Source organism: Zootoca vivipara, chromosome 4, assembly GCF_963506605.1.
Source record: "Zootoca vivipara chromosome 4, rZooViv1.1, whole genome shotgun sequence".
Lineage (NCBI taxonomy): Eukaryota > Metazoa > Chordata > Lepidosauria > Squamata > Lacertidae > Zootoca > Zootoca vivipara.
Window position 1 is genome coordinate 45,207,018 of NC_083279.1, and position 144,179 is coordinate 45,351,196.

The following is a 144,179-nucleotide window of genomic DNA, read 5'->3' on the forward strand; positions in this document are numbered from 1 at the left end:
CTCCCATCTGCCACAACCACCATGCCCAATAGTATGGAAGATGGGAGTTGTAGTCCAACAACATCCAGAGGGCCACAGATTTTCCATCACCGCTTTGTGGACTGCAGTCCTGCTCTCTTAACATGAGTGGAAATGTTATTGTTTTTTATAGGGTTCGGGTTGTGGCGATGGCCATGGATTAAATGGCTTTCCAAATTCTGCACAAGATATCCTTAAGATAAAAGGGATTCATAAGTCCACAGTCAACTTTAGGATGGACAAATATTGTTTGCAAAAATGTTATTGACCTACTTAAGTGAAATACATTTCTCTTTTAAAGGTAAATAAAACAAATGTAGCAAGTGATCCCAAGTGGTAAGAGGACAAGAGTATTGCATTTGGCCAAGGGGAATGGAATTCAGGTGCCTCCTCACTCCCAGTACTAACTGGTTGACCTTGGGTTATCCAGGCTGTCTTAGTCACACCTTCCTCACAGGTTGTTAAGGGGATAAACGAGATTAGAATGATAAAGCACCTTGGGCTGAAATAAAGTGACACAGAAATGATTAATAACAATAAAGGAGCCAACCTCTCTTTCAGTGGAATATGGTTACCATGCTTGAGTTTTATCACACTGCTGTTACTATTATCGTACACCAAATCATTAAGTGCCCATTCCTAGTTTGTAAATACATCTAATTTTAATTACAGTGATTTATGATTTAAATATTAATTTGCATTTGATGAGCCAGCAGCACTGCAAACCTCAAGGCATGTGGAATAAGAAATGCTGTTTAACTAAGGCGTTTGTGTTCCCTGTCCCCACTGGACCCGGGCATCCGATTGGAAGCAGTTTCTTTAACCCTATGCTGTTCAGAGCCCCTTGGAATGAGTGGGAAAGTAGGTGGGTAAATGAATTCAAAAGGAACCTTGATAAATAAATAACGAAACATAGTTGTTTAGCTCCATAAGTCATTCCATGCAAAAGAAAAAGAAAGCTCTGGGTTGAACCCAATTTGCTTGATAACATTTGATAAAATGTATTGTCCAATGATATAATCATCTAGGCATGCTGCCTGCATATGTGGGGCTTTTCTTTTTAATTCTCCCAACAACCCTGTGGGGTAGATTAGGCTGAGAGAGAGATCCCCAAGGCCACCAGCTTTATGACCGGGTGAAAATTTTGAACCAAGTCTCTCTAGTCAACTTCCAGTTCCAGTTCCACTATGGCACGGGTGGAAAAGGTGACCCTCCAAGCCTTGTTATCTGGCTCTTGGAACTATTCCCAGGCCAGTCAGTGGCCCCATTTCTGACTCAGAGTGTTTTTACGTGGTTGGAGGAGGGGTGTGTGTGTGTGTGTGTGTGTGTGTGTGTGTGTGTGTGTGTGTTTGTACAAACGAGAATCTCCATCTTTTCCTTTGCCCACATTTGCCTCTGACCCCGCCCACCCCTGGCATGTAGCCCCTGGAAGGTTGCCTAGAATTGAATGTGGCCCTTGGGAGGAAAAAGGGTTTCCTACTCCAACTGTGCATGAAAAGTTGCTTAGGATGCTGCAACTCTGCAGGTATTTCTAACGGGAAGGCATAAATAAGCCTAAAACCCTGAGGTCAACAACTTCCGGTCTGTAGTATTAGCAGGTAGAGGAATCTAGGCTTCTAGCTCAGTTCCTGGAAGTTAGCCCTCCTGGTATTGTGGGGTTAAACAAATACCTGATAAAGAAATAAACCTGTCAAATAAATTTTTATTTTACAGAGGCCCTGGGCATTGGAGAGGTCTACGGTGTGCATTGAAAAGAATCTCTTACAGGTTTCTTCACATGAAACACTCTATATCACTTTGGGACGTTTGTGACAGTGACAAGAAGTTTAGTATGAGAACTGGTCACAAATCGCCAGTGAAACTTCTTTCGTCCAAATGGCTTGAGAGACTTCGTTTCAACTACTCAAAAATTGGAGGGGAGCAATATTAATTAGGAGATCTATTGACATGATTTCCACATGACTAAATCCCTGCATTCGGGAATATGAAAGAACATGTGAGGCACAAATTGTGTGCAGTGTGTGGGGTTGTGTGGAGGGGTGGCCTACACTCCCAATCATTGTGCATTGAGTGTGAATGTCTATAGGGGTATTCTAAGTACTGTCTGCTGACTCACTTAACATCTGCCACATGGTCAGGATTGCAAAGAATTCCAGGTCACAGGGAGAATTCCAGGTAATTTGAGGTGAATGCATGTAGACCAGGCATCCCCAAACTTTGGCCCTCCAGATGTTTTGGACTACAATTCCCATCTTCCCCTACCACTGGTCCTGTTAGCTAGGGATCGTGGGAGTTGTAGGCCAAAACATCTGGAGGGCCGCAGTTTGGGGGTGCCTGATGTAGACTTTCCCTACAACTCTTTGCTCACAGCATGCAAAGATCAGGAGTGGAGGGGGCATACTCAATCCCATGTTTCCTACACAGTTTGTGCCCTCTCATATTGTTGTTTTCTAATGCCCATCTGTATTATAAATTTAAACAGTATCATACCACTTCTTTTTTCAAGGCTTCCCCCAAAGAATCCTGGGTACTGTAGTCTGTTAAGGATGCTGAGAGTGGTTTGGAGACCCCTATTCCCTCAGAGAACTGCAATTCCCAAGCAACCGGAATTGATTGTTGAACCACTCTGAAAATTGTGGGGGCTTCCTAACAACTCCTTTTAAGACCTTTAACAAAATACAGTACCCAGGATTATTTGCAGGAAGCCATGACTGCTTAAAATTGTATTATGCTGCTTTAAATGTACATAGTGCAGACAGGCCTAGGTCTATAAAGTAACACTATAGATAACACCTTTGCCTTCAATTGTATCAGCTGGTCTTGAAGTGATTCTTTTACATAGCTCTGGCCCCAGTGCTGTTTCAATAAACCACAGACTGAGAGGCAAAATGTATATTTAGAAAACTTTATGGGATTTGGTTGGGTCCAGATCTAGGGAACATGGCCCAGCATCACAATGGGCTCACCGAAGATTTACCCAACTGCTCCACTTAGTAATATTTAGCAGGAGAAGCTGGAAGTGATTTTATTCTGTGAACTGCCCTGAAACCTGTGGGTGTGTGGAGGTATATAAATTCAATAAATAAATAATAGTAATTGTACTCTCTGTACTAACATTTTCAATATTATACTTAATTTTATTTTTTATTTTTGCTGCAAGACCAGCTTTACAGCGTTATAATCCAACCAAGTTCTCCATGTTGCTGGGTTTATAGCTCTTTTCTATAAAAAAAAAGGGGGGGTACCTTCCAGGACCTTTGCATACACAGCCCTATCTTGGTAATAAAGTTTTCTAGTCTCCTCCTAATCTTGCCAATGATTTTAATCCCTGCTGCAACTGCAACAGAGGCTGTAAATTAGCACAGAAGCACAAATATTTTAACAGCCCAAGGCCCAGATGGATATATTTTTATTTCATTCCAGCGTAATTTGTTTATTTTTCTTGACAAACCATAGCGGCAGATAAACAATTTTGTGTGGCTGGCCTGAGTTACCATTGTTTCTAGATTTAAACTAGGGCTGTTGTGATATTCCAGGTATAAATTCCAAAACTGTGTTTTTTCAGCTGTGAATTTGTCCATGCAAATCCTTTGGTAGGTGTCCAGTCTCCTTTCAATATCCTTTCAATAGCTCCCATACAGAGAGGAGATAGGATTTTGAAGCGAGCAAGAAAAGTGATTAAATGAGTTTTTTAAAAAAATAAATAAAATAAAACTATCTGCCTGAAAACTGCAAACAAATTAGCTGCTGGGTAAATCTCTTTCCCCATTTTCAGCCCAGTACAATATATGTGTAATTGGACATGAAGAGAGGGAGGTGTCCAGCTGTTTCTGAAACCGTGATATAACTCTCTCTTTCAAAACAATGGTGATGTGCTTCTCTTTTGGCTCTTAGGAGGAAGGAGCAAAAACAGGCTTTTTAAAAATTCTCATAGGATACTGTCCAAACAGTCCATCTCCATCTTGTATACACCAGAAGTTTTCAAACTGTAGTCAGTGTAGTCACTGGCTAGTGTTCCATGGGATTCATTGGGATGGTCTGTGGAAAGGATGTGGAGTGGGTGAGACTATTCTGCGAATGTGCTAGGCTAGGGGGAAGCACAACAGTGGCATAATAGTGCTTTGAATCTCATCTCGGCTATTCCCTCAGCAGACTAGCCTTCATAGAATAAAATCATAGAATCATAGAGTTGGAAGAGACCACAAGGGCCATCCAGTCCAACCCCCTGCCAAGCAGGAAACACCATCAAAGCATTCTTGACATATGCCTGTCAAGCCTCTGCTTAAAGACCTCCAAAGAAGGAGACTCCACCACTTCAGCGAGTGGCTATTCTTCAGTCCCACTCCCATCAGCTAATGGAGACGGTCTTCTTCTTCTTTGGTGATCACTTGTAGCCGAGTAAGATTGTCTTCCATAAACATGGTTTTAACAATGATTCTGTAAGTGACTGTGGAGGCCAATTCTGGATCCACATGTCCTTCCACAGTGGGGACACTGGTTTCCGGGCGGGAGTTGATCACGGTGTGGATTTTCCAAGCGTGCCTTCCTCTTAGCACGTTTCTCCCTTGCGTCCTGAGATCGAGTGTCTTCAAAGCCCATGACACCTTTGGCAAAGGCTGTTCTCCAACTGGAGCGCTCGCAGGCCAGTGTTTCCCAGTTGTCAGTGTTTATACTACATATTTTTAGATTTGCCTTGAGACAGTCTTTAAACCTCTTTTGTTGACCACCAGTGTTACGCTTTCCATGTTTAAGTTCGGAATAGAGTACTGTAGTTGCTTCGGAAGACGGTAATCGTGGGCTGGCCTCCTTACTGGGCTGTGGCAAGCAAGATTGAGATAATGTAAGTGAATCATTTTTAAAATATTTTTTTTATTATTAAAGATTTCTTGGTTTACAAAAGTATGTGCAATGTCTTCAAGTTACATTTTCTACAGATCAGTTTCATTTGTTGTGAGACGTTAGTGTTACATTAGGAAGAAAAGGGAGAAAGAGGTGGAGGGGGGGGCATTGTGAGTGGGGTGGGGTCGGGTAGCAATGCTTCTATTCTACTTACCGTAGTGCATGTGTGGGGGTTTGTGTCAGCGTCACTTGCGTGGGTTCTGTTTACTATTTGCTTGTATTTCTTTGGTGGTGAGAGAGGTTGGGGTGGTCTAGGGTGTGGTTGGTTGTCTTTGATTGGCTGTAGTGAAAATTGTTTTCATGTGGTGGGGGTGGGGGGGTGATGAGTCAGGTTAGCCATATTGATTTGAATGCTGTTGGCAGATTCTTGTTGTTGTCTTGTTGGGCTGTGTATGTGATGAAAGGGAGCCATAACGGGGTGAAGGCATCTTCTGTTTGTCCCCGTGTCAGTTTCAGTTTGTTGGTTAGTTTTTCTAATAAGGCTGTTTCCCATACTATTTGATACCATTGGTCTATGCTTGCTCCTGACAGGTCTCTCCAGTGTCTGGCTATGATGCTTCTGGCTGCTGAGAGTAGGTGGGTTATGAGCTCTTTGTGATGTGAGTGGGCATTATTGTCTTGGAAGATGTTTAGTAGGGACAGTTCTGGGGTGACTTCCAAAAATTGATAAGTTATTTTGCATATTTCGTGTAAGTGAATCATTTTTGAACATTCAAAAGCCACATCGAATCACAGAATTGTAGAGTTGGAAGGGACCCTGAGGATCATCTAGTCAAACCCCCCTGCAATGCAGGGATATGCAGCTGTTCCACATGGAGATCGAACCTGCAACCTTGGCACTATCAGCACCACGCTCTAACCAACTGAGCTACCGTATCCACACAGCAGTATTGTTGTTTGTATGCTCTGACAGCTTGCAACAGAGTTCCCTAGGAAAGAGCAGCATTTTATTCCTGCCTTTGTTTCAACTCCTTGCTCTGACTCCCCTCCTCACTTGCCCTTGCCCTGCCGGCTCACGGCCAGATGTTGCAGAACCCATCCTGAAGCTCTCTTTATCACCCTGAGCCCACAGCTCTCAGTTTTGGTAGCTGCGCTTGTTCAGCTGCCGTCAGCAGCCTAGGAGTGCTGATCCACACACGGCTACTTCAAAGGCTGCAGGCTCCGGCAATCAAAAATAGAAAAGAGCACGCACGTTTGTCAGGGGGAGTCTAAAAATAGGCGCTGATAAAAACGAAAGGCCTTTATGAGGTGAGGTCGTTTGGAAACTCTCTTCGAAGAGGTGATCCTGTATCATTTGACAGCCCGGCCAAAAAGGAAAGGATCAGTGAGAGGAGTTTTGCAAGGTGCCTTCTGTGGGCTGGGAAGGATGAAAAGAATGCTTAGCAGCCCTGTTCCTGCTTGGGTCCAGGTTCAAAGAGAAATAGCTACAAGATAATTTGGAGAGACGCCAAACAGATTATGACTTGGGCCTGGGTCCTCTTGAATAACTGTGGGCCTTAGCTGGCATGTTGGGGGAGATCCATGCTTGGATAACCTAGCGTCCCAACTTTTAAAAACAGCTCCAGCCAGGGATTGAGGTGGGGGGACCAGAGATATTTCAATCAGGGCCGCGGTGCTTTCCCTGCTGCAGCATTTTCTCAGTTCTGACTGACTTTTAAAATAAAATAAATCAAAGCTCCCTTGAAGCTTTGCCATAGAAGAGGGAATCCTTTTCTCCCCTCTGTGGCTAATAATTAGCTTTGAGGTTTTTCAAATTGGTGTGGGAAAGGATAAACCTCTCCCTGCTCAGCACCGGGCACTTGGTCCAATTTCGGGGCCCCAGGAAGATGATGATGAAGAAGAAGAGGAGGAGGAGGAGGAGGAGTTTGGATTTGATATCCTGCTTTATCACTACCCGAAGGAGTCTCAAAGCAGCTAACATTCTCCTTTCCCTTCCTCCCCCACAACAAACACTCTGTGAGGTGAGTGGGGCTGAGAGACTTCAAAGATGTGTGACTAGCCCAAGGTCACCCAGCAGCTGCATGTGGAGGAGCGGAGACACGAACCCGGTTCACCAGATTACGAGTCTACTGCTCTTAACCACTACACCACACTGGCTCAGACTTCTGATATTGGATCTCCTGCATTGTATCTAGCCTGACCCTTAGTGTCAAACTCCAGGTCCTAAGACTGAATGTGCAGTTCATTAGGGTTTTAATCCTTATATACTTATGGACTAGATACTTGAGTCCCACAATTAAAAAAGCAGCAGATGTAACTATTGGAAAGACTTTGTGACCATATAACTTTATCTCAATTAATCAGACATGGGGACAATTTTAAATCTGAACTCTTGCAACCTAAATTCAATTTTCTGTCAGGGTCTGGTGGGCTGATAAATACGCCCCTGAAATTTGTGGGGCTTCAGAAAACTGCCCTCTTTTTCTCTCTCCTCTCTTGAAAAGCTCTCAGATCCTACAATATTAATGTACAATTTATTAGAAAACAAACTATGTGCAACTTACTATCTACACAACCACTGGACTTTGCAATTAACTACTCCAGTTCAGAAGACTGAAGAACATTTCCCCACTGAATCTATAAAATTAACGACCCTAGATTTGAATTTCAAAGTTTATCCACCCCAAAATGGCATTCCAGATACATTGGGGACTATTAAATTAAACCAGCTGAGCAATAAAGATTATTAGAGTTGCTGTGAAGATTAATAATGGCCATTTGGTTCACTTGTTTGGGGGGCCTTCCTAAAGTAGTACAGTTTTGGTCCTAAAGTAGTACAATTTTACTATATGGTAGTACAATTTTACTATATGGTAGTACAATTTTACTATGTTCTTTGGTGAGGCTTCTCTTTGTAAACCTGGGATATATTTCTGTTCAGAGCATCAGATTCAAAGAGCTGTTTTGGTGGCCAAAATGGTCATCTTGCAGTCCTGGAAGTCTCATGTTTCCCCTCTGGCGGTCCTCTGTGTTAGTGGTATGCTCAATGCTTTTGCCAAGAAAAGCATCAGCTAGAACAGGAGTAGGCAACCTAAGGCCTGGGAGCCGGATGCGGCCCAATCGCCGCCTCAATCCAGCTCACGGACCGTCCAGGAATCAGTGAGTTTTTACATGAGTAGAATGTGTCCTTTGATTTCAAATGCATCTCTGGGTTATTTGTGGTGCCTGCCTGATGTTTTTACATGAGTAGAATGTGTGTTTTTATTTAAAATGCATCTCTGGGTTATTTGTGGGGCATAGGAATTTGTTCATTTTCCCCAAAAATATAGTCCGGCCCACCACATGCTCTGAGGAACGGTGGACTGTCCCATGGCTGAAAAAGGTTGCTGACCCCTGAGCTAGAATCAAGGGACACCTCAGCACCTTCCTGTGCACATGGCAAGAGATGTTTATTCTCTGTCTCCATGTGCTGCTATTGTACTTCCCTTCCGCCTTTCTCTCTTCTTCGTTTCCCTGATTTGTATAAGATCAGTACAAACCTTAATGAAAGACCATTTTTCTGTGTGCCTTTAAAGAAAAAGAGAAGCAGACATGCTTATTCCCCGAAGGACCACCTCACATAATTATCCTTTCTTCTGTATGGATATCCTATAGTTTTTCTATGTGGAGATCAGTTGCATATAGGAAATAAGATGAGCAATGCATGTATGCCATGCATGAAGAACGCACACATAACTATTTTACTATGGGCATTATTTATTTATTTATTCATTCATTCATTCATTCACTTAATTATTTAATGTAGGCATTTATATCCCACCCTTCAAATTAATTCCGAGGATGACTAGGAATGTGTACGCATTTTGGGAAGCTATGGTCAATCATGTCAACTGGATTGTTTAAATGATTCCGAATTTTTAAATCACAGGTTATTTACTTTTTTTCTTTAAGCCAGATGAATCTATTAACATAATAAAGAGAGAATGAACCATCCAAGGCTGTGTGATGTACTGTGAAGCATTACTTTGGGCACTTCCTAAGGCCAGGGAGATCTTGTTTGTTTAATAAGTTACTCATGAATATGCAAATTTGCATCAGCACAGCACCTCAGTTCTGTCACAATTAATGAGTTGCAAATTAATGTGACAACAAAAGGAAAATCTATTTAGTGGCAGAACTGTGGTTCATACCTAATGCAGTGATTGTGGGTGGTGGTTCTTGCCATAGAAAATACCTGGGCATTCTGCAATTTCTTTCTTTCTCATTACTGCTGCTTGACAACCTGCGTAGCTAATCCTCTACAACGCTCCTACAATTGTGTTGGTTAAAAAAGGTAAAGGGTAAAGGACTGGACAGTTAAGTCCAGTCAAAGGCAACTTTGGGGTGCGGTGCTCATTTCGCTTCAGGCCGAGGGAGTCGGTATTACTCCACAGACAGCTTTCTGGGTCATGTGGCCAGCATGACTATACCGCTTCTGGCGCAACGAGATACCGTGATGGAAGCCAGAGTGCACAGAATCACCATTTACCTTCCCACTGCAGCAGTACCTATTTATCTAGTTTCACTGGTGTGCTTTCAAATTCCTAAGTTGGCAGGAGCTGGGACAGAGCAACGGGAGCTCACCCCGCAGAACAGATTCGAACTGCTGCTTCTGCAATTGCATACAAAGTTGTAGAAAAATAATACTCTACGTCAGATAGCCAATGTGGTGCCCTCCCAATGGTGTGAGCTCACACACTGACCACATTGAACCTACCATTGACCAGCCCAGCTGGGGCTTATGGGGGTTGTAGTTCACAACATTTATTCCTACACTGCAGGGTGTCGGGACTAAATGACCCTTGGGGTTCCTTCCAACTCTACAATTCAGGGGTGCCAACTTGAATAAAATATTGGGAGAGGCCTAAGTAAGCCCCACCTCACATAATCACATGACACAGTGCATGCACACCATTTGAATAGCAATGCCCATCAAGTTGGGGGGGCTGGCCCCCTCAAATATTTTGTGGGGGCGGGCAACCTCCAAAGCCCCTAGGGGTTGGCTCCTACGCTACAATTCTATGTTCTGGAGGGTACCACATTGGCTACCTCTGCTCTAACACCGCAGCAACCAAGCCGTACAGTAATCTGAAATAAATACAGCGAAGTCACTGGGACTAGTCTACAGCCAATGGCGTGGTTTTCTTAACTTAAGCCCTGCTTAAATGGAATTACCCAATAATCCAGGTAAGGTTTCTCGTTAGGTTAAGTTTATCCTGAATTAGTACATTATTAAAACAGAGAAGCACATGTGTACACCCCAGATAACCTGTACCAGCAGAAGGCAACCTGAACCTGCAGAAGGCAACTCTGCATGCAACTAGTAGGAGAAGGGCTGCAGCTCAGGGGCTCCTGCTGCAAAAAGCTCCCCTCCTCCTTGGTCTCCAAGAGCTCCCAGTGCGATGTGAAGAGCTGAACGGAAGCCAAAGGTGCACAGACACAGTTTTGAGGCTGTTTGGGGAACATCCAGGAGAGGAGGAGGCTTAGAGAGGTGTGGAAGGCGAGGACCGTCAGTCCTGGCAACTGCTCCATAGGGGCAAGGCCTGCTGGTAAATGTTGCTGAGGCCACTAGGCTGAGTGTATGTTCGTTTCCTTGAATAGTTAAAAAGCTTCACTGACAACAGAGATCTGCTTCCTTTACTGTTGTCCTACATCTGACTCCAGCGCTGGCAGCATGGTACTGGGAGCAGCACTTCCTGTTTCCGCTGCTGCCTTCTGACAACAGAGGGTAGAAGGTATCTCTCCTTCTCTCACTGTACCGTGACCACCAGCAGTTTTGAAACTGCATCATTGCCCAGTTCTGCTCTCTTCAAAATAAGAGTCTGGTGACAAGGTGTTTTTGGAAGACAAACCTGTACCATAAGGAGCACCACATGGGGACTGGGGGATATGGGAAATTTATGGTGCAATTCTACTCCTATGAAGGCACGGGTGCTACTGTAGCTGGGGTTGGATAGGGCCCCTAGTTCACTTGAGGATCATGCATAAAACAAAGTTACATCAATATAGTTTTCAACAGTTTTATTGCCTTTAAGGTTTTTTTTGTAAAATATAAATACAAAGGCAGAAGAATTTACTTACAAAGTTAAAACACGGATCTCAAACATAAACACACAATTCAGAAAAGATTTAGCTTCTGTACAGTTTTAACCTCAACATATGTTAGTTTTCAGTATTTTACAAGATACAGAAAAAATAGTTCAAAGTCTTCTTTTAAATAAAGAGCATCAAATGTTTAAACATACATACATACATACATACATACATATATATATAAACAATCCAGTTTGCCTTGTGAAAACTAAATTTCACATCTTTTAAATTAAGATATAAAAGTTCACACAACTAGCAGATGCGCATGGATATGTTTTAAATTTATATTACAGTCCATTGAATTATATTCAATAGGGTTTACCTGGCCAAAGCAGGCAACTTTGTAAACAAAAATGAAAAATTTATGAAGTGCCTTACCCAACACAGTCTCCCAAGACAACCATATGACTTTGATCACACTGCCTGTCACAGGCAGCTCCTGTGAAACCAAAGCTTTGTGTGAAGCAAAACCACTTCCTTTATTTTTAAAAAAGTCCCAAGTAAAAAGAAATTTATACCAAAGTTTGTGTGCATTTAAAGGAATATTATATAACAATTTGTAAAAACTGAATGACATCTCAAAAGAAAAAGAAATCTTCCAAAAGTCCACCCATCTGGAATTTATTTATATATTTATAATATGTATATAAAGGAAAGGTATCTTATTTAACAGTGTCCTTTATTTACAGAAACGGTGGCATTAACACATATACATAAAGACATAACTTTACAGAGAACTGTACATTAAAGCGGCCTGGAAGTTCACCAATGATCCATATCCTCATCTGGATGCAACCACTCGAGTGAAACTCCCAGCAAAGTCCGTAGCTCGCTTGTATATTCCACCAAGTCCAGCATTTCCTTGCCTTCCGGGTCGAAAGCTTCTAGATCCTTTTGGCAAGAGAACAGCTGACTCAAAGATACCTGTTTGAAAAATTCCGCCTCCATGATGCTGACAACTTCCACGCTTGGGAAATTGCAACGAAATATCCTGGGCGACATTTTCAGCCTCTTTGCTGCATCAGAAAGCAGCAACCAATTCCGTGGTCTAGAGAACAAAGTAAAGAAAGAAGTTCAAATTATCAGTAAGATGGCACAAAGGCTTCAGTCATTACAATTATGTCAGTAATAACTGCGTAACTGGTCACATTCCGGGTTTTTTGTTGTATTGATGAGAAGAGCTCTTCTTCACGTGAACAGAACTCTTAAGTAACCAGTTGACAGGAATGGGAACATTTAATAACAGTTTGAAATACAGGACTGGATTTTGTTCTGTATGTAGATCTGAAGGCAGCCCTGTTTAGGGAAGTTTTTAATGTGTGACATTTTAATGAATTTTATTTTTTGTTGGAAGCCGCCCAGAGTGGCTGGGGAAACCCAGCCAGATGGGCAGGGTACAAATAATTTATATAATAATAATAATAATTAACCAATTGTTAAAACTTATAATTATTGTCTATTTTTAGATATTCTTGTCTTCTTTTATTGTTTTTATGTATTGCATATTTATGTGTGCTGGTCAAGAACCGTAACAATAAATCAAATCAAATCAAATCATTATTTATTTATTTGTTTGTTAATTATTATTATTAATCAGCACACAATCCATGCAGATACAGACACACAAAATCATTGAGAGAGATGCACAAACAATTTCAGTGCAATTGGGGGGGATTGTACCTATTTAGAAGCTGAATATAAATCAAACATGCAAGCCAAAGCCCATTTGGAGAGGCTACATCAAAATCACAAGACTTCACAACTACCTCAAATATTTATACCATCTCAATTTCCTTACCCCTGAGAAAGAGACACTTGGATGTTATAGCATGGCAACAGAGGTACATCTGAAAATTCAAACTCAAAGATGTCACTAAGACCATCTTCATCCTCATCACTTGAGCCAGGTGGATTAGATAGGATGTCAAAACCTGTTTCCCCATTTGGCTCTATTTAAAAGGAAAAGAAAGAAAGAAATGAGAACCAGTGTGAAAAACACAGTAAAATGTGCATCTTGCTTGGCTTTCCACCTGCACCTCCTATACACCCACACACACACACACACAAAAAACCATGCATAATACAAAAAAGGAATGTTTGCTCACCGCACACAGAGCTGCCATAGAAGTCCCAGGACAAGCCAGGGTCATCGACACTTCGACCTTGCAGGTCAGTTAAGTACTCTAGGGGCAGCAACAACAACAACAAATTTAGTCAAAACAAAATGTCGGCAAGTTTTGCAGATAGTCTTGTCATAGAGCGTCACAATATTCATACTCCAAGAAGTTTTGCTTTTGCAAAGCTCTCGAATACAATGTAACCTGCTTTATTGATCAGACCACTACAGATGCTCGAACGAGACACTATCTCTCATCTTACTTCCTTTCTAAAATCCTTCTCCTGTTTCCACCTACTTATCTCTACTGTCCTTTTCCATTCCTGTCCTCGGCATTCTCATTTGGCACACTGCTGAAAGAGACTCTGAACATAGAGGCTACAATGACCTTAGATTAATCTTGCTATAGATTACATGTGCTCCGTATGAACTCGCCCAACCTCAGATACACTTTCCCAGACCTCCCTACATTATTCTGAGGTTAGAGGAGTAGCTACCAGAGAGGGCACCTTTTCAGGGCTGTGCCCAAGCTTTGCAAGTCCCTCCCCAGCACATGTGCTTAACATCTTCCTTATTAACTTTTCGGTACCAGGCAATATCAAGTCATGTTCCTTCAGGCTTTTGAACAGCATCTGATTTGACCTTTCAGCATATCAATTCCTTCTGCTTGTTATTGCTCCAGGACTGCTTTTCTTTGATTTTATACTGCTTGTTATTTATTTACTATTGCTGGTTTTGATTAGGTTTTATTGTTTTGTTTTGTTTTGTTTTTATTCTTAACTGCCTCAAAAGTCACATTAACCCTTGGAAGTAACATTTTGAAATAGGCAGGATTTTATTTTTTATCTTTTTTTAAAAAAAAGGAAAGGAAACAAAGCCTATTACAGTGAGCTGGGCTGCTTTGTAGAACATGGTTCAAATACTCCCAAGCTGCATGAAGCTTTGACAGGCAGGAAGGGAAAGCATATGGACCATAGTAAATCTCTGCCTTCTTGCTGTAAACTCCCCTGAATTTTGCATTTCATCCCACCAGAGCCCCAAAGGATCGTAATTTTACCCTCACCACTTTTGCCAGATGGGTGGGAAAGACCCTTTGACCTACGAGCAAGACCAAGCTGTTGATATTGCATCTTTTAATGCAGCTAACAGCACAACCCTGGGTCTTGCTCTCTGATAAATGTATTGATGGTTGCAGCCTAAATCCTAGTGGCATATTATTATATAACATAGTGGTTATGTTTTCATAACAGTGCTTCTGAAGTTCTAAAGACCTGTATTTCTGTTCTAAACTAGCCAATTAACGGACTAAACTTTACAGCCTGAGTTTGTATTGCCGTTCTCTAAAATGAGTCATTGACTTTGGTAGAAAAATTATTTATTTACCTGTTGCATTTATTAGTTGTGTTTTTCCGCACAAAAAAATGACCCAAAGAGACTCACATCGCAAAGCAAACATTAAAACAAAGTAGAAATAAAAACGTAGAGAGCACACCACCCTCCATATTAAGAGGCAAAAGCTTGAGCAAATAGAAATGTTTTTGCCTAGCTTCGAAAAATGGATATTGACAGCATCAGGCAGGCCTCCCTTAGGACAGCATTCCACAAGCAGGGAGCCACCAATGAAAAGGCCGATTCCCATACTGCCACCCTCCACACCTCCCTCAGAGGGAGAAACACACCTGGGCCTCAGATGACAAACACAGACCCAGGTAAGTTCCTCCACAGAGAAGCAACCATTTGGGTACTGGGATCCTGAGTAAAAACAAGCACTGTTTTTACTGAACCCAGAAACTAATTGGTAGCCACTGCAGTCATACCCAAATTGGTTTTATAGGCTTCAACTGTCTTGCCCTGGCCAGCAGTCTGACCGATTACTTCCATAAACAAAGAAACAAAGTAATAATGTTGCACACCTGTTAGAAACGTTTCCATTCGTTCACTGTGTGTCATTTTCACAATCGTTCGACCAGAGTACGTTGCAAGCGTTGGATCAGCACCATACGAAAGTAGTAATCGGACAATTTCCAGGTGATCATTTTCCACAGCATCATGGACAGGCCTGGGGGCAGGGAGGGGAAAAGGAAATCTTCGTTTCAAATTCACATACTGTACCGAGACACGTTTTGTTTCCATTTGAAGCAAAAACACCATTATCTTTATCATACCACCAAATTCTATACAGCTTCCATGTTTGGTGCCTTGAGGTCACTTAGTAAAATTGTTGCACAGGGCTATGTATGGTGGTCTGGTGTGTGTGTGTGTGTACACAGGGTGAATTTGTGTATGTGTGTGTGTATATGGCCTGGCCATCATCAGTGTTAGACTTGGAAATGAAGCTGGCTGTGATGAGATACAATTGCAAGGGGAAACACTTTCAGCACTCAAAAAATGGTTTTCTTAGTTTTCCCCATATGTCTGATAACAAAATAGGACTGGAAGACTCTACTGCCAGCCTTCTTCTTACACATAAAAACCTGGAGCTAGCTTAGGAGAGCAACATTCCTGAATCCTTAGAATCATAAGAGTTGGAAGGGACCACAAGGGTCATCTAGTCCAACCCCTTGCAATGCAGGAATCTTTTGCCCAACATGGGGCTCGAACCCACGACCCTGAAACTAAGTCTCATGTTCTACCAGCTGAGCTATTTGAGAACATAATGTGCCACCTCTGAATGCACAATAATTCCTAAGATTTTCTCTCTCACACACACTTTTATTTAGGGCTGGGGTCTTAAGCTTCAAATGCACAGAAAATAGGAGGTTATGAGCTATATACAGATTTGCTATAAGCAGAGCAGCACAGGTTTTGAAAGCCACCAACTAGGGAGACAATAAAATTCATGCTTTCGCTGTTTGCCTTGGATACTAAAAACAGGGGACTGTGAAGAAATTGGCAGGCAGCATGCAGAGCTGGGGGGCTGCATTTGTTTGGGAATGGCAAATTGTTCAGGGCTGCTGTGCACTAAATATACTTCCACAAATGCCTTCCACACATTTGCTGTATAGGAGGCAAATGCAGCAGCACAGGCAGCTAAGCAGACAACCTTAATGGCCTGACAAAGCATCTACTCCAGTGCAATGAAGCAGCAACACACGTATTTTGCACAAATTCCCCCAGAAGTACATATGGGCATCATGCCACTCAGAGACAGAGAGATGCCTGCAACCATTTAGATTGGTGACCAGCAAAATAGGGCTGAGGATAGCAAAAACTGGATGCCCCTATGAACTGGGGGGAACACTTTAGAAATCCACTTCTAGAAAGGGCAAAATTTATCCAGCAAATCTGTGCAACTTTAATCTAGTGAGTGCTCGCTCCCAGTTTTAAACGAGAGAGCAGATTATTTTTTTCTGGGACAGAAATCAGGACTACCTCAAGACCACAAGGCATGCACACCTGCTCAGGCTTAAGAGAGGGGGAGATACTGAAAGACCCTGCTCTGTTCATGTCAATTCCTCTGGGGGAAGACTTGGCCTGAGTTCCCATTACGGCTGCGGCACACAGTGTCGGTTCTACTGCAGTCGCTCCCCAGCTCCCTGCCTATAGAGATCACATCACTCTCAACAGCAGCTGCCTTTCCTAAGCAGTAGCTTCATTCATCCTCCCACCAGCCTCACGACCTGCAAGAACTGCTTCCTATCTCAGCTGTTGCAGGCAGCCAGCACAGGAAGCAGCTGCTCTTCAGGCCTCATAACCCAATCTCTCAACACACACACACACACCAACCAGTGGCTAACCAAGTTGTCTGGGTTTCCTGACCCCAATGACAGGCTCCATCTTAGTGCATGAGAGCCAGAGGACAGGAAAGATGCTACGAAAAACTGAAGGGGGAGCAAACTTAAAAGTAATGGAAAGAGACAACAGGAGCGGGGGGGGGGCAAGGGAGAGATTATACTAGTAAACATTTTATATATCCAGCAAGTAATAATAAAGCCACCCTAAAGTAAATATAAGACTAGTTAATATTGGATCACATAGCTAGGTAAACTCATTTTACGTTTCTTAATGGTTGAGATTTCATGCACAACACCATCTTTTGGTTCATTTAATCTACAGCAGCTACCAAGCACCAAAGAAGCACAGTGGTCTTTTGGAGCATCAAACAGGACAGGGCAGCTTCAATATCAGGTTGCAGAGAAGTTAAATATTCATATAGAGACAGAAATTAAGCAATGGTTGTGCGAGTGGGATGCAGTTCACCATAGTTTAAGCTGTGGGGAAGTTGAACCTTTGGATCCAGAATCCATATATACTGTATATAGTGGGAAAGGGAAGTCACTGGGTGCTAAGGGAAAGGCACTCTGCATATGCTCAGGTGCCATACCATTAATTACAACTTCCCATGCCCCTGGCATCCAAAACCAGTTTCTCAATCTAAGCCCTTCCCATACAGCCCCCCACACACACCACTAGTTTAATTGCTCTGGTCCATTTACTGGACAAGATATTTCACATGACATAAGTGACCTCTTGATTCAGCTATGTTTTTTAAATATCTCCGTGCACATGAGCCAGCAGACCTACAGTGAGAAAAGAACATGTAGGCATTTTGCAATGTTCCTCTCTTAAAGGAAAATGGGCTAAATCTATCTGCCATCATGATACCTGTGCAGAGATATTAACATGGAAGGTTAGGGCACTTAATGCAATAGGATCTGCCTTCATGGCTTCTGCCTTCATGAAGGCACTTCTATGATGGCCAACTTTTAAGGTGACTCCTGCCCCCCAGAAGCTGCTTGAGAACTGCTCATTAAAAGAATCACATTCATCTTCCTAACCTTTAACAGGCAAGAGGGAGGCTGAAGAGGGAAGCGGCCCCTGACTCAAGATTTTCCCCAAAAAAATTGCTGTAGATTGGGTAGATTTTGTTTTATATGGCACTGTATTGTCATTTTGTATTGTATAATACTAGTTTTTCCAGGCTCGTTGTTTGTTATATATACATACTGTATTTATTATGTTGTAAACTGCTTAGAAACTGATTTACTATTAAACAGTATAAAAATACTGTATATCAGGCATGTCCAACAGGTAGATCGTGATCTACTGGTAGATCACTGGACGTGTGCGGTAGATCACTGGTAGATCATTGGCTCCCCGCAAAGAAGCTGAACAACTGTGGCTCCCCTTAAAGAAGCTCAATATTTTACCTCCTCCCTGAGAAAACTCAACAACTTTGATCCAACCACCCCAAAAGGGGCCTTCCTCCTCCCTAAAAAAAGCTCAACGACTTTGACCTGAACCCCAAAAAAGGGGAGTAGATCACTGCCAGTTTTTAACTCTGTGAGTAGATCGCAGTCTCTTGGGAGTTGGCCACCCCTGCTGTATATGAATTGATAACAAGAATAAATTAGGCTCCCTAGGCTATTTCACTGAGAAAATGGGAAAAGGGAGAAGGACAAGCCAGTGGGTCAAATACAGCCAAACCTGCTTCCCTCCAGATGTGTTTGGCAGTTGCAGCTGCAAGAGGGAGGGACAAGGCAGCAGGGGAGATTAGTGTGGGTTCAGATGCTCCTAATGCTGCAACCCACATATCACACACACACACACACACACACACACACCTTGCTGCTCCTCTTCTCAGTAACTGGCAGTGAAGTGCAGTGTTTGGAAGCAACACAGCCCTGTCCTGCCAGCCACAAATGTGTTTTGGACTACAACTCTTGGCTGGGGCTAATGAGTTTTAATTCAAAACATCTGGAGGGCACCAGGTTGGGGGGGGGGGAATGAAAGGCATAAGTAGTCTGGCGTGATGAGTCGGGGCTTCTCAGCATGTGTAGCCACATCAATGTGAATCTGAGTGAGACGGTAGCTCATTCCAAGCACATGCATTTGTTACCGTGAAGTGAATTAGGAATTTCATAAAAACAAATGCATCTCGGCAGCAAATTTTAAAACCACACAGAAGGGGAATGGATTGTGAAAGTAGGGAAGGAGAAGCTGGGGGTCCTTCCACTTCCCCGTCTGATAATAAAGTGCATGAAAGGTTCAAGATTACAGATAAATGGAAAGACATCCGATGAGAACTCTCAAAACTCTCAAGGACACTTACAGAGGACAGATCAAGTTGCACGTCAGATGGAACAGGGTGGAAAACCCTACTGGATTTTCTCCCAGCTCCTATATGTGGGTGATTTTGGGATGCAATCCTACACACACTGTCCAACACACGAACCATTTTGGGGCTTATCCAGACAACCAGGCATGTCTCACTAGGAGCATGGGAGGGTGTTTCTGCTTCAGCAGATCCTTGGGGCAGTGAAAAATTGTTGCGAGGAGTTTCCTGTTTCTTTAAAATTCAGAACAGTCAAGGACCTGATAGATTCTGATTGTATTTTATATACATAATCTCTGCTGAACGAGCGAATCTGATTGCATTTTATATACATAATCTCTGTTGAATGAGTGAATTTGTACTATCTAAAAACAATCGAAGTGCAACAAAAGCCATACTTGGAAGACCTGTCTCTAAAGAAAGAAGACAGCCTTGATCTGCTCCTTCACAGACATTCCCCCTTGAAATGATATTAGCTTTTCAGTAGGGTAGGGCCTCTGGCAAATCTTGAGAGAGAGAGAAGTGTTTGATCGGCCTGCTGGGCCCAAGACAAAGAGGACTTAATAGGTCAAGGTAAACCGACTACTAGCAGCTGTTTGAAGGCTAATACTGATGCCTTTCTGTGCAAGACATCACTGCTACACACTTAAGTCACAAATATGAGGAGAAGTGCCAGCCTGGAGACCATAGTATGCTTGCTAGGCTCATTCTCAGGAGATGGCAGCTCCCAGAATACTATAGTTCTAGGAGAGTAGCTGTTGTGGGGGTGGAATGTGAATCATGGAAGATAAACTCTCACCACTGAAAACAGCACATGGACACAGGATTTCTATCCCACAGCTGGTGGACGTACAAAACCTTGCAATGTGGTTTGCACCAAGTGGTCCCACTGCATGGATTCTACAGAGCTGTGCTGAGATCTCAAAGTACCCTCTCCCCCAGTTTTAAATTCTGTGGTTGCTGGGATACCCAATCCAAACATGCCCACATAATTTGCATCTCCTTTCCTTGTTAACATCAAATTACAGAGTTTGCACAACCTCGTTCTGTGCAATGCTAGCACTCTGCAGATGCCATATTCACTTTGCCATAGGATGGTTCATGCATTCATCTGCCAAGCTCCACTTCATAGCACATCATGCAGCAGCAAAGGATGGAAATGGAAGGCCCATGCAAGGAGGGTGGTGGGTGTGTACTTAATCCAGGGGTTCCTGCCACTACATCGCGGGAGGGCAGGTAGAGGGCACCCTAGCACTAAGCAATGAGAGATTCTGGTGCTTGGTAGGTGAAAGGGTATGCCAACCTTTAGCCATGTAAGAAATGCCCAGGAAGTTGGTGTTAAGAAAACAGTACTAATGTAAAACGTAGACGCATAAGAACCTGCTGCCTTAACCAGAGTCAGGCCATTGGCCTATCTAGTTCTGTATGACGACGGGCAGAAGCTCTCTGGGGTTTGAGACAGGAGGACACTCCCAGTCCTACCTGGGGGTTGAACCTGAGACTTTCTGCATGCAAAACAGGTGTGTCTACTGCTGAATGATGGTCCTGCAGCTTGGCACATTATAGAAAAGAAGTGGCTGTGGAATCTCCAGTTTTCAAGGAGATATAATCACCTTCTTTTTATGGTGCTAAGGAGGTCTGAGTGGGTTGACCCGCTCAATTAAAAAAAACACCGGGGGGGGGGGGGGCTGCCCAGAGATTCTTATTTAGTTAGATGGGGAGAAGGGACAAACACCCAGAATGTTTCTATAGACCTGATAAGGTGATAATGACAGAGTGCTCAAGAGTAATAGGCCCCTTAACGAAGACTAAATCTTTTGTGTGTGTTTTCTTGAAATCTTTTGACTTTTGCAAGTTGATAGGCAAAGACCAATAACTTAAGAGCTCTTGGCTCACAGACATGCTAATTTAATGTCCTCGGGCTGTCAGGTTTGGTGGTAAGTGATAAAACATTCAAATGGAAGAACTCCAAAAGGTGCTCTCCATCTTGTATCTTAGTACAGTAATTTTTTTAAAAAAAATCAACATTATGCACAGAAATGTTTAGTGAATCAAAAAGAAAAAGAGGAAGGACTTAATAATTAGAAAAAGATATCACCATTAGAGGGCATGGGTAGGAAGAAGGTTGAAGAAGGTGATTTGCCTGCATATCACTAAGAATGAGTAAAATTAAGCAATGTTGTACACAAAATTATAAGGGGACTTTTTCTGGCACTTTTCAACTGTTCAATAAAACTTCAAGAGATCCTATTCCTATAACAATTATAGCCACAAATGGTTTCCTAACAGAAAAAGAGTTAGGCACATAACAAAGATAATTAACACAGAAAATTAAAGCGTACAAGGTAGGGTGAGGGGAGGAATATATCAGAAATCCTTACAGAATGTTATTGTCCAGTAAAGTAAAGGTAAAGGGACCCCTGACCATTAGGTCCAGTCGTGACCCACTCTGGGGTTGCGGCGCTCATCTCGCGCTATTGGCCGAGGGAGCCGGCGTACAGCTTCCGGGTCATGTGGCCAGCATGACAAAGCCGCTTCTGGCAAACCAGAGCAGCGCATGGAAACGCCGTTTACCTTCCCGCCAGAGCGGTACCTATTTATCTACTTGCACTTTGACATGCTTTCAAACTGCTAGGTTGACAGGAGCTGGGACCAAACAACGGGAGCTCACCCCGCAGGGATTCGAACTGCCGACCTTCTGATTGGCAAGCCCTAGGCCCTGTGGTTTAACCCACAGCGCCACCCGCGTCCCCCCTATTGTCCAGTATAGTTTCTCAAATATCAGAACAAGAATTGTGAGTGGCTAGCCACCTGGACCTCCCACAAAACCAGGCTATATTGATTCCAGTGGGATTTAAATGTGGATAGATATGCAGCCTAAATTTGCAAAAGGAAGACACAGCATTTTTTGAGAAACTAAATTTTATGCAGTAGAATGCAATTAGCAAGTTCTGGAAGGTTGAGAGCCTCAACTGTTGGAGAAAAGAGACATTTCTTTTGAACATAATTTCAAAGCCATTGGTGACATCAACCCAGCTGTGTATTAATGCGGGACAAAAGCAGTGGCCGTTTACTCTTAGTAACTGAAGAGTTGCTAACCTAGTTCCATCCTGAGCGCTGCAGTTCACATCGGCTCCATATTCTAGGAGATGTCGCACAATGCTCAGCCAGCCTCTGGCACAGGCCTCATGCAGGGCACAATAACCAGCATTGTCACGATGATTTACATCACAGACTTTGTTTTCCAAACAATACAGAACCACTTCCTGGAAAAGAGAAGCAAGAGAAAACAGACCAAGTTGTTTGTTGCTGTGGAGACATGCATATCTTTACTTTAACATGCTGGGAATACCCTTCTCATTGGGCTATTAAGGAGTAACAAAAGGAAGAAGGGAAGAAATCACATAGCTCCTCTCTCCGTTGAAGAAGTCAAAACTTAGAAAAACAAAACAAGCCACTAGCCCCCAAAGGAAGATTCGGAGAACCTAAACAGCTCCGCATCTCAACCCATTTATTTATATTACAGTATAAGCAAGTCTCAGGAGCAGAATGAATATGCAAATAACATACTTAAGATTGTGATGTAGGGTGTTCACATACAACAAGTAACTTTCCAAACTAACAGAAAGATGCCTTGGCGATGCCAACATTTTACAGCTGCCATTGTAACCCTGAATATTTCCTCTATGGCAGAATGGGACATTGTTAGCCACTGAAAGTGTAATCATAAGCCTTCCTCTTCTTTCAGATCCTGAAGAAAACAGGTCAGCTTATGCTTTTGTTCAACTAAACCTCTTTTATATTAACTACTGAAATCTTAATTCCTTCCAAATAATGTTAGAGCTGCTTCCTGGGGTCATAGGTTCCACCCCAGTGCCACAATGTGTACAAGCACTATGAAGACACGGAGCCATCATGTTGTGAGTTTCCCTGCCTCTGCTCCATGTCAATTGCAGCCACTGGCGTGGACAAAAAAAACACAACATCATGATGCTGGACTACGAAGAAGAAGAAGAAGAAGAAGAAGAAGAAGAAGAAGAAGAAGAAGAAGAAGAAGAAGAAGAAGAAGAAGAAGAAGAAGAAGAAGAAGAAGAAGAGGAGGAGGAGGAGGAGGAGGAGGAGGAGGAGGAGGAGGAGGAGGAGGAGGAGGAGGAGTTTGGATTTGATATCCCGCTTTATCACTACCCAAAGGAGTCTCAAAGTGGCTAACATTCTCCTTTCCCTTCCTCCCCCACAACAAACACTCTGTGAGGTGAGTAGAGCTGAGAGACTTCAAGGACATGTGACTGGTCCAAGGTCACCCAGCAGCTACATGTGGAGGAGCAAAGACTCGAGCCCGGTTCACCAGATTACGAGTCTACCGCTCTTAACCACTACACCACACTGGCTCTCCCCACAGGGTGTGGTCTGTGCACATTGCAGTGCAAGATGGAAATTTGCCATGAGGAAACAGCCTGCCACAGGTAAGGTAAGGTAAGGTAAGGTAAGGTAAGGTAAGGTAAGGAGATGCCTTTATGGAAACAAGAACCACCAAGATAATTGATTGGGAGTGTGTGCATGTGTCTCACATACACACTCCTTACATTTCATAGGATTGTAGGGTTGGGAGGGACCCCAAGGGTCATCTAGCCCAACCCCAGGATTTATATATTTCCTTTCTTGCACCATGGAACCCAAGGTAGTGCTTTGGCTGTAGTGATAACACAATCAAGCTCACAGGCAAATTTCCCAAGCTCTTGACAGTCACGGAAACATTTCATTAGTTCTTTTATTTCATAAAACGCGTATACCGCATGATTGTAAGGGGGGGACCAAAGCGGCTTTGCAAAAATGAGAGTGTGATTGTTCAATCACCTGGAACAAAGGCCTGGGATAGCAGATCCTGTTCTATTTGCCCTCAGTAGGTGACAAAGTGCTGTGAAAGGAACATGATGCAAATGCTGTCAATTTAGCAGGACCCTTCACAAATTCAGTTAACCACTTTGTTCTCAAGTAAAGGCAGAGAGAAGAAATGAGAATAAAGAGCATTGTGATGCCTATTTTATTACGGCATAAGCTTTTGCAGACTACAGTCCACTTTGTGAAATGCAGGAAGCCCATTTCCCACAGACTTATCCTTGCAGTTCCAAATCTGCAGGAAAGCCCACAGTAATCTGCACTCTTCACATACCTGACCTAAGGAGTTGGTAGCTAGGATACAGCATGAAGCTGTTCGTTTAGCAGGCCTTTGCTAACCAGGTTAAAGTGGATCGCAGGAAACTAATGAACTGGCTGTCCAAGCTAAAGAAAGAAGTCCAGTCATATGACTTTTAGGATTAAGTGCTTCAGCCACATACTATGAACAAGGTCTGTCTTGTCAAAATGGGGAAGACTTAAAAGGCTCTCCCAGATAGTGTTCCCTGCCCACCCCACCCCCAAATGCCAGCCTTGATGGAATCTGGCAGTCTGATACCCAGGCTTTCCTCTGCTGGTCCAGACAGCAGAATGGGACTAACAGCATCGACATGAGCAACATAATTCATTTTTTAAAAAAGAAATCTAAGAAAAGTTGTTTCATACATTTCCTTCCATTTCTGGCTTGCAGAAACAGTACCAAATCATCTGTGAGTGGGCAGTTTGTTAGTACAAACAACTGCCATTTGTTTAATTTTAAACTGAACTAAAAAAAGGGTTTTTTTAAAAAAACATATGAAACTGCCTTGTAATGAATCAGGCCATTGGTCCAACTAGCTTGCATCATCTACTCCGGCTGGCAGAGACTCTGCAACAGAGTTAGGCTCGACAACTAGCTCTTTCTCAGCCTTGCAACCCCAAATCCATTGCCTGGAAATCCCAGGGACTGACAGTGTTGTGGGACCAATGGAGCTCAGGCATGCAAGCATTTCACAGCGGCCACACAATGTCATTGGCATCTAATTGCTCAGCCCTTATTTTTCTCCATTTAAGCTGGATTTATCCCTTCTGTGGAAAATTCATTAAGGTTGCAAATGAACCATTTGCAGTGTCTAAATGATCCATTTGAGATTGCAAGACCTTATCCAGATGCACCCTGGGCCTCTTTCTGTGCCCAATCTATGCATTGTGCCACTGAGCTGTGGACCATCCAGAGTTTTGGCTTTCAAACAAAAAACATTAGCACAGAAAACTCGGGACTAATTGTTCAATGTTAAATCACCAGGCAATAATCGTTTGTCTATATTTAAGTGATACGTACATCAGAAATGGTCAGGGCTAGTTGTCGTTCCCCCAACGCCACCCCATAAACCCCCAGCACATGCCTTTGCTCAACTCCCATTCATTCAATTTGCGCGAAGGTCCCTGAAGGATGGCACCCATTCTGCAGACACTCAGCCTATTGCCACAGAACCAGAGAAGTTCCCAGTGGATTTCATGCAGTGTCATTAACCACGAGATGTAACAATGTAGAGTTTTATGGTTAATTAATTAAATGCCTCATTAACTCTTTAAACATGATTTATTCAATTCATAGAAATCTCAGCCTTCTCTGTCGAATTCCACAACATGTGGCTGATAGCACATGACTAGTTTGGATCTGAAATTGGGAATCCTGGGAAAAAACACATGGCAGAAGCTTGCGTAGAACAATTAAGATTGATGATTATAGACATGGGTGTAGCCAGGATATATTTTAGAGGGGCAGGCTTTATGTTTGGGGGGGCAGACAGAACAGAATTTTCTGTGATGCTAGTTAAGTATTTCTATTTATTTACCTGGTTTGGGGGGCAGCTGCTCCCCTGCCCCTCTTGGCTATGTCCATTAATTCCCCAATTCCCCATTGTGATGCCCACAGGCAGCATGATGCCCACTTGGTGACCACCATAGCCCCCGACGCTCCTAATTTTTTCTATTTTAAAAAAAAGGCTTCTTCATTACCATTGGTGATGCCAGATTGAATGGAAAGCCATCCTACCCTGGGCTCTTTTACCTCCCTTTCCACTAGGAAAGCCTCTGGGTCCCAAATGGTGGCACTTTGCCAGCCTGTTTTTTGTTTCTTGGTGTCTGTTTCACCTGATTTTTGTGTTTCTATGTTGGGGTTACCTGCTTTTGGCTCTGTGTGTTTGTGGTACAGACTCATTGTTAAAACCGTGTTTATGGAAGACAATCTTACAGAGAGAGAGAGAGAGAGAGAGAGAGGACTGATTTTTCTTTTGCTTGGATGCAGATTGCCTTGCCTGGTTTTGTTTTTTTGGATTGTGGGCATTTTGCTTGGGGGAGGGGGAAGGCCAGCTTTTTGCGTTTTATTTGTTTTAGGAAGTATGTGGGTGCTTTGTCGGGTTTTGGTGTGCCACCAGCTTTTCTTCTGCAACATGTGTATTGTGCCATCACATGGCAGGTTCTAACATTTCCCAAATGTGCCCCTGAGCCCAAAAAGGTTGCAAACCCCCCCCCCCCCGATATAGAGAGTTTAAAACTGCATTCACCATGACACCTACTGGCCAGTTCTAGCCCATATGCCATTTTCATGCAACTGTGTGTTGTTATTTATAAGATGCATAGTCATCTCAGTTTCCACTGACCAAAGCACAGAATTATTTTCAGTGGTTCCGTGACAGCTAGAAAGTGATGCATTCTAGCCTAGTAGAAACGGGAATCTATTTAATGCGTGTGTCTGCGTGTGAGAGTGTGAGAGGGGTGTGTGCATGTCTCATGTGCTGCTTTAGTACGTGTGGCAGGCTGCCTCTCTAGATCCATGCTCCATGAGTATGGATCCACAGAGCATTCTGTGCCTCATCCAAGCCAGCAAAGGAAAGCACTGAAAGAATAATGTGCCTAAAGTCTCTTTACAGCGCAACAGCCAGCCCTGTCATAGTGATTTACATCACAGGCCTTGTTTTCCAAACAATGCAGAACCACTTCCTGGAGAAAGGCAGGAAGGGTGGAGAAAAGAAACTGTTTGTTGCTATGGAGATATCTTTTAACACCAGAGGTTATCACTTAAAGAAAACAGGAGGGAGGGGCACAATTCATCTGGGAAGCCGTTTCCTTTTAAAACTGGGGAGGGGGAAGAGAAGAGGAATGTTCCAGGGGGAGTCCTTCTATAAAGCAGTCAGATAAGAAGGGCCTTTGGAAATGCAAAGCCTATGAGCAAATATCCCTCACAGCCAAAGTATCATGGCAGCCAACAGACTTTCCTAGTCAGAGGCCTGCAATGCATTCTACCATCAAAACCCCATTCCTCTGGGGAAACCATGAAGGGAACCTCGGATTTCCTTGTCTACAACCCTATCCACAATGCACACACACACCTCCCTCGCAAATTCAGACTTTTCTAGCATGCTCCTGTACAATAACAGAGGGAAAATGTTGAGAGCACACACTTGGGTGAGACAGAAAGCTCATACAAAAACCATCACAAAAAACACAAGTTATTTTAATATCCCTCAAGATAATATATTCCCTGTCAAGTTATATTTAAGAGATGAAGAAAACAAGTTTGTCAGCAAATCTCAAAACTTTGTTGTATTGTGGATTTGCGGCGCTATTCTGGCTGGCTTATGGACTACCGCATTTCAGCTGATTATGCCTGTCACATCAGAGAGGTCATTTGAAAGGTTGCCAGCTGCACATTAGTGCAGGGCCAGTCTAGTCCGGACAACAGTTGTGCATGTTGTAAACATGTAAACTGTCCAAATCACAGAGAGAGAAAAGAGTGTGCATGCCTGACTTTAAAGCATTGTGCAGGTGTCGAGTACAGACTTTCCACCACCTATGGCTTATCTGCCATAAACTTCTTTCTGCAAGGTGATGGGGGGGGGGAGAGTGTTAATTTATTACTCCTAAGAAATAAATAAAACATAGCTAGCATCAAACTAGATCAGATGACTGAATAGTGGCAAAGAGAACTGGGTAGATATGGCCTCTGGGAAACTTGGGCTCCAGGTCTATTTCTTGGTTGTTTTTCAATTTATACATCCGACTTTCTAGGCAACAGCTTTCCACTCAATGCTGAAAGCTGCAATTCTTTCCCTGCTCCTTTCACATACCTCCAGCCCTTAAAGAATGGCACTCCTGCTACAATCAATTTCACAACCCTCCCTGCCAGCTGTATCTCTCTCTAAAAAAGTAAACCGTACACACCAGGATAGAACTGGACAACCTTTGAGGGCTGACATGCACTACACAAAATCCCTCCAAAATGGGTGAAACAACACTGGGTTGTTGCACTTTGCACAGCTGGTGTAGCTTATTGCTCTCAGCTACAGCCATATCCTGCAACTTGGGTATAACAAGGAAGGACTTTTATCTGCTTGGTATTAGGCCAACTGCTTTTGAAATTGTTTTAATTTAAGTAAGAGTTTGCCCAAGTTCAAAAGACAATGAACTCCTGGCTTTACTGCTGCTTTTGAGTTGATACACTATTCCCCAATCACAGCTACACTCGAATCCTGGATAAACACATTGTTTTCTATAGGGCAGCAACCCCTTCTCCACCAGGGAAGACCAGAATAAAAGGTGGAAAAATGAAAAGCAAGCTAAGGTGTTTCTTCTCTGGAGTTTCCACTATTGGGCTGCACATTTTGCTTCATAGCTTGGGTTCTACAAGTGCGAAAAACTTTCTTTTTCCTTTTTTCCTTCATGAAAGTTGGTGATCTGGGCATTACGGCACATCCCTTGCCCCCCCCCCAGCCCCACAGGCACCCATATCTCCACAGCCAAGCTATGAAACACAACCAAGCAAAAAGCTTCTGGGGAGAAGGTCCGTGAAGAGGTTAGCAATAGGTGCACAGTGGAGTTGGCACCCAACCTAGTACACTCGCATTGCTGTTCGACAGTGGAATTTGCTACCAAGGAGTGTGGTGGAGTCTCCTTCTTTGGAGGTCTTTAAGCAGAGGCTTGACAGGCATATGTCAAGAATGCTTTGATGGTGTTTCCTGCTTGGCAGGGGGTTGGACTGGATGGCCCTTGTGGTCTCTTCCAACTCTATGATTCTATGCTACTAAAATCCTCCTCCCACAGAATGTTTCAATACACGAAACTGAGCTGAAACAATCACATCTCGTTTGGCCCCGAGCAGACATGATAAAGGAAAAGGAGGCATGTAACTGATACCTGTAAGTCAAGACACAGAGAGTACAGAAACCCGCTACCACCTAGGTATGCCTCTCCCTTTCCCATCAAACTGTGCATTCAGCACAGCTGTTTCAGGGGAAGTTTTAATCTGGTATTTGCCGCTGTTTGCTCTGGAAAGGGCCTTCAGCACTGTCCTTATTTGTTTTCCTTGAAGCCTCGTGGAATACAGTTTGAATTAATTAAGCTATGGGACACCTCGTCAAAGTCAGAGGCAAGATTCCCAGTGGCATGTGGTAGCTATAAAAGCAGAATGTTTCCAAGGGCGTCTCATGTAAAATGTTGTTACATATATAAATAAGGTGGCGCTGAACTATTGCTGTTCGTGCTCAATGTCCAATATGGCTGAAGAACAGAGGTTCAGAACTGTCTCCACTACTAACACCTATAGATCCTACAGAGACAAGTGGGTCCTGCAACAAAATGCTGCAGCATGGGACTGCTCCTAGTCAGCCAACCATTCCCTTTCTATTCTGTTCATACACACTCCACCGACAGACACTCAGCAGACACAACTAACATACATAAAAACAGCTCCAGATCCACCACACCCTGCTAAAATTAAGATCCCAAGGCCTAGTTGAATCAGAATGGTTTTGCCTGGTACCTAAGAAACAGGCACTGGTGTGCCTCCCTGGAGAAAGCACTCCATAAACAGGGGAGAGGGGCCACCACAGAAAAGGCTCCTTCTCCTGTTGCCACCCTCCACACCTCCCACAGCAGGTCACACAGAGTAGGGTCTGGGTTGCTTCATGTGGGGAGAAGAGGCCCTTGAGGAATTGGGGTGCTGAGCCACATAACACTTTGTTGGTCAAAACCAGCACTTTGATTTGAGCCTGGAAACTCATTGCTGCAGTGCAGTCAGGCCAAGATTGGTGTTATGTGCTTGGGCCATCTTCCCCTAGTGAACAACCCGGCTGCTGAATTTCACGCCAGCTGCAGTTTTAGAACAGTCTTCAAGGGCAGCCCCAGGTTTAACACATGGCAGTAAACTAACCTAGAGGTAACCAGAGTGTAGCCAACCCTAGCTAGGTGGGCCCTGTCCAGATAGGGGTGCAGCTGGGCTACCAGCCAAAGTTGATTGAGCCTCAAGCATCTGTAATGGATCCAGAACTACCTGTAATTCATACCTGCTCCTTCTTAGGGTGTATAACCGCATCCAGAGCGGGGCACATTCCACTCATCTGTTCAAGTGAACCACCCACTAACAGTCATGTCTGGATTGAGCTTCAGTTTATTGGCTCTCATCCAGCCAATGACAGGGGCAAGACATTGATCCAGCACATCCATGGCCACATTTGCACACATAAGGGAAAAGTAGAGGTGTGTGTCATCAGCATACTGCTTACAACATACTCCAAAACTCTGAATGACCTCACTCAGCAGTTTCATAAACATGTTAAACAGTATGGGGTGGGTGGGTAAAACTAAACCCTTTGGAACCCTACGCAGGACACTCTACAGGGCCAAACAATACTCCCCAAGTGCCACCCTCTGAAAACAACCATCCAAGTCAGATTGGTAGTGGTGCCACCTAACCCCAGCTCAGACAGTAGAAAGGAAAATAAACCTAAGGACATAGGCACCTATAGAGCTGTCCAAACTATTTGTACATATGACTATTTTCACCTGACGTCTATAAGTCCCAGTGATTTACCAGCTCTAAATGCCAGTTTGTTTTTCAAATATGGGAATGCATCACAAAATATATATTCATAACATTAAAATTGCGAAGTTCAAAAGCAGTCCTGAAATGAAGCATGTCCACACTCTCATACTGCCAAAGCTGTGCCAGTAATTAACCTTCCCGAAATGTAGCATATACAGGTATGTTAACTTTGGCTGTGTATCAGGGTATCTATCCCCACCCCACCCCCACTACTTACGATCCCCATCCTGGAAAGCCCATCAAGAACTGACTTCTTATTGAAAATGGCAGGCACCTATTCAGGCTCAAGGTTATTAACTTACAGGGGTTTATATATTGTTTCTTTCCTAGCCCTGCTCACAAAATATACTAATTGCACGCTTGAATAAAGAAACAGAACAGAGAGCCTAGAGATATTTCGACATGTTGAGAAGGAACACAAAGAGAGACTCCCAGCCACATGCACAGCTAGAATTATGTGTGACACCAAGCATCTCTTCCACATTGTAATTCAGAGTAGTGAACTTCAGAAACAATGCTTGCCTCGTATCCCAGTCGGGCTGCCCTTTGCAGAAGAGTTTCTCCAGCGTTCTTATTGACAATAAGCCTTCGGGCTTCAGGCGGCATGGGACGACTTGGGGGAGTCTCCTGAGGGGCACTTGCAATCTGCAGCTGTGAGGGCTGAAGAGACAGGCAATAATGAGGGACTCTGCTGCTGCAGGCGATTGTACAATGCCTGCTCATGTGCTTTGACTGGCGAAGAGTCACAGTCTGAAGGAGCCTCCGGTCGCTTCCAGATTCTCCTCATTAACTATGACCTGTCAAAATCATTACTGGATTCCACACCCCACCCACCCATCCTTAATAATTCATTGAATATCCATTTTCCTTTCTCTCTCTCTTTTTAAAAGTGTAGTAGTGCCGGCTTCTAGATTTATACCATCTAAAAGTTTAAGATCAAAATCCTGAAAAAACCGGAGGGGCCCTCACAGATTTGTGTCCTAGAGTAAAGTGGATTGAGCGCTGCAGAACAATGCAGTGTGTTTTAATGTAAACAGAAAGGGCTTGGAAGTGCCACTACATAAGACAACAAGCTAAGCGTTCAAAGTGGCTGGTATTAGCCAAACCTGAATTATTGGTGGGACAACTGGGTTGGAATAAAAGATACCTTCTCCTCTGCACTTTCGAGATCTGTGACATCATCTCCTGTCAGGGATGACCTCCTTCTCCTCTCCTGCAGTGCCAAATGTTTTGTTTTACACTGACGTTTCCCCGGTGGCTTCTCACAGTCGCCATGTTTCTGCAGCAAGGATGCGGCTTGGAAATCTTCTTCCTCGTCTGTGCACAGCACATCTGTCTTCCAGTTTTCTTTAATTTTCTGCTGCTTGGCAGCCAACCTTGAAACTGGAGTACAGCTTGGCTGGGCTTGCCTTTTGCTGTTTATATTGGTAGATGAAAGGGTCTTCATATGCGGCGATGCTGGGAATGGAGGGATACCTAAATGGGGAGGGAAAGGCATTGTACATTGCATGGTGTGTTGAAAGGAAAGAGAACACACACACACACCTAGCACATGGCATATTATTTTAAAACTTTTACATTTGCATTAAGCAATTCCACATTTGGACTAGAAGTAATAAAACATAGTTGTAATGGGCGGGTACATCTGCTAAAACAAAGTTTGCTGTTCCAAGATCTAAGCACAGTAAACAACCACACAGTCTAGCACTGCACCATCTAAGCATAGTAGCAAAGTAGATATGAATTAGGCCTCCTTCTCAGTGTACTTGTTTATATGGATGCAGATGCGAGAAGTGGCTTCCTTACCTGTAATGGCATGCTAGCAAAGTGGGAATATACTGCTCTTTCAGGTATAGAACTGCTGAAACCTTTCCACCTCAGGAAACCCATTTTTGCTTTTCGTAGAGTGGAGTGGAGTGAAAAATTCAAAGGACACTGAAACTGTTTTCAAAATCAGAAATGCTGGTTGAGTGCCCAGTTCCCATTTCTGCCTTTGAAAAGGTCTCCCTTTGTGCAACAAAAATGAGGAAAGCATTGGGTCTGTTTCTTGCAGCATTCTGAAAACGGATTCATAGATCCAAACAGCAATTTCTCAGTGCTGTATGGCTCTTAACCATTAAGCAGCTGTCTGTCCTGTTTGCTGCATTGCAAGGACCTAACTTTCAAGAGTTGCCTTTTGCAAGGATGTCATGTACTCAATCCAATCAGAAACAGGATATATTGACCCTAAGTGACCTTTTCTGTAAAATGCCAACAATGCATTTCTCATAGCTTCAATGTTCATTCCACTTTTGTAACATTCTACTGACCATGCCTGAAGAGAGAAAATGATTCCCTAAGACATGAAGGAAATTTAAAGAAAGCAAAGAGGTTCATGATAAGTTTGTTTACATGACAATTTTCCGGTAAAAGGAATCAGAACTAAACTTCTAAAGAACCCAAAAGGGAACAACAGAACAAATGAAATGAATAAAAATGAATGACTATCTGTGGTTTTAGAGTAAGAACAGTATCTGAATTCACAGTGCATCAGATCAAGGTTTCTTAAATTCTGTTTCTGTAAGATCAAGCAATGTATGAATGGAATAGAAACCAAGGGCTTGACTCATGAGTCTGATCTGTCTATCTAACGAAGGATTCTTTCTCTTGTCTTTAAAAAACTTTAAAAAATACTTATACCTGGAAAACTAGCATGTTGCAAAGAAGGCTCATTTTCCATATGACTGCTTTCTGGGCGCAGGGAGTCTTTTTGTATGGGAGAACATTCAACGATTCAGATCCCTGCTATCAATAACAGAACGTTTTCCCATACAAAAACAAAATTCTGCCCATCACGGTCTGAAATGGTAGAGGCCAAACTATGTGTTACATTAAATGCATAATTTGATTTAATATGTTTCAGGCTTTGCTTTGATTTTAAAACACAGCAGCTGCAATCTGGAGCCCAGCACACAAGAAGGGCATTGACCCCTTCTCCCTGCACCACAGTCCTGATTAAAAGCCCTCCCTTCTCCAGCTGCTATTTGCTCTTACAGGGAACCTGCTGTTGGTACCTATAGCAGCTCTGAGGAGCGATATTAGTCAGAACAGCAGTGCAGGAAGAAAGGGTTAAACAAGAATTTAACATAACATATATTTTGACCCCCAGAAGCTCTTTCCCAAAGACCTGCTCCCAGTTGGAGATGAAATCTTATATTTCAATGTTATAGTAGGTTTCTATAGATTTTTATCGTGTATGACAGCTACAGTGCTTGTCGTTAAATTTAAATTGTCATTTTATTTTCTCTGAACTGGTTTTCAGTACAATCTATGTGTAGAAGATGCAGTATATACAAAACCGATGACAACTAATTAGGAAAGAGAAGAAAGAAGTGGAAAGGCAGGCTAGGTAGAAGAACTCAGCTAGTCTGCATTTAACCACAAAGCGGAAAAGTTTTGGGAACAGACACCTGTGCGCCTCTCCTGGCATAAAGAGAGTGGAACACAAGGAAGCCTCTTTCTTTCCTCCAGCTTTCCAGAGCAGGAAAAAATTAACTCAGAAGTTCAAACCTAATGGAGCAGTGAATTCCCACAAGTGGTTAAAAGACACAGTACTCTTCATACTATCTTCCTTCATATACACTCAACCTTAATCTACACTCATTCATACGTGTCAAAAATTGTTATGAAGTCAAAATCATTCCTGACTGGTAAAGATGAAGGGGGGAGGGGACTGTTATGAAGTCAAAAATTGTTAAGAATGTCAAAAAGCAAAAAATGACCCAAAAATACCTACAGACAAAAATATTTTAGGTTTTTGGTACCCCCCCCCCCAATTTGAAGCGGGGAGGGAATCACACGACACAGACAGCACACACATCTAGGATGTGGCATTAAAACACAATTAGCACCACACACTACAGATTTGGCAAAACAAGCATAAGTGGTTTAATAATGGCACTTTAAGTCCTTTATATGATCATAGTAAAATTTTATATTATATATAATATAATATAAAACTTCTACCCAAAAAACTACTGACAGCGTCTTAGCACTGGTGGCAGCATGCGTCACTAAGTAATGCTAGATTTCCCTAGTAATCTCTGCATACCTTGTTCATTGTCACTTGTTTTGAGGGACTCTTCAGACCAACTTCTATTGCTTTTGACCTCTGACCTTTTCTTGGTGTGCCTTTCTTCTGTGCAGTCTTTGACCTTTGCAGTGGCCTCTGGCTGAACAGCCTCAGCTAAATCTTTCCTGCTTTGCCGGCCCAACTTGCCGGGTGGGGATCTCTCTGGTGACACCTGCTGCTCCCACAGTTCCCTAAGATGCTGCAGGTGACGCTGCTTTTTGGGATGGAGCCCTGTTAATTCAATGCACACCTTCAGGTTGGTCACCTCATTACAATTGGGCTCTTCTAAGTGGTTAGAGGAATTGTTTGTCATTTCCCTCTCAGGCCAGTCATCTAATGGAAAAATAACTAAAAATTAATCAAAAGGCCCTCAACTTGAAACAGAAGCTATAGTTCACTTGTGGGGCAGATTGTTTCAGCTTCACCACCACACTATGCATTTTTAAAAGATTAGCTCAGGAGGGGTTTGCATGCACTACAGCAATTTGCATTGGCCAAAGATTACGTTGTCCAATGACTATTCTTGTACCTTGTAGGTACCCAAACATAATTCAGGTGAGGCTTTGGGATTGGCACAACACAGGTCATAAATGGACATAGGTTAATCCAAAGAGTGTTCACTTCACAAGCCATGCCTTAAAGAGTTACCAACTTGGCCGGGTTACCTTTGGAGTTCTTCCTCTTTTTTGCTTTTGATGCAAATTCATCTTCCTGTTCCTCTACAAAGTTTTCTTTAAGGCTTCCATCGTTCTGCATTTTCTCACCACCAGAATGTTTACGCTTCCTGTCCTGGTGGGAGCACAGGGCCTGGCTGGCATCTTCTGCAGACTGTTCGCTGGCCTTTTCAAATACAGCAAGTCTCTCCAAACAACTGTCTGCTGGAGGAACTTTCTCCTCAGGAGCTTCAAAACCGTGGTCCTGGGTGCTCTCCGTATTATGAAAATCACCTTCATTTAAAACAAAAACAAACAAAAAGGGTTACCACATCACTAACTCAACGAGCATCTCACACAATTGCTTCCGTCTCTTCAGAGCAATTGTAGCACCAAGTGCGTGTTTGTAAAGAGAATTTACGAAGCAGATGAAAAAGTGTAGACACAACTATGGATTGTGGTAAGGATGAATATTATTACATCAAGGACCAATAGGAAAACTAGACATGCACTAATATTGCTGGTATTTCACTAGGAAAAGGAAGGTATGGTGCAAAATATTGTTTTTCTCATGATGCAAAATAACCAGTTGTCATGAATTAATTCTAGCAGATCCAAGTCAAATTTCCAAACCCAGGGAATGAAAGACTACAAAGTGTGATGATACACCATAACCTGAACTGCTGGAAACACTTATTGCAGGGATGGGGAACCCTTTTCTGTTGAGGGCCATGTTCCCTAGAGAGTAATTAATCAGGGGCCACATACTGAGGGCCAGAGTGAAAAGTGAGAAGGGCCAATCCAATTTGCTCACTCTTTCTGCTTCCCACCCCTGCAACCTACCTGAAATTAGGCTGACGCTGAAGGTGGCCCTCTCTGACCTATATGACACCACCAGTATCCACGTATTCGGGAATTTAGTAGTGCAGTTAACATATTACAATGCCACCCGTCTTCAAAAAGTATACAACTTTCTTCCTTTTGTGCATCAGGCCTTAAAAACCTGGCTGACATTTTGTATCCTCAAGGTTTTGCTTAACCTTAGTCAAGGATATATACAATATAACAAAAACCACAGTCTTCAACCAACAGACAAACATTTCTGAACCAGACCTAAATAAATCAATGTTGTATATCAACAATGCATAAGGACCCCACGCCTTGAACCTGAAATTTTTAAAATTTAAACACTTTTTTTTTGTGCTGCCCTGTGCAATCCTGTTTCTTTGCCCTTCCTACATTATCTTTCTCTGTAGATAAGGATTTTTTAAAGGATGCAGCCCGAGCCCTCTTCTCATGTATCTGCCTCTGGTCTGCTTTGTTCCCTCCCTCCCGCACATTCCTCCTCTAATTTATCCCATCAATCTTATCACCCGCTTAACTTCCTCCTCTTCCATTTTGCTGCATGCCTTATCTTCTCCTTCCATCAGCCCCCTTCTTAAAACTTTGCTTGACACCTGCTACTTCAAAAAGCAGACTGAAATGAGTTTTGAAACCCAGCAAAGGAAGATTATAAAACAGTGAGGGTTGAACTCAGCCAATTTACAGGAGCAGTTCGTTTACATTGAAACTTGGTGATGTCAAAGCACAAGAATCTACATAATATTTACTGTTGTTGCTATTATTATGAGTTAGATTTACGTGCAGATAAAACTGACAGCAGATTAATAGGACTAGGTTACCCTCCTATCATAATATTTTTAGTTACATTGAGACAAGTTTTGCCTGTGACGGGTTTATAGGAAGGGTTCAAAATGTATTGAGATCATAGGGTGAAGAGAACAACATCATGCTCCAAACATTAGCTTTGATGAACTCATGATGACCAGCAATCTAAATAGGCGTTTCCCTTATCACAGTTCTAGGTGGTTCTTAGTGTGAGTTGTTTTTTTTAAAGGGGGTGTATATCTTAAGATGATATATGATCTCTTACAGATAATGAAGAAAATGAGGTATAAAAATTTGTTTTCATTAAAAAATGATGAGCAAGGCACACAACACTGGATCAAATCTTACAAAACGTTTGGATTTGCAAACTTGGCAAGAAGGAAAATACTACAACTTATTTTTCCTCTGATGTAAAGGCTTGACTGGTGGTTTTTCATTTACACATTATTCAATGCTCCATTTACTGGCTTGCTGGAAGAAAGCATTCACTCTAATTTTGTAGAAAGCTTCATTAGTGAATACTAGCAAGCTTCTTGCAAATATTTAGAGGATTGGGATGTTGCTAGCCCAGAGAAAAGGTCATGTTTTGAAGATTATAAGTAAACCTTAAATATGACTCTGGAGAAGGGGTCAGCAAACTTTTTCAGCAGGGGGCCGGTCTACTCTCCCTCAGACCTTGTGGGGGACCAGACTATATTTTGGAGAGAAAAATGAACAAATTCCTATGCCCCACAAATAACCCAGAGATGCATTTTAAATAAAAGCACATATTCTACTCATGTAAAAACACGCTGATTCCCGGACCGTCCGTGGGCCGGATTTAGAAGGCGATTGGGCCAGATCTGGCCCCCAGGCCTTAATTTTCCTACCCATGCTCTGGAGTATTAATTTATAGCTACCGGTATATAAGAATTTTGCAAACCAGGCTTAAACCAATAGACCAACCATTTAAACAAAGCGTTTAAACGAATTTAAAGGCATACAACCATCAAGCACAGTTCCCATATAACCATCATTAGTTCCAATGGGCCTTGAATAACAAGAGCTCCAGTGGACCTAAAATGGATTACACTCCAGGCTGTTAACCTGTTTTTGAGCTGAACCATAACAAAAATCTGCTGAACAGGTTCTCTACCATTTCCTCTGATGCCACCACCTTCTCACTTAGGATGATTCACATCTCTAACCCAAATCCTCAGTCCAGTTTCTAAAAGAAGTTCAGGTGTTTGGACCAACCCCTAACCCCCATTCCATCAACGGTGGATTTAAAAAAAAACACACACACACATTATGCCCACATGTGTGCTACACTTACAGTGCAAAATAAGCAGTAACAGAAGGGCCCAGAGGGAGCGGGGGCGGTGGTGGGAATATACACAGGGATTTGGTCAACAAACCAGTCTCTAAATGAACTTGAAACAGGGCTAGTGCCCCCCCCCCCCGCAAAAAAAACCCCCAACTGACTGATAAGTTCAACAGTTAAGAAGTCAAATATAGGGGGAAAGTTTCTGTTCTATCACAAGTGCCTGGTAGAAGACTTCACTAAACTTTTTTATTAGCATTCCGTACCAGTTTGTTACCTACTGAGAATTTGTTTGGGGAGGGGGGGAAGCTTTAAATCAAAGACAGTTCTACTTACAGATAAGAAAGCACATAGGAATATCAGCCTGAAACAAGGTCATTTCCCTCCTTTAACAATCTGGGAATTCCCTACATCTAAAAATCACAGCAAAAAGGAGACCCTGACCTTACAGAGATGGTGAAGTCAAGTAACCATCTGCTGCATGTGTGTGTTATAGGCAAGCTTTTCTTACAACCCCTCAGGATCAGGCCATTTTTCAGGTCTTTCTTGGATTCCAAATCTACCACCACAAATTGCATGCATCTTCCAGCTTCAGTCCAACCACGATAACACAAAAACTAAAATGCGGCCTTGCATTCCACAGCAAGAATGAAAATAGTCTACTTCAAGGACTGTTTGTTGCCCAGAATACACTTATCATACTTGGAGCAACAAATAATTTTTAACTTTGCCTAAGTAAACGGGACCACACTGCAATCCTATGACACTTACCTAGAAGTAAGCCCCATTGAACTCAATTGGGTTTACTTCAGAGTATGCACTGAAAGTCACGTCTTATCTATCGAATAGGTATAATAAATATATTACCCAAGTCTAGGGATAGGGGAGAAATTTGTTTGGTTTGAAACTAATTTTCACTTCCTGAATCCATTTGAAAACTAAAGCACAACTGCTCATCAAATTTCATGCTTTTCTGAATTTTCTCCAACCAAAATATGCATACAAAAATGTGTATTGAGAAAAGCACAGACAAAAATGCTTATGTTAGTGAAGATAATATTAAAAATGTATTAACTTAGGGGAAAGTGCTTGCAAAAAATATGTATAGTAGGGTAACTTATTTCTTGTGAATTAAAAACAACAGCACATGAATGACAACAGAAATTGGCCAAACAGAATTTAAGATTGGAAAAATAAGTAATCGAAATTGACAGAATAATACATCCCTATTCCAAGCCCTACACGAAGGAATACAAACTCCAAAAAAAGACTATCAGCTATCCTATACTTCTGCCACATGCAGGATGTTTCCACCCTTGTTTATTTCTTCCTCCACAACGAATCATGGATTTGGCTTTTTGTTCACTGGCAAACATGCAACTCAAATGTTTGTCACTTTGCGTTTTCATTGTGCTTAACAGTCTTCATTCTGAGCAATCCTCCCCAAATGGTCTTCTTGACCTTCCCAAAATGAGACAGATGAAAAGTATCTGTCAGAGCGACGGAGAAGCACTGAATTTGTCTGTTCCTCCCAAAAGAATGAACAACTTTTGTGTATGTCTCTTCCTCATGAACCTTATAAAGCAGCAGAAAGAGAAAGATAGCCCTGAAAAAATATTCCTAGACAGGTAGAACTTATTGTAGAATGAATGGAAAATATCAGTCTAATGTAGAGATCATAATTTAGTCCCCACCCACTCACTCAAATCTCCTAAATTCTTGGGTTAAAAATAAAGAAGTTTGGTTTGAGGAACCCAGATACCTCCAACATGCTATGGATTCATTCTCAATATAATTCCTAACAGCCTGACAGATGTAAGCATTTCTCTCCTGCTTGTCGTACATTATACCCACTGTTCATAAATTCATTTTAAACAACAACTGCATTTTAAAATTGTCTAATCCAATGTTTCCTTATATTCTGGTCACCGAACAACACTTATCTCCTGAATTAAACTTGACATACATCACCCTTACACCTGAAAATGTTTACTTTTTTAGAGGTTGAAGGTCTTTGATTCATGAAGCCAGGGGTGCTTCTTGACCAGAAGGGTCAGCTTAGAGCAGCAACTCTTGCAAAGATGCAATTGGTAGCCTCCTCTTGAGCTTGGGTAATGCTGCTGAATTTCTGCATGAGGAATGATTGAAAGATCCAATGACATCTGAAGCAGAGATGGAAGAGGATCACCTGCCAATCAGCAGAGGCTGATTGGAAGGATGTAAGTCCACAGCAATGAATCATGCAGAGACCCAGCCAGAGCTTCCTCTGCAAATGAGTACTTGGTGCTTGCAAGAGCTTTTTAATTGGTTAATTTATTTCTTGCAGCAGACAGGTAGTTTAGGAATCGTCCTATACTTCAGCACACTGCTTTCCAAAACAAATAGGAAAAGGGTTATGGATCTCACTGCTTTTGCTACATGGCCTGCGGGGAAGATTCATTGTCCCACTAGTTGTCCCACTTTAGGTTTCTTTGGTGCAGAACAGTGGTCATGCTGCAGCAGCTAAATCCTTAAAAAGGGTCAGGATGCCTAAAAATTATAGTATTTCTCAAAGAATGAATGACACTTCCTTTTAGCACTATTTTAAGCCACCATGCCCATTTCAAATGGATCCATGTACCAGGCTGCTTAAATCATTCCTCTGCTGAACACATCCCATAATTTATCCCATTTGTGGCAAAGAAGTTCTCCATAGCAACGTTTACAAGTCTCCTTGGCAACAAAGCAGTTTTTGCTATGGCTCTCGCCATTTCTCCTGATTTTTAAACTCCCTGGAAAAGAATAGACGCTTGCCTCTCATTTTGGTTTTTGCATTTTCAGGTAGGATGTACCTGGCACCATTTGCCCCTCCTACCCCCAAAAAAATATATTCTGCAACTCATCGGCAGAGAATCGCTGCACATTTTCGAATGCAGTGGAAACACCCTGGAGGTCAGATTAATCATTGGTCTTAGGAAACTTTCTGTCTGTGCCTCAGTTCTAAGTCCACTTCAGTACATGTCGATGCATGGATAAATATTATTTAAAATGAAATAAATTTGCACCAATCCATCTGCAGGCAGCACAATGAACATTGCTGTAATTTGTTTTGCACCACTGCACCAGAAAAAAAACATTCAGAAAGCACTTATGAAAATGCACAATAATTAACTGATTATTAAGGATGAATCTAGAAAACAGAAATACTTTGACCAATCCTTTGGGCCTATGAGAGCCACTGCTTTTATTCGGACCATTTAAACTTAACAACCAGACCTAGGAGTTGGGCATTGCAGAAACTTGACTCAAGCTTCTGCATTGTGTTACAGCCTCTCTTTCACTATATTAGGCATGCTCTAGGCTGCACTTGGGCAGGCAGATGCTTCTACCTTCCCAGCATTTTGCTTACTTGAATGAGACTCTGCCTGAGTGTGGCAGTTCCACATGCACACCACATGCACACAAGGACTAAGAAGAAAATTTGTTTTTTTTTCTCCCACTCATATAAATTCACAGTAGCTCAGCTACTCTTGCTGTAAGGAAGGGAAGTACAGAGAGTTACCTGCAGACATGCAATCTCTTCCTAGCCTAGACTTTCCCTCTCACCATTTCAGGTCTGTTGCAGCAACCCGAGTGGCTGGCCTCTAGCACTACCTAATCCTAGTTTCTGGCAAGGGACAGAAAACTGGGGAAGAGGCAGAATGGAGACCTTTGGGAGAGACATGGCTGGCTGGAATCCTGAATAGGAATACTCCACACTGCAATGTTTTGTTAAGCTCCCAGCTATGCTACTAAAGATCAAAATGTTATCCAGATTTAAGGCTCTCAAGACTGACTATAAATTTGGTAACATTAGATGTAAGACACTGATCAACTGACTAAAAGCAACTCTCCCATGGGAAAAGCTGAACCTGAAAACTTTCTGACGACATCAGGTACTTATGGCAATTGGCATGATGAATGTCGGGTACTTAGGTTCAAAATGCCCCAAAGTACCAAAAGCTTCCTGCAGCCAATTGGAAGCCATGCTTTGGTTTCCAAACATGTTGGAAGTCAAACGGACTTCTGGAACGGATTCCGTTCAACTTCTGAGGTACCACTGTATGTCTATTCCCTAAGCAGAACAGAATTGACAAGATTCCAGCCTTTGTGTGTTGAAACTTTTTTGCAAAGCTAAGCCCTGTGATGAGCACTAAACTTTTATTTTGTAAACATCTTATCAGTCCACACATACACAAAAATCACAAACTGCCACGTCAAAGTAACTTGAAGTTAATCACATTACATGGGAGTTAAGAACCGAGCTATATATTACAGTCACTGTGGGGATCAGCAACCCTATGGCACCTTTGCCTCCCTGCAGAGATAACATTTGATAGTACTTACTATGTGCATCAGGATAATCAGGTAGTGAGTTGTCCTGCCCCTCCCCCTTCAATAGCCACCAATTACGTGGAGCAGAAGCAGGAAAATTCTCCTGATGGCCCTGATTGATGCAGTGAGTACAGCTGAATCTAACAGCCGCAGGAAATGAAAACCTTGCCACAGGATGCCAATTCCCTGGCAACGGCAATATGTAATCTGGCTCCAAGACATAATCCATTTTATCAACTATTTGCTTCTTGCACACAGGTGTTCTAAATACTGCAAATTTTAAAGAACTCTCATTTAGCAAAAAGATAAAATGGCTTGTTAGTTCACAGCAAACCTAAAAGTGCAGATACTCCACCCCTCTCACCTTTTGCAAAAGCAAATGAAAATAACAGAAAACAAGCAATGCCCATTTTCATTTTCAGGGACCCTGTTGTACGTTCCATCCTCAAGAGAGGCTAGATTGGCGCATCCTATTTGTGGCACTCGCTCCCTAGTTTTAGGCAGGCTGTAAAAACTGTTTATACTGCCTGGTGTTCATTGGGTTTGAATTCCACTCTGCTTTTGTTTTGGCCGCTCCTTTAAAAAAAAAAACAGCACCCAATAACAAATAATAATAGTAACAGCAACAACTGAAATCTTTGAGATGTTGTTGGTGTTGTCAACAATAATAAATAATTTTAGTAACAACAACATCCCAAAGATTTCAGTGCCTTTCAAACAATGGAGCCTTGAAGAATGAGGCAGGGAGTAAATGTAAGCTTGGAAGAAAAAAATGCCACTGTCAAGTTAAGTTACGGTCAATCTTGCATAAAGCTTGACAGTTGCATGCATAGAACAGTTGCAGTGGAGTAAATAACCTGAATCATGTTCCTAGAAAGCCCATTCCAGTAGAATTCGTCCTCAAATCCGCACCCGCAGGATCACATCAACATGGTGCTCCCTTCACAAAACGTATGTTTGCCTCCCTGTAGCAGGATATGCACCCAATCAACCTCCATGCTGAGAGACCTTTTTGTCTCCTTCCTTCATTTATTCAAACCCTGATTTGTCCTTCCTTCTTCACACCATTAGTTTCTTGGGCTCCAGCTGCCTTTGAAAAAGACAGCTCTTCCCTTCACCCTTATTGCTTGATGAGGATGTGTATGAATTGCCCCTCCATCCACTGTATCAGCTGGGGGAATAGACACAGACTGTAACTGCTTTCCTTTTAACTGAACAGCACTTTTGAGTTTTCAGGGCTCATGGGGAGTGTGCTGAAACACAAGCAGTTATTGAAACTGAAGGAAGCCACAAAAAGGAGGAGGAGCAAGCAGAATGGAGCGCAAGGTCTCCAGGTTCAGAAGAAAGCCTCGGATGCATTCTTCAACTACCTGAACTCTTGCTGAGCATAGCTGAGAAGAGAAGACTCTTCAAGAGTCTTAGCCTAGCCAAGTGCTCCCCAGCCTTGTTCTATGCTGGATTAACAGTGTTTATCAAATACAGGCAACAACTGGTTGACACAAGGGTTACGTTCCTGCCTACTCCCAGACACATTGCTGAAGTGCACATAAGCCTGTTATGCCCCCCCCCAACCCTGCCCCCTTTTCCCAGGCACTTTCAGGTCACCGTGATGCACGCATGCACGGTCACACGTCAATTGGAAGCGTGCAAATCGTTGCCTGTAGATCTGAACTTTATATATAGATGAATTTGTGGCCAACCCATTACGAGATCACAACTTAGCAACTTGCAATTAACATCTCTTATTGACTCAGTTTACCAGCCATGGCAGACCAGCCCCCACAAAGTTACACACACTCTAAAGAACACCCATTATACTCTATTAGCAAGTTTGTGGGAAGGGAGAAGTAATAGGTTATCACATCTAAAAAGGTTTGGATACACTGAGGCTACAAACCCTCCAATCGTTTTGTTCATTGCACACTTACTGCTGCTGAAATCACTAGAAATCGGCAGGCACTTCTTCCATTCTAATGGTGGGAAGAATACAGCCAAAATCAAGAACAAACCACCCCCAATTTTAAAAGGTAATGGGCAGCTGGTGGGGCACAGCTGAAGAGCCCACCACTCAGCAGCAGCTTAGGTAGGACTACATTGGCTCCACCGCTATGGCCAGGCTGCGTTGACATCACCACTGCCCAGCTCCCACATCATCCTGGTAAGCAGCAAGCAGTAGTGCTGGCAGGAGTTCAGAACCACGGTGCTGCTCTGTTGATCCATGACATAGTTTTATTTTTTACTAGTCTGATGGAAGTCGACAAGTCTACGAATGGAAAATTTGTGCAGAGTTCACAGAAGAACAGTTTGCCGATATGGAGGGAGAGGGCAGGCTTTTACTACGCCCTGCTGTAAATACACAATACAGATTGTGTGGCTTTCTGCACACACAAAAAGCAACAACACACATACAACGTTCACGTTCACACTCTTCAAAGAATTAAATGGAAGGCTTTCTGATTATATGACTTAGCTCAACCCTCCCATTACCTGTCTTCCTTTCTCTCTGCTTAAGACAACAGAGAACACACACTAAGACCAACACAACTTTTAAGCTACACAAACAACAAGCTGCAGTTGAGAAATGTTTATGTGAAAGAAACTTGTTTTCACTTCTTGTCAAGGGAAACTTAGTGGGCGATATGCAACATTAGTCATATTCAGAGAAGACCCATTGACATTGAGTCTACTGATATCAAATGGTCTACTCTATGACTAATGTTGTATATCACCCAGCAGGTATTGCTATGACTGTGCAGCAGCTTTTGGTATCTGAATGCTTTAACATCAACATAATCGCATCGCCATGTTTTGCTCCAAACGACTACAGGAGGCACACAGAAATTTCAAAAAGGCATATAAAACTTTGCTTACATCTGTCATTGTCATTTTGCCCAGAAATGGCATCTTCCAAAGTGACAGACTTGGGTTTCTTTTCATTATTTCCTTTCAAGTTTTCCCAGTCTGCTTGGTTGAATCTGCAGACCTCCGGGTCTTTGGTTGCTACGTGGCCTTCTCTCTCTTTCATCTCCAACTCTGAGAAGCGCATCATTGCACGCTAGAAAGAGAATTGATATGGGGGGGAACAGACACCTCACAATAAGAACTACTTCATTTACCTTACCTTCTATGAAAAGTATTTCTAACAGAAAATATCTGCTCAAACCCAAAGTTTTGAGATGCACACAATTCTATATAAAGTTTTAAAATGCCATGTGTTCAATATGCAAGGCATGTAGTATCTATGCACAAATAATATACAGTTCTTCCATATATAAAAGTAAATAACATTATTTATATATATATATATTTATATATGTGTATTAAAAAGCATTGTCTTTTGAGAGGTATAACAAAGAAACAAAACATAAACTGTGCAATGAATAAAGACGACCATGGCCCACAACTTCCCTTTGTGTACTTGGAAATGAAATTTTAACTCAAAGGTTTATGCAAGATTCTAGTAATAAAAATTTGAAGAACTGACCTCACAGTAAGCAGCAGGTAGACATAAAATACTGTCCTCTTGTAATCCTTCCATCTATGTAATTAAAATGGGCACTCAATGGATCATTTAAATTTTAGATAATTTCATCCATTTTTATAAGCATCAACTAATTCTTTCTTTTTTAACAACGCAAAACAATTTGGCTTAACTCATTCTTTCACAAATCTAAAAATAACCTACAATACTTGCCATCATTCAACGTCAAAATCACTACAGCTTCTATTCCTTTAAGCTACATTTCTGCTTGGTAAAGAAGTTCTACTTCTTTTTAATCAAATGTCAGAATCAAATCAGAACTTCTGCCTTTCCTTTGGTATTTAATAGTGCTAGCCAAATACAGGCAAGCTATAGCAAACTACCTTTAAAAACAAACATGTCATGCATTCTTCAGCTTCCTTTCACAACTATGTTATGCTTATGAGATTAAATTATTTGTTACACCAATTAATTACATATAATTCTTATCTATTCTACGCTTCAATACCCCTGGCTTCATAGCAGAACCCGACTATACACAAGATTACCACTGCTAGTTAAGTTCAAGATAGACTCAATAGAGTTGTACATATTTCATTCTCAACTGTGAACTGTGTTTTTTTTAACTGCTTTGGTAGTTAAGCTTCAGAACTCACCTGCAGAGCCCGCTGTTCTCGACTAAGTTGGCTAGAATCTGCATACAGTTCCGTTGTAACACACTTGAATCGATCACCTACGTAACCAGCAGAGTTTGCGATTCTCTTTGCCAGGTTAGATGGCTTAGGTTTCAGGAATTTGCCATCATTAGGTTCCATGCCCTCAGTTCCCTCTTTGGCGTATGCCTGACTGACTTCCATACTTGACTGCGTGTTTCCCATACAAAGCTGTTTAGCATCATCTGGCATTTTGCAAAAGGACATAGCTAGGCCATCGTTTCCGTGAGCAGCCTCCAAGAACACAGAGGAAGTGGGAACCGTTAACCTCTCCCTGTTCTGGCTTAAGGAAAGGTCCTCTTTCCTCAAGTTGAACATCGATGGGTGTGGGCTCTGGGCTTGCTTGAAGTTATAAACTTCATGGAAATTGCTTCTCCCACAGTCTTCTCTCATTACAATGAAATCTCTGTGGGGGAAGCCTTGTTCTACCTTGTGCTTTGTGGGGTCGTTTGCTTGATTACTGCTTTCAACTGGAAAGCTAGGTTTCGTCAGGTTCGTTTCACCTTTCACATCTTGCTCTTCTCTCGGTTCTGCAAACGGGTGCTTCTCACTTTTGGCAGAATTTTTACCATGACTTGAACTCGGGTGCAATTTCAAGTTTCTGTCTGCAGGTACTTCAAAATGTAGTTTTGTGCTGGTTTCCAGCATCTCGGGCAATCGGTTTCTCAAGGCAGGGTCTTCATAACGGAGCCGTTCATGCGATCTAGACCTCCTTTCCGATTTCTCATCTTTCAGCTCCAAAGCTGTATGGGGTAACAGCATTGGGTGTACCATACCCATACCCAGAGCATCCTGGTAGGTCATGAACTCACCTCTGCTGGCTGGCAGGCTGTATGGAATGGTAGGTTTGGGAGCTAGGTGTCCAGGGAAAAGACTCCCATTGGGTAACAGAACAGGGTGGGGATATACAGGTCCTTTCCCATGTAGAGACAAAGGGCCTATAGCTAACCCTTCTGGAACTGGATATGGGAGATAGCTTCTCGGATAGGGCAATGGTGGAGATCGGAATGCATCATTGGGAGGGAAAAATATGGAAGTTGGTGCAAGGGTGTTCTCATTTGCTTTGAAGATAGGTTCTGGATTATTGCATTTAGCTGCCTTATTACTATGCTTTGAAGAGGCTGCTGCTAAAGGTTGTCCTATGTGCTGTATGACAGATGCAGTGGTCTCTACTGAGCTAGTCGTCTTAGGGCAATCAACATTGGCATTTGGAGCAGGAGAAGCAGATGCTGGGCGACCTCCGCTTGATACAGACCCTGAAATATTACTGACAACTGCTTCTGTGACCCCCATCCTCGGGCAAGAAGAACTCCGCTGTTGTGGCGTCGCCCAGTCCAATGCTTTGTTTTTCAACTGCATGTTTTTACCCCCGTTATCTTCATTGGGACCTGGACCAGGAACAACCCAGGAGGAAGGCGCTGTGCTGATTATTTCAGGTCTATAGACAGGGCAACCACTTCCAGGAGAAATGGTTTCTTTTGGAAGATCACCTCCAGGTAAAACCAACCCACTTCCGGCCCTGCTATGAACCAGCACAGTTGGAGCCATTTTCTTAACATGATCAGATTTGGTTGTCTCCATGTCAACAACTTTTGATGACAAATCCAATGGTTTGTCTATAATATCTTTGGTAACAGTTTGTTGTTTTTCTAACAATGGAGGGGATCTGCTGTCCTTCCTGTCGTGACCTGTTTTCCTTGTATGGACTGTAGGCTGCTGAGAGTTTTCGCCTGCGTCGTGTGTTTTAGGAGCTTTCCCCCCAGAGACTCTTGAAGGAGGAAACTCATTGCTTACATTCACGTATGGCTTTGGGAGTGTAACTGAAGAAGGAGACGTCGAAATTCTGGAAAAGTGTTTCTGAAACTCCGAGTAAGCGTCCCCAACCTGTGTTGGGAGGTGAACTCTAGGTGACGGTCTCGGTGAATGAGACAAGAGAACAGTGGGGTCTGTTGGCATATTACTAGCCGCTGGCTTTGCAGATGGGACTCTGGGAGGCTTGCTGTTCTGGATATGTGGATAGGCATGAGAGTCCACAGGAGTTCCGGGACCGACTCCCATCTTCCAAGGCAAACTCTTCTCTGGACAGTGTCCTAGAGGGGGAATAGTTGGAGCTGCGGTTGCAGCAGAGATCCTCATTGGCGAAGCTAATGATGACGGAATGTGGGGAGAAACGTAATGAGAAGGTGGCAAGTATAAAAAACGTTCACCATTTGTACATACGGGCGAGTAGGTCAGATGCTGTGGCAAGCTGTAATTGGACTGCTGAGGTAGCAAGGCCTTATACATGTTCAACGGATACTTATTTGGTGATTCGAGAAAAGGATAAATAGCACCCTCCATGTAAGGATTAACCCAGGGTAGCCTTAGGTAACTAGCACCATTGACATTGAGAGGACTTGGTTTGTCGCTTGAGCTTCTGTCCAAACCTAAGGTCTCCCCAGTTGGAAGCGAACTTTTTTGTATTCCAGGTGGCGTTTTGTACATAGCACTGAAGCCATTTGGGGGTTTTCCAGCTGCATTTTCAATTGCTTCAGTGGGATTAGACTTGAACTGCATCTCTGGATTTCTTTCAGGAGCAAATCCAAGGCCAGCAATAGCACTTGTAGCGTCCCGGGGCTTGTCTGAGCCAAGTCCACATAAACTGGAATAGACAATACTGCTGGGGACTCTAAGCCCTTCCCGCATAAGTCCAGACCGGTCCATGCTCAGAGCTGCAAGGCTGTCAATGCGATGCACTGCCGTGGCATCCACCTTGGTGAAATAAGAGAGAGGTGACTTTGGCATTTAGTCAAGTACTATTCAAGGCTACAGGTACTTTAAAAAAAAGTTCTATGAAACAAAATGAAGCAAATACATTGTTTTCATTGTGAAAAACTAATGTGGCTGATTAAACTAATAAATGCAGAGGAATAAAGTAAATCAAATTTTAAAATTTTAGCCTGCTTCATACTTCGGTCTGTGGAGTCTGACTGAGACCTGCCAAGTTTGATTGTTTTTAAGTAATAGGCCTCTAGATCCTTTAATAGCCCTCTAGATCCTTTCATACTTAGCAAAACATCTACATAGATTTTAGGATAATATCCTAAAATCTTTGCTACTCAACCAACTGACCCATTAAAAATATTTGATTTCCAGAACCGTGTGTACTCACTTCCAACTAGGGACATTTCATAAGGTATGCTTACAGAGGATGGGGGGGGGGTCCCTCAGATGCAAAGTTATTCATATTCCAAAAATCATTTGAATCAAATGATTGCATTGATTCAATGACACAGTCTTTCTTTCTTTTTTACTTCCATTCCTCTGCTTATTGATAACCAAAATAAGTGATATTTAGGCTGGAATCCTATATATACTTACCTGGGAGAAAGTCCCATTGAACCCAATGGAGCTGTCTTCCAAGTAGACACATATAGCATTGTACTGTACTGTTAATAACTTTCACAGGCCAGCAGAGGAGCTAAACTGCTGCCTTTCCCAGCATCCTCATATGAACAAAGAGGAGCTGGAGGGAAAGAAGTAAGCATGACCACGTCATGTAGTTGTATTACATGAGACCTCTTGGTATAGGGTGGAGTATAAGGAAGAAGAAGAAGAAGAAGAAGAAGAAGAAGAAGAAGAAGAAGAAGAAGAAGAAGAAGAAGAAGACGACAACACTGATCTCTCCTCCGTTCCAAATGTTTGCTCCTACACAAGATGAGAGAAAATAGGCTACCCAATTCTAAGAAGCAAAGCACACTACAGTGAAAACAGTCAAAGGCCCAGGCTCCACAGTCCTTCTAAGCCCAAAGAAAAAGCAACAACCCTGGGCAGTGCTTTTTCCTGGGGGTACTCAGGGGTACGCAGCACCGGCACCTTTTTTTCTAGAAGAAAAGCATTGGCCCTGGGGCACTTTCTCTCAAATATAATTCCTAAGCACCCAGCCAGCTCCAAACTGCAGATTGTACTCGTTCTAGTTCTTCCAATTTTATTATATTTATATCCCACCATTCTTTCAAGGAGCCTGTGTCATCTTCAGGTGGTTCATCTTTAGACATTGAAACTATAGCAAAGGCTCACACACCCCATTCTGTCCACCCAAGGCTACCAGTTGTCAGTCACTGAAATTTTCAGAAGGCTAATTGAAATATGCCAAGAGATGTTATTTAGAGCAATCATGACTGAGAGTGTTCATGATGTGCTATTAAGCATATGAAGAAGCAAAAAATGCTTAAGACCCAGATACTAGAAATATATGCAAAAGGGTGCAACCGTAACCCGATCTTTGAATGCCACCTCTGGTTAGTAGCAACTTTCATTAGTCCCAAATAGTTAATTGAAACTGAAGCCATAGTACAAAAATCCAGTGAAAACCCTTTTGTCATCAAACGGAACTATCAGTTTCTTACCACACTGTGGTTCAGGTGAGTTTCTTCCCTCAATTCCAACCTGCTTTTCGAAGCATCTCCATCATTAACTGGGATTTTCCTATTTTCAAGAGATATTTTTAAAAAGTGACTTACAGACACAAAGTTAATGGATCAACATTTTGATCTGACTGCAGTGTTTCTATTAAATTACCTTTATCAATACATCAATGCAAAAGAAAACGTATTTGCCCTCTAATTGGGCTTTTTTTTCCTCTATAGAGCTCAGGAAAAAAATGTTTTTGGACTTTATTTCCAGTTAAGGAGCTTTGCTAAAGCAATACATGGTTGCAAATACTCTCTATTTGTTTAGAAACAAACCCTGTATAGTATCCCATATTTATATTTATGGTCTCGTTTATACACAGATACAGATACACACACACACACACACACACACACACACACACACACACACACTACACATACACATCTAGGAAAAACCCACACAGTTCTAATATCATACAAATGTCAGCTGCTCAGTGCTGAAGAAGGAACCATACATCTGTGTGTTAGCAGCATAGCAGCTCAGGGACTTGTTATCACAGAAAACACAGATAAAAGAATGCACCTCGGTGCCAACTTTCAAATCCCAGGGACACAACTGCTGGCATACAGCAGAAGGGAAGTTTCATCATTACCCAGAAGGATATTTAAAGTGGTGGCACTCTCAATTTTTAAAGTAAAAGCAACACCCACATTTTTGCCCTGTTTCCAGCTATTATTGTTACAACCCACACCTATTGGAATAGCCGCAGGATGCAATTGGTTAGAAACAGAACAATAGAATATTGCTCATTTGCATCTCCTTCCTTTGACATTTGATAACAATATACACTGCCATGGCATTCCCCCTCAGTGTCTCGGAACTCATAACTTTCGCATGCTGTTTTCAAACAATCAGAGAAAGTTATTAAATGACCCGAGTCCGAGTCCTGCTGTCCTGATTTTATTTTCTATAGGGCGCAACTCTGACCAAAAGTACTTGCAAACACAAGCAGTGTGCTTGCTTCATTTTAATAATTAGAAGTAAAAAATTATAATATTGTCCACTATTTTGCAAAGTCTCTTTAAAAAACTGTATTTGGTGTGCTTTTACAAGGCCCCAACCCAGAGAAAGTTAGCCCTGCTTCAGTCTCATTGCAGTGAATGTGGCTTCGATTAATCATGACTAACTTGCCCCATTCATTTCAATGAGGAATGACGAATGATTTCTGAACTGGGGCCAAACTCTGACCTTTGTGCTTGTTTGTGGAAAGTTATAGAAATATATAATTGCTGGGCAAAATTAGCTTAAGTTGCAGGCCACATAATGTGGACCAATTAAAATAAAATAAAAAAACCCTGAATCCATATTGTTCTTGTCTTTTTCACAAATTTAAAATAATAAACTTACAGGGACAACCTTAAGCACACTTGCCATGAAATGAGTTTCATTTAAAAATCACAGGCGCTTGCTTTCCAGTAAATACACTGAAGATTGGGATGTAATATATGTGAGGAAGAGGTGACTTTGGGAGCTAATCTTCTATAAGCCCCCTTCTGGTTTCCGGAGCAACACTGATTGTTAAAACAGTACACGAAGGGAAAGCCTGTGCCCATCACATCTCTCCTCTCCAACTCTTGTCTCATAAAAGAGCTCTCCATGAGTTATCTCCATGCAAGCTATTAAAAAAACACCAGCTATACGCTAAGGCAAGTTAACGCTGAAACCCCCTTCTCAGAAACACCGTGGCTTAACTTTCCTGAAACTTAAAATATTTACCTCTCTTCGTTAATCCCACACATACGGACTCTCTCATTGCTCATCCAGTTATGAACGTTGCCATACAGTGGAGTTGCAGAAAGCATGACTTCACCTTAAAACAGAGGCTTTTCTTCACACGTGTGTATAATCTAATTGGGGGGAAAGAAAAAAAAAGAAGTTGAGAAGATTGACCGAGGAGGAGGAAGGGCAGACATCATAGTGGAATCACCGGTCTCCCTCTAGATAATTAGCAAGGAATATAGGCTTGGTACAAGGTCGTGAGCAGCCAGAGTTAAAACACATGTAACAAAAAGGAGGAAGTTGAGGGAATGCACTGGTCAGATACGCTATAAATCTAAGTTGTGCGGGACAGTGTTACTCCCATTGAGTTTAATTAGAAATAAAAACAATTTCACACCCATCAGCAAAGCACACCTTACTTGTAATGAAGCCAGAGATATTTGCTTGATACTCAAGCGAATTACATCTCGGGAATTCATTGAATTCCTTACTCAAGAACAGCTAACATGGTGCATTGGTGACACAGACAAATGAAAACCAATTGGGACATTATAGTGTTTAGTTACCACACTACTGATTAAAATTGCTTAAGGTGACATACAAAAAATAAGAGACTTTTGCAAAAAACAAAACAAAAAAACACATGCAACAATATACCCATAAAACTTAGTAAGGAAACAGGACCAGCAAAAATCCATCCAAAAGTAAATGCTTTTGCATCCTATTGATTTCACAGAGAGTCTAGTGCAGGGGTCAGCAAACTTTTTCAGCAGGGGGCCAGTCCACTGTCCCTCAGACCTCGTGGGGGGCCAGACTATATTGGGGGGGGGGGATGAATGAAATCCTATGCCCCACAAATAACCCAGAGATGCATTTTAAAGAAAAGCACACATTCTACTCATGTAAAAACACCAGGCAGGCCCCACAAATAACTCAGAGATGCATTTTAAATAAAAGAACACATTCTACTCATGTAAAAACATGCTGATTCCTGGACCATCCGAGGGCTGGGTTTAGAAGGCGATCTGGCCCCCGGGCCTTAGTTTGGGGACCCCTAGTCTAGTGCATTGTGGTGGTGAGATTGTCTGACTGGGAATCTTAGGTTCAAATCCCCACATGGCCATGAAGCTCACTGAGTGACCTTGGGCCACTCACTTTCTTATCTCACCCTAACCTACCTCACAGGGTTGTTGTGTAGATTAAATGAGAGAACCATGTATATACTACCTTGAGCTCCTTGGGGGGAAAGGTAGGAAATCAATGCAATAAATAAATACATAAATTCATTCACTGGGAGTGATGGGCACCTGCATAACTTTTACAGGATGTAAGAGTACTCGACTTTGGCGGCATAATTCTGTCTGTGTGTGTTTAACCCTTCGTAAACAGCAATATATCATTTGCATTGATACAGACACCAGTGGATTTTCTTTTTCACATGTAGCACAACCAATGTGTGTGATCCAGCGGCAATTGTGACACCCCTCTGAAATCAATGGTACCCAGTTGTCACTAAATGTACTTTTTAGCCTGATTGTCCCCATTGTGTTGAAATAACTTTCAGTGAAACTTTAAATCCAAATAATGGGAAAGATCCAACCAAAATTACCGTAAGCAGGACAAAGTCCCGCAGGTCTACATTTGTTCACAAAGCAGGGCTCAACATCGGCAGGATCTTACCCAGCGCACACAATAACTGGGTTGTGTTTGAAGTGATAACTTTAGTAAGGAGGAAATCCAAATATGAAAACACAGCCTGGGAGTGGGAACAAGGCCAGACTGAAGGCACAGAGTGATATCCTAACATTCACTTTTTAAAAAAGCAAAAAAGCAAGGTGTGAAATGTCAATTTCCACTTCAAATGAAGTTTCTAGGGTTTCTATCTCTGAAAACAAGCTGAAGTAGAATGCCAGAGACAAACAAGAGCTCCTATTTTTAATAGGGCAACCATTTTCCTATAAGTTCCTCTCCCAGCCCAGAAAAGGGTTAAGGGGAGAAAAAAACACTAAGTAGGTTGGTGAGCTCCCCAGCCCTTGATTTGATTAAGTAACCCAACCCTGGTGGCTTCCACCATTGGAGCTGCTGTTGCTGCGCCGCCGCTGCCGTTGCTGCTGCTGCTTTGAGTGCTTTCAGTAATTCAATGACGCCTGCTCACTCCAGGGAAAGAAATCATTAGCGGGCTCACTGGAGAAGCATTAGCAGTCCGAAAGGATCGGCGCTGCGTGCAGCAGGGAAGGCAGGTGAAAGGCAACCGGATTTTCGCGTCCAGCAACAGAAGGGCCTCGCCTGCCTTTCTTCCCTCCCGAACGCGCCATCTCCGCCCGCATTAAATTCTAGTTTGCTGCATGAGTGAAGTGTCAGGACAAGCTGCGTTTTATTAACACGATTATCGCGGCGCGTGATTTATTCCAGTGCCGGATTTTAATTGCTCTTTGGAGGTTCAGTCGTTTCTTTTGACTGAGCTTCAGCCTGCATCCCGCTGTTAAATGCTGGGTTAATAAGTAGGGGGAGCCTTTAATGCACAGGATACCCCTTCAGCTCTTCCTCTCACCAAAAAAGGAGGGAGGGGAGGAGGGAGGGGAGGGGAAAGTGCGCGCAGGCACAAAATGCCTCGCCAAGGGGAAGAACGGCGAACGCGGGACGCGCTGCGCTAAATTGCTTTTCTGCAGAGAAGGGAGGCTTCCCGGGCTTTTTCGTTTTTTAAAACGCTGAGACCTACTAGGGCGCAATCCTTAACGTAGGTACCACCAAGGAAGTCGCCCTGCACAAATCGGGACCCATTTCTAAGCTACACGCGTTTAAGATCGCGCGGAACGGATGGAGACCTTAACCTGTGTACAGTATTCCTAATAAGGGGCCATCCTACACACGGTTAATAACTTGGGGATACAGCACCACTGACTCACTTTCCAATATAAGTATGTGATTAGGATCGAGCTCTACTGCTGCAGCCCTTCAACCCCTGTGGCTTCAGCCAAACCCAGTGGGATTACCCAAGAGTAAACGGTGGAGAAGCCCCGGGTCTGGTCGGACCTATCCACGCACAGGCCAGTGGAGAGCGCCAGGCACGCACGCCTCGCAGTTTAAAAGCCGTGCTCCAAAACAGACAATTAACCCTTAAAACCGGAGCGGAGGCAAAACCTAGGTTGCGTTTGCGCACAAATGCTCCAACCACGATCAGAGGAGGACCTCCAATGAAAGTCCTGTGTTCTCTCAAGCATTTCATGAGCCCTTCTTGTTCCCCCTCCCAGCTCCTTGAAGAAGCCTTTTGTGCAGATCCCCACGCACCGAGCATATTTTACTGAAATGGCACCGTCCCCTCCCTGCCTCCCTCCGCATCAGCTAGCTTGCAAGAGCTGACCCCAATTGTTGTCAAGGAAGGGGAGCTGCCCCCTTCCCCTCTCCTCGCACCCCCCAATCCCCCCACGCGCCCCAGTAAAGGCTACTACGAGATACCGCCCTATCATTCAAAAGGAGTAGTTCCAGGGGAAAGACGGGTTTTGCTGACCAGATTTAGTGTTTTCCAGATGCACGGCTCGTAATGTTTTCAAATGGAGCAGCCGCAGCCTGGAGAGTGATTGAGAGTTTTACATACGGTTAGTAGCCGCCCAGAGCGCTGCCTCATCTGTAAGGAATGGAGGGGACACAAAGTCCAAAGAGATAGGGCTGTCTGCACGGAGGGAGGGGACGCCGCTCCCTCTCCCCTTTCCCCCACCCCTTTTCTGAAAAGCAATGCCCGGGAGCCTAATCTTGCTTTTTATAGGTTGGAAATGAGCCAAGGCTCTGGATTTCCTCGCGGGGAAATGTATTGTTGGTTGCCATCGGCTGGTGCTCTTAAGATCTGCAAAAGTCGACCCCAAGAGCGCGATCTGAGTCGACCCCAGATACTTGGGGCGCTGTGTGGGGAGGGGGAGCCGTTTGCTTCCAAAGGCAGATATGCAAGCGAAGCTGCGCCCTGAATGCAAAGGTTTCCTAAACTGGGAAGAGGGGGGAGGGTCAAAGGCAAATTGCCAAGTAATCGGCCCAGATATGATAGCTCCCAAAGCGCTACAGTGCATATTTAAAAACAAAACCAACGAAACAAGGAGAAAAAGAAAACTATGTTGCCTTCTGCTGCAAGACAACCATCTCTCTTTGCGAGTCCACGCCGCGAAACTCGCTCCGGGCGAAGGTGTTTGCACAGAAGGGGCCCAGAGCGAGGCTGGGATTGCTTAAGGTCTGCCGCGGAGCTTTTGCAACAGAAGAAGTTGCCAAATTCCCCTTTGGAGCGTCGCCGCTGCATCCCAGCGACACGAGGCGAAAGGGAGGTTGGGATCCGCGGGCTGGGAGAGAAAGGCCTTTCCGGAGGCCCGGAGAAGAGTTGCAGCAGCCGGGAGCGTGCAGCGCCTGAGCCGGTTCTGTGCAAAAAGTACAACCGAGCGCGCGCGATCCCTTTCCCGGGAGGTGGGCGAGGCGAGATGTTTGCTCGTTTCTGCCCGTTTTCAGGGTCGCGCTTCCCAGCGCATACATACGTTGTTTATAATCACCGCCGCCCTGATGAACTTTTTGTGAACTGTTTAAAAGTGGAGGTCTGTTGAACAAACAGCGGCGCCACTGCCAGCCATAATTTCATTGCAACAAGCAACAGACTTTTAACCCTTCGGGCTCCAGGAGGAGACGTTGCTGGCAAAGCAGCAACCCTCTCTGCTTTGTGGCTGTGAGCCTGTAAGGTTATAAGCAACCACTCCGCTTGCTGAGCAATGGATCCACAGCTCAGTTAAGCCCGAGCATTTGGATCTAGGGACCAGAGCAGGCTTTACCCGCAAGTCCCAGTGAAATCAAAGAAATATGCTCAAAGCTGCAATCCTACCCACTACTCGTTTACCCGGGAGTAATCCCCAGTTAAGGCATTGGGACTAGAGTAGACATGCAGTGGTTTACCCTGTAACTACCCAAACCTTCCTTTACCCTCTTACCTGAAGGTAAATCCCAAGAAGTCCACTAAAACAAGGGTGGGGGAGTGGAAGCCCACTCTCCTTAGGCCGCACCCCACTGCACTGCCCCTGCCCCCACAAACCCTTCGGAGCGCTTTTGTCTGGTTTGAATGTGTCCTTGACCGAAGATAATGCCTCTTCGCTTGCCTTGATGCACTTTAAAGAGAAATACTGCAGAACACAGAATCCTTTTGACTCTTGTGCGGTTAGAATGTAGGCTACAAGCCTCTGGCCTCGCCCACCGCCGGCCCCGGAAGGTTCCTTGAGGTGGGACCCTTAGGCTGAAAAGGAGTGCCCTCCCCTGCACCGAAATAAAGACAGACCCAAGTCCCGCTTGTCTTTAGCGAGGCCTAGTCCCCAGAAAGTGTGCGCAGAATCGGGGCTGTTCAAGACTGGGTGTTAGCTCTAGGTATTAATCGCCTGCCTTGACCCTGCTAATAAAAGGCGACATATATGGTGTAAATTAAAATGCACAAACGTCTGAGAAAGTCACGCTGAGAGACATTGTCAAAGAAGTGGGATTTGGGCATAACGAGGGCGGGTAGGCCGTGGCTGTTACAAGTTTGTTCGTGTTTATTGCGATTATTTCCCACCCCATCCCACCCACCCCCCAAAAAAAATCAGTACGTTGAATTAGTGTGTATGCTTTAGTTGAGATTCCGACTACAATAGAGAGTTGGACTAAATGACCCTCGGAATTTCTTCCAATTCTTTGAAGACCGCAGTTTTATCTAATTCGTCCTGAAAATTAAACAAACCACCTCCCTGTTTCTCCGCCTCCGTGGAGCGATTCAGGACTTGGCACTTTGCTTTTCCGAGTCCCCGCAAGCCTTCTACCTTCGGGAATCTCCCCGTTATGTAAGCCTTTTGCTTTATACGGTACATAGAAGGGGGAGGGGGAACGTAAGGTAGGAGACAACAGAAAATAACAGAACTGCACATATCTCACAATCCCCCCCAAAAAAAAACTTGATTAAAAAGCTCTCCTCGGTGCCTACCCCTCCCGCATGCTACTTTGGAGAGCCCCCCCCCACCTCGTTTATCTGCTGCTCGCACATGCCCAGCACCTCGGCCAGAGTTGCTAGAAGCTGCCATAGCTGCAGCTTCCGTCCGTACCAGCCCGCGACTGAAAGCAAAACCTCCTCCCCCGGGTGGGGATCGCGCCGCGCCGCGCCTCCTGCCGAGCGAGGCGAGCTCGCTGGCTGCGCTAGAATGTGACCTAAGGCAGCAGCAGCAGCAGGCAGGCTCGGAGCGCCAAAGAGGCCACGCGGAATTTCCTCCCCGGAGGTGTCCGGCTGACAAATCCGTCAAGCTCGCCTGGGAGGAAAAGGGGGGAGCTGCACGGCGGGATTTCGCTGCAAAACCTGCTTGGTGTCCGCTGCCGAGAGCAGCCTCCTTCTCTCTCTCTCTCTCTCTCTCTCCCCCCCCCCAAATCAAACTGCTGCGGTCATGTTACAGAGCAGACTCGAAAGGAAAAGAAAAAAGCGGCCCCGGCGCTCGGCGTGTCTGGCTGAACACCCAGTTCTCCGGGCACCACTGGCAGCTGCCGCAACTCCGCATCATTGGGTGGGAGGCAAATGCATTCACGTAGCGCCCTGCTTGGCTGTTGAATCCTCCTCTGCCCTCCCCCTGTTCTCGTTCTCTCTCCCTTCAAAAAGGGAACCGCTTGCATCGCCCTCGCAACGGCAACAGACTCTTGGCAGCCACTGGAGGCGGGCGGCGCAGGAGCAAACTTTTGCTCGCACGCTCCTGCCTTCGCAAACTCAACAAACCTGGTGCCAGCGGTCAGGAGAAGCAGCCGCAGCGCTTTGCGCTTCGCCTCCCCGGGAAGGAGGGTTCGGAGAAACCATGCCGAGAGCGTTGGCGGCCTCTCTTTCCCGCCATTCAAGGTGGCGAAGGCGCCTTTCTTGCCAACCAGGGCACGAAAAAGGGTGCAAGGAGGAAAAATAACCGGAGAGTAAGCCCCAGCCGGGCTCTAGCAAGCCAGGAAGGAGAGCGAATGCCGCGAGCGCACACGAGTTCCCTGTTGGCGCCTTTCCTCTTTCCACCTCCTGCTCCTTTTGGCAGCTGGCCACTTTCCACTGCATAAACCACAGGCCCGCCGTCAGCTGCACGGCAGGCGGGTCGGAGCCGTAGAGCAAGCGGACGTGGATGGCGAATGTCAGGGGGGAATGGCGCTAACCCAGCGGGGCTTTCGCGTTAATCAGAGAAGGCCCTCCTCGGTAATCAAAACAAGGCCATACATAGTTTGCCCATCTCTAGCTCCCTGCCCGTTTCAGGTCTCCCCTAAACAAGCTGCAGAGCATCTGATGGGGAGGCAGCCTTTTCTCCTATATTTCAATAATGATGCGACGTACACTTAGCTTATTCATGAGCCTGCACATGCACTCAAGCCTGAACTCGGGGGGCAACTACACGCTTTCTGGTTGTACATTACTGGAAATGTATTTATTGCATTTATATATCTCTTCCAAGGTGGTAAACGTTCCCCAATTTTAGCCTCACATCAATCGCGCGAGGTAGGATCAAGGGAAAGGGCAGAGCCAGTCAAGGTCACTCAGGGAGCATCTTGGTCTGCACTAAGCACGACTACACCGTTCTGGCTTCCGTTTAAGCCAAACCACCTTTTCTTCCATGTACAATTTCGAATTGGCCCAGCCCTTATCTTATGTCTGAACCAAGCCCCGCTGTGTTAAACGGGCCTTGCCCCACGGTATTAGAACTGTAACCTTAAGATATTAGTGCAGTTTGTTATTTTAAACAAGGCTGCAGTCTTGTGCACACTTGCCTCGGAGTAAACCCCCTTGAACACAGAAGAATTTATGAATGAACATGCACTGAGTGGTGCAAAATACGGTGGCATAAATTTGAACACGCCGTTGCGCGGAGGTGGCGGGGAGCTACGAGGGAGCTTGAAGTACGTTAAGCGAAGTAGGAAACAGCAAACTAAGTATCCACGGCAGGGAGGGAGGCGGCTGGCCTTTTGCCGGGACGTGTGGCATTTCGTCTGGCCACAAAGCTAAGCACAATGCGCCTGCGACGTCTCCAACCCGATTTTCTGACGTGCGTATCGGAGGCGCGCAGAACGATGCCCAAGTTTGCCCAGGCAGCGCGCGGAAAAAGAGAAAAACCGGTTGGGTGGCAATTTCAGGGGCTTTTAAACTTCCTCTTTCTTCCGTCTGCGCACGTTCCTCGGGAGGCTTTCTGCGCCGTCACGTCTACCTTCGCGATCCGGACTTTCTTCTCATGTAAACAAAGCGCTGTGTAGGCATTACGGGGAGGCCGCGATCGATTGGGCACAGGCAACGGCATCCGGAATGGGGGATTCCGGACTCGACGGGGAGGGGAGGGGAGGGAGGGAGAGAACACGATCTTTCCCTATCTCCTGTTTTCCCTTGGCTTTGTAGGGAATAGGAGCTCCAAGCCTCGGGGAAAGGAGCCGTGTGCATTGCAAAAGTGAGGGGTGAGATGTCGAGAGCAGGCGGAAGAGGGGAAGCGACGACTCTACAATCCCAGCCAACTGCTGTGTAGCCGAAGGAAAGGGAATGACTTTCCTGCCGTTTGCCAGGGAGAGAGTGGCTTCAGACAGCCTTTCCTTTCGTTCCCCTGGAAGATCGGGGTTCAAAGGGGGCGGTGCACAGACCGGCAACGCATCCAAAAACCTGCCATCAGCCCGTCGTTTCCTCCACCGCCGTGCACAAGGCTTCGGACCGCAGCAGCCTCCTTTGCACATCAACCGCGAAGCAAAGCGCAGTGACTTCGACTCTTTACCGCCATTCGCCAGGAAAACTTGTGAATAAGTGATGGACAGGGACGGGGAGGGGGAGGGGCGGGGAGAGGAGGAGGACGGAAGGCCGTCAATAAGGGAAACGTAAAATGGCTGGCGAGCCTTCAAATAACCCTGCCCGCCGTCTCTGTCTCTCTCACACACGCACTCTTGCAAACGTTTTCTGTGCGGCGGAGAAATAGCGCCCCCGCTTCTCCTAGTACGAGACCCGGGGAAGATGTGGGGCCCGTTTGTTCCACCGAAATGAATGCGGAGGTGGGGGAAGTGGACCGGCCACGCGGAGGGGTATTGGGGGGTCGTCGTGCGCCTTAATAGTCCAGGCACACGGGCATTGCAGGAAGCAGAAACGAAGGCAACGAAACAGAATGAAGGAGAGAGAAGTATTTCTCTCGCGACCTCGCGTCTTCCCCCCACCCCCCGTTTGATCCGAGAAAGGCCCCGTTCCCGCACTACGTACACGGCGAAAAGCACCTTCGCCTCGGGCGCCAATGTGGGGACCATACCCCGTCCCGTGGGGTCCCCTCCTCCACCCATCGGATAGGATTATAGGCTTGGCAGCACCGTGGCGAAGTGCGCTCGCCTGGCCTGTATGGAGCGCAGGCACCTCCTCGCGCTGCAGTCTCCTGCAACTCTCATTCGCTCTTTCAGCCAGACCGAATGAGTCATTCCAGCCCGTTTCGTATTTGAGATCCCCGACCGGCCGCGCCATTTTAGGCGCGCGCACGCACGCACACACACACACACACACGGTCGGTTTCCGCTGCTGCTGCTTGGAGAGACAACAAGCAGGCGGTGACAGAGGCGGAGGAGGGGCGGCAGCGGCAACGCGCCAGAGGAAAGGAGCCTGCCCGCTTGGCACTCAATGGTTCTTTCAGGCACCTAAGCGGACACCGCCTCCCTCGGTATCAGCCAAGCGAGAGCGGGGGAAAACGCAGGCAAGGCCCCGTCGGCGCCTGCGGCCCATTAACCCCTCGGACGCCGGACAGCAGGCAAGTGGGCTGGCTTGCAAGGGACAGAAGGAATAGGTTCCTCCCAGCCCAGTTTTGGTCTCACAAGGGTGTGCTAAGAATCCAGTGACTTCTTGGAGAATCCAGGATAGGAAGGGAGTAGGCTGAAAGAAATATTTTTAAAAAACAAAAAACAAAACCGTGTTTGTTAATAGGAAAGTTAAAGAAGGAAAACCAACACAAGTATCGACCTATGTGCGTGACTAATACACATAAACAAACCAGCCCAGACCAAAGGCCGGTTGTTGTGAAGACCAGGATGAAATAGTAAACCCGCTTGGTCCACACCCTCTTGCTTTTTAAGACCCACGGTCTACAGCAGCGCGCGTGCACGGGGAGGCGCACACCCACAGCCGAGTTTCTCCCCACACCCTTCGTGATGAATGCGCTCCTCGCCCTTTCTCTTTCCCATTGCCTGCTCCACTTGGGTCTGCGCTGCCCTTCGTGGCTTTTTCGGCCCGGCGGCCGCGCTGCGAGAGCCCAAAGGAGGTCGGCGTCGGTCCCCGTATTCACCGGGGAAACGAGCAGATATTGATCACGGGCGAGTTGATTTTGCTTAATTGTGGCTGACAGTGCCTGTGGTTTCCTCATTTACGGAGCAACAGCATCGAGGGTCTGATTGATTGGGAGCGCAGCGCCTCCCACTCCCTGCTCTCCCTCTCGGCAGACACACACGGGGGGGGGGGGAGAGAGAGAGAGAAAGAGAGAGATAGCAGCCACCTCCGAGAGGAGCCTGTGTGAAGGCAAGTCCCTCGGGAGGGGAAGGAGCAGCTTCTCATTATTCAGCAAATGGCCGGCGCGCCGGCAGCGAGAGATGCAGCTTGGTTGGTTCGCTGTCGAGCGCTCGGGCGAGCTTAAGTAGCCTTAAATCCTCCCGCTCCCCCCGCAGGACCGTCTGCCTGCTTTAGCCTGCGTCGTCGGCCCCTTCGCCTCCACCGCCGCCTCCTTCTCCTCCACTTCGCCCGCCAGCAGATTGGTCCGCGAGTTAAGCGCTTGCGAATGGAGAGCCTTTTAACAGGGCGGGGGGTTGCAATCCTCGTCGCCTAAGCGCTCGCTCAGTCGAAGTCCCCACACCGAGGTGGCGAGCTCGTCCCCCGCGAACTTAACTCAGGAGCAACCTCGCTCTCTTTCAATGAAATGACGCCATAGCAAAGCAGCTTAAAGCGCAATCCAGCGCTCACAAGCCCCGGTTGAAATTAATTGCTAAAGAACAGCGTTGCCGGCGCAGCTCTGTCAGCCGGGCTTGCGCAGGAGACCTTCCCGTTGGCTTGCGCCCTTAGCCATCTTCAAGCGAGGAAGAAGCGAAAATCCTAACCACCAGCACCATCACACTTCGTCTGTACAACACCTACAAGGAAGGGGTTTTGGTGCCAGCGCTTTCTGGAAAATGTACATCAAACGTGCCTTTTAAAATAAAGATGAGCGCAGCAAACTTAAATGTCAGAAAAGAAGCTGAGTGGCAACCATCTGCAAGCCCCTTGATCCGGGATGACTTCACAATTGCCCTGCGACCCTTTTAATATCTACTCAGAAGTAAACCTCGTTGAGCTGAATGGGGCTTACTCCCAGGTGAGCGCGCAAAGGATTGCCGCCTTAAATGTGAAATCTAGGCCCAGTCCTTAAACCTGCCTATCAGTTGCAGGAGGGTTTCTTCCATGAATCATGTTCTCCAATCCAGATTTCCCTGCATTAGCATTTCTAACTAACTGTTCCATCCCAAGTGCTTTCCGCTCCTTCAACTTTTTCAGCCCTTCTAAAGTGCATTCCTGGACATATTTACTCGGAAGTAAACCCGGGGTAGGTTCCGTCGTAAAGTAAATGAGCACAGGATTGCAGGCGGAACAAAGGAGGCTGGCTTATCATGAACCAGACCGTGGGCCTATCTTGCTCATATTGTCTACACTGACGGGCAGCAGTTCTCCAGGGTTTCAGGGAGGCCTACCTGGAGACGCCAGGGATTGAAGCAGGGACTTTCTGCATGCAAGGTGGAGATAGGAAGCTTTCCTCAATTCTAACTGTACATCGCCTAGCACCTTAAGGGAAAACCCTCCAGTCTCCCAGAGGCATCTTCACCAGAATCTATTCCTCCTTTACTAAAAGCATCGTACATGTCCTCAAACAGCAGGCAGCGATCTAGACAATTCTTCCGGTTTTAATATTCCAGCAATGCGCAGGGCAAGAACCGGCTGAGAGAGAGCACAGAGCAGGGCCTCGCGGACAAAGTTTCACGCAGCAGCTGTGATTCCTCCTATGGCTGCGAAGCTGCGCGCCCCCTCGGCCTTCCTCGGAAGACTTAAGGACCCCGGCGCAGCCTGCCTTGCCATCTTGAAGTCGGCTCCGAAACGGGAGGGAGACGAGGGGGGCTGAGCGCGGAAGCAACTGCGCTGCAGATGGGCGGCTATGAATTTTTGCTGCTGCTTCGAGCCTTAATTACTGGCTCTTGATCCGTGGGACTACGACACGACACCGCCAAGGTTAAAATGCCCGGAACAGCTCTGAGCAGATGTGAGCGAGTTGGCAGACGCGCAAATGAGGTCTGCCTCCAAGCACGATAACAAGTGACTAATACATTGCATATCGCTGAAAGAAAATTATTTTCCTCTCATTTGCATTAGCTCTCCCCCCCCCCCAAAAGACCAAAATAAACCACCAACGACAGCACCACCACTCGCGCGCCCCGCTCAGAGGGAGCAGTCTAATGGGGGGGGGGGGAGAGAGAGAAAGATGCTAGGTGACTTTTAGAAATTTGTGGAAGCAGAAAAAAGATTTGCCTGTGTTTTGGCAAGGCAGCCGTGTTTATCTTTCCGCCTTTGCTCCAAGGCAAAAGTAGTTTCGCAAGCAACATTCCTGCAGAAAATGGCAGACGTCACGTTAGAGCTCGATTTATTGCTCTGGCGCTTAATGAATGACTGCTGGGGGTATCTTCCACCCAGAGTGCCTCGTGCACAGAAACTGGAGAGTGACAGATATGCCGCATGAGAGTGACGAGGAATGAAATTCGATGTACATATGCCAGTTGCCCTGAAACAAGCCGGCATTGCCCAAAACATAAATTCTATTCACAAACCAGAAGTACTCGGATTTAAGACGATCGGGTCCACAATTAAAAATATATATATATAATAATCGTTACTCCCAAGTTTTATGTGACTTGCCTCTCCGCTGCATGCCTGTTAATTCCGAAGCAAGTCCCACAGTGCTGAATGGAGCTCATCTGCTTCCAAGCAGGGTTAGAGCAGTATCACTAATGGCTTTCCATTGAAATCAAGATGACATATTTCCAAACTGTTAAGGATGGAGGGGGCACCCATTTCAGACAGGCTGACCCCTCACTTTAGCGAGACTAATAATCTCGGTACTAAGCCAGTTTATTAAACAGATCCCATTGAAATCAATTGAACTTCCTTTAATGTGAATCGTACTGGGATCACAGGTTCCTCAAAAAGCATTGAAAGATTTAACTGCCAAGTGTAAATCTACTTTCCTGTATACTTGCAGTCAATTTGAAAACACTAGGACATTTTCACACAATATGTTAAAAGTTTTCTTTTCTCCCCCCCCCATATTTAATTCAAATATAAGACCTAAACAGGCTACAATGCCTGTTCATTTTAAACACGACTCTTTTTCTCTCTTTATCACACTTTAAGCGTTTTTGCAACCATAGTGTATCAATAGTGCAAGAGAATACTCAGAATTATATTTCATGTTGTCTGCATGTATCCTTATAGGTCTTTCGCAGATGCACCCAAATGGCACAAGTGAGATGGAAAAAACACATTGAAAGCTGCTTTAGCTTCACTTTATGATGTGTGGGAATTCAGACCCACTTTTGTACTTCCAGAGCAATGTGTGAAACAGGAAATTGCACGAGTGAAATGCACAGGATACATATGGGGGGTTTTTTCATGCATTCCATGCAAGGAGAAATTGGTGTCTTCTTCACATATTACACCAAAGCATTAAAAGCCCACTTTGCCATCATGTCTATAGCCATTCTGGGTCGTTAGCAATAAGGCCCTGATGCACTTTCCAAGGTGGGAAAGTTGCATAAGCTACTAATTGGCTATATTGATATAGTTGATATACAAAGAAGTGCTCGTTCCATTACCTACATAAGGAAGCCTCAAATTTCTGTAGCAGAATGATTCCCACCTACTCTGAAAAGTTTATGAAGAGGAGTGAAGCCAACTCACTCTGCTAGGGGGACAGGAAGGCTGTGGCAAAGCAGAGTGTTTCTTGCGCATGTGTGATCAAAGAGCCACTCTGGATAACAGGTTTCATGCTGAGCCAAAGCAAAGTCTAGGAACCATGTCAATGTGATGCAAGTAAAGAAATAGTCCAGGCTACTGTCCCTAACTACATTTACCTTCAAGTAAGCCCCATTAAATTCAATAGGATTTACTGCAGAGTAGACATGGTTAGAACTGCACACTGCTAAATTTCATAGAATTGGAGGAAGGGACCACAAGGATCATCTAGTAGTCCAACACCCTGAAAGGCAGGAATCCTTTGCCCAACCTGGGACTTGAACCCACAACCCTGAGATTAAGGTTCTCATGCTCTACGACTGAGCTATCCCTCAGGGTTTCGTTCTGTTTACTGTTATGCAAAATGTTGGTCACATTGAAATAAGCAGACTCAGTCTCCAGTAAAAAGCCATTTTCTCCCACTATGTGCAAAAGGTATGCCTATCTCGAACTCTTCTATCACTTTTTAAACACCAGTTTGATTATTTCAGAGTGATGAGAACACAGTAAATTCATGGATTTCATTTGTAAGTTTAGGATCACAGCCCTAGACCTCAGCCATCTTGGATGAGCGTTCCTTGGTATTTTTCTGGTTTCAAACAAAGCCATACTCATTTAGCAAGGGGTGTGACTGCATACTAGAGCTGGTCTTGTGCGAGGTGAAACACTCTTTAATCCTGAAAGAATGTGAAAATTTACTTCCCACTTGCCTCCCACAATTTAATTCTCCCCTTAATAAACCCATTTGGAAAGATCAAATGTGAGATCCTTGTTTGCCTAAAATTGTGGCGTTTATACGGTACTTGGTTTTAGTCCTGAATCAATCAATCAATCAATATACTTTATTCGACCGATAGTCAGAAACAAAAAACATTTCTCAATACAAAGATAAACATATAAAACTGAAGGCATCAGAGGGATACATAAAAATATAAAAATATAAAACTGAAGGCATCAGAGGGATACATAACTGGGGTATGACCGCGCTACCCCTATAGTCCTGAATTATGAAAAGGGTTTAATTTGAACCAGGAATTTCCATTTCAGTGCCTGCATATATAAATTGCATTGACATTGCTAATTGTGCCTTGGTATCTGCTGCTAAAGGAGAAGAAGGTCCCAGGCATGCCAACAGAATGAGATACTGGAATAGGTTGGTTCCTACCCAGGGTGGGACAAAAACAGCTTCAGTGCTTAAATTCAGATAGGACTCCCCAGGGCAGAAATCTAGCTGCATTGACATCTGGAGCCAGAATCTGGTGAGAGTCATTTTTCTTTGCACCTGCAAGCTGGCTACGGACTACAGTTAGCATACATAGTGCACCTGGGATGAAAAATGAGGCCTTTGGATCAGAGAGTTTGGCTACTACAATTCCTGAGAATTGGCAGTCCTGCTAGTATGTCCCTCTCTGAATTCAGTCTGAGACACCTAGACTGCAATACAGTGGTACCTCGGTTTATGAACACAATTGGTTCTGGAAGTCTGTTCATAAACTGAAGCGAACTTTCCCATTGAAAGTAATGGAAAGTGGATTAATCTGTTCCAGATGGTCCGCGGAGTACTTAAACCGAAAATACTCAAACCGAGGCATACTTAAACCGAGGTATGACTGTAGTTTAAACTTCATCAGGTAATGGCCCAAAAATGACAAGAGAGTGCGAGAGAGTCATGTGATAAGAAAACCAGCACATGGATCAACCTTCACATAGGATGGAGCCCACAAGCAGAAAGTCTGAGATGTAGCTCAGACTTCTTTTCACTGTAACCACAAAATAAAACCTGCCTTCAGATTACTGCTGTGAACTGAATGTGAGTAAAACTTTATTCTTACTTTTAAAGAAGACTCTGTTGTGTTATTCTTATTTTAAGAGGGAAATAAAGGGGAAACGCACCAGGAACAATCCAGACTGGGCAAGCCAGGCTGGAATGCTTAATTCAGTGTTTTTCAACCACTGTTCCGCGGCACACTAGTGTGCCGCGAGATGTTGCCTGGTGTGCCGTGCATAGCTGCCAAGTTATCCCTTTTTTAAAGGGATTTTCCATTATGCTGAATAGGCTTCCTCGCGAGAAAAGGGAAAACTTGGCAGCTATGGTGCCGTGGGAGAATTACTTTGTGTGCCTTTGCCCAAAAAAGGTTGAAAAACACTGGCTTAATTGAAGGACTATAACGAATCATCAACCTGCTTCCAATAAGTTGCAAAGGGAATGTGCTCTGCTGTTTACTCACTAGCGTGAGTTAGGAGGGATAATATTCAAACAATATATACTCTCCTCCTACCTTTCTTAACATTCCCACAAATATGAATGATTATGTGCCATTTTTAAATATAGTGAAACAAACAGGGATCAACTGTATCCTCAGGACCATTAGCCTGGAGAATAGCCCAATGGGCTTCAAGGAGAGAATCCTGAACTAAGCCATTTGTAGACTGGAAATTGTGTGTGCAAAAGTAACTGAAGCCGTGGTTCTGAAAACACCTGCAATATTATACATCTTCAGATTTTTTGCAATTTTAGATGCAAGTGGAATGTGTCCTTTGGGAGGCCCCCTCTTCTCTCAGTGGGCCCATGTGGGTTTATCTTGCTGTGGTGGGCAAGGCTCCAAGGACAAGCACTGTGTCTAGCCTCTGTATTAATTTTCCACAATTGCCTGTAACAATGCTAAGTAGGAATTATTATCCTAAAAGAATAGCTAGATCCAGCTCCCTGGCACTGCTTTGAATGCAAGGCTGGGGGGTGGGGTGGGATGCAAGGGGCAGGCATCAGCCATGGGCCCTGCCAGGTACTTGGATCCCAGCAACTCCCAAGGATGTGATTGGGGAAGGGCCATAGTTTAGTGATGAGATCTATGCATTGCATAGTCCAGGTAGGACTGGGAGATCCTTGTCTGAAAGAGAGCAGCTGCAAATCTCTGTAGCCGGTGCAGATCTAGATTTTACCCAATGGTCATATTCAGTATAAGGTAGCTTCCTATGTGCTGATGCCATCCACACCAGGAAGAGACTGCAATCCTTACTACCTAAAGAACAGTGTTCCTCCCTGGCTTCAGGTAGCTGTTCCAGGACACTGTGTACTCCATGCATGATTATCTAGCCCAGGGGTGCCCAAAGTGTGGTCTGCAGGTTTCATTCAGGTGAGCTGCAGCATGCCCATATTAAATATTCATATTGATTTTTAATTATATTTTATTGCTTCTTTTATTTCTTGTGTTGTAATTTATTGTATTACAATATGAGCTATGGAATGTGAGTTGTAATATAAAAAATACAGTATAAGAAATAAAAGAAGCAATTAAAAGGCAATTAAACATCATACAGCTTCTAGCACAGCACAATACAATGGCTAAAAAAGGCAGAAATACCATTAAATGGTCTGTAAAGACCATCAACAATTTTCAAGAGGTCCATGGTCGGGGTAGGATTTGGGAACCAAACATCTAGTCTGACCTAAGAGCAGGCCAGTTGTTTGTTTTTAGATGAATAAACCTTTCAAAAGCGTGAATTCAAAGGTGCGTGTTTTCAACTACATGACCTCAGTATCAAGTGTTGACAGCCATCACAATTAGAATCATAGAATTTTAGAATTGGAAGGAACCCCACAAGGGTCATGTAGTCCAACCCCCTGCAATGCAGGAAGAGGACACACAGCACTTCCTTGGGGTTCCACGATGGATGCTTTTCAAAGGCGCAGGCTCACACATTTCAGCTGAGGCATGAGACAGGCAGAAGTGTGTGCGCATGAACCAACCCTCAGCTAAGCTGCTTACAAGGAACTCTAACATCCTCCGTCGGGCACACTTACAAAGGAGTAAGGGCCATTGCACCCCGCAAGACTTGAATTTCCAAACAGGCTTGGTTGGGGACTGCGCCGCAAGCTATTCAAAGGGGGAGGGGAAAGAGAGGCGGGCCTCAAAACCCCATCCGAGGAAATCGATGAGGAAGATGATGCTGGGATGGATTTATTGTGTTTTATATTTGTTATTTTTTTTCCTCGGGCATGCTTGCTACTTTTTTTTACTAGGGCCCGGGGCGAAACCGTTGTCCCCTGTCGCCACACCGCCGCCCCCCCCTTTAGTTCTCTCTCCCTCGTCATAGAGAGAGCTTTGTGTAAAAGCCGAAGAGGCGCTGGCTGCTCGCGCTCCAACAGCTGTCACATTATTTGCACTAGCTGTAAACAGCCTTCGGGGGGCCCCCCCTCCGCCTTTCTCCCTCCCCACACCACATAGTTAAATCCAGACTAACAATCCACAGTTAGAGATCAAACCAACAACAGCAGCATTGTGTCTGCCCTTCCTTGCTCTAGCATCACTCCTGCAGCTGGTTTACTCGAAACAAGGAGCCCCCCTCTCCTCTCCCCTCCCCTCCCCACCCCCTGCCTCCCCACAGGCCAGGGAACTATTTGTATCAGCCGGTCCCTCACTCTCGCGAACTCTCCTTGGGCAATAAAGGGGGTCTTTTAAAAAGTCAGCTTTCCTCCGCCTCCCCGCGCGCCACCCCCGTCCTCTTTTTACTCTTTTGACGCCTGCCTCTCTCCTCTCTCTCTCTCTCTCTCTCTCTCTCTCTCTCTCTCATTTCCTCCCCAAGTCGCCCTCTCCCCGAAGGGCCAGGTCAGAGCTGGATTCCCTCTTCTGCTCGCCTCGAGTCCAGCTGCAGTAGCTTAGCGCCCCCGCCCCCCGCCCGTGCCTTTGCCCGGGTCTCGCTCATTGTGGCTCTTAGAAGCTTTAATGCCTCTCGTTCCGCAGGAGAAATTCCTCAGCTGGCTGCATTTGCAAGCGCGGGCGTCGGTAGTAAGAGGTGGGGGCGCAGAGCAGAGACTGTTGCTTTCTTGCTGTGCTGCTTTTAACAGTTTCTTTCCCTCGTGGTCCTTAAGAGACGCACCCCGTCGGCTCCCCACCCCCACCCCTTCTCATCAGCTCCCCAGACACTACAGGCCCCGGAAAGTGACGTGGACCCGATTATTTGCATTGAGTGACACGAAGAGACGTCGTGTCACTCAAGCGAGAGGGACGCGGAGGGAGGGTGGTTGAAATCCTCTTTTTTCCCAGAGCCTGCTGCCGCACCCGGCACCCGCTACCTGAAGCGAGCACTTGCAGGCCGGTTTTCTGTTCCCCGCACCAGCTGAGGCCCAAATACTCGGGTCGTAGCTGGCTGGAAAACGAACGAGCTGCCAGAAAGGGCCCCCTGGGGGTTGTTCTGATGCTGGGAAACTTCCACCCGGTAGAAGAGATGGGGGTTACTGGGTCGGTGATTGTGGGGGCGAAGCAAGGGGTAGAACCATAGAAGTGTAGAGTTGGAAGGGATCCTGAGGATCATCTAGTCCACCCCCCAATGCAGGAACATGTAGCTCTTCCATATGAAGGTAGGAAGCAGGGCATCCACATTAGCGTAGGCGCAGATCGTGGCACCCCATGACCTTGCCTAGGTACCACCTTCTGGCTTGTCCCAGTTCAAATGAAAGGGGGCCTCGCTCAGCTCTTATTCCCACGCCCACTAACCGCTCGACAATATCCATGTTAACTCGGTCCTAAATCCCTGTGTTCAGTTAGAGTTTACTCTCAAGGCAAGTGCATATTATATCCCCCCTGTCAGAGCGACCCAGACCCACTGGATATTGCTCCCGGACATCTTTGACGCTGCTGCTGATACTCCGCTATGGTTTTGGCCAGGCCCCGAGCAATATAAGGGAAATGGAAGATCTTATGCCGCATGACAGGAGCAGCCTCAGTGAGGCCTGCCATATTTTATTGTACTACAATTCCCATCAACCCCTAGTCATTGCATCCAGCGGCTAGGGATTATGGGAGCTGTAGTCCCTGCCCGACGATGATGCCAGCGAGTGCCCCCCTCTCTCTCACACACACACACACACATGTTCTCCTAGGCACCCTATATGTAGTCATTGAACTACATTGAACTACTGTATTTGCCTATCCTTAAAAATAAAAAATCCTGCTGCTTAAAATACAGCTCTTGTGTGCCAAAGTCCTCAGGAGCCCGGGGAACAGCTGCTTAGGTGTCCTGATCTTTTGGGCAAATAGCTGGGAAGGAAGCTGCTTTGGTCTCTCTGGGCCAGCAGGCAATTTGCCACCAACTACTTGTTCAAAGCCCAGGCGACCCTCACCGGGTAACAAACACACAGCCTTTTACTTGGGAAAGAGACCCCGGTCCAGCCTGCGGCTTTCCTCCTCTCAAGTAGCTCGCCTTTAGGTTCAGCGCAATTCATCTCGATTATGACGGGGAGACCAGGTGGCTGGAGCTGTGCAGGCCGAGTCTCAGCTGCGGTCTCCAAGAGTGCAGCTTTGGGAGGCACCAACAGCCGCGAAAATTAACTCTTGACCCTAAACACATTTACATGGCAGCCGGCCCTGCTCGAGTCAAGAAGGCTGGCTGGCTCCAGTGTGCAAATGCAGTTAACTCTGCAAAGGGAGTAAATCTCGTGGTTGTACCTCCGTAGACCCCCCGGCAACTGACAAACAGGCCTGTGTCATAAGCAACCTCTTAAGAAAGACCGTTTATTTTTGTTTTCTATTTCCTCCCTTTTTTATTACTACTGTATTTATAAAAATATTTTTTTAAAAAACTCTCGAAAATACAGTTGAAAAACTAGGATGCGAAAGAGGCGCAGGGAAACTAAAGCGGTCGGGAAAGGAGGAAATTGGCGGTGCATTTCCTTACTTGCCAACTACTAAATTTTATTAAACCATTGGTGCTTACTGCTAAAGTGTGTCAGAGATGGCAGCCTAAAAGCGTCTTGCTTCACCTTAGAAACCGTAACAGCCTAACCCTATGCAAGATTACCCGCCTAAAGCAAAACTCACAAGAGTCCTTAAATGGGCCTTTCTCCCACGTTAACTGCACATGGGGTCGCAAACGTAGACCGCAAGACTTCTCTGGAAATAAGTCCCATTTAACTTACTTCCAAGTAACCACGCATTGGATTGGGCTGCCGCAGCGGCAAAGGATTGTTTGTGCCGCCTTCGCTGCCACAGAAAAGCAGGGAACTTGATCCACTGCAAGCCGAAACCCCAGGCGACATCCCACTCCAACCAAGGCAAACCAGTAAGCTCGAGGGAACTAACTTCCGAGGAAGAAGGCATAGGATCGGCCTGCGAGGGTCTTTGGATCTGGGGCTCTGCCTGTGCTCGAGACAGCGGGAGGCGCAGACTCCAGCTCTGGCTACTAAGGTTTCCCTAGCGCTGCTCCGGTGTCTCCGAGAGACGAGCCGCTGCCTCCGCAGCACCCAACTTCCGAGCCAAATTCTCCCGGGCGAGCGATTCCAAGCATCCGCACATTTGTAGCCCTGTTGTGGTCAGTTACAACTGGTGCCTCAGCCGAGCTGGCAATTTATTTGCTTGCCGCTGTACAAAGTGGGGGGGGGTTGGAGAGAGGAGGGAGAAAGAGAAAACCATTGCTAACAAAATAATGTCAGCAAAGGCTGCAACACATTCTTGCGAGAGAGCAGCGCTTCGTGCCTACTGAGGCTCTTTCAGCACAAAGGCTTTTAGAGAGGAAGACGGGAGGGGGAGGGGGAGGAGGGAGCGAGAGCGCTCTCGTATTTCAGGGCTGTTGTCCCCCTGGGAACCAAGAACCAAGTGTAGCTTCAATCAAATGCTGACTTCTCCTTCGGGAACTCAGCAGGAAACCTGATCTCACAAGTTTATGCCTGCCTCCATCTACACGGGCTGGGCTCCCCCCACGCCCCCATCCGCCTTCCCTTTCATACCAGCAATTTGTATATAGAGACGAGATCCAATATTCCTGATTGAAAAGGAGATGAGGCGGGAGGGCGGGGAAATCAGGTCGGGGACTCTCCGTTCTTGCCAAAAGCAAAACAGCCTCGAAACATCCACGCAGGGCAGCCTCGCGTCGCATCCAGTGGGGCGAAGCCGTTGTTCCAAGCTCGCAAGCCATCTCCTCCTGCCACCCGTATTCTTTATGCTCTTGATTACACGTACAAGGAATCCCCGGCGCTTAAGGCAGCAGCCCTCTTAGGTAGGCTTCTTTGAGAAGAAGTCCCACTGAACTTAGTGGGGCTTACCTCCAAGGAAACGTGCCTGAGAGCGGACCTTTGGATGTTTGCTTCCGCACCCAGAACATCGTTACTCAGCAGTAAGCAAGGATGCTCAGCCGGTGGTACCGGCTTCCTGGCCATTATTAGGATGGCTGCATCACAGCCCGAGGATCCCCTGCAGGATTTACGCGCGCTCAACTGTTTGTAGGATCGGGCACTTTGGTCAGATATACGAAGCCACTAGGGTTCGCTCCGTTTCGACCCATTCCTCCAGACCAGATTAGCCGAACCACTTGGTTTCACGGATCCGGTTAGTTCCACTAAAACAATGCAACCTGATCTGCGTAATAGTTTAAGCTCTATCTAGAATGGGAGCCCAGGCATGGGTCAGGTGGAACGCGCCCAAACAGCAACCTTGTGGCTAGAAGCAATGCTCTCAGAGAGGCCGCTGTCCATCCGGGCCACCCCATCTCCTCCTCCTCTCCAATAAATGATCAGGAAGGATTATTGATAGGCAACTGCAGCTTCTTGTGCAAGACCAACTGCGAGCGTGGTTTACACAACCAGCCCGGCCAAGAAGCAGCCAGGAGGAGAGGGAGATGACAGGAACCGAGACTCAAAGGGGAGGAAGGCGCACCAGTCACTTCCTGCTCTGAGGTTCCTTAACTGGGGGGAGGGGAACGTTTCAGCCACTCCTCTCTCTTTTTGTTTTTTACTACCCTGCTTGGCTTTTGCTTGTAAAGTGTTCCTGAAACTAACAACTCACTAACAAGTAACATCTCAGCTTGTTCAGAGCACAGGGGGCAAAAGAACTCTCCCCCTGGCCTACCCAAGATAGCGGATACCACAACAAACATATCAGGCTGAAAGCACCACCAAACCCTGTGGTTATTTTTTGTTAAACCAGAGTAGAGTCCTTATGCATGTCTACTAGAAAGTAAGCAAAATACTTACTCTCAAAGTGAATGGGATTATTGCCAAATACTCCTTTTCCACCACTCCCAAGTGCTCCCCTTCTCTTTTATGTTGCACTTATTTAGTGAACCTGGAATTCGCTAATTGCTTTCTTTTGGCCTCCCCCAGCAACCTTGCTCCTTTTGAAAATGCTGTAGGCACTCAAAATTATGCACACTCTACAATCTATCACCATGTCAGGAAAGGCCTTGCAGAGGTGGCATAGAACTACTGAGCAAACATAGCTCACGGGTTGCAACCACACATCTTATTTTGGGTTTGGGGTTTCCTTCAAGGAAGCCAGCCATCCTCCTGATAAGAATTTGCCTATGCCAATTATAATGTGCAAATGGGTAACCTGAAACTGCATATGTATTCATAAGTGAGCCTCAATGAGTTCACTGACACTTACTCCAAAGTAAGTATAGTATTCATCAGATTGCAGCCATCACCGTGTTGCCCAAGCCACAGTAAATCCAGAATCACTTGATTGATTGATTGCTTTGAACTTAGTGCACCTAGAAGTACATGCGTTAAGCTCTGTTGCCACAGTGCACACCCTGATAACTGAATCCTGATCTACAGGTTAAAGTTCACATTATGGAAGATGCCAGCATGGTTAAAGAGCAGTGTAAACAAAGGTATAAAAAGGTAAGAAGGTTTCCCTATTCCAAAATGAAAGTCTTGTCCTAATAAGGTGGTGGGAATTAAAAACACACAAGTCATGGCAAAACAAATGTGCTGGGTAAAAGAATACAGCACAGCAATTGAGAAGCAAAATTCTAAGTGCATATAGCAACTAACATTTATTAAAATAATATACGGCTTTATAAGGCTTTGGGCTGGGTGTCCACCAGTATGCAGATGATACTGCTCTACCTCCAGCTTTTCTTCTACCTCTCCTTCAAATCAGAACCAGTGAGGGCAGTGAAGGTCTTGTGTGAGTGCCTGGAGGCTGTTTGCGGGTGGATGTTGGCTAACAGATTGAGGCTGAATCCTGACAAGACAGAAGTACTGTTCTTGGGGCACAGGGGGCGGGTGGGTGTAGGGCAGTGGTCCTCAACCTTGGGCCTCCAGATGTTTTGAGACTACAATTCCCATGATCCCTGACCATTGGTCCTGCTAGCTAGGGATCATGGGAGTTGTAGGCCAAAAACATCTGGAGGCCCAAGGTTGAGGACCACTGGTGTAGGGGACTCCCTGGTCCTGAACAGGGTAACTGTGCCCCTAAAAGAACAGGTGCACAGCCTGGGAGTCATTTTGTACTCACAGCTGTCCGTGGAGGCACAGGTCAATTCTGTGTCCAGGGCAGCTGTTTACCAACTCCATCTGGTACGCAGGCTGAGACCCTACCTGCCTTCAGACTGTCTCACCAGAATGGTGCATGCTTTAGTTATCTCCTGCTTTGACTACTGCAATGCACTCTACGTGGTGACCCAGAAACTACACCTAATCCAGAATGTGGCAGCTAGAATGGTGACTGGGAGTGGACACCGGGACCATATAACACCTAAGGGATCTTTACTGGCTCGCAGTACATTTCCGAGTACATTTCCGAGCACAATTCAAAGTGTTGGTGCAGACCTTTAAAGCCCTAAATGGCCTTGGCCCAGTATACCTGGAGGAGCATCTCTACCCCCATCGCTCAGCCCGGACATTGAAGTCCTCCTCTGAGGGTCTTCTGCTGGTTCCCACACTGCAAGAAGCAAAGTTACAGGGAACCAGGTAGAGGGCCTTCTCGGTAATTGGGCCCTTGGTTAGTGGTGTTCTCCCTATAGAACACCTTCCCTTCAGATGTCAATGAAATAAACAACTATCTGACTTTTCGAATACATCTGAAGGTAGCCCTGTTTAGGGAAGTTTTTTAGGATTGATGTTTTTATTATGTTTTTAGATATGTTGTAAGCCACCCAGAGTGGCTGGGGAAACCCAGCCAGATGGTAGGGGTATTATTATTATTATTATTATTATTATTATTATTATTATTACCATCCAGACAAGTCTTCTTAAGGATTGGTAACTGAGTAAAGTATGTGTAGCAGAGGGTACAAATAAAGGAACAATTCCCTACAATTGAGAGAAATAACCAGTGGGGTAGGATCGGACTTGAGATCTGCCCCACCCCACCCCCATAGACAATCTGAAATCCAGGACAAGTAACGAGGTAGCCAAGTTTATGGATAACATCCAAATCCTTCAGAATGATAAAATCCCAAGTAGACTATGAAGAACTCCAAGATGGGCAATGGGCCAACAAAATGGCCAACAGGATTCTAAGTGCAAAGTGATGCACTCTGGGGCACAAAATCCTAACTTCGTATGATGGGAGCTGACCTAGCAGTGACCAACCAGGAAAGATCCAGGGATCATGGCAGACAAATCAATGCAGGGGGATGGGACCCAACAGTGTGCAGAAGTATTGAAAGAGGCAAAGTCAACTTGCCACTCTGGGTATTCGCTGCAGTCATATGTGGACAATCATGCAAGGAGGAATAGAGACAGGCTTGCAGGTCTTTGCCCCCTCCAGTACATCCCCTTTATCCTTTTAGCAGCCCTCCATGGATTTGAGGGGAAAAGTCTAAAGCAGGGAACCCTCCTCCATGCAAGAAGGCTCCCTGCATGACTTAGAAATGGCAGTGTTCTAAGCTGTGTATAAAGCCTCTATGAGTAGATAGATGAGACTCCCTGCTTCAGACGTTTGCCTTCAAGTTTGTGAAGGGCTGTGAATAGGGTGAGGTGACACACCAGTCTCTACATCATTATTTACATGCAAGCGTGCAGAACAAACAGGGCTAGAAGTATAAGCCTTTCAGGCTATAAAGGCTTATAGCCTTTATGGATATTTGTGGTGTGGCCAACCTTTGGAGCACCGCATGAAATTCTATTGCCCCATCTAAATAAGGAAACTATAGAATTGGAAAAGGTACACACACAAAAGGGGGACAAATTCCTTACCAGGACAGAGACTTTTAAAGTTGCAAATAGTTTGAAGAGGGTGTATGTTGTTTTTATATATATATAAGTTTCTCCACTTCTCAAAATACTAGAGTTTAAGATTGCCCAATGAAATGAATCAGAAGTCAATTCAGACCTGACAAAAGTAAATACTGTACAAAAGTAAATTTATGGAACTCACTGTCACAGGATGTGGTGATGCCACTAAATAGGATAGCTTTTAATGGGTTAAACAAATGCATATAGAGGATATCACACCTCCTTCACATGATAGCTAAATGGAACCCCCACTTTCAAAGGCCAATGTACCAGAATATTTTCTGCTGCCAGCTGGAGACCTACTTTTTCACCCAGGCATTTGTGGGTATTAGTGCCAGTAAGACTCCTTCTATGCTATCATTTGTGCAGTGCTGCTTGTTGTGTTGATTTATTATCTGCTCCCCTTTTTGTCTTATGGAATACTGCAATTTTTATATATTATTAATTGTATCTCGCACTGGATTTGTTTGTCAATGATGAGCAGGTCACATATATTAAAATATTATTATTAATTATTATTATTATTACATAAATAGCAGAGTCTGGGGACAGCTGTGTTGCCTTCCTGCCCTGCTTGTAGATTTCCCAGAGGCATCAGTCTGGCTACTGTTGAAAGAGAATGCCGGACTAAATGCATCTCCCCCCACCCCTAGTCTGGTCCAGCACTGCACTTCTTAAGGTCTTATTATAGGCTGTGCATGTTCTGATCTATATATACAGACATCAGAAATGAAACCAGCACAGGCCCAAATATAGTGCCGCATCAAATAGGGCCATTACAAGCCCCCAGGAATCTGTCAATCCCTGTCAATAATCTGGGCTCCAAATCTCACTTTCTATAAATGTGGGTTTAATGTGGCTTAGATATCCCTGGTTGAATTTATGCAGGGAATTATTATAAGCTATCCTGTTTTTGTTTGTTTGTTTAATGCTTGGATAGTTTCAATCCATCCTGAATATTTACTCTGAAGAAAGCCCCAAGGATTTTAATGGAAACTACTTCTAAGGAAGTGTGCATAGGATGGCGGATATGACCTACTTCCAAGCAAGCAAGTTTGCGTCTCTAAGCCTGCACCCCCTCCTGCATTTAATAACACCACTGAAGTCTTCTGAAAAGCCTAAGCAAGATTGTCTTCATCTAAGCCTACAATTCACTTCCTTGATGGAAAGCACAACCTTGCAGTGCAAAAATAGCCAACATCCGCTTACTTCTCCCCCCCCCCCACCAAAACAAGCACAAAGTAAATATAGCCTGAACTCTACCAATTCACTTTCCTTCACTTTTCAAGAGGCTCCCATCCTGGCAGCCACAACTGCAATTTTGTTCAGATGTGGGAAACTGATTTTATTCCTGATTGCTAGAGCTGTATCCTTTGATAGAAACATTAAGTAGGCATGCTCTCCCTTCTTAAACAAACAAAAAGCAGCAGAGTATTCTGTTCCTGAAGTCTGACAAGTATCCCAGTTTGTGCATTTTTAGAAATATGATATTGCAGTCCTTTGCACACTTTCTCAAGGAGAAGGCTTTGAGCAAAGTGGGCCTAGCTTCTGAGGAAAACAGGATCTTTCCACGCTGCTGTAGCCCCCTTGACTGACTAATAGAAGAATGTTATTAAGTTAAACAACAACAGCACACAAATGAAGGCACTGAGGTTTACACCAGCCCTTCAGACTTGGATGGAAGCCCCAGTTATTTTACTGGGCCTTCCTTCCAACTAATTTGTTTATGATTTAGGTGTTAGAGGAGTGACCAGGCTTTTTGTTCTGATTTTAGTTATAGGTAGGTAGCCGTGTTGGTCTGGTGTTCTGATTTTGTCTCAATTTACGGTAGGCAGGCATTACGCTCAAGGATCCCGCCTAAAGCTAAAATTGCATATAGTCAAAACATATAGGGTGCAATGGTGGATGGGATTGCCAAAGTCTTTTCTTTCTTTCAGGACACAGGCACTCTTTCCACCCCCTTTTAATTCCCACCCACCCCACCCACCCCAAATTTTTTTGCTAATCTGGATGTGCACAAGTTAAATGTGCTTAAATTGCAAGGCAACTGTAGTGAGAAGCTAGTCCCATTGCCTTAATTAAAGCTTACTCCCAGGAAAATGTGCACGGGACTGTTGCCTTATACACTAAGTAAAGCAGGTCAAAGCCACAATCCTATCCCTACTTATTTGACTACACACACACCAATGAACAAGCTTGCTTAGGATCCAACTGCACAGAGAACATTTGCCAAGAGAAGGGCCCCAATATAAATGATCAACGCTGTTTCGTGGCTTTTTTTGCACGCGTGTTCCAGAGAGCGGCGGCAGGGCACTTTGGGAGGAAGTGGGGTGCCTCCCCTCCCCTCCCCTCCCCCGCCCGACTCTCCTGCTGCTACTAAATTAAGGCGATACAAAGTGCACGGAATGCTTTCCTCTAAGGAGATGAGCCGCAGAGCGGAACAGTCACCCACCCCCTTTCCTAACGCTTCGCTGACTACACTCAACTCTCCACACAGTCAGTTTCCAGGGAAGCGACTGCCGCCGGATTCTGTATTTTTCTCCTCTAATTGCCTTATGATCAAATTAAAACCTTGTCCTTGCCTTCTGGAAGACAAGACCCACTTGCGATCCAATATATTCTTTTTACTTAATAGCGTATGAGAGGACACTGCCGAAATTCCATCAAGGATCGGAACTCTTCTAAAGGACTCGCGCGGGTTTCCACGGTGGGATCGCTCAGGATTCCCACTCTCGCTCTCTGGAGCAGAGCCGAATAACGTTCAAAGCAACCAAAGCCACCTACCTCTTCCTCCAAGTTTCACAGTTCTAAAAATAGACGCCTAGCTAAGAACCCAGGAGTTTAGCAGGTCTTTTGCGTTTGTACCTAGACATTAAATTTAGTTTAATTTAGCTTCCGGTGTTTAATTTTAGCCAGTCTTCCCCTTCCCCACCCCCTTCTCTCCCTCTCATGCAAATCAATATGGCAATTACCATCTAAAAGCTTGCCCAGCCCCAGGTCAATGTAAATTGATCATTGTCCGCCTCCTACAAAATAACACCGGGAGCCTGTGGTGCATAATGAGATTATACTGGAAAGTGTCTTGCAGATCACGAAATTATATTTCATGCAGCCAAAGGATAGTCTTCCACGCGGGCTTCCTCCTACCTGCCCTCCTCACAGCACCGCAGCGGATGAAATGGGCCAGGTGTGTGTGCATAATTTAAATGCAAGCGGAAGGGCCAGGAAATGAGCTGCTGCCGCAGCTATCACCGCTTTTCTGCCCTGGCTTTCTAATCTTTGACAGGTAACCACGAGGCAAGAGCCGCTGCATAGGTTTCTCAGTGATGAGGAATTTTAGTTTTGCCGTGTGCGTTTTCAGGAAGCCTAAGCTGCAGAGTACTTTGGTTCCCTAGCAAATAAGGAAAACGAAGACGCTTCAAGAGGGCAAGCTAATTTTCTACGCGGTGTGGATGGGGGGATGCTGCTCGCTCCTTCGACTTGGTGGCCTCCTTGCTTTCTGCCTGAAAGTCAGCTCATCCATTAAGGAAGAGACACCGCGCACGCCAGAGGAGCCCTTGTGAAACATTCGTTAACTTTTGCCAGGAAAGCACGCCCTGGCTGCTTGCTTGTGATTCAGGGCCCGACAGTTGAACAGGGCCTAGGAAAAGGGAGGTCGCTTCAGTGTAATTCTCGTTTATCAGCCCGGCTTGGGGGAAAGGACACACAAGGATTAAACGCAGCCAGCGCTGCTCGCGGAAATAGGAACTCCCCCTGTCTGCAAACGAGGCCTCCGCTCCACGCTCGAGTCAGGGAGGGCTCTAGCGTTCTTCCTCCCTCCCACCCCACCTCCTTCGGATGTAGTACACACACACACGAGAACGACGTTAGTCTGGCTCTCTGGAAAGAATCTGCTTGATCTATTTAACTGGCTAGTGCAACATTGCGCGGAGAGGAAGGAAGAGGAGGAACATACGCACCCACCCACCGCCTCCCCACCTTCTCTCTCCCACCCTCGCTACCACTAGCATTTATTTTTAACAAGCAAGCCCAGCAGGCGAAAGCACCGGAGGCTGCGGTGCCGATCGTGTTGCATGGCTGTTTGTGAGGCCTCCCTGGAAATGGAGGGCTAAACGCGAGATGGTGCGTTGAGCCGCGACGCCTGGTATGTAAACCAAGCAAGCAAGCAGCCGCTGAACAGAAGCCGGGACAAGCCTGCTGTACAGGATGGATAGATAGATAGATAGATAGATAGATAGATAGAGATAGAGGGGCTTCTAAAATGCTTCTATTCATTTCTACATTCAGTTAACACCTTCCAACCCACAGCAAAAGCCAGGCCATTAAAAAAAATATCACAGAGGGCTTATTTTAAGATGGGGGGGGGTTGTCTCCAGCCTAGTCCCCAACTCAGCTATAACTAAATGCATTTGCCCCAGCTGGCTATTAAAGCCTTTACCAGAGACATAACTTCCCGTAGAGAGCTGGTGTTGTGTAGAAAGGAGTGTCAGTTTGGAAATCTTCTGCTCAAATCTCAGCTCACCTAGTAGGAACTCACTACTACACGTAGCATGCCTTAAAAGCACATATGAAGCACCCACCCCAAGTAACCTGGAAACTGTAGTTTACCCTCACAGCGCTACAATTCTCAGCAGTTTTAACAAACCACAGTTCCCAGGATTCTTGGAGGTGCGTGCCTTAAATGTTTGTTGTGTAGGCAGCCTAGGTGACCTTGGGCAAGCCAAACACAATACTACAGTACAGAGGTGTTATTAGGGAATACTGAGGGTGTGCTTGAAGCACTCCTGATGGTTTAAACTGGCTGCGCAGGTTGCCTCTGATAAAATGCACAGGGCACTTTAGGAACGAGGTCTTGCGATATAAGGTCTTTTGGGTTCCTCATCCTCCCTCCAAGGAGCGAATAGCTAAACTACTATGCTGATATCACCTTCTCCTCATCACACAGATAACTGTATAGAGAGGTGGAGAGTGCCCCGTCAAGACTAAACTGGAGAGATGAATTTTCCACGGGACACTCCAGCCGCTAAACCAAATGTGTTTCGAAACCGGGGGTCTTTTGACTGGCCACAACAGAAAACAGGCATTGACTGGCCTTGAAAAGGGGCCTTGCTCTCTTTTTTCCAGCAGTTAGGCAAGCCATCCAAAAAAATACGCCCTGCACCATAGTGTCTGTAGAGAGCTCCCTTTTCAACCCTCCTGTTTACAGAACGCTGTGGCGATTGCAACAGCGACTTTTAAATTAGAAGTGCAAACTGGCGGGATGAAGGTGGGGAGGAGAAGAGAGATGTGACGGGACTCACATGCCCCATGCCCTGAGCCCCTAAACACCTACAGTAAAGCCAGAGATTGCTCGCTGCTCCTTCAGTATTTCTGCAGCTGCTACAGTTATTTAGAGCCAAGGGCATGCTAAGCGCTGTGGAAAACACTGAAATAAAGGCGCGGGGGGGGGCGGGAAATCCCATTAGAGGGAAAAGGCTAGGCTGGGAAAGGGGGAGCGAGATGCTCCCAAAGCAAGTACTTTGAAGCAGCACCACGTTGGACTGCCCACAGCAGGTTAGCCCTTAGATCCTAAACAGAAGTGAGGAAGCCATCAGATTTCCAGGAGCGAAAACTTCCACAGGCACAACCCGAGGCCCTGAAATGGACGGGGCTTGCTTCCATCTACTATCTTTAGAATCCAGGCGCTAGCTGCTCCACCGTTTACGACTCCCTGGAAAGGCTTCCTCTGCCTGCGATCCAGGAGGCGCTTAAATTACGTCTGTGCAGCGAGACCCATTAACGTCGCAAAGGGAGCTTAACCGGCTTAAGCGCAAGGGTGTGGGAAATGCAGCCGCAGGGACTGAGGCTTGATTAGATGATCGGATTCTCACCCCTCCCCCCCACACCCGCTCCTTCCCATCCCTCGCTTGCTCGCTCTCCTAGGTGTATATATTTAGCTAGCAGACACCCAGAGGGGTTTAAAAAGACTCCGAGTTCCCTCCTCCCACAATCATGCAGCAAACACGTTCAAGAAGAACTGCTTGCAGGCAGCAGGGGAGCAACCGAGACTCTCATCTGCGTGGTTGATTACAGCCCTAAAACGGACGACGTGTAATTTCAGTTCTCGCTCCAGATCGTGGGCTTGATTTCCAGGGGCCCACTTATCCGAGGGAGGGAGGGAGGGAGCAAGCGAGAAGAGGGGAGGGGGGGGGGAGAGATGCTGTAGGCTTTATTTGTCCTCGTCCCTATTAGCTATGCAGCCAATCTATCATTTCCGGCGGTGCTTCCATCTAATTACCGATGTATTTAGATGTGACGTGCAAAGAACTGTCGAGCTGCCTGCTTGGCTCTGCGCGGACTCCTCGTCGGGAAGCTTTCCAACGAGGGCTGGAGCGCTGCGAGCCAGGGCTCCAGACAAAGAGGGAAAGAACTGAGCCGCGTCGCGGGCAAATCCAACGTAGAGCAGGTTTCCTCCCGGGTGATAAAGGGCCAGCAAACCTCATTCGGGGGCCGCCGATGTCTGTGGGAAGGGCGGCGGCGGGGGGGTTCCGAAGGCAGGCGCGCTTATATTCCGCAGAGAAGGGTTTTGCTCTTCCCCTCCCACCCACCCGCCCTTCTCACAGAAGGGAGACCCCAAATAGAAGCGCGCACAGAGAGCCAGAGCCCCAGTTTGCACTCTGATTGCTTCTGCCAAGTCTGTGTCTCAAGGCAGCCGCAGGTAAGTTTTGCCCCGGCTCTCGCCGCTTATACAGTATATTGAGCAAACACAGGTGAGGCTCGCCAAGCCCCGTCGTATGGAACAAAGTCAGTCCCTATTGGGCACTCAAAAAAAACAAGCCACCCACACAACCCACTCCCCATTTTTAAGAAAGGGAAAGCTGGATTCTGCTCCTAAGGTTGTTCGCCTGGAGGTTTTTGGTCGGAGTGGCTCCGAATTCTCGGCTCTGGCTTTGTCCTTGTGAGCTATCTCTCCCTCCTCCCCCCCCCTCCCCAGAATGGAGAAGAGAGCGCTGAGTGGATCTCCTGCTCCAGCTCGACCCCCACCCCTTCTTCCTCCTCCTCCACCATGCCTGGCTCGCCTTGTGCTTCTCTGTGCTTGGCTGGCTCTGCCCCAACAGGACACGGGGTTAAGCGCGCTCAGCGGAGTTCCCAAACGAGGAAACTTCTGGGAACGGAAGAATCTGGCACTCGGCTAGAAAAGGAGGTTCCTGATGGTGGGAAACTGATCTTCACGGAGCATCGAGAGCAGCCCGAGGGATCGCGCCTCGGTCTCTCCCAACTTCCCCTCCCCTTAGAGACAGAAGCTCTCTGCAACTGCCAGCCTCAGCCCTTCACGCAGAAAAATCTACCTCTGTTTCTGACTCCTGAAGGGTTAACACACACACATCTACACGCACCGAATCTCGCGGTGACCTTTTCCTTTGCGACTCCCCCACTTTCCCTTTCAGGCTCCGGTTCTTCCACTCGCAGGGAGCTTGGACGGCTGTCTAGACCGATCTATCACAGGCGAGCGAAACAATACCGATGGGGGGGGAAGAGAGAGAGAGAGAGAGAGAGAGAGAGAGAGAGAGAGAGAGAGAGAGAGAGAGAGAGAGAGAGAGAGAGAGAGAGAGAGAGAGAGAGAGAGAGAGAAGCCGCCTTTCCTTTTCTCTCCTCCTCCTCCAGCACCGCACCTCACCTTCGAGATGAAAACGGGTAATAAAGAACCATCATCCGCAGTACCAACAGCTGGTGGGTATGCAGAGACCCCTGAAACAGCCCACCACCTCATAGCTGACAAACGGGTCTGTCCCTGTTTAGCGCACGCTAAATGCGCGCGGCACGTTTAGTGTCCCGCAGTTGCCCTGGGCGAAGGGCCTGGGCTCCCCTCGGAGAAAGTGTGGGGAAAGAGGGGGAGAGGCGAGATTCCAGGCCTTCCAGAGAGTGGAGAACTTAATTATTGCGTCGGAAGGGCTGGTTCCCAGATTCCGCTCTTTGCTTGTCCAAAAACTCCTTGACTCTATCTGACCCCAGCTCGAAAATGAAGCAGTTTCCGGCTTAGTAGACGGAAAGGCCGATTCTGCAAAGAGCTGGGAAATAGCTAATGGGATGTGCGACTCATTGATCCAGAGGATACTTCCTAATTAACTCCCAGTCACCAATTCAAAGATCTCTTCTACTGTGGCAAACCTTGCGGGATGGAGGGCGGGGAGGAAATTCCAAGTCCTGCTTTTTACGGTCCGCCGAAAAGCCATTAAGGTTGTCTTGTTCGGAAAAAAGACAAAACCCACCAGCTGCCACTTAAAACACCTACATAACATCCCCACAAGGCCGATAAAGAGGAAACAAACAAAAAGACAAAACCTTAACTGAATCCAGTCCTCCTGGCCTGCTTTACTCCAGAGAAGTCCTACTGTCCTCAATTAAGGGAGCACAAGGCAAGGGACGGGAGCTTGTATAACCACCAGGCCCTATCGCGAGGGCACCGCATCCCGCAGGCATGTCTGCCAGCGCCAACATTGCCTAGACGGAACTGTCTGTGTGTGTGTAAGAGAGAGCGAGCAAAGCTAGAAGCAGCCGCCTCCAGGAGCGGGACTCCCAAGATTAACAGCATGTAAATGTAGTTGGGGGTAGGGGAGTGGGAGCCGATCCACTTCGACAATGCTGAATGCAGACACCACCCCCACTCCCCGGGGACAACTTAGTTTGGCCTCGGGGCTCTGTCTCCAAGGTCCCAGGGCGATCTTGCAAGGGCGCTTCGCTTCACTCCGCTTACAATGCGGGAGGGGAGAAGTCTCGCTCTCCTTATCTCTGCTGGCAGATAGTCTTCGTGGGGCCCGTCTAAGGAGCCCTTTGGCCTAGGCCTCATGGAAAAGTTTACAAAAGCTTGACAGATCCAGCCCGCGCGACCAGAACGAGCGCAGACCGCCCTTTTGCCAAGGGAGGCGAACGCGAAGCTGCGGGGCTTCCACCGAGCAGATGGAGAGCAGAGGAGGGAGTTGCTCGGGAGAATTAAATACGGAAACAAGCTCCGAGGCGATTGCCATTAAAACACCAGAACGTATTTCCTTCGCAGCTTCTGATTCAAGGGGTTTTGGGGTTTTCCGATCTACGCTTCCCTCCACTCTCTCGCCTCCCCCCTTCCTTCCACCCACATACCTCGCTTTTCTGAATCTGAGACGCAGCCGGCGAGGCAGAAACGAAAGGCGAACGCTTCGCAAAGCGAGAGATCGCCCCCGGACTGGCTTCGCAACAAACAAGCTACGTGCCTCAGATGCCGAGCGCAAGCAACCCCGGAGTTGGCTAGGGTTTTCCAGCCAACAGCCTTCTTGCCTGTTCCTCCGCCATCCGCTCCTGGGAGGCAAGTTCTCAACCTCCCGGAGCCAGAAAGGAAAGGTACAAAGGACACCCGAAATTCCTAACGGCGGCGCTGGACCTCTTCCCACCCCCACCCCAGACTAGCAACACAAAGTCTTTGAACTGGAACCACCAGCTCTATAACATCGCCTCTCCGCCGCCCCCGGCCCCGAACCTTCCCGTTTATTCTACCTCCCCCCCCCCAACCCGCCCAACCGACTCCGACAGCCCCTCAAAAAAGTGGCCTCGAAAACAACAGGGAATAAAACCTCCCACAGCCTCCGCAGTCTCTTTCCAAGAGCGTTTAGAAAAGCAACAAATACGCCGCCGCACACACGCACCGAAAAAGAGAGCCTCTTTTTACCTCAATCACGTTGGCTGTCTCTTCCCGGTACTCATCTTTGAACTTCGCTGCCGGTGGGCCAAAAGGCGAGCCAAGCAGCTCTCCAAAAACGCTCCTTTCCCCTCCACCCACTCTCCCCTTTCCCCCTGGGAGCCCAGAAGTGGCGGCTGCCAGAGGTGGGGCTTTTATAAGCCCTTTCCAAATCCGAAAGATAAAAGAGGAGCGAGACGCCGGGAAGCCTCTTCTCTCTATCCCCCTCCGCCCGCCACCTCCTTCCTGCTGGAGCAGACAGAGCGCGACCGGCAGCTTCCCCTTTCCTCGTCGCTCGCTCGCTACCCCCACCCCCACCTCGCGCCTCTCTTCACAACCCTGCAAACTTCAACAAACCCGCGCAACACACCCGCCCCTCGGAGCACTCCCCCCACCCGACGCCTCCGCGTCCAGCCTCTCCCTGGGCAAGGCGCATTCAGGCGGTGACCGCTGTGCTCGCGAACATCTCCCTCGCCTCCACGCCGCCCTCCTCCTCCGAGCCCGGATCGTTTCAGGTTGAGAGACATTCTGGCAACGATCCCAACCGAGGAGAGGCAGGCTGGGACCAACGCGCGCTCTCTCTCTCCTACACACACACACACAGGCGCACCCCAGCCAGGTCTGGGGGCGGGGGGTGTTGAGGAAAAAGATCTCCTCGTCGAGGTCCCCCCTCCCCCCCACACGGGAGAAGTCTCCCAAGACTCAAGCGTACCGCATGCGATCGTCGCCCTTTTCGGTACTTGGCCGTCGCGGCGTTTCCGCAGAGAGAGAGAAAGAGACGAGTGAGAGAGTTCAAAGGGGAGAGCGCTGACCTTAGCCTCGGCTCCGGAGATGCCGCCGCGGAGTCGCTCCAGCGTCGCTTGTAGCGCGTCCTCTCCAAAGCGAGCCACTCTCAGTCTGGGTGGCCGAGAAAAGTTTCCCAACGTCCGAGCTCAAGGGGGGGGAAGACCCGGGCTGCCCCCACGTCGGACGATCCGGCCACCGGCGGATCTCGGCAGGGCAGGTGGGGCTGCACGGGTTGGATGGGGGGGGGAGCGAGACCTACGGTCACCCCGCTTGGTTTTCGCTTGGGCTCAGCACCCCGGCAGCAGCAGACTCCCTCCGGCTGCCCGACGGCTTGGCTCTGGCAGCGCCATGTTGCTGCTGTGGCTGCTCCGCGCTGGGCTCGACGGCTCCTGGCGACGGCGCCTACATGCTCTTTCTTCCCTGGCAAGAGCCCCGCGTCCTGGTGGCGGCGGCGGCGGCGTGTGCGTGTGTGTGGCTGGGCTGGCTCTGGGGATTTAATCCACCGGGAAAGCCGCTCTTCCTCACCTTGCCGCTGGGAGAGCAGGCTCCGTCTGCTGCACGCTGCCCCCCTTCGCCTCCTCCTCCACCACCGCCTCCTCCTTCCCTTCCCCGCCCTCTCCTCTTTCCCCTCCCCTCCCCCCGGCGGCCTCAGCACTCAGGGAGCCGCCGCCAGTAGAGGCAGCGGCGGCGGCAGCAACACAGCCACCTCCACTACGCTCTTCCAAGCAGCAGCGAGGCTTCTCTTTCCCCCGCGCTCTCCCGGAGCTGCCTCTTTTCTTCCCCTTTCCCCCTCTCTCCAAGGCTTTTCGCTTTCTCTTCTTAATTGATTCCCCCTCCACTCCGCGGCGTTTCCTGGCTGCTTCCCCCTCCCCTCTCTCTCCTCCTCGCTCTGCTTGCCTTGCCCTGCCCTGTCCTGCCTGAGGGCGCCCTGAGGAGACTCCGCTCTCCTTTTTGACCAGGCGAGGTGGAAAAAAAGGGGGGAAGTCTCTTCCCGCCCCCTCGCCAGACTCCCTGCTCGGCTCGGCTCGCTACCCAGAAGGCCAGTGGAGAGAGAGCCGCAATTACCATAAAGCTCCTCTCCCTCGGCTTCGCCAAGCTGTCAAAGCCCCGGCAGCAGCGGCAACGGCAGCAGCAGGCGCAGCCAGACCCCAGCCAGCCAGCCAGCCAGCCAGCCAGCCCGCCCGGCTTCCTCTCCTTTTTTCGCCCGCGGCAGAAAGCTTCGCTCTCCCCCTTCCGCGACCTCCCCGCCAAGCGGAGCGAGCGCGGGCTCTCCTCCACCTCAATATCTGTTTCCCCCCCGCTTCCCCCCCGCTTCTCGCAAGAGCACCTTCCCGCGTGTCGCGTGTGTGTTGTTCACGACCCCTTTTCCTCAGCCCTTTATTAAGAGTCTTTTCAAACAGGGGGTGAGAGAGAAGGAGAAGCCCTCCACCTCGTAAACGGCATCCTCATAACCTTGTATGAGGCGGAAGGATGACGGCGCTGCCTATTAATTCCCCCTCCCCTCACGCACCTAACTATATATATATATATATAGATATATATTTCCCTCAGGTGTGGGAAACCACGCTCTTCCTCCTTCCCCCCACGTTCATCTGCTTCTCTTTGCATTTCCCTGAGAACCCCCAATGGGCTGTTTCTTTGTTCCCCTCCCCCTCCCTCCCCTTCCCCCCACCCGCGCGCGTTCCATTGTCGCGCACAGCCTGCCCAAAGTGGAACGTCTTCATGTTCTCTCTCTCTCTCCCTCCCTCTCTCGTCTTATCTGGCCACCACTCTTCCCCCCGGGGGGGGGGGGAAATGCCTCCCCAGCCCTCGCTTTTCTTTCCTTTTTTAAGATAACTGTGTGGTGTCCCGCTTTCCTCCCAACCTGTATTTAAAGACTCCCTCCGAACGAGCAATTTCCCTTTATCTCTCCTTTCCAGAAGCACGCAAGCCACCGTTCCCCTCCAGTGTACCCTCTGCACCCACAGCTCTTCAACAGCCTTCATTTTACTACTAGTCGCTGATTTCATACTCCGACGTGGGGCTTTCTTTCTTGCCCCTTTGCCCTCGAGCCTTCCTGTTGTTTCTGGGTGAGGAGAACCATTCGGTTCTCAAGAAGCTACTTTCCAGAGTGCCCACAAAACCGATTCCCTCCCTTTGGTGTCTAAACAAGGTACCGCGTGGTTCCCACCTCTGAAACTCCCAAACACGTTTTATGTCACGGCGCGTGAATCGCTTGGGAAGGTGGGGCGAGAGGGGTTCCCCCCTCCTTCGCTGTAATTCTAGTACCGGCTGGAGATTTCTCTGCCGGCCTTTTGATCTCTCGCTCGCCGGGATGGTCGTTATCTTGCGTATCTACTTACTTTGGTAGCGCTGACTCGGCAGGTCAGCTAGTAAATGTCGGGTTCAGGACGCCCATCTTGACTGATCCTCGCTTGTTCGGTTCTCCCTCGCACAGCGCGTGATTCTTTATGGCTTTCCTAGCGATTGCTGGAATTAACAGCAAGGCGCCGGCTACAAGATTTAACCCTATAGACTTCGGGAAGTGGTGGTGGTGTGTGTTGGGGGTGCGCGCGCGCGCGCCCTCGCTCATTCAGGGACACTTCTTTAACCAGGATGGTGTGTACAGCATGAGGGGGGGGGGCGTCACTGGCTCCCACTGCAGTCCTCCCTCTGCACGTTTACTTTGTAGTAAGCCTCACTGAACACAGTGGAACTTGCTTCTGAGGAAACGTGCCACAGGATTGCGCTATAGAGGTATCGGATCCCTACTCGCGAGAGCAGCAGCTTCCACTGGTAATCCGACAGGGCTGCAACCCTAAACATGCTTGTCAGGAAAGTTTGGGGTCCCGGATTTATCTGATTCGGATTAGACGTGTCTAGGTTTTCAGCTATAAGAGAAGGGCGTGGGGGGAGGGGAGCACAAACCAGCCGGCTGGAAATGAATGGAATTTTATTGTCACTGACTACAGAGGTGATTATACCAAGCCGTCGCTCTTAATTTTCGCTCCAGCGTCCTTAAAACACTCTTATGTTGCCTGCATAAGCTGTTTATATACCTAGGTAAGTATGCTAGGAGCTGCGACATCCCGAGCGATTAGCTATTTCAACGCCGACGAGCGCGCCAGCCTGTTCATCGCGACGTCCAGGAATCTGTGGGGAAGAAGGAAAAAATGTTTAAACCCGGTCCCTAGCAACATTTGCCTTGATTAAAAAAAGTTGCTTACTCAGTATGCTGTTTCCTTCTTTTATTATGCGAATTTCTTACGTTTTAATTGAAAGCAGGAGATTCTTAAAAGTAGAGCCTGCTAGAAGCATTTGGAAACCTAAACCCCAAGTTCTTATCTCATGAATAATCGCTTGATTGTTTTGATACCTATTTCTAGCCAGAAAGCTAATATTCTGTTGGATTTTATTTTTAGCTTGCATCTATACAAGAGAGAGAAAAACCCGAGGGAGGGGTGGAAAGCCTCCTCTTCGCTTTCAAAGCAGAAGTGAAAGATATCTACCGTTTGTAACTCGAAACGCTGGGCACACAAGCTTTTCAGCTTCTTAAAACCAGCTGATAGAAATGGCAAAAAGGCATCGCTTTCCCAAGCTGGAGGGTAAATACTCTTAAGGGGGAGGGGAGAGTAAAGAAACAAGTTGCCAATGAAGTGTGTGCATTTCAAATGCGTCGGGAACGTTTTCCTCCAAAGGTGCCTGGAAGTGGAGTTTAAAATCCGATATGGAGGGGGGGTTGCATATTGTTCCCAGTTTATGAGCTTTGCATCTGAAAACCATCCTACACGTTTTTTCAATCTCCGGCAACGAGTGCAAGGACACCTGGCCCATTACATAGTAAAGCTATTTTTTATAAAGACGTTTTAGGGCTAGACATTAAAAGTTATTAGACTGAGCACACGTGAGGTACAGACATGCAGCTGAATGGCGGTGGGAGTGGAAGGCCTCTGTTAGATACATATGCATTTCCCCGTATCCAGGAATAAAAAAGGGAAAACTGGGAGAAGGAAGTCCTTGTCGAAATGTCCTGCTTTTACTTTCACTTCTTCTTCTGGACAAGCAATTGTAGAGATGCTTGCTTGCAAAGTGGGTTGATTCTGTATTTAAAACTGTTTTAAAATCATACCCGTTTAATTTTCTGAGGAACCTTTTAATATGGTCGTGCGGCGGCTGTAGCCCAAAAAACCCATCCTGAGTCTCTTGGTGTGTATGGTCGAGCCTTCAGAAAAAGAAAGGACAAATTCTTTATAAATAAATTAAAAAATACAATGGAAATACTGAACTTGCCTGCCGAGCAACACAACTGAGTCGAAGTCCTCGGATTGTAAGACTGGTTCAATTAACGCCATTGTTTAACCAGTTTATGATGGACCAAGCAGCCTAGACGTTCCGCGTCTAAAGGACCCGGAACATTTGCTCGCGCAGGGTCTTTCCAAGCAAGTTCTTAGCGATCACACGGTTTGTTTTTGTTTTCACATTTTATTTTACGCTCCTTGAGTGCCTGTCTTCCCCACCCCCACCCGGTGAGGATTCCCAGAGGTTGCAAACCCAACGTATCCCGAGTTCCCCAGGCATTGTGTGTGTGTGAGGGGGGGGGCTCGTCTCGGTCGCTAAGTCTACCCCCTGCCCCGCGTTCACTCCGCCTGTGTTTTGCTAAGCAGAATCGCCGAGGGAGCCTTCGCCGAAGGAACTGAGGCCGCAAATCGCCAGGCCTCTTTCCCTCTCTCGCCTCCTCGGGGAGCTGACCCGCAGGTCAGGCCGTTGTGCGTTGCGCTGGAGTGGGGGGAAAGAGGAGCATTTGAGAGCTAGCGGAACCAGCGAGCCGCAGACCCTGGCGCTCCTCGAGACCGTGTGGTATCGAAAGCATCGGAGAAGGAAATCCACGCCAAAAAAAACCCAGCCGCTGCGGGCAAGCCGAGCGTTTAAAGAGCTCCTGAAGGCAGCGCTGCTGTGGAGGACGGGCCAGAAGCGCCTCTCTGCGGAGCTGGGAGGCGAGAGGAACCGCGTAGCTCTTGCTGTTTGGCACGACAATGGATTCACACAGCACCGGCCCTTATTTTCTGAACTCCACGTGGCTCCCCGCTGGCCCCTTTTCCATGCAGCGCTGCTTCCCGAAGCAGCAGGCCGGTCTCTTGGCGAGGCACGTAATCAATCACCGGAGCCGCGCCGCGCTGGAGGCCCCGGGCCTGATCAACCTCGGCCCGTGACTCAGTCCCTTTCTCCTTCCTAAGGGTGTCGCCAGGATTAAATTCATTAGCGGTCTGCTCGGCTACGGCGGCGCAGAGCGCCGAGGAAAAAGCCTATAAATAACCCGGCGCTCTCCCGAGCTCTGAATGGCCCTGCTTGAGTGTGCGTTAAATCAAGCCGTTGCCGCCGCTTCCTGGGAGCCTGCTTTAATGGGAGTGTAGAAATCTGAATAACAAAACAAGGCCACCTTGGCTTGGCCTTAGACAGAGGCTCTGACCACTCTTGCACGCCTGATTTCACCATCAGGAATACAAAAGACATTGAAATTAAGATTTTTTTCCCCTCCCCCCCTTAAAACACACACACACCTGGCGCGGCAGCAGAGGGGGGCCGGGGCTGGAAGTCGGTGCTGTTTTTCTGGGCCAATGGGTGGCGGAGCAATGAGTGGCTTTCTGCTGGCCCCAAAGTGATCGAAATGTGTGCTCGCAGGCGAAAAACCTCTCCGGCTGCCGCCGCCAAGTTTCTAACAGGGATTGTGTTCCGTCCTGGAAAGTCACACACTTGGGCTGCAATCCTAAACAAACGGACTGGGGAGCAAGTTCCACTGAAATCAATGGGGCTTACTTCTGCGTAAACATAAGTAGGCGTGGGGGAACGACCGACGACCATGTTTTCAACTCTCAGCGGTTGCAGTTCGAGAGGAAACGTCGGCCAGCGTTGGCCCTGGCGCACACAGAGCGCCGGTGCGCGCTCGGCAGACAGGAAAGAACATGTTTCAGATTTTGTGAGGCATGTGACACAGATGCAGCGCACCGGCAACTGAGAGAGAAGCCACAAGGCCTCGACTTCTAACCCTGAAACGTTAAAAAAAGAAGCAGCTAGGAAAGGCAGACGAGTCACAGATAAAGTTCTGCCTCCTCTAGCTTAGTATACATTTAAAACACACTCAACCCTAAAAGTATACGTATACAATTGCCAGTATTCTTTTTATTCTTCTTCTTTTATGAGGCCTAAAAAAGAGCCAGCTCCGTTCATTCAAGTTAACGTCTTCTCTCTGGTTCAGCACCGCAACCAGATAGACTCTGCTGGAGCGAACCAAGGCTCCAACCTTGGATAGCTGAAGAACAACTGTTGTTCCACCTAAGCCAGCGCTACGGGTCTGTTGTTTGCTTTTTGCTCTTGTGGTGGACGGACCCTGTTCCGCAGGTTGTTGTGAGGCTGTCCCACAATCCACTCTTGCTTCCTAGGGAGAAAGCAGCCATTCTGTCTGCAGGAGACAGAAGCAACCTCATAATGGGTGAAGGTGTCAATGAACAAAGGGTTCCGGAGTGTGTGGGAGGGGAGTATTCCTGTTTCACCTACATTTCCCAAGCTCCCCCAGGCCTACTTCTCACAAACAGCAGATTGTGTCGCTGGCAATCATTTGTCTTGATTTCAGACAGAACCTGAGGGCTCGTTTGATGGAATGCTTCGAGACACCGTCACCCTGCTAAAAAAACAAAACAAAAAACCCACCGATTTCTATACCATGTATTTAAAGTACATAGCTTCCCCCACATAGTCTTTGGAACTGTAGTTTACCCCGACAGACTGCAGTTTCCAGGAATCTCTGTGGAGAACCGTGCACTTTAAATGTGCTTTAAATGTACCGTATTGTGTATAGCAGGCACCCCCAAACTTCGGCCCTCCAGATGTTTTGGCCTACAACTCCCATGATCCCTAGCTAACAGAACCAGTGGTCAGGGATGATGGGAATTGTAGTCCAAAACATCTGGAGGGCCGAAGTTTGGGGGTGCCTGGTGTAGAGCCGCTGCAGGGTAGCACGTTAAGGAGAAGGCTACACAGAACCGCTCTCCCTGACATCTGGTTGCGCTGTATCGGATTGCTTTTTATTTCCAAAGGGAGGGCATTCAGTCAAGCTGGGTACCAGACCTGCAGTGCTTAGTGGGGCAATTCAGGTGTCGGTTTAGCACCTCGTCTGCCATTTGTAAGAAATTGACTTAAAGCATATTAACAATTGGGTATTTTTGTTGTTGAAATCGGAATATAGGGGTTTCTGCGGACATGGCCATAAACCTGCATTGGGAACAGTGGAGTGAAACAGCCCCATTAGCCCTATTGGAGACAGAAATTGGTCGTTCCAGGAACCCAAAGCAAGGGAGAGAGAGTCATTTCCAAACAGCTCATCCTCATCCTTCGCTCCAATAAGGTGGCTCTCCCACAAAGATGCAGTATCGGATGCTTCGATGCATATATTTTATTGAAAGAGCAGAGCCTTTCAACTACACGGGATTTTTCTTCGGGCAGATCTACCCGAGGAAGATTTCCTTGCATTGCAGAAACTGGTTCTCCGCCTCAGGCAATGCAACCCATCCTGCCTGGTGTGCCAGAAGAACTATCGGGGATCTTAGGTTAGATCTCTTGAGGCAGCGACACAGGAACCACTGTTAACTGGGAAGGCTTAGATGGCCTTCCTGTAGGAAGGAGGTTCAATTTAACCCCGCTTTTGAAACACCAACAGCAGCAGCAGCAGCACCATCATAACAACAGCAGCACACCGTTGATTGAGGGCTGAACGGCAGCCACTTGTGGCTGTTTACTACCTCGGCCATTTTGATTGTCTTGCATGCTGGGGCTGGAAATCCTGGGAGTGTTTCCAAGGGGACTCGCCAAGAGCAGCTCTTCCCAGCAGAGCGCACACCTCGGCCTCCGCCTGCCTGTCACTTCTGGGGTGCAGCCGGGAAAGGGAAGGCAGTGACATGCCTCGCAGGGCGGCTTGGAAGGGGGGCAAGTGTAGGACAATCCTCGCGCTGCTCTGACAGCCAATCACGGTACGCTGGTGACAGTCTGTGAAAGGGCTACTGTCTTCAACCATGTCCAGTTCTCCTCGCAGTCAGATGCAGCTGCGACGCAGGGCCCTGCTGTGCCGTGGGGTGGGGTGGAGGAGGCGGAGAAGATAAACAAGGAGAGCGCAAAAGGATCACCACCTCCTCACACTTCTCGACCTTTGCCTCTCAGCAAAAGGCTCAGTTCCTGCAGAAACAAACAACGAAAACATCTCCCCACCCCCCTTAAAACAAAAGCAAGAGACCAAGATGCCGAACAGCAAGGATGGCTGATCTGTGCCCTCCAGCTATCACTGGACTTCTCCAGTCCCAACCAGCACAGCCGATGGTCAGGGATGATGGGAGCTGTAGCCCAAAACACAGGTCCCACAATCACCACTGTCAATGTGAGAACAGGACTAGATTGTCACAATGTGAGAATAGTTGACTAGATTAGCTTTCCTTGGGTTCATAAGTATTAAGAAGTCCTGTTAAGCTGGATGGGTCTTGCTCTCAGGGAAGTGTGTATCACAGGACTGAGGAACCTCTTCTTCCATATGTTGTTGGACTACAGCTTCCATCCTCCCTGACCACTGGCCATGCTGGCTAGGGTTGATGGGAGTTGGGAGTGTCACTACCGGTAGATCTGGAGGATGGGAAGTTCTTCAGCCCTAATGAGTAGGATTGCAGCCTTTATCTCCACATCAAGTAACCTCTGACTCACAATGTCTAGCTGAAATCACTTTCGGCTTCCCCTCCAGCATAGACTGCAGAACCATCCTAACAGTCATTACTTGGAAGCAACGCCTACTCAGATCAGCCCAATCAATTCTGTGCATGTTGATTTGGAAAATAAGCCCTGGGGAGTTCCATGAGATTTACATCTCAGTCTGTAGAGCAGAAGACTCTTAATCTCAGGGTCATGGGTTCAAGCTCCATGTTGGGCAAAAGATTACTGCATTGCAGGGGTTGGACTAGATGAGTCTGTGGTCCCTTCCAACTATGATTCTATGCATATCTCTCAATTTGTGCACAATTTTATTTCCAGATGTGCAAGCCAGCCCATGATCCATTAGCTTTGTTTGTTTGTTTGTTCAATTTTCACAATGCTTCCAACTTCAACATGATTACTTTCTGAATGCCTTATTGTGTGAACTTTATGAAGTGGGGCTATGGAAAGTATAGGAAATTTATTTGAATCACAGGGCAGCACATATTTAGTATCTGAACCTTCACTGACATGTGAGGGATCTCAAGGAAGGTCAGAGCATTTGCCAGCACAATGGACAGGATTCATTTTGAGCCAGTGATCACTTTTACCCTGCTCTCAATGTCTGCTACATCCCTTATGGGGTAACCCTGAACTTGTGCCAAGTGTATTTTTGGCATTATCCAAGAGTGACTGTAGTTAGCACTACTTTAAGCACAGGCTGGAGTACAAACACCTTCAATCATAAATATCCTTAGAAATTGGGAAGAGGCACTAATATAGGAACTACGGCCAAACTCATAAATGTGCATCTGAAGAAGTGTGCATGCACACGAAAGCTCATACCAAAATAAAAACTTAGTTGGTCTTTAAGGTGCTACTGAAGGAATTTTTTTATTTCATAAATGTGCAGTTGGCTGGGGGGGGTGGGGAGTGGAGAGTGGAGAGAGAGAGTCTTTGCCCCCTCAGGACTAGAGCCTAGTTCTCACTGTGATGGTAAAATGTCTTTCTGGGCTGTGCCATTTCACTCTGGAAAATACAAAATGCTCCGCCATGGAAGCATATTCTGTGCCCCTAGAAAACTAGCACGCTAGGTAGAAATATAGGCTAGAATCCTTCTCTATGGCATGCTAGTCTTCTGGGTGCAGGATTTGTGTGCATGCGTGTGTGTTTTGTGAAGGAGCATTCGACCACCATCTGCAGTCTGAGGTGACACAGCCAGGCACAGGTTTATCACCTCACTGTGAAAATTAGGCCTGGAAACCAGCCATCATGATCTCTCTACCAAATTGCATTCTCAACTCCCAGGAAAGGGAAATGCTGTTAGTTTCCAGAGAGGGTTTCTTTCCGCAGACACTGGCTTTTGTTTTAATTATTGGATGCAGGCGATGAATCATTCTCTGCCACCTTCTGCTTGAAAAGGAGGGGAGGAGGAAGCCATTGCTTTTCCTGGGCTGCCCTTGTGTGCAGCTGGTTCACTGGAGCCACCATGGTGGTTGTATCTGGGCTGCGGCGGTGGCAGCAAGCAGCAGCCGCAGCAGCAAGCAGGCCGGAACACGAGAGAGAGAGAGAGAGAGAGAGAGAGAGAGAGAGAGAGAGAGAGAGAGAGAGAAGCGCTGAACAGTCCTTGTGGCCAAGCTAGATTTTCTGTTCAGGCTGAGGAGCTCACAGCAACAGCAAATTTTCTGGCCTGCCTGAGCACGAAGGAAATGACAATGCGGATTGTTAGAGCTGGGCCAGAGAAATTGTGTGAAGTGGATAACGCCTTCATTTCTTTCTTTCTTTTTTTAAAAAAAGTGTTTTAAATAGTATGCTAGTTAAAATAAAACCACTGATTATTTTGAAGACTTCTAACAAAGACACTTCCTGGCTTCTTTGTGTGTGTTTTTATGTTAGCGAAACAACAACACCAGTGTAAGAGCTTATTAGCAAAATGTCATTGGGAACTTTCGAATGTAAGGAATGTGTCATGTGTGAATGCCATTATTTCTAGATACAAAACATGGGCATTCTTTTTAGAACCTTACAGGTCTAAGGATGCAGACAAAACAGTTTAGGTCAGGCATCTCCAAACTCCGGCCCTCCAGATGTTTTGGACTACAATTCCCATCTTCCCCGACCACTGGTCCTGTTAGCTAGGGATCATGGGAGTTGTAGGCCAAACATCTGGAGGGCCACCGTTTGGGGATGCCTGGTTTAGGTAGTCACTGGCTACAATCTGGCCTACAATGATAGAAGGGACCCTCAGAGTCATCTAGTTGAACTACCTGCGAAGGGAAGGACTTAAAGAAAAATCAACATGGGACTAAAACCAAAATATATTTTGTTATGGGGAGAAATGTTTTTGCTTCCTTCCCCAGTCTAAAAACAGCCCAATACACAGACAGGTTAACAAGGAATCCCATGGAAATGTGGGAATGTTCAGGAATGTGGATGAGGAGATATTGTTTAATATATCCTATCCCCGCTTGCGCTAGCAAGCACAAAACTTTAGCAGAGTAAAACATTCCCCTTTTGCAAAATACACAGCAGAAGAACGTTTGCGCAGGCTTGATTTAAGCCACTAAAATAAAGTGTATTTTCCTGGTATTTCCCCTTTTTCCCTCTTAAAAGGAAAGACACAACACAATGCTCTTAAAAGTATAAAAGATGTTTACTTACAAGCATCTCGAGGTACAGCACACTCAAGAGGTAGACTTGCTTAGTTAAAAGGTAATATATACATTGTGAAGTTCACTTATAAGAAGTGAGACTCCATCTCATCTCTCTCTCTAGGCTGGAGGCCTTGAGGGAGAGACTCACTAAGATGTGTGTAGTCCAAGAGGTCTGGTCCAAGAGAGGGAAAATGGCTGTTTCCTTCAGGATTTATCTGCCACTTCCTCAACTCATTTGCATGTGAAGGAAGAGGAAACTACGCTTAGTCATATCCTCCTCCTCAGTCCTCCAAGTGGACTATCTAGGGATTGTTGTGACTTGACTGCACTTAACCCTTTGCATCCCACAAACCCCTTCTCAGGCAATTCACAACATACACAAAAACATACATAAATAACTTTAATCAACCACCCAAGAGTCCCAGCTTGCCACGAAGATCCTGGAACTTCTCTCTTGGCAGGGGCTTTGTTAGGACATCTGCAGTCATCTGGTCAGTGTTGCAGTAACACATTTCAACAAGTCCATCCTCGATCACCTGGCGTATGTAGTGGTACCTGACCCCAATGTGTTTGGTGCGTGCAAGGAACTTTTCACTTTGTGTCAGCTTCATACTGCTCTGATTGTCCTCCATCAAGCTGACAGGTCCCGTTCTTGGCACGCCAAAGTCCTTCAGGAGCTGATCCAGCCAGGGGATCTCTCTGCAAGCTTCCGAAGCCGCAATGTACTCAGATTCTGTGGACGATAAAGCTACACATTTCTGTTTATAGCTGCCCCATGCAATAGCTCCGTCCCCATACATAAAAACATAGCCACTTGTGGATTTATAATCCTTATTGTCCCCAGCCCAATCCGCATCAGTGTACCCAAGCAGTTTAGGGTCTCTGACAGCTGGCAGTTTTAATTTACAGTCCATGGTTCCCTTTAGATAACGAACAACCCTCTTAACTCCAGCCCAATCATGCTCAGTGGGACAACTTACTTTCCTACTTAGAATCCCCACTGCACTTGCCAGGTCAGGTCTGCATGTGGTAACCAAATACAAAAGTTTGCCAATCGCTGACCTGTATTGCGTGTTGTTTGGCAGCAACTTCGAACCTTGTTGATTCTTCAAGAAGTCTGTGGCCATCGGTGTCGCAACTGGGTGTGCGTCCTGCATCTGCATGCTTTCAATCAGTTCAGTTATCTTTTGCCTTTGGCTGAGTAAGAACGATCCATCCTCTTCTCTCTCAACTTGAATTCCCAAGTAGTATTTCACTTTTCCAAGTTCCTTGACCTCTACTTCCCTGTTGAGGTGTTTGACTATGTCTTTATAGTCTTTCTCATTTGACGTAGAAATTAAAAGGTCGTCAACAAAGGCTAAAATGTACGAAAACTGTCCATTCCTTTGTTTGGTGTACAAGCACTTATCAGCAGTCCCTTGCTTGTACCCAAGCTGCACCAGCATCTCATGGAGTTTCTGGTTCCAAGCCCTCGCTGCTTGCTTCAAACCATAAAGTCCTTTCTGCAGCTTGCACACTAGATGTGCCTCATTTGGTTTAATGAAACCTTTGGGCTGCTTCATATAAATCTGCTCAGAAATTTCGCCGTGAAGAAAGGCTGTCGCAATGTCAATATGGTAAACTGACATTTGCTTAGATGCTGCAATACTTAAAAGTAGTCTGACACTGCTGTATCGAACTGTCGGTGCAAACACTTGATCGTAATCCTCTCCATACTTCTGGGAAAAACCTTGTGCCACAAGCCTAGCTTTGTAGCGTTGCACCTCCCCTTCTGAACCCTTTTTAACCTTGAACACCCATTTACTTCCAATTGCTTCCTTACCAGGAGGTAGTTCTGTGAGTGTCCAGGTCCTGTTCCGATGAAGTGCATCTATCTCCTCCTGAGCAGCTTTCCTCCAGAGACTGGCTTCATCTGGTGGCATCCTCTCTATCTCTTCCCATTTGGAAGGTTCCTGTGGAGACGCCGACCTTGTAAGGTAGGACAGCCGTAATGGTGGAACACCTCTGTTGGTTCTGGATGAGCGTCTGACCTCTGGTCTTTCGACCGCATCAGCTTCCTCATCCTCCTCCAGCAGTGGCATATCCCCATACAGCTGCTCGTCATCATCTTCGTCTCTGGTGCTGCCAGGGGCCTGGACCTCCACGTCTTCTCGGGTGTCACCTATAGGGGGTGCTACGACACTAGAAGTTGGATTAGTACTTTGTATTGGTTCAAAAGGAAAAATCACAAATTCCTCATCCTGTGGCTCCTTGGAACAATCAATGGCAGTGTCCTTTGTATCAACTTTGCCTTGCTCATCGAAGTAAATTACATGCTGCGAACTTGTCTTGCCAGTTTGCGGATCCAAGACTCTATATCCTTTTCCTCCAGAAGCGTACCCAACTAGGATCCCTGCCTTCGCTCTGGAATCAAGTTTGTGTCTGTGCTCCTTGGGCACATGATAGTAGCACAAACTTCCAAATACACGTATATGTGACAAATTTGGGGCTTTTCCATGCCAAAGTTCAAATGGTGTGCGCTCTGCGCCTTTTGTGGGCAGTCTGTTCTGAAGATAGACTGAGCAACGAGCCGCTTCACCCCACAGCCTGTGTGACAAGTTAGCTTCCTTTAGCATGCACCTTGTCATTTCCAAAATGGATCTAAATTTCCTCTCTGCAATTGAGTTTTGTTGGGGTGTGTAGGCAACTGTGGTCACGTGTGATATGCCTTCTCTAGCCATGACGGCCTGCATCTCATGTGAACAAAATTCCCCACCATTATCGGACATTAAAATGGAAGGGGCTCGCTGGAACTTGTTCTTGACCATGTTAAGATAGTCCCTGAACAATTCCACTGTCTCACTCTTCTCCTTGATAAAGTAGGCTACGCAGAATCTCGAGAAATCGTCCAAAAATATCAAAATATATTTATTACCTCCTAGAGAAGACACATTCATTGGTCCACATAGATCTGTATGGACAATGTCCAATACTTTAGTGCTTCTCTTCTCTGCACAACGTGGGAAAGAAGGTTTAGTTGCTTTCTCACTAACACAAGTTATACATTTTGATGTTGGTGTATTTGTGTTGCTTTGCTTTACCTGCAGACCTCTCACAAGATCACCTTTCTGTAGTTCCAGAATAACGTTGGTGTCTCTGTGTCCAAGTCTCTTGTGCCAGAGTTCCAGACTTCCTTCGTCCTTTTGACTTGGTTGCGCCACCTTTGCAGACTGGTTCTGCTGGTTCTCTGAAACATTAAGCTCATATACACCATCCTTTAGTGTGCCTTGAACATAAACTTCATCATGCTTAGTCACAATACATTGTCCTTTTTCAAATGTAATTTTAAAACCTTTCCTGTCCAAACTGGACACGCTGAGTAAGTTGCAATTAAGCTTTGGTGCAAACTTAACTTCAGTTATCTTAGTATTAATTGTTTCATGATCTACGTTGAATTTCAAATTCACAGTTCCTGAACCAATTGCCTTTACAATGTTGCCATCAGCAATCTCAATTTCAGAGGTTTCATCCCCATTAATCTCATTAAAATACTCCTTTTCATAACAGAAATGAGAACTCGCTCCACTGTCAAGAATCCACTTATTGCGCTTATTTTCACAATCCTGGACAGCTAAACTCCTCTCCTGCATCAACATGGTTTGCTCATGACTCCCCTTCTTAACACCTTGTGGTTTTGAGGGGTGGGATTCAACTTTATCCCCATTTTGACTCTTGCAGTTCCTTGCTATGTGGTTTTTCCCATTGCATTTAAAACAAATTATTTCTCTAGATGTCTGTCTGGACTTTCCAAAATGCTTGGATGCATAGCTGCTATCCTTCCTCCTTGGATTCCTTTCTTGAGAATCAAGGCTATCTCTGCATTCCTCTCTTAAATGGTTGATAAGCTCATTAAAAGTTAAATCCTTTGTGTGATCCATTATACTTTTAAATGGAGCAAACGTAGGTCCCAATGATGCAAGCATAAACGTTACTTTAGTCACATCATCAAAGGCTCTGGGAGTAAGGGCAATTCTTTGAACAATCTCAGAAAAATTCTTAAAATGCTCTGTAAACTCTTCTCTAGAATTCATCTTCAACTTGAGTAACTTATCCAACAAGTATCTATAGGAACTCTCTGTAGATTGTGCATAAATGCGTTCAATGTCCTCTAGGATCTTAGATGCATCATCTTCAAAATTTATCATTGATAGATGCTCATTCCTCAAACTGCTCAAAATTATGTGCTTGGCTTCATCATTTTTAATACTCCAAGCTTCTATCTTAGCTAAAGCTTCTGCATCGGTTCCTGTAGGCTTTTCTTCCTTAATGGCCTGCAGAACACGCCTAGCAGCAAGATAAACTAAAACGCGCTGCTTCCACTGCACAAAATTATTGTCATCCAGCAGCATAAAACTTGGTCTTGCCTCACTATCAAAACTGGAGCTTGCCATCTTAAAACTTCAAAAATTTCCAAAATTCAAAAATCTTTCAAAAATCAAATTCAAAATCTCAAAAATATCTTCACTACCTCTGAGCTTTCTCAGTGCTGTAAACTCTGAGGGAGGGGAGGGGTAGTTAATCCCCCAAGCACACTGCAGAACAAAGAGACCATGTGCTCAACCAGGAAATCCTAACTGGAAAAATCCTACAGAGTTCAAAATCACAATCCAAATCAATCCTTCAAAAATACACAAAATACGCAACTCTGGGCCGCAATAACCCTATGTGGGAATGTTCAGGAATGTGGATGAGGAGATATTGTTTAATATATCCTATCCCCGCTTGCGCTAGCAAGCACAAAACTTTAGCAGAGTAAAACATTCCCCTTTTGCAAAATACACAGCAGAAGAACGTTTGCGCAGGCTTGATTTAAGCCACTAAAATAAAGTGTATTTTCCTGGTATTTCCCCTTTTTCCCTCTTAAAAGGAAAGACACAACACAATGCTCTTAAAAGTATAAAAGATGTTTACTTACAAGCATCTCGAGGTACAGCACACTCAAGAGGTAGACTTGCTTAGTTAAAAGGTAATATATACATTGTGAAGTTCACTTATAAGAAGTGAGACTCCATCTCATCTCTCTCTCTAGGCTGGAGGCCTTGAGGGAGAGACTCACTAAGATGTGTGTAGTCCAAGAGGTCTGGTCCAAGAGAGGGAAAATGGCTGTTTCCTTCAGGATTTATCTGCCACTTCCTCAACTCATTTGCATGTGAAGGAAGAGGAAACTACGCTTAGTCATATCCTCCTCCTCAGTCCTCCAAGTGGACTATCTAGGGATTGTTGTGACTTGACTGCACTTAACCCTTTGCATCCCACAGGAAATTCAATAGAGCCACATGGACACAAGCTCAGCTGCACCCTTCTTAACTAGGTTGTGAGTTTGGTTATGAATCAAGCACACTGGTTAGCCATGGAAAAAACATCTGCTTACAAGTAAACTCCTTAAAACCACAAGAAACATGATCTAAAATGTCAAACTCCTTCTGCCTGATTAATCCTGGCCAAGCCAAAAGGTACCCATTTCCTCTATTCCAGGCCACATTAGGGAGTAATGAAATTACAAGGGTTTGTTAATCTAGCCTCTGGATCTCTGAAACACAGAGACACAATAGCCACTTTCCAGAACAGCTGTTTAGAAAGTAGGGGAAAGTAGAAATGCAGAATGCAGAAAGTAAATCAAGAAAGCTTGATCACTTTGAAGAAACTGTGCAGGTAATTCTCTGTCCGCAAGGGTCCTGTGGGAGTGTCAGCATGTGGGGACTGCTTACAGCAGAACTGAGGTCTCAGAAGCCATTATAAAGGAAACACCTTTCCTCAGGCATCAGGGACCTTAGATATGCTGAGGCCCAGTAGCTTCTTCTCTCAGGGCCATCGCAACCCAGGAGGCTTGGCAAGGCAGTTACTGCAGACAGCAGGCTGGGAACAGCTGAGAGGGGTGGCAGATTCAGCCCCCCAAGGAACGTACTGCTTCCTGCTTCCTGTGCATTGTCACCCACCTTCTCCCCGCCCCTTCTCTGGCCTCTTTCCCCCCTCTTCAGCACACTGGGCTTCTCCAGTCCCCTCAGGTGGAGGCAGCAGGAGTGGCAGAGGAGGAGGTTGGGGGGCACATTTTCTGTAGCAAAACATATTGGGCTGGCTGGTCCTGCTTTCCCTCAGCTCTCCTCATCTGAACTAGAATTGTGAGGGAAGGCAAAGGCTGCTTCCTTCCCAGTACCAACAAAGCACCAGAAGTGCAAATCAGAATTCCTCTGCAATTGTGGTTATCTAAAACCCTCGTCCATAGAGCTAGGCCATAAGGAAGGCTGATCGCCAAAGAATTGATGCTTTTGAATTATGGTGCTGGAGGAGACTCTTGAGAGTCCCATGGACTGCAAGAAGATCAAACTTATCCATTCTTAAGGAAATCAGCCCTGAGTGCTCACTGGAAGGACAGATCCTGAAGCTGAGGCTCCAATATTTTGGCCACCTCATGAGAAGAGAAGACTCTCTGGAAAAGACCCTGATGTTGGGAAAGATTGAGGGCACAAGGAGAAGGGGACGGCGGAGGACAAGATGGTTGGACAGTGTTCTCAAAGCTACCAACATGAGTCTGACCAAACTGCGGGAGGCAGTGGAAGACAGGAGTGCCTGCTGTGTTCTGGTCCATGGGGTCACAAAGAGTCGGACACGACTAAACAACAACAAAACCCTCGTCAGAAGGATAAAGGACTAAGGAAGCAGGACCATGAAAAGCCAGGCTTGGAGGTTGTCTGCAGACCTCTTACCAAGCTGAACCTAGCTGCAATACTTTGAAGTAAAGCCCAATTGTTTCAAACTCCAGTGATTTTACTTAAATGGGCAACCAGGATAAAAGCACAGGTATGTGTCACTTGCTTTAAAAAGTGGATGTAAAGGCCACAGTGCTCCATACTTTAAAAAATGTAGCCCAAGCAAACTTGCTAGTGAAATGAGGTGGATGGAAGCCAATATTCACATTGATCTCACTGTCACACGTGAGGGTATCACTGTTGACTGTGGAGTCATAATTCCAAAACTTTTCAACGTGAAACCAACAGCACAGATCAAGCATACAGGAAGAGCCATAACTTAGTTGTAGAGCATCTGTTTTACATGCAGAAGATCCCTAGTTCCATCCATCACTTGATCTCCAAGTAAGGCTGGAGGAGATCCTGCTATGAAATTGCCAGTCAGTGTAGTTAGTACTGAGCTAGATGGACCAATGGTCTGACTCAGCATAAGGCAACTTCCTATGTCCCAAATGGTTTCCTGACACCCCCTCAAAGACAATGCTTTTCAAGGAAGGCAGTGAGGTGCACCTTGAGTGAATGGAATGAGCCTTCAGACCTCACACAACCACCACTCCAGTTGTTTTTAGCAACTCATTTTTACTGCAGCGAAGCTTCCTCTCAAGGACAGGGCTGTGATAAAAATATTATTTTGAAAGCACTGCCCCATGTGCAAGAATAATAGCAGATTTTATAAATCCATATAATTAAGCTGATTTCCACAGTATTCCTTTATGTTGAGGTAGCAGGAATCAGGTACAAAGTGCTTACTCCAGATCAGAATTTGGAGGATTACAGTTATAACAATTAAAAATGCAGGCCAAGTAGTCTCTGAATACATTAAAGTCAATTTAATATTTGTCGTTAGCTCCAATGTGGGGGTGAAGGGGCCCTGAAGTGTCAAACTCTGGCTTTCAGAACCTAAAATCATTACTGTACTTCAAAACAGGTTCCACTGATGTCATGAGACTAAACAGGAGGCAAAATAATTCTAGATAAATATGTGTTCATAAACATGCTGAGAAGGGCATTCTGCTGCCTGAGGAAAGGCCAAGATGGCACCCCCTCTCCATTCCACATATAGAAAGAAGCAAGCCAAACTGGCAATCAGATCTTACTTCAACACTGGGAACAGATAGCATCCACCACACCTGAAGGAAAGCACACACATCTGTCCCTGACACCAACACTTGCATCTATTCCCCAACACCTACCCCCCCACTCCCTGACCACCCTCTAGCTAGCATCTGCTGCCTAAGGCCGCTGCCCCATTCTTCCTAATGGTAGTGCTGGCCCTGAACATGGTAACTTGGAAGGAAATGTCGATTATGTTTTCATGACACATCCAGCCATGCCTACTCTGTGTTGAGAAACTAAATGAGGATGAAGTCCGCATCAGTGTACATGAGATCTCAGCCTGAGTGTACAACACTGGTGTTTCAAACACCTCTGATCGGTAGACTTCAGTGAGGCTTCTTTCTAAGTAAGTGTGATTAGGGATTGCAACGTAGCATGGGCGCACATCAATTCAGCTATCTTCTTCTTCGACCGTATCCCCGCATCGAGGATTGCAACCCTAAGCACGCTGATGAATAAGCCCCCCCCCGGAGTATACCGGGAAACGACTTCCCCGTAAACAGGCGTAGGATGGCACTGCATGTGTTAGCCCTGCTGCCTGAGGGCTTTTGCTGCGGCACAGCCAAGCCGCTGGCAGGCGGTGAAAATAAACCCTATTAAAATGAGCAGGAGTTTGCGAGGAGGCAGCAATTCCAGAGCCTCCCTCTTTAGGCTGCAGCCCTTACAAACTTCCGAAGGAGAGAGGGTGTGCAGGAGAGAGGGTACTGTAGGGCAATGAGCAAGACTTTGCGCCCGTGTAAAGGGCGACCGAACAGGCTGGCAGCTTTCGCCCGAGCAGCTCCGCGCCGGAAGAGAGCCGCTCACCCCCCCTCCCCCGATCTCCAGGCTCTGGCCTTGAGCTGCAGCTTTCTCTCCGGGGTTGGCGAGGGAATTTCCCCGCGGCCCAGACTCGGGCTCCTGGCTGTTCGGCCTTCTCAGAAGCCGCCTGTCGCAGCTCCTTTCTTGGAGCGAGCGGGGTCAGCAACTGCTGGTGACGAAAAAAGAAAACCCTTGTAAACCCCAGCTTGGCGTGCGATTAGTCATCCCCAGAGTTCCCCTAAGTCAAAGAAAATTTGGCAATCCCCCAAACCGGAACCGTTAGGAGGGGCTACGCCTCCTGTTTCCCCATCACCACCAGCACCCACCACCTCCTAGGAAGGGCACGGTAGGGGCTGTGGAGCGGGGGGGGGCAGTGTGCGTTTCTGCCACCGCTGCCACCACCGCCGCCGCGTGTGTCAAAGCTCCTGCCGTCTTTCAAACGTTCGCGAAAGGTTTTCATCTTGGCAGCCAGATTAGCAACTAACGAAGTTCGGCGGCTGCAGCCCACACGACTTTAGTTGCCTGCGTTTATCCTTCAATAAAAGCCGATTCCTTTATTAGAAACAGGAGGCGCGTCTCCTACCGCCCCTCTCAAATCCCAACTGGCGAGGCGCAGCCCTACACCTCTCTACCCGCCCTCCTCGCCCCATCGATTCCCCTCTGGCAAAGCACTCCCGACGCCGGTGGCTACCCCTGCTTCCACACCGGGGCCGGCCAGCAAGGCATACCGAGCCCCTGCCAGCCTCTCCTCCCTGGTGCAGGGAGTTAGAAACCCACAGCACACCCTCGATGGCGGGGGAGGGGGGCAGCCAACGTCTCCCTTGAAATCTCCCCTTTGGGGAGGCAGCCAGCCCGAATCTGCAAACTATTAATCCCTTTCTCACCAGGGGCAGCCAAACAACCAGTAGCAAATCCCCCGCTTCCCTGGGGCAAAGGTTTGAAATCCGTCGCTCCCCGCAAGAAAAAAAAAACAAAAAAAAAACCCACACTCAAATCCTCTTCCCATCCCCTATTCTCTCCCCATAGGTATAACCAATCAATCTATTCATTTCTAAGACCATACAAACACACACCGCTCCCTAGCAAGGCACCCCACACCTCCATCATCCTAACCAGCCCCCCTCCGCAGCACCTTCGTTCTTCCTTCGAGAAAAGTCGCTTCCTTTATTAGAAACAGAAGGCACGCCTTACCCCCTCCAATTAAAAAAAAACCCCACAAAAACGCCAAACCTCGGGCGCAACCGCCCCCGCTTTCCCACCCCTAATAGCAGGGGGCCCTCCCCTTCTCAAGCGAAGCTAACACGCCCTTCCCTCTCCCTCAAATCCCTCATTACCAGGCGCAGCCAACCTCCCTCCCCTCCCGAAGCGCAGCCAACCACCCATCAAATCCCCCTTCGCCAGGCGCTGCTCCCGCTCCCTCCCTCCCCTCCCCCCGCATCAGCAGGTCTGAGAGGCAGCAGCGACGTATTTGCTTGTGCTCGTTCGCCAGCGCGGCCAGATTGAGCGAGCGAGGCTGCTAGGTTTTCCCGGGCGCCGCCGGGAGAGCTACGGTTGCTCGGGATGCCAATGGGCTCCCTGCCTATCCCTCGCGCTCTGCAGCGCGCTAGAGGCCCTGGGGAGCTTGTCGGTGCCAAAGCGAGGGCAGAGGCCGAGCCGCGGCTACACGGTCGCTGCTGTGTGAAACGCCATTCGGCAAGCTCTGCTCGCAAAGCAGGCAGGTGATTCTGCCGAACACAATGAAAGAGACCCTTTTCCCGGTTTAAACGGCGCTGAGCTGAAGCGACTGTCTGGCGGGGGGCGGGAAGAGAGCGAAGCGAAAGCGCTGGGAGGCCAGCTGCGGTGGCTATACCCTCCGCGAAGCAGTTTGGCCACGTCCCGGGGCGGCGGGACAAGCGAAGTGGTGTTTTCCTGCGGGGAACGCGGCGGCTCTCGTCGAGTCCTTGGCGCAGGCCCCAGAGCTCGCGGTACAGCGAAGCCTGCCCCGGGGGCGGGAAGAGGCGCGAGGAACAAAGCCCGCAGCAGCCACCTCGGCCGCCCGAGGGCTGGCTGATTGGCTGGGGGGGGGGCTGAGGAGGAGCACTTGGGAAACGCCACCCGGGCGGGCGCGGGCCTGGCAGGGCTTCCGAGGCCTTCGCCACGGGGAGCGAGGACACCCCTTGCTGACGGCGAGGCTAAGCCAGGGGTGGGGGGAAAGGGCGCGAAGACAGGCCTCTCCAAAGCGGGAAGTTGCCGCTTGGCTGCCCTCCCTGGCGCGCCGCCTCGCTCCTCTCCTGAGGCCGGGGGCCTCCGCCGCCCACGGTGAGAACCGAAAGGGGGCCAGCCAGCAGTCTCGGCGCGGGGGTGGGAGAGGGGAAACCCAGCCGGGGCCGCCGCTCTCCGCCACGGCGTCTGGAGACAGCGATGCCTCTAGGCCCGGCGCTGGCCTCCCGCTCTTCTCGCCGCCGCGCTCACTCGCCCAGCAGACGAGGGCGAAGAGAGCTGCTCTGAAGAAGTGGGCTCGCTGCGCAGCTCCGCACCAGCCACGGCTGGGAGCGGGAGGCCGGCGCGGGAGGCTGGCGGAGCGACGGTGGCGGCTGCCGCCTGCTGTGTGCCTTGCGCGGCCCTGAGCTTCCACCTCGGCCTGCCTAAGGGCGCGCTTTCCAGAGCGAGCGAGGCAGACACAGCCGCCGAGTGAGGCAGTCAGTCTCTGGTCCTGCTGTGTGACACGAAAAGATGGCGCTGCCTCGTCTTCCCTCCCCCTCCAGCAGCCTCCTTCCCTCTCGACTGCCACTTCCTTCCCAGCCGCCTCGCCGGGCCGTTTTAAAAGGCTTTCCCCCATTTTATTTATTTTTTTATTTTTGCAGCCAGACACTAGTGGGTCTCTCTTCTGCCTTTTCTCCCTTGCTCAGTGTCCTTGTTCCCCGCTCCATTTGGCTTGTTAACTTTCCTTCTCTTCCCCCTCCCCCACCCCGCTTTTAATGTCAAGCAGCTTGCCGCGTGGGGGAGGGGAGCAGGGGGAGCCGGTGGACAAAGCCCGAGAAGCGAGAAAGGAAAAGTTCCGCCGCGGCCTCCCTCCCTCTCTCCGTCTCTGCTCTCCACCCTCCTCCGTTTCCTCTCTTCCTCTGCCCCCCCCCCCCCAGCCACCAGGGCGGGGAGGCCAAAGAGCTCGGAGCGGGTGAGGTGGGGGCTGCTCGAGACTCCCCGGGAGCAGGAAGGAAACCTCGCCAGAGAGTTTTGGCTGAGTTTCAGAGACACACACAAACAGAGAGAGAGACCCGAGCAGGAATCAAAGCCTTGCGGATTTGGGCTTCAAGCCGCTGCGAGCGCACGGAATAATGCGTCAGATTGGATCTGGGAACAGACCGTCGATAAAGTTCCCTCTTCATCAGGTCCACCCCTACCGCTTCTCGTTAACTGGGAACCCGGGAGGCAAAAGCCAACACTCTCTCTTCCGGTCATGGCAGCATTTTAGCTTCGCGCCGAAACCTCCCCCCCCCCCGCGCGGATCTTGGTGTGGGCTTGAATCCAGGGGTACATCCCTGGTTAGCGGAGTTGTGGACTAGAGACTGCCGTGGGCCCAAGTTGCTCTGGTTCTCCCTGTCTGCCAGCTTTTATGCGTCTATGCCTCCCACTCACCCCTCCCTCCATCGTGCTCCTCTCTTCCCCCTTTCGGTTGTTTGATGTTGTTGTTCACTTCCTCCCCACCCATCACCTTTGCTGATGGATGGAAGGGGGTTGGGCTGCTGGAAGGAAAAAGAAAAGAGTTGATGCGCCAACGGCGCACTACAGATGTCACAGCCGTCGGAGAAGTTTAACTGCCTGGAAATTCGGTCACAAAAGGGAGAACGAACGAGCAGCCCTTTGAATCGGTTCCAAACTACCCCCCCCTCGCCCTGCTGCTCAAACCCCAGAAATCCCCCGCCTCCGTGTACTCGCAACGCAGTCAGATTTGCCCTAAAGTGCTAAGAAAAAAATTTGTTTTGTTTTTGTGAAGACTGCAAATGAAATTCAGCGTGGCGGTCGCCTATTTTAAGGGGCTGACAATTGCACGTCGTGGTACTGGGATGCTGCTTAGAGAGGCGAAAAGGCCTCGCGTGCGCTCTCTTTACCAGCCCAAAATATGTGGACAAGTCAGCGGTGAGATCCGACTTGCTGCCCACCCACCCCCTCCAAATTGTCGCATAAACATAATACATGAGATTGTAAATCTGCTGGTTTACAGAGGGGTGTGTGTGTGTGTGTGTGTGTGTGTAGTTTAAATGTTGCCAGAGCTTTGACTTGTCTGCCAGCGCTTCGTAGCAGTCTGTTTGAAAGAAGAGCAAATATTTTCCTTTTGGGATAGAAAATGGAAAATTAGGAAAAGACTGTCACCCAGAACCACATATTAGTTAATTAGAAATCGATAAATCGTAGCAATAATGTCTATAGTAACTGGCGGGTGGGGCGTGCTTTTTGCATACACTGATTTCATTGAGATTTACGTACTTCTAGGCAGTGTGGTTTTGGATCCAAGCAGGTGGTGCAGTTTTGTTCCAGGCAAGTGCCCATCGTCTCTAAAGGCAAACTGATTTCTTAATTGTTTTTGCTGCATGGTCTGATTGCCAGTTAAATTGAGTATCCATCGTTGTGATTGTGCGTACAAAAGTGGAAGGGGCCAGATTTGGTTGTTTGCGACTGACCAGGTCAGGAAAATTCTGACCTCTGATCAGATGCGCTCGAGAGGCGCATGAGTGACGTCCGCCAGAATGTTAGCATTTATCAGTGAGTGGAGCAAGTCTTCCATTTGTGCTGAAGAAATGGGGCAGGAGCCTTTCAGGAGCTCTATGCTTCTTCATTTCGAGACGATTGATTTTTGCGCCAAGCAAGGCACCCGGGTCGCAAACGCAGTTGCTCTTTCACCTCCAGACACACGTAATGAGAACCGTGTTAGTCGAATCCCGCCACCCGCTCAGAATGCAAATGTAATTTTATCCTGGCTTCCAAACAGAAATTATCTCGAGAAGCCTCAGGGGCTGCGGTCCTCAAGTACGTTGTTTGGCAAGAAGAAAGGCGGACCAGGAAATATCGTATTTCCCATTGTTATTTTGAAGTAGTTATCTGATTCCTAGCAGTTTGCAAAGGGGATTCTGTGCATTAAACTCTTGGGATGACGCGGGAGCGAGCGGGGCACGGCGGAATTCCGTCTTGTCTCGAGAGAAATTACGTTTGTCCTTAGTATTCTCCTTTGTTTTTGTTTTCTCTTATGTTTGCTTGATCGTAGTCAAATTTGAGGAGCTAATTCAGCTTTGCATGATGATTTGATAGTGGGAATGCGGAGAAGCGTCTTTCTTGTACCTGTTATCTCACTCCGGATTGAATATTAACAGACATCAGCCTCCTGCGGTCTGTCCCGAGGCCTTGCCTTCTAGACCTTTGTCTGCTTTTCTAAAGGCAAGCAGGCACTTTCCTCTTTAAATGCACTGGGGCTAATCGGATTACAGTGGGGCCGGTGGGGAGGAGGAGGAGGAGCGGGAGAGCCAATTTTGACTATTTAGAAAGCGGGTGCAGGGGTCCCCAAGGCCACAGCACTTACCTACGCGGGCCCGTGGATGGCTGAAGGTGTTGATTTCTTTCTCCAGCGGCGTTTGGTTTGACTTCCTAACCCAGGACGGTTAAAGGACTTCCACCACGGGCTAATTAAATCGCAAGTTCTTGCTGGCACCCTTGCAGCCGAAACGCATTCACTGGGAAGCCCGATCCACCACTCTGCTAGATGAAAGTCCTGAAACCTAAGACGCCAGAAGCCTCGGGTGGCAAACCCTTTTGTGTGGAAGTAACTCTTATTCATTTCAGTGGAATGTAAGGATTAGGGGGAAATACTTTTTTTTTATTGAAATGAACGACACTTCCACATAAATGCGGCATAGGCTCTTTCTGCACTCCAGCAGCGATCTGTCGAAGTTCTCGGACTTAAGTGGCTTGTGGATCGTTGGGAGGCAGTAACAGATGAGCAATGTCAAATAAATACCAAGTGGAGTTGTAAAGTAGAAGTTTGGAAGCGCCTTCCCAAGACCAATTAATCTTACTGATGGCGGGGGGAGCGCGTACCCGAGATCCCTTCAGGACTGAATTTGAAGCAGTGCTTAAAAACGCCAGCACGTGTTTTCAATATTGGGGCTCAGATCTGGTGCGTATGAGCTGGAGACAGATGTTTTCTTCCTTTTAGCCTTCTGAGGTCTGGAAGCAGGGCGATAGAATCTTCTTTCTTCGCGGGTGCGCACTCGTTTCTCTCCCACCCCATCTGAGCGTTGTGCCATGCAGACCGGTTTTTCAAGTTTTAGCTGTGCTTTGTCAAAAAAAAACCCTGCAAAGCCTGTTTGACCGGTGACGATAGTGCGTTCGCCACGGAAGGGTGGGGGTGGGCTCTTTGGTGCCACCTTTGGCTCTTTTAAATAAAACCATAGATTCGCTCCAGGCTAATGGAGAAAGCTGATTTTATTCCGTCCTGCTTTAACCACAAATCCTCTCCCTATGCAAAGCACACCCGGGACTGGGCACAAAGGCTTCAAGATCAGAGGGTGCGGCTCTCAAGAGGGATGGAACCCCAACACCTTACTTCGTGGTAAACAACAAGGGCCGTTCTAGTGGACTGGTTATCTCAATTAGGACGTCAAATGGAGGCTTCCCTGCTCATTTTTCCCTTCAACATATGTTTAGCAGCGGTGTGTGACTCCAAACGGCCTGCGCGATTTGAGGAAGGGAGGGGAAGGGTGGTGGGAGAAGCAAGCATTCTGAATTAATTAATCCGGGGCGAAAAGGGCGTGATCTCCTTTGCGCCCTCGCCGAGTCTGCATGGTTGCCAAGTGCCGAGGAGCCTCCAGCTCCCAAGCTTCTGGGCCGGCTGGTGAAAATAAGAGCCCCCGGGCCAGCTCTGCCTAGTAAACAGCGAGCGCGTTTGTGCAGGCGCGCCGAGTAAACAGTGCCTGGCAAACAGACCACCGGCTTGGCTGGGGCTGAAGCAGAAACCTTCCACTTCTCAGCACTTAGCAACCGAGCCAAGCGTTGCTCGCCCGCTCTTTCCCGGAGCCAGGCAGGCAGGCTCGATTTGATTTACTTTCTGGTTACGACGCAGAGATTTCGCCTGGCAGTTCAAGGGCAGGACAGGAATCGTGGAAGCGGAGTCTTGTGAACGGAAATCTCTCATTTACAAGGTTCTGCTCCGCCACCGAAAGCCACCCTCGAGCACATTTGTTCCGCACGCAGCTCCCTTTTATCTTCTCCACTCGCTCCTTCTTCCCACGTCTCGCACGGAAGGGGGAGGGAGGGAGCCGGTGGGAAACCGCCGCGCAAATGCTACAGGAGCGAGCGAGAGAGCTCTGCTTGGCCTCTCGTTTAGGCCCAGGGCAGGCGGAATGTAAATAGGAACGCGAGCTCCAGCTCCACGCGTAGACTAGATTATCCAAGGCCAGACAAACACAACAGAGGCTGCCATACGAGCCTGTAAAGGCAGCAAAAGATGAGAGCCAAGGATCTCCCCCGCCACTTTGTGGGCTTAGAGGAAGGTGAGGGATGAGCAGGAGGACGTGCTTCTGACCAAGAGCGCCTGGCTGGCCTTATGCAGACCTGAGAACTTGGCGCGCTAAATGAACACTTTTCGAGCCCCCCAATCTGTCTGTTGGGTTGATGGGAATAGAAAATGGAGGCTGGCATTATTGTGGTTTTCACTCAAAGGACTGCAGAGCCTTGTCAAAAACTTGTAATTAGGCCCTGCACTCAAACAGAAGGATAAGGTATTGATCTTAAAAACAGGAGCGGGAAGGCTGAGATAAATGAAACGTGTTCAGTTCTCTCCTTAGGCAGGAGCCTTGGATGTCATGCCCCGTGGAAAGCCAGTGGGCCTTCACTGCCCATGCTTATCGCTAAACCCAAATGGATATCACAGAAAATGAAAACTGGAGAATGAACTCTCTATCAGAGATTAGGATATGAGGGTATGTTTTGCCTTGGCTTCCATATTTGGAGTTCTGAGATCCTCCAATCCTGCCCCCCCCCAAAGGAAGTTTCAAAAAGCCCTCTAGCAGGGTTGTACCTGGTGCTTATTAGGTGGTGACTGCCGTGATTTTTTTTAGTGTTCCCAGAGTATGAAACTGCTAGGTAGTGGTAGTTATTCAATAATGGCTACTATGGCTTTTCCTTTAAAAAGACAGTGGGTGGAGTTTCGAAACCCTGACTGATTACTTGCCCCTTTTGGATGGCCCCCAGTAATTCATTTTCATTCATAGGCTCCCATTGTCTTTTTCTCTGTCACATGTTTTGGGTGAGGAAACCTATCATTTCAAAGAGCAGGTTGGAAATAAAACTCACAAATTTCTTTGCATATTTTTTATTTTTAGCCTACAATTATGCTCAGGGCCATGTTAGTAATCTTGGGTCTTGCTCATAAAACCCATTTCCATTGGGAATCCTGCCACATAGTTATGAATACTTTGTACCATAGAGGAAAAGCAGGCTGTGTGAAATCACCTTCTAATTTTCCTTCTACAAACAACTGCTAAAGCAATGGGGTCTTCTAAGCAAGAGTCATGTTAAGAGAGAGAGTTTTAAACTCTACATAACACTCAATAAGCTAACAGTTTATCCTCAAGTCTTGAAAAGTTTATTCTGCCATCATTAAAATAATGTGCCTAGACAGGGCATTATTTCCCCCTTTTCTTTTTCTTTTTAAAATGGGACTGTGTTTAGAGACTGGCCACATAGGTGGTTTCTTTAACTTAAAGGAACACACACTGCCCAGTGAAGATCTATAATACAGATTCATACAAATATGTGAATATGCCACATAAGCCAGTTATAGGAAGTTTTAAATTATTTGCAATATCTTGGGAGGAAGCTGTGCAAGTCATAGGTGTGCTAAACATGGTGTATGCACATGTCACATAATAAGAGCACTGTGCAATCTACAATGGATTATACAGAGGGAGAAAAGGAACCAGTTTTGCCTGTACACTAGCACCTCTGGCATGTTCTCTGTCTAGGCTAGCCATATTACTTACCAAAATGGTCTTTACTTAGTTTTTAGCTAAATCCTGCATGGTACCTTTCCATATGCAACTTTTTGATTCAGAAGAATGTGTGTGTGTACATAAAAGCATTCACTGAATGTCAAGATCCAAGTTTGGGGAATGTACTCTTTGGTGAGAGAACCCCAGCAGATATTTAAAATCACAAAATATGTAGCAATGCAAAGCATGGAAATATAGGCAGTTAGACCTTTAAAAAATGCCTTTCCAAGTGAGTTCCGAAATAGTCTCCTCTTCTGCCAATATTGGAAAATACCAGATGTTTAGTAAGTTAAAAATGGTTTCCTTACAAACTCTCTAAAGGTCAGGTTCATGTGCTTTTCCATACATCAGTATGCACAGTTGCACAGATAGTAAAACTTAGTTCCCAAGTGGTGACATGATTGATATACGAACTCAAGAGTGCTTGTGAAAGCCATCCAATATGAGCTTGGACAACTAGCTCAGACTTCCTCACACATTGAGTTTGTTAGGTAGACTGAGGGGAACAAAGGCTTGAATACCTACTCCCTCCAAAGGTGAGCTGAGCCTGGCAGGACAGCTTGCTCTATGGTTTTAACCCTTTCATGCATTAATTAGACTTAAGCATGTTGGTTCTATGGCATTTATCCTACATAATTGGGTTGAGGGGGTGATGGGAAATACAGTGTGCATGCATGCTAAAATATCATGGATTAAATTTTGGCTATATTCAGTTCATTTTCAGTTAATGACACTAGTTTCACCACAATTTTACCCATAGAGGGCATGCTGGAATTCTGCTTTTTTTCTTACTTAATCTGAAGCACACTTACTAGGAAGGAGTAAGCCCCAGGGAAAACCCCTAATACGTGTGTTTAGGATTGCATCCTTAAATAAAATAAACATTAGTGGTCCCATCATGTCCTTTACTCCATAAGGAAAGATTGTGACCAAACCGAAGGAATTGCCACTGAATTTAACCATAGTGGGGCTTATAAACAAAGGAAACAAAAGAAGCATGCAGTATGGCCTTTTATCTCAAACCATTTGAACTACAAAAAATAGCATTACTGTTGCAAACCAGGTGATACAACATAAAACTATCAGCTGAACTTGCAAGAATTTAATTGTTCAGTGTAATGTGAGCGTGGTATGAGACAGCTACTGGAGGATAACCGGTTGTGTTGTCCCTAAATCACCACCTTAATCCTAAAATCTGTTACTTTGGAATATACCGTAGTATTGTTGAAATGAGAAGACCCCAGAGTCAGCAACTTGCAGGTTTTTTTCCCTACCACAACTTCTGACATCAGAAAAGCTTGTATATTTGACCTAGAGGCTTTTCTTCTCCTGCAACCCTGTTTATAGTTTAACTTTCCATCCAGTTCATTAACAAGAAAAATAGCTGCTTTTTCAGGAAAGGCAATGTTCCTAAGGACAGCAAAGTCCTTCCTTTCCCTTCTTGAAAATTCTCTACTTACAGGCAAGGCCATTCACTGCCTAATGACCAGACTTTTTACCATAAGGCTGTGAGTGCTCCGGAGTTGGAAACCGCTAGCTAAGCGAGTCTATTTTTAATTCTTTTTGTCACAGGAGGCCTGGGTTATTTTTGTAACTACCACATCTCCAAATCCCCCTTCTCTGGCCTCCAAGAAGGTCTTGGTGCATGTCAGTAAATATACATCCTTACCCTAGATATTAAGATGGGCAGAAGTCCTAGATTTATGCCCAGCTTCTTAAGCAGTCTTGGCTTCTTAAGCGTTGAAATGCTGCAATTATGCAAATATTTGTGATGCTGTCCCCTTTGATCAAAACTTTCTCAAAATGATCCCTTTCCATTATGGAGCAGGAAAATGTATTTTGGCCATGTAAAGTGAGGTACAGGGCTCCTTGAACCTTTTTTAAATAATAATAAAAACCAGAATCACACTAGTTTATCATGCCATGCATTCCCACATCTCCCAAAGTTGAATGATAAAAAGGATTTATACAAAAGGTGTCATTTTCCCCACTCTTCTACAGGCCTCAGTTTTGTCACAACTAATATGCAAAAAGAACAGGAGGTTTACAGTCTGCTTTTGTTTTCAGCTGAGGTTATCTAGTTGATATACCCCTCCAAGGGATGTGTTGGGTGTTAGGGGAGGGGTAGTACCTTTGGTGGGGTCACGTGGTGCTGCTTCTGGGATAGTTTATCCACCTTTGGCCCCCACCCAGCATTCTCTCTCACCTGTGGCTCCTACAGTAGAAGCTGTAAGCATGTGACAGCAGCTACACCCTGGGACATGGCTTTGACTGGCTGGCTAAACTAGGTGAAGGTAGCCGATAGGTGTCAAATCCTTGGTAAGTTAGGGACTTTCCCTGCATGGAAAGACAGGCTCTGGTGGATTGAGAGGAGGAGAACAATAGTGGGTCCAAAGTTCAAGAAGGTGGTTTTTGCACATGCTGTAGAGGGAAGTGAGGGGCAGATGGGGCTCGTCAACCTGAGAAAGTAGCTCATGTAAGAGAAGGAAAACTCTGATCCTAAACCTCTGCTGCCTTGTGGGATATCCTCAGAAGAACAGGCTAAGAAGTAAACCCTACATTTTAGGAGTCCCTAAAATGGTTGGATGGCGCCCTTTATGCCTCCTTCCACTGATGTCACTGAGACTAAACAGGAGGTAAAATCATTCTAGATAAATATGTGTTCATAAACATGCTCAGAAGGGCATGCTGCTGCCTGAGGACAGGGGCGGAGCTACCTGCCCTAGCACACAGAGTGGCACAGGGGCGGGGCTAGCCACCTGCACGGCGAGCGCAGGGGGCGCTGCTAGCTGCCCGCATGGCGAGCATCCCTAGCTGCCTGCCACCCACGCAGCGAGCGTGGGGTGGAGTTGGGGATGGCCGATGATGTCACCCGCCCTCATGGCTGACACCCCCGCACCTACCTTCCTCCGCCAGTGCCTGAGGAAAGGCCAAGATGGCACCCCTCCCCATTCCACATAAAGAAAGAAGCAAGCCAAACTGGCAATCAGATCTTACTTCAACACTGGGAATAGATAGCATCCACCACACCTGAAGGAAAGCACACACATCTGTCCCCGACACCAACACTTGCATCTGTTCCCCAACACCTACCCTCCACTCCCTGATCACCCTCTAGCATCTGCTGCCTGAGGCCGCTGCCCCATTCTTCCTAATGGTAGTGCTGGCCCTGAACATGATAACTCGGAAGGAAATGTCAATTACGTTTTCATGACACATCCAGCTAAGCCTACCACAAGCTTGTATGCCTCCTCCTGGCTACTGCTGTAGCCAAGCTGGTGTCAAATGTATTGCTCTGCTTTCCTTTGGACTACATAAGTGAGACTGAGAGTGGGGTCTTGTTGTCTGGGCAGCCCAGGACCTTCATACATACACACTGCCTAAACTTGCACTCTGGGGAGGTCATTTCGGTGCTACTAATGCAGTAGTTTGACTTCACTCTTGGAAGGGCAGTCCATTGTCTCTTGAGAAAGACAGATGCCAACAATATATCCCTCCAAGTGCATCACTGATAGATGAAATCCAATCCAATAAAGCTATTGATTATTTAACTAAATTTAGCAGGGCTATTGTCTAAATCTGTTGAAGAGTTATGTGACAGAACCAAACCACCTTAGGTCCAGCATGCTATCTTAACAAGTTTCTGCAGTAGCCTTAGAATGGATTGAATGCTGATTCAACTGGTTTGCAGATATTCTCTTATTCCTTTTCTGATTGACAAGGTAGGAAGCAGTCAGAGAAAATTTACTTCCAACTTTCTTCTCAGGCATACAGCCAACCTCTCTATCTAGTCTTTAGACTTACAAGGAGTGTTGAGGCAGTTGCTAGGTGCCATTTCGAGTTGTGGTCCTGCTTGCCTCAGCCTGCTGGGATAATTTTACTAGAGCCAGGAAAGGAGGCTGCTGTGTTGCATTTAGCAGGTGATGATAGGACACAGTGCCAAAAGCCCCCACAAGCCAACTTGGAAATGCCTGTGGAGCCTATCCAGAAGTTGTCTAGAAATCACAGTGCACATATTTATTCTAGGACCCAGCAAATAGCTAGGGCAAAAATGTGGCTGTTTCAAAGAGCAGCCCAAATTGGAGTGTGTGCATCAAGGAAGCTGGAAGGAAAGAGGTAAAGATAATATGGGGGTGGAGGAAGGCACCAGGGAAAGGATCTTATGAAATATAGGCTCATGAATATGAAAACAAGCCAGAATGCTATGTAGGCCTTCAAGGTGCCACAGAGCTCTTTGTTTTTGTAACAATGGACTAACACATCTTCTGTTCTGCCTAACAATGCTATATGTGCGTCATACTTTAACCACAAAACATATTATATAGACTTGCATTTTGGCTAAATGACAATTGGAAAGCTTCAAAGCCACCTCTTGGTAGCACTGTGTTACTTTTTGTTTTTAACTGACAATTGTTGGCCACAATCGTTGGCCGTTGAAGTTTTCTTTTAACTAGGCATGGGTATTTTTGTATGGGTGGATCCATGAATTGAATAATATTTCTGTCCTAGAATCATAGTTGGAAGAGACCACAAGGGCCATCCAGTCCAACCCCCTGCCAAGCAGGAAACACCATCAAAGCATTCCTACCTGTTGGTGTAAAATGGCCTCAAGGTGACTTATAATAACAAAGTACAATAATGCTAATACTGTACAGTATAATAAATGCAATTACACCAACCAAACACAGAAAACCAGCAGATAAAGGGCCATTAAGCAATCAAAAATAGCACTAAACACCCCAGATAATGGACTGGACTTTACTTGGTGCCTAAAAGGTAAGAGTTGATGCTCACTGAATGTGAGTTCCATAATTTGAGTGTCACCCAATAAAAATCATGTCTGTTTTTCTCTCATTCAACTTCAGAAGGTGGGGGGCACCTGGGGAAATGATTTCTACAGATTATTTTGTTAGCTGACAGGTTCATATGTGAGAAGAAAAAGTTTTTTATACCCCATCCCCACACCACTGAGGACTTTGAAGGCCAAAATTAGAACTTTGAACTGAACTTGGAAATTAACTGGGAGACAGTGAATATATTTTAACATACCATGTGCACTGTGCTGTTGACCGTAGAACAGGGGTCAGCAAACTTTTTCAGCCGTGGGCAGGTCCACTGTCCCTCAGACCTTGTGGTGGGCTGGACTATATTTTGAAAAAAATATATGAACGAATTCCTATGCCCCACAAATAACGCAGAGATGCTTTTTAAATAAAAGCACACATTCTACTCATGCAAAAACACCAGGCAGACCCCACAAATAACCCAGAGATGCATTTTAAATAAAAGGACACATTCTACTTATGTAAAAACATGCTGATTCCCGAACCATTCGTGGGCCGGATTTAGAAGATGATTGGGCCGCATCCGGCCCCCGGCAGCCTATTTTGGGGACCCCTGCCGCAGAACTTTCTAGATGTGTTTCAGAGGCAGCATTACAATAGTCTAGCCTGTAGGTTCCTAGAGTTGACTAACTATGGTTCAATCATCTTATCTCCAAAAGGTGTATGATCAAAGTTGGTAAAAGTTATGGATGCCAACAGCAATTATACATTTTATTTGTTTTCAAACAAATTATTTTCTGCTTGAGCCTTCTAGGTGAGATACAAATTTAAATAAATATTTAATTGCCGATAGAGAGCATGCTTGCTGTTTCTGTTACTTCCCAGGGAGAGGAAGGCAGAGCAATCTGTCGTTTACTGGGTGGGAGACAAAACTGAAACACTTCCAGGGATGACACCACTTCTGGGGGAAACTAAGGAAAGAAAATATTAAAAACAAGCTGATGAAGAATGATAGTATCTCACTATTATTGAGAAAGTGTCCATACAGAGACCCTTTTCATTCAACAAAGAATCTTGTGACATGTTAAAGATTAACAGATTTATTGTGGCTTAAGCTGTTAGTTTTTATTATTGTTAGTCTTATTGTGGCATGATCTATTTGTCTTTAAGGTGCCACAAGTCTCTCTTGATGTTTTTGCTGCAACAAACACAACTACCTTGCTAGACATCTTCATACATTCATTATTTATTTTTATTAATTTGGGGTGCAATAGTATACTGGTGTTATACTGGCTGAGAGGCTTTCGGATTTGTGAAGATTCCCCAATAGAACACCAGAATAGCTGAAATGGGGCAGTCTTTGGCTGAGATGCACAAGAAAGGAACACACTTGCACCAGATCCTATTCTCAACCCATGGCCATGCCCCCATTGGTGACAAAACTTCACTCTTCCATTGATCTCAATAGGAGCGGAGCATGTAAAAATAGCTTCCCTTGCATTGATGACCACACTGCTCACACCTCAGTGACAGAACACAGGATATGGTATAACTCAACACCCCATCACAGGCCACCACAATTGGTATATAGTGAGACCATATACAGTGAGACCATAACTCAACTATTAGGCATGTGACATGGGAATATACCTCTCTGGCCTTATGCCATACATGCTTAATAGGGGAATCTGATGGAAAGAATCTGGTTGTCCACTGTGAGAACAGGGTGCTAGACTAGATGGGCCTTTGGCCTGATCCAGCAGGCCTCTTCTTATTTTCTCATACCCCATAGTGCACCTGATTGCTTTCTGCTGCTGTGACTGAGTGGTAAGATTATCGTACTCCATATGTGGGCATTTGATTGCCTTGATCTGCAGAACAAGTGCAGATCTTTTTACCCAGACATGTACACTTGACAAGCATTTTAATACATAATTGTATTTTATCACAGATATTTTTAACACTGCTGATCTTATTTATATTTTTTATGGTCAGCTTGTTCTTAATGTTTGGTTTTTATCAGTATATTTAACGTATATTTTATATAAACCAATTTGAGCAGGTATGGGGATCTTAGTGGATCCAGGTGTGGCTGAACTACAGCTCCCATAAACCCTGACCATTGTCCATGCTTGCTGAGGCTGATGGAAGTTGTAGTTCAGCAACATCTGGAAGGCCAAAAGCTCTCCACTTCAGGCTTAGATGATTAACTGGTATACAAACCCCGTTAAGTAAAAAAGCAGGGAGCTGCTCTGTGGTATTTCCAGCGTGAATTTGAGTCCCAGGTATTCCCTCTTTTTTGCCCATAACATAATTCTCCCCTCCTCATCATCATAGCTGCCAAGTTTTCCCTTTTCTCGCGAGGAAGCCTATTCAGCATAATGGAATTTCCCTTAAAAAAAGGGATAACTTGGCAGCTATGCTCATCATGGGAAATATGATTGAGAGTATTGAACTCCTATCTCCAGCTTCCCAACTGGTATACCATACAGTGAACCACAGCAGGCTGTTGCTGTCAGTGTGTATCTACCCTTGTTGCTTGTCCTGGTCTCTGCTTTCACCTGTTTGTTTAAAAAAGACCTTTCCCTTCACAGGTGGATCTTGAACCCTTATGCCAAGAAGGGTTGCATGTGTCTCTTTCTCTGTGTGAGTGCCGCTCAAGCCCCTTGCCCAGGGAGCTGTGTGAGTGCTGTGTTTTGTGACTTCTCTTAGGATATGCTGTGCTCCACTGTAGTAACAAATAACACCAGGAGTTCTGAAGCCCCCCGACTTGGAGGAATGCCTGGGGACTGGCAGTAGAAAGCTCATTGCTAGCTGTGTCGTGGGGGCTGATAAAGTGAGGGTGCTGTGGCATCATCTCCTGTGTATACAGTGGTACCCCCGGTTACGAACTTAATTCGTTCCAGAGGTCCGTTCTTAACCCAAAACCGTTCTTAACATGAGGCGTGCTTTTGCTAATGGGGCCTCTCGCTGCCGCCACACTGCTGACATGAGACTTCTGCTTGCATCCCGGGGCAAAACTCGCAACAAGAAGCATCTACGTCCGGGTTAGCAGAGCTCATTACCCAAAGTGTTTGTAAGGAGGACAGTATGTAACCTGAGGTTCCACTGTCGTGGTATGTGTACTGCAGGCATTTCCCATCTTCATGAGTTGATTGGTTGTCTCTGTATGTGGGTTGTTATATTTTCCAATCCTGCATAATGTAGGTATAGAATAAATCTGTATGAGGCATATATATTATCCTTACACTTAAAAAAACCAAAACTACCCAGAGTGACTAACAAATAAATATCAATGGTTTCTATGTCACACATATATGTTGTGTGAACCTGGAAAATATATATTCCAGGTTCACACAACATACATGGTCAGTAGCTGCAAAGAAGGCAGTACAAGAGGGAATCTAGCACCTCTGGCATGAGTTTACTGTCTGTTGCATATCTCCTACAGTGAGAGGTATGACTGGAAACATTTAAGAGTATTTATCAAAAGCAGTAGGAATGATTTACAAGGCTCTGAGACCTAGCTGGGTTTTTTGCCCATTTAATTTGCCTTAAACATCTGTAATGCATTGAAAACTTTCCCCTTTTACCCAGTCATAACAGAAGTGGTGTGCTTTAGCAATGAGTAAAGGTAAAGGTAAAAAGGGATGCCTGACCATTAGGTCCAGTCGTGACTGACTCTGGGGTTGCAGCGCTCATCTCGCGTTATTGGCCAAGGGAGCCGGCGTACAGCTTCCACATCATATGGCCAGCATGACTAAGCCACTTCTGGTGAACCAGAGCAGCACACGGAAACACCATTTACCTTCCCGCTGTAGCGGTACCTATTTATCTACTTGCACTTTGACGTGCTTTCGAACTGCTAGGTTGGCAGGAGCTGGGACCGAGCAACGGGAGCTCACCCCGTCGCAGGGATTCGAACTGCTGACCTTCTGATCGGCATGCCCTAGGCTCTGTGGTTTAACCCACAGCCCCACCCACGTCCCTGAGCTTAAATACCTGAACTTTATTTGGCCCAAAAGCTTCAGATTGTTTGAACTCTCTGTAGGATTGATTCCCATTGTTAAGGTGAACATTACCTAGAACATTACACTTGACACCATGTGACTGCTTTTTTGTGTCTATGTGGGAATACCTTGTGGGAGACTGCAAATGCAACTAACAAGCATGGTGCATGAAGGGGTAAAGGACCACAGAATTGTATTGCTAGACTCAGTTAGGTCATGCCCCCTCTTCTGGAAAGGAAGGAAGTGAAGCACTTCTACTTCCTCTCTCTCTCTCTGCATCATGTAACCAGTGAAAGAGGACATGTGTAAGCTTTCTCCTGAGCTTACAGCACATGTTTGGAACTATATTCTGTTATTTTTTACCCAACTGTATTTTGCCTGTATTATTGTTGCTGCTGCATGGAATCATGCAAGACTGAGACTTTGAATCTGTAAGTAAAGCTTTTTAAACATACATAATAATGTGTGCTCTGCTCATTGCAAGAGGCATGGAAAGAGGTCAGGTGCTGTGTGCAGCTGAGTAGGATAAAAAGGTTTAACAACCCATATTCCTAATGCTATACTGCTACTTAACTTTTGTGCATTAAACTTTGTGAGTTAAACTTTGCTACTGGGGCACTCGGCCTGCAGGAGAGTGTGCAAAGCCCCATGTTTTAAATCCAGGAACCCAGCTTTTTTTTCCTTTGGTTTTTCACCCACACATGTGGGTCCACAGGGATTCATATATTAAATTCCCCCACATACATTTTTGCACAAAGGATTGTGGAGAGCAAAAGAAGAAGAAGAAGATATTTGGGGGGGGGGGTTTACTTCCAAAGATCAAATCTCATCTGATCTGATAAACTACAGTATGTCTAGAGAACTAATGTTTTCATGATGTTGCAAGACTCACAGAGCAGCTGATAGAAAAGTTAACTGTTTATTGCAACTGACAATAGATGGTCCCAATAGTGTGATTCAGGGGACCTATTGCATGATCTGTGAATCCAGTGACCTATCAAGTGGTAGATGGGGCAACAAAATTGCCTCTTAAAAATCTGAGGTGAGCTGGGGATATGATTCACCATCCACTTACAGTGGAAGATTAAAATGGCATGCATCCAAATACTCATTCCTTTGTGAATCAGACTATTAGCCACCAGTCAATTGCCATCTGGCACCTTGTCCTCCAAATTTACACAATCTGAAATTGGCCTTGGGGATACCCTGTGCTGGGTTGATCTTGTGCCAGTTTCCTGAAACAGGGAAAGTACTTTTGCAGAAATGTTTGCACCAGCATGAATCCCCAGTGTTGTGTGTTGGCTGCTTCCTGGTGCACAACAATGTGCAGAATCTAAATGGGCAGACCATTGATTGGCTACAGCTTATACTTTCTTTAGAGCTGTGTTATGATTGGCTTACTGCACACACCACATTTTTTCTTGCTTAAAGAGGTGCCATGCCAGGGAGGGAAGGAAGAGAGGTGGCCTTAGTTCTTGCATGCTTATAAGATATTAAGATCCAGTGCCTAATGAGATCATTGGGAGGTTATCTACTGAGTTAAAACATTAATGTAAGAAATTATACAATGTACACACCTTACGACACAGATAGCAAAGCCCAGAATTATGAGAGTTGTACTCTCATAAAATTTAAAGCAGTACATGCTACAGTACTTGTTTTGACAGAGGGGGGGGGTCATGTTTAAGTTTTCTTTCCACATGACTCTCTTGCACTCTCTTGTCATTTTTGGGCCATTTCCTGATGAAGTTTGAACTACAGTCATACCTCGGTTTAAGTACACCTCAGTTTGGGTATTTTCAGTTTAAGTACTCCACGGACCTGTCTGGAACGGATTAATCCACTTTCCATTACTTTCAATGGGAAAGTTCATTTCAGGTTAAGTACGCTTCAGGTTAAGTACGGACTTTTGGAACCAATTGTGTTTGTAAACCGAGGTACCACTGTAGTAGCAGCAGCAGCAATCTCCCTCTCTAAGGGTAGTGGACCCATTCACACTGCCCACCCTCAGAGGCTGATGGAACCTGAGGGGTTCCTAAATGCTTTGACGGATCTTCTAGCTGATAAAGCTGATGATCCTGTTAGAGCTCTGATTTCATTATGGGATAGCAGGATGTAATGGGCGGTTGACACAAGCCAGAGTGGCTCCTTGGTACTCTGGAGAGCTTCAGGCTATGAAGCAAGTTGGACAAAAGCTAGAGTGCAACTGGCACAAGTCTCACTCTGAAACCCAACAAACACTGGTTTGGGCGTATAATCATGCCTACCATACGACAGTGCGGACTATGCAATAAGCCTCATTTTGCAGCTTCCATTGCATCCTCTAGCAGCCAATCCATGGAGTTATTTTGGATGACTCCCACCATGGCTGTGAGATTCTTTGTCCAACTGGCTATACATTTTGAGGATAACATTGCTCAACTTCTGATGGGATTTTTGTGTTATTTATTCCTCATGATGCAATCAGACTTTCTAGACATCTATATTCAGGACTTTCAATTGTCTGGGCATCCATTAGGCAGACCTCTTTACTGAAGCTAATACTGGTAGCTTCAAAATTAGAAATAAGAATCTCCACTCCCATAGCTTGAACAAGTGCAGAAAATTGCCACAATCTAGTATTGGAGGGTGGTGCTTCTCTGCCTGTGTGGCCATCTGTTCCCAGGCCCCACTCCCTTCATATAAGAAAAAATGTGGGTCTCTGGGAAGTCATAATCCACTGCTCTGTCATCTAGCGACATCATGTTCTTATAATAGGCAGGCACTTCCTCTGGCTTTGAGTTCTAACGGGAAGAAGGAAGATTGCAGCCATCTCCCCACCACTGGCATGCAATTCTATATGACGGTATATGGTAAACACAAACTGCTCCCTCGTTTATTCCCCCTTCTCAAAAGTTCCACCTGTCAAGAGTCTGCAGATTCTGATTTCAGACCATAATGTGTAAACTGAATACATTTGTATTTCCCCCCTAAAATCATGCCCAATTCTTTCTATGATAGATATTTCTTACCTCAAAATATTAACAGCTCTGAACATAGCCTTGTATTTCTGCTCCCTGTCTGCTCATCTGTGAATGACCGAGATCCAGCTCTAGTCACTTGCAAGAACGAGTAGGTATGGATAGGGATCCTCACCTGCATTAAAAGATCCTTTCAGCCATTTTAACAAGGCCCCTATGTGTTGCGTGTAACTCTCCTGGTTGTTTATCTAGAGACCAAACAGGCTTCTCTTTTTTTTTTTAGAGCTAGAAACTAACAAGAAACAGCAATACAACAATAAACAGTGGATACATCTTATCACTTCCAATTGCCTGTTTGTTCTGACCCCATTTGTTCCTCAGCACATAGAGATTTGTCTCTACCATGGCATGTGCAGAGATACACATCCAGATTCACATCTCCATCTGTACTGGCTGTGCATGCAGAAACCTGGTTCTGCAAGCAAATCTCCATTCCTGGATCACAGAGCATTATCAGTAATTTAACTGGGTGTCAGAAATGAGCTGTGTTATGCAAAATGAAAGATGTATGTACTTATTACCTATGTTTTCATCTGAGTACATAGTCTTCCAAGTCCCGTTTTATCCTCTAAATTAGGTTAGGAAGGGAGATAGTAGCTGGCTCCCAATGTCATCCATGGTTGAGCAAGGGTTTAAGCCTGGCTCTCCCAAGTCCAGGTCAAATCCTGTAATCAAGATCACAGAGCTTCTCTAGCAGTATAATAGGTTTTAACCATCATCTGATGCATATGCTCAGGAACAGTGGCGGCTTAGCAGCAAAACAAAGTTTCACTCTGTTGATTTTCTAAATATACAGAAAAATATTTTCTCAACATTTTTGACATTTATATTGTCAGAATTCCCAGACTCTATCATGTCAATAGTTTGGCTTCACAGTTTTCATCACTATAATACTTCTTTAGAAAAATGTTCATTCTAGAAATGTAGGTGTGCTATCAATTCAATACTGCTTTTTTATGGCTCATCTATTATTATAGGCCACAAATGTACACATTCAAACTAGATGAATCATAAATGTATGCATAATGAGATCATGGAACAAACAAGACACTGCCTGGGTTACTTGGTTTGGTAGGGCTGAAACCTTCATCACTAGTTGCTGCAAAGCTGGTTTATCAAGCTCTGCAGGATTTCTCATGAAGTGGTGGACCCTGCTGTTGTGAAGAATGGATTTTTCACAAGGCATTTTCCTTGTTGCAGTGCCCTATGGAAGGAAAAAAGATTCATTTTGCACTTCAGCCCAGAGTGGGGGGGGACATAGGGAATTTAAGGTGCAAGGACCAGTCTTTGTGTTCCTTAAAATTAAAAGTTGAAAAGCAACCTATTTTAGGAACATTGATATGATAAATTCTGTAACATCCAATGAAATAAGCAATGCAGGGCCAATATATGACTTCTGAAGACAAGCAAATTGCCTCTTTAGCATGCAGACTAAGTACCAAATAAATTCAGGCATGTTTAAAAAGAAATTCGCAGTTCACAAAAGGCAAACACAGCATTTATCCATCAGCCATGACATTTAAATGCAGGAGATTGGTGCTAGTAGCAGTGAAATCCTGCAGCATGACACCCTGGTAATTCTTCAGCTGAGAGAAAACAACAACAATTCACTTAAATTTCACTCCTGTTCCAGCAGCATGCATGGAACAACACTCAGGGTTGTGACCATCTACTATACTATTTCCAAGCTATCGCTTTTACAATTTTTAGAAAACAAAAAAGTGATAAATAATACTTTACGTTGCGCACTGAAATTGTCAGGAGGATAAGCAACATGTGTGTGTAAGCAGGGGCAGCCCTACCAAAATGAGGCAACTGCTTCAGATGGCAGATGTTGGGGCAGCAGTGGCAGCCCCCTGTCTGTTCATAAGTGGGGCATTTCAGTCTATTGGGGGACAGAGCTGTGTATGTTATATAGCCTGTTCTGGCCACCCTAAATTAGGTGGCGCTGTGGTTAAACCACTGAGCCTAGGGCTTGCTGACCAGAAGGTCGGCGGTTCGAATCCCTGTGATGGGGTGAGCTCCCGTTGCTTGGTCCCAGCTCCTGCCAACCTAGCAGTTCGAAAGCACGTCAAAATGCAAGTAGATAAATAGGAACCGCTACAGCGGGAAGGTAAACGGCGTTTCCATGTGCTGCTCTGGTTTTCCAGAAGTGGCTTTGTCATGCTGGCCACATGACCTGGAAGCTATACGCCGGCTCCCTCGGCCAATAATGCGAGATGAGCGCGCAACCCCAGAGTCGGTCACGACTGGACCTAATGGTCAGGGGTCCCTTTACCTTTACCTTAGGTGCAACACTGCCAGCACTGTAATATCCAACAGCCAATCTAGTTGACTTCTGTATGTGGAATGGGGATGGATGCCATCTTTATCCTTCATCTCAGAAGCGGGAGTCAAACTGGGCTGGGGATTCTGCAACTGCTGTACACATACCTGACAAACTAAACAATCCGAACACTATTCCCAAGAGAACAGAGGAAGGAACTGGGGCTACAAGAATTAGCACTATTTTGCATCCTAGCAGAGGTGCCAGTGGGTTCTCACAAACCCCATTCTTGCTCCAGAGAAAGGGGTTCTTTCTCCAAGTGAAGCATTCTGAGCAATGTGGCCCAAATACAGTGCAAGTGTTTCCACCACCCATGGTGGCTAGAAAATATTTCAATATTGCATTCTGAAAACTAACACCCTTCCCACTGATATACTTCCCAGATGTAATTCTCAGACCCATAAACAGATAAGGGTTAACTTCTGTCCCCAATAATTATATGCCTCTGTGTTATTTATCAGCCTCTGACCCTTTTTCATGGTGATTATTTACTCCAGAACAGAAGTGCCAGTGCAGTGCTGTCTAATAAGCAGGCTGACCTGGTACTTGCAGGGGGAAAACATAGGTGACCTTAATGAAACAAATAAGGCCCACTTCCTGGTTCCACTGAGTTTCAGCAAAAAAAAAGAGTCCCCGAAGCCTTCCAAAAACTGTAATTAAAGTGGCCATCATAAAAGATAAAGGGGGCAGAAACTCTGGTGGGCATCATTCCTGCCCTCAGTAAATTGAGTACTGGGTTTACACCATGTACAAATAGGATACAGGACATGGCAGTCCTGCTTTCAACATTAAATGAAGGGCTAGTCTTTCTTGCATGGGACCATAACAGCTGGAAGTGGGTCTGTCAAACAGTACAGAGACAGCAGCTTGCATAACTGTAGCATTGATATGTTTTTGTTTTTGTTTTTTTCATTTCAAATAACTTAATTTGGTAAATGCCATTTCCTGATCGTTGCTACCCACTTATTATTTGTGCATATTCAAAACCTGTTGAGTGCCTGACCTAGCCGTGCTCATGTGTTCAACATGCATCACCACACTCAGCATGTGGACATTGAAGCCAGGGCTAGCCCAGGAATGTGACATGTGGGCAGGGCCAGAAGCACAGCCTTACTGCTTCTCCAGTCTTTAAGGTGCTACTAAAGGATTTTTTTTAATTTTGCTTCTCCAGTAGATTCACACCCTACATCCATGTAATGCATGAATGGGGTTTATGTATCACTCTTTTGGATATTCAGAAGCCATGACTTCATGATGGCACTGCAAATTTTTAAACCCACTGAGTGAGTTAAGGTGGGAACTTACCACAGTTTGCAAACAAGCATGTAGTAAACTTGTCTGTTTTCGATATGGAGAACTGGCTGGTTGGCTACAAAAGAAAGCAATCCCCCCCCACCCAACTCTGATTCAGCAGGGGAGGGGCAAGGAAGGAACAATGTAGAGTTGGTGGGAAGGCTGCAGCAGTCTTATTTAATCTGCAGGCTGGAGGTTCCCAACCTCGGGGCTGCAGCATCTGAGAGGCTATAGCATGGGTGTCAAACACAAGGCCCGGGGGCCAAATCCGGCCCGCCAGACCTCGTCATGTGGCCCGCCGAGCGCCCCAGCCAGCGGGACCCAGCAGCGGGACCTTGCTGCTGAAGCGCCGCGCCGGCAAAGCGCCGACAAACAGCTGGGGTCGGGGGGGGTCGGGTCCCTTCGCGCTCTTTTCTGGCCCTGAATCAAGGCGGCGACCCCCCCTTCCCTTTCTTTCTTCCTCTCTCTCGTTCTTATTCTTTCTTTCCCTCTCCTTCCCTCCTTCTTTATCTCTGTCTTCTCTCCCTCTTTCTTTTTCTTTCCTTCTTTATTCCTTCTTTCCTACTCTTCTTTCTCTCACCTCTTTCCTTCCTCTCTCCCTCCTGCTCCCTCTTTTCTTCCTTCCTTCCTTCCTTCCTTCCTTCCTTCCTTCCTTCCTTCCTTCCTTCCTTCCTTCCTCTCCCTCATTCTTATTCTTTCTTTCCCTCTACTTCCTTCCTTCTTTCTCCCTTTCCCTCTTCTCTCCCTCTTTCTTTTTCTTTCCTTCTTTATTCCCTTCCTTATTTCCTACTCTTCTTTCTCTCCCCTCTTTCCTCCCTCCCTCCCTCCCTCCCTCCCACTCCCTCTTTTCTTTCTTTCTTTCTTTCTTCCTTCCTTCCTTCCTTCCTTCCTCTCTCCCTCCCTCCCACTCCCTCTTTTCTTCCTTCCTTCCTTCCTCCCCTCCCTCTTCCTCTCCTCAGAAACATAGGATGCTGCTTTATACCGTGTTTCTCCTAAAATAAGACGGGCCTTAAAAATAAGCCATGGCAGGCTTTTCATGAGCAGAATAAATATAAGACATACCCTGAAAATAAGCCGGGGGGAGCAGGTCTGGATGGCGCCAAGGAAGAGGAAAAGGAAACAGATGTTGCTGCCCCGCCAAAACGCCCAGCAACGTGTCCCACGTGGAGCCCCGACTAACCAGGAGCAGCAAGAGCTGCAGCAGGGCCCCCCGAGAGCCGACCAGCAGGACCCCGCTAGAGCCGCAGGTCCCGACAGTACAGCGCGCCGAGCCCCGACCAAGCAGGACCCCGCGAGAGCCGCAGGTCCCGACAGTACAGTGCACCGAGCCCCGACCAAGCAGGACCCCACGAGGGCCGACCAGCAGGACCCGGGAGAGCCGGCAACAGCGCGTCGTGCCGATCCCCGACCCGACGAGAGGCGTAGCGCGCGCCGCACAAAGCCCCGACTGAGCCGGAGCTGGCAAGAGGTGCAGCGCTCGCCGAGCCCCGACTCAGCAGGAGCCTGCAACAGCGCGCTATGCCGACCCCCGACCCAGCAGGACCCGGTGAGAGGCGCAGCACACGCCGCACCGAGCCCTGACTGAGCGGGAGCCGGCAACAGTGCGCGGCGCCGAGCCCCTACTGAGCGGGAGCCGGCAAAAGGCGCAGCGCTCGCCGAGCCGAGCTCCGACCCAGCGGGAGCCTTCAACAGCGCGCCTCCCTGAGCCCGATCCAGAGGGAGAGCCAGCAACAGCCCGTCCCGACTGAGCAGGAGCCGGCAAGCGGTGCAGCGCTCGCGGAGCCGAGCCCCGACCGAGGGGAGCCGGCAAGAGGCGCAGCAATCACAGAGCCGAGCCCCAACCGAGCAGGAGCCGGCAACAGCTGCAGCGTGCACAGCGCCGAGCCCCGACGGCAAGAGCCACAGTGTGCAGCACACCGTGCCGAGCCCCGAAGCCCAGTTGCAAAACACTACCGGTACGGTACTTTCTTTTCTTGCCTTGCCCACCTTACAATAATAAAAAATAAGACATCCCCTGAAAATAAGCCGTGGTGGGTTTTTTTGGAGGAAAAATAAATATAAGACGTGTCTTATTTTAGGAGAAACACGGTACTTCTGGCCCTTAAACCCTGGAACCAGGAGAGCAGCTCCAGTGAGTCAACCTCAGCCAGTCCCTTTGGTGAAGGGTGGTGGCTCACTGGCAGAACATCTGTCCTGCATGCAGAAGGACCCCAGCATCTCCAGGTACTAGTAGCTCTGCAAAGGTCCTGCATGAAACCCTAGCGAGCCTCCACCACCCAGTGCAGTTACCAAAAATCATTTTTCAATAAATTGTACAATAATTGTACATTTGAATATCTACTTGCCATTATTCTGACTATGTTTCTGCTTTCAGAGCTAGTTATTACTTACATTATTACAAAAAACAGTAATAATTGAATGCAGTGACAATAATTTATGATAATAAAGAGTGGACACATAGTCCTACAGATACAACCGGCCCTTTGAGGGTGACCACACTGCTGATGCGGCCCCCGATGAATTTGAGTTTGACACCCCTGGGCTATAGCATCTGTGAGGACCACATCCCTGTTGCCCTGCCTTACATTTTACCAGTAGAAAGTAATGGTGATATTCTCACCAGCCTCTGGAATGTTTGCATTTGGTGTAAGGTCACCCAAATTCACATATGGCTCATTTATATTTCAGAGATAAAGAACACTTCAACATGCTGCCAGATCTGCTATTTATTTCACTCTCTGAGGATCAGGCCTCCCCTCATCCTTTTTCACATCTATAAGAAATGTCCCCCTATCCAGCAAAACATGTCAGCATACTGGATACAAGTTCAAATGTCATTATACTGACTGTATGGCTATGGTTGAAGGGACGGGCCTTGGCACTGCACAAGATGCCTGTTGATTTCCCCACTAACATAGTCCAAAATAAGTAGCCCTTGTACCCTTGAAACCTGGAAACTCTTCCTCTGATTCTAACCATGTAATATTCATCTTTGGATTTAGAGAGAGTTTGATGCTTTCACTCTGGCTGGGATCCAAAGTGCTACTTTAGGTATGCCCAAGGGCTTGTACATACGCAACAGGATTTAAGACTCCCCCCTCACACACACACTCCTAATGCCAGACCCACCCATTCTGTATTAGTGATTGCATTAGATAAGTCAGTCAGTTTCAAAAGAGACATGCCAGGGTGGGGGCTGGTGTTTGATGATGACTTCATGGTTGATTTCCCAGTTATCTGCAGAAAGCTCCTGCAGTTGTGAATGATCCACTTGTACATCTCTTATGTATGGTTTATTTGTTTCATTGGTCACTGAGGATTTAATATGGTCAGCATGGGTTAGGGAGCATGTGAACGGAAACTTTGGTTTTCTAGTACTTTGCGATGGAGGGTGTTCCACAACTGTGGTACAGCTCAGGAAACCAAGGAGTTTTCTTTGTATGATGAACAGTGTAGTAATGAAGAACAATAGTTACAAATTTCACATTTTCTTATGTAAATAATATTAGTAGCTGTATTGGTGGTAAATACAGGCAGTTGCCCTGGCCAGGGAATCATGCAAGCTGCGTTACTTTCTACTGGCAGAAAAGTACTCTCAAGTAAAATTTGATTTCACGAATTGTTATCATAGTTTTTAACCTTCTGCTAATCTATTACATTGTATTCCATATGGAGAATGTTTTGTGAATGCAAAGCAAGTATCCTTGAAAGTAAGGCTCATTTTCTGCCAAATCGGCATATAAATTAGGATCGTACACTAAATATTCGTATTAGTGAGCATCCTTAATCTGGATACAACTGAGAATCTCCTCTTATCCCCATATAAACCAGACAAAGAGCCCCGAAGAACTCAAAAGCCATCACTAGAAATGGATGTAGTTAAAATATATGTCCTTTTGTATGCTCTTTCACACTACATCTTACAATGCAATACTACAACATTACATGGCATGAGAATGATATTACTTTTCCTATATATATTTACCCTGATTCCATATTAGAGAAAGGAGAAGGGTCCTAAGCAGGAATGCTTTCACTTCAGCCTGAACAATCAAGGATTTTTGGTCCATCCCTGTGAGCTTAGGATAAGCACAATGTGCATATGCTATGTGGAGTGCATTTTTGCTGAATACCAAACAAAGGCTTTCCCAGCCCCTCTCTTCTCAGTTAAAAATACCAGAGCCTGCTGTGGATGGTCAATAAATCTTTGAGTTCTCCTATTAAACTGAAGGATTCTGAAGGACAAAGTGAATGGGAAACTTCAAGAGTGGAGTTAATTGTATGACTTTACTTAAATTATTTAGGCACTGAATAAACATTAGGGGTGGTTCTCACTTCAAAAAGTAGCTTGTCTTGTGTGCATGAGAGATTTGGCAATTGTCTAATCAATGAGTTGTCTTGGGTTTCTCACCTCTTCAAGAAAAAGGAAATTCACAGACACATGGTCATCACTTTTGATGGCTGAAAACATCAGGTGATAATTTGTATATTTGAAATAGGCACAAATTATCAAACATCTACAAGAAAGGGGTTTCATATTACTCGTGACAGAATTTAAAACCAAATAATTGCAACGAGACAGTTCGTTCCTATTGAACAATATGGTGTCATATCATATGACCTACATTCATACAACTGCAATTAAGCCTTGAGAAAGGCTACTAGGGTATGCATTTTATCACATCAGAATCTGCAGTTGTAACTCCTTTTCAGTGTTGTGGAAAGTTTCAGCATCTTGCCAGAATAATCAAAGTAAAGGTATAGCAGCAGCACACATTCACACCTTAATTTTGCAGTCCATGTATGTAACCAGAACACACTCTTTTCTCAGTTTACCACCTGGGGAGATAGGACTGAGCCTAACAAAATCAGGCCTCCAAATAAACCATCTCACCTGGAAGGTGCTACTGGATGATTTATCTTTCTACTACCAACAGAAAGATTAAGAGGACTCCCCTCCTCTTCTTTAGGAGGCCATGAAAAATTCCAAAGGAAGAGACCCTAGTCCCTTTCCTAAACAACCTGGTTTGTACTGTATTGCCAAAATGTTGCTGCCATGTTGGAACAGTGTTCCTGAACTGTGCTTTAAAATCACTGCTTTTTGCAGCAGTGTGCAGCATTTAAACTAGCTAAACTTCAATTGACAGCCAGGTCCTATGTATATTTACTAAGAAGAAAATCCCACCTAGTTTAATGAGGTGTACTCCCCCAAAATTCCAAATAAGATATTCTGGTCCCATCTTATCTTATGCATGCTTACTCAGAAGTAAAAAGTACGTTTCCGAGCACAATCCAAAGTGTTGGTGCTGACCTTTAAAGCCCTAAATGGCCTCGGTCCAGTATACCTGAAGGAGCGTCTCCACCTCCATCATTCTGCCTGGACACTGAGGTCCAGCACCGAGGGCCTTCTGGCGGTTCCCTCGTTGCGAGAAGCCAAGTTGCAGGGAACTAGGCAGAGGGCCTTCTCGGTGGTGGCGCCTGCCCTGTGGAACGCCCTCCCATCAGATGTCAAAGAGGAAAACAACCACCAGACTTTTAGAAGACACCTGAAGGCAGCCCTGTTCAGGGAGGCTTTTAATGTTTAATAGATTATTGTGTTTTATTTTTCTGTTGGAAGCCGCCCAGAGTGGCTGGGGAAGCCCAGCCAGATGGGCGGGGTATAAATAATAAATTATTCTTATTATTCTTATTATAAAAACCCACTGAGCATACTAGCAACTGCATCCTCAAGCTTCTGGCTCTTCCTCCAGGAAATTCTGAGCAGCACTTTAGCCTCACACCAGCCTTGGGAAGTAAGTTGGGATAAAAGATAAAGTCTAGCTGAAAACCTGGGCTTAGTGTTTGAACTTGGATGAGACCGGAATATATATCCCACAGTGAAGCCCCACTGAAGCCAAGAAGCCACTTTTTTCCATCTCGCAGGAGGCAGGCACTAAACTGGCATATATGGAAATAAGCCCCACTGATTTTAAATTAAATCTTATTTCCATCTGCGCCTGCTTGGACTTGGTGTTAACACCAGCCATCCCCGCAAGCCTTGCTTTCCGATAGCTTTGCTCACAAACGCATCGTCAACCGCGCTGATCTAGTATTCGACTTAAGCCTCCCCACCCCAAAGTTGGTGGGTGTCCCCCTCCCGCCCTTCTCCTCCTCCTCCTCCTTTCCTTTCGCTCCTTTATCCAAAGGCTGCTCGGCTCTCTGTCATCTCTCTCCTGGTAATTGGCAGCAACATCTGACAAGGGATCAACCGTTGCTTGCAATCTGTTCAGTGACATTGCACACCTGGTCTTCGCATCCTCTCCCTCTCCCACTCCAGCTATTTATACCGCTCCGGCACCAGACGCGTCCGTGGCTCACAAGAGCAATAACTTTGGGCGCAACAAGGGCACCGCGAGTCATTTTTCTCTTAGCCAGCACTGTCTGTTCTGCTCTGCTGAGGATGACACAGGGCTCTTTCTCGGCGCTCGTAAGCAATGCCCAAAGAAACGCGGCGGCTGTAAGAAACCCGCTCTCCCTTTGCACAGAGAGGAGGATGGAAAGGCGGCGACAGCAGCTGCCTCTTCCGCAGTACACCTCCATACATCCCCTCTTGCTCCATACAACGAAAGGGTTCTCCCCACACCTCTTTCCCCTTCCCACCCGCCGCCCTCGCTTTGTGCACAGCGAGCCGAGCTGTCTCTGTTCTTTTCCCCTAAGGTCTCGCGCCGCCGGCAGGCAACAGCCCTCAGCTCTCGCGCGCAGCACACGGGGCTGACTGATAGGGCGCCAGGAGGCAGGCAGCGATTGTCCATTCGCAGCTAATGATCCCCGCCGGCACTTGGGCTGGAAAATGCGCGAAAGCTACACTCACGCCCCCGCCCGGCGCCTACTCACGCTGTGAAATCCGATCCAAGTCCGGAACCCTCGCTGCTTCCATTTGCAGCCAAGGTTGCTGAGGCCTGAGCCTCCCTAGGAGGAAGTACAATGAGCACGGTGGGATCGGGCCGGAAAGCTGCTTGACCCCTGGGCCAAGGAAAACAAGCGCTAGTGCAATGGAGAGGCTGAGAGGGCGACGCACCGACCGGGGAGACCCGGGTTCAAGTATCGCCTTGGGCTACTAAACCCACCGTCTTTTAGCATCAGCCCACTGTCTACTAGGCCGGGCGGTTCAGAATACCGACCGGCCGCATAAGCCTGCAACCAGGGGTGTCAACTTGAATAAAATATTAGGGGGCGGAGGTAGCGCCCGCCCCACATCACAAGACACCGCGCACGCACACCATTTGAATGGCAATGCTCATCAACTTGAGGGGGGGGCTCAAATATTTTACCTCGGTCCCTAAGAGTTGGGTTCTATGGTTGCATCGAAAGCTCTCTGAACACTCTAGAACTAGAAGTCAATGCCAAGCACTGTTACTATAAAAGCGATAGAAATTAGTGGGACGTGCGCTTACTTCCGAGTCAACACGCCTAAGTCCAGGTTTGTGTGATCCGATCCTAAGCACGTTTACCGAGAGAAGCACGTCCCACCTAGGGCATTTAGAGGTTGTAGGTCGATCCTATGCTTGCATAAGCGAAAGGAAAGCCTGGTGTTATGTCTCTGTCCTCTGCGCGTTTATTCGCCTGTCCCCCTGAGCTTAGTCATTTGAAATACAGGACAGCGAGCTGCCTTTCGGTGGCGACGAAAGCGGGAGGGGCAGGAGCGGCCGGGCTCGCTGGCTATGGCAGCCAAACGCGCGAGGCAGCCAAGGGAAGCCACTTTTGCAAGCGATATATAATTAGCCGGAGCTGCGCTTTCTTCCTCTTCCTCTTTCCATGAGCTTTCACCTTCAGATTCTGAAGGGAAAAGAGAGGGAGACAACGAACGCCCTCATCAAGATGGGCTGGGCTCAGGGAGGGGAGGGGAGTGAGAGGCGTCGCTTGGAAGCGGGCCAAGAGGAATTCCTGAAGGTTATTCAGGCTCCGGGCGGAATCCTGCTCTCGTTCTCCAACGCAAAAAGGAGGGAGGCAAACAAATGGCTGTCATCCTCATCACCCTTATAACAACAACCCAGAATACAGACTGCAGGCAGAATCCTCCCCCACCCCCGCGTTTCTTTGGGCAAGACGTCAAGGCGACGATCACCCGCGCGCTCTGCTCTCAAACTAGCTCCGGAGGGCTCGTTTTAAACAACGAGATGTTGGGCCACCTTTGTATCGTCTGCTTCTGAAAAGCAATGGTGGGGAACCTTTGGCCCTCCAGTTGCTGTTGGACTACAACTCCAATCCTCTTTGGCCGCTGGACATGCTTGTTGGAGCTGATGGGAGTTGTAGTTTAGCAACATCTCTGGAGACCCAGGGTTCCCCCGCCTCTGCCGCAAAGGGTCCTGCAGGATCCCAGCCATTCTTACGGGGAAGTTAACTCGTTTCAATAGGTCGTATTTACGAAGAACGGTGGTCTTAAGAGTCCTAGTCCTAGACTTCTGTTTGGCAAACCCTGCTTACCTGAGTTCCGTTCTCCTATAAGAGAAGGCGGCAGTCCTAAAATATTGACTGGCTTTAGGTTTTAGCACGCTTTTTGTGGATCGAAGCCATAGCTTGCTGAGAAGTCCTTAAAACTCGTAAGGCAATGCCTGAAGCCAAATGAAACCGGACCGACACTCGCTGCTAGGGTGGCAGACACCTGAGCCAGAGGTCTTTGCTAGCCCTGCTACTGGTCCTTATTACAACGTGATGACTCGAAAGTGCCACTGAGTTCAGTGGCCCCCTCCAAAAGTTTGCATAGCATAGGACAACCAAAAGCGCTGAGGGCTGGAGACTGCACTTTCCCCCACAGCCCATACTCCATCTCTGAGGCCTATATATCGACATGCTTTCCTAGCCATACCATTTAATTTTCTCTGTCCGCCTCTCCCTCCCTCCTTTCCCAGCCCCCGATTCCCAGAGGCTTCCATGTGGTCAAGATTGCCCCTTAACAAAAGTATCCAAGCGGGGCGGGAGAGGCAGTTCGCACGCTGGCTCTGCTCCACTAAGTCTGCGCAGCCGGAGGAACCTTCAAGGACCGAGCCGCCACCCCTTTGATGTGCGACGCCGCCTGGAAGCGACAAAAGCCGAGATCTCCTCTCCGCCCGGCCTCCTTTCAAAGGAAGGCGCTTAATTGTGCGGGCTCCTTGTTTGGGGAGGGAGCGGCAGGGAACTCCGCACAAAGTGGCGGCCAGCCGGAGCACGGCTACATCAAAGGTATTTATTTTGATTATCTCCTGGCTATTTTTGGCAAGAACTTTCCTCCTCTCTCGCTGCTTAAGTTTTGCCGGCAGAAGTGACTGTAATGATTCGTCTTTGTTCTCCGCTGGATGTTTACGTTGCTCTTAGCATCACGTGCCTTTTGCTGGGACCACCAGCCCGCGGTTGCACTGGCTTGATTTGGAGTTAATCCTGGAAGGGGAAGTGGGGGGGGGGCAAGTAACCCTGCTTTTATTAACTGTTTAGGTGTCAGCTAGGTTTTCTCTTTTTTTGCGCCGCCAGCTTCTTCTAACAGTTTAAAAACTTCTCTAATGGTGGGCTTGACTTTCCATTTGAAATGGTTTTCTTTACCTCACTGGACAAACCCCGGATCATCAAGTGGCACGGAAGTCTCATTCATTGACTCCCAGCTCTGTTATTCCTGCTTCTTGTTATCAAAACCTGGAGCCAAAGCCCAAAGATGGAACCACCTTGTACTGGTTATTGACTAATCCGGGTTAACCACATTTCTGCTCACTATTCTAATCTGGGGTTATAATTCCTCGCGTAGAAGCATGAATGGACAGAAAACACCCTAGGCCTAGCCCAGGGGTGTCAAACTCAAATTCATCGGGGGCCGCATCAGCAGTTTGGTCACCCTCAAAG

General features: G+C 46.4%; 1 protein-coding gene and 1 long non-coding RNA gene across 10 annotated transcripts; both read right to left on the minus strand.

Moving 5' to 3' along the window:
- Positions 1–10,059: 10,059 nt before the first annotated feature.
- BCOR (BCL6 corepressor) lies at positions 10,060–92,248 on the minus strand. 9 transcript variants are annotated; one of them, XM_035114503.2, is made up of 15 exons: positions 92,167–92,248; positions 53,372–53,502; positions 51,589–51,667; positions 47,144–49,951; positions 46,491–46,544; positions 45,878–46,061; positions 35,695–35,976; positions 35,009–35,362; positions 32,066–32,394; positions 31,441–31,578; positions 22,260–22,426; positions 15,019–15,164; positions 13,095–13,172; positions 12,788–12,938; positions 10,061–12,037 (listed from the first exon to the last, which is right to left on the minus strand). In XM_035114503.2, the coding sequence occupies exons 2-15, from the start codon at positions 53,455–53,457 to the stop codon at positions 11,752–11,754; spliced, it is 5,142 nt and encodes a 1,713-aa protein (XP_034970394.2). In that variant the 5' UTR covers positions 53,458–53,502; positions 92,167–92,248; the 3' UTR covers positions 10,061–11,751. The 9 variants fall into 9 exon arrangements, with proteins under 9 accessions (XP_034970397.2, XP_034970394.2, XP_034970398.2 ...); XM_035114507.2 differs by lacking the exon at positions 92,167–92,248 and adding an exon at positions 89,851–90,399 and having other exon boundaries at positions 35,009–35,260; XM_035114498.2 differs by lacking the exon at positions 92,167–92,248 and adding an exon at positions 89,851–90,399.
- A 273-nt stretch (positions 92,249–92,521) lies between these two features.
- On the minus strand, positions 92,522–95,925 carry LOC118084722 (uncharacterized). Its single transcript, XR_004692555.2, has 3 exons — positions 95,362–95,925; positions 93,933–94,025; positions 92,522–92,956 (listed from the first exon to the last, which is right to left on the minus strand). It is a non-coding gene; the product is annotated as an uncharacterized LOC118084722 (long non-coding RNA).
- Between the last annotated feature and the right edge of the window lie 48,254 nt (positions 95,926–144,179).

Excerpts from the sequence above, each read along its gene's own strand:
- BCOR (XM_035114503.2), bottom strand. The coding sequence starts at position 53,457 with ATGCTTTCTGCAACTCCACTGTATGGCAACGTTCATAACTGGATGAGC. Across the intron at positions 32,395-35,008 it reads AACAAGTGACAATGAACAAG|GTATCCCTCCATTCCCAGCA; the intron begins GTATGCAGAGAT and ends CTCCCCATTTAG. Across the intron at positions 12,939-13,094 it reads CTATGGCAGCTCTGTGTGCG|AGCCAAATGGGGAAACAGGT; the intron begins GTGAGCAAACAT and ends CCTTTTAAATAG.